A 101,183-nucleotide genomic window follows, 5' to 3' on the forward strand; every position below is an offset into this window, starting at 1 on the left:
AGCGTATAGATTTTAGAAGTGCCCATTCCATGCAATTTGAAATTGATGCGCACCACGTTACAGAATACTCTTAGCGAGTTGTGCATGTAAATTGTAATTAATGCCAATTAGTGCTGATAATTGCTTGTTAACATCCAGTTGACAGCATAGGAGCCAACTTTTCAAAATTATTGGGGATGCTAAGCCCAATGAAAATGACCCCTCCCTGGACACATACAAGGAATTTTCTCAATATTGGGGGTGCTCAAGCACCCACAGCACCCACAGAGTCGGCGCCAATGGTTGACAGCACTGATTAGCTAGTTAACTAATTGAGTTATGTGCATTGTTATGGAATACGCTTCGATTTCCGTGATTAATTTAAGGCACGATATATAGAATTTGGGGGTATTACGAATGAGCATGGAGCATTTAAAAAGGCAGGGGGGGAGGGGATGAGTGGGAGGGGAGGGGGGAATAATAGTAATAAGGGGTTCAATCACGGAATAATGTAAGGTGTTACTATTGGAAGTACGGTTTGAGTTTAATGTAACATGCTGACTATTGTTTCTTTCAGTGTACATGGCAAAAGTGAAGGTAGTAAGGGGGGAGGGGATAAGAGAGGGTACTGTTATAAAACAAAAACTGATGATAGCAACTTAAGATTAATGTACATAAGAACGATAGCTTTACAATTTGTTGTGTATGTACTCTAATGGATGTGTTACCAGGTGGAATCATCAATAAAAATGTTGACACATAGAATTTGGGGGTAAGCAAATTGTATACCAACAGGCTGTGTTCAAAAAAAACATGCACTACCATGGGAGTGTGAACTAGTGCAGTTCCACATATGTGCACATGGATTTGCACTAGCAACAGCCACACTTATTGCACAAGAAATCAGATTAGAGCCTGGAGCTGCATCCCTCCGTCTGGGCATACAACAATTTTTGCAACACTGTCATTATGCACAGAGAGGTCCTTTTACTAATCTGCAATAAAAGGGGGCCTGCGCTAGCGTGCTTTTTGACATGTGCTGAGGCCCCCTTTTACCGCAGCAGGTAACAGGGCTGTCCTTTTTGCGGAAAAAGAAATGGCCGTGCGGTAAGTGAATCACCGCACTGAAATGGGCTCCTGCGCTGACCCAGCATGTGTTGAGGTGGGAACTACCGAGGTAGTTCCGGATTGGTGGATGGCAAACTTGTTGCTGCACGCCAACCTTTTAATAAAAAGGCCACAGAGTGACGATTGATAATCATTCCAAGGTTTTAGGTATTGTTTTAGACTCTAAACTTTCATATGAAAAACAAATTAATGCACTTTTTATCAAAAATGTTTCTTTCAGCTTAGACAGTTAAGAGCAATTAGTAATTTTCAAATTATTGTTCAGGCAGTGTTGCTCCCACAATTAGACTATTGCAATTCTCCTTATACTATTGTTTTAGTTGGACTGCAGAGACGTTTACAGGTTCTGCAGAATATGGCTACAAGATTGATCTTTGGTTTGAATAGATTTGATAGAATTATCCCTGTCTTGCATGATTTACATTGGTTGACTGTTCAAAAACGTATACAGTTTAAAATTATTACTTTGAGCCATAAATCTTTATATGGATTAAATTCTGAGGGAGTTGGGGAATTATTGAAGTTTCCATCCTATGAACGTAAACTCTGCTTCTCTAGGACTTTTTGTCTAGGTTTGCCAACATTTAAAGATGTGTGTTATAAGACTATCCATGATAGTTTATTTTCAGTCCAGGGAGCTAGACTTGAATTTATTGCCTAAAGATTTAAAACTAACGGCTTCACTTTTTCTGTTTTGGAAACTTTAAAAAAAAAAAAAAAAAAAAATATATATATATATATATATATATATAGTCTTAATAAACTAGGGATGTTTGGTTTAAGGACCTAGAAAGAAATATATTACAAAGGTCTGTTTATCTTTTTTTATTTTTTATGTTATAATTTCTTCTTCAAGAGAAGAGTTTTTATTACTACATTGTACACTGCATGCCGTTAGACAAGCACATGTCTAACAGGATGCAGATAAGTTATAAGTGATAAGTTTGCTACAAAGATATAAAGGCTAGCAGCATGATGGAATAATGCATAAAATCAAAATAAGAAAAAAAGAGATATAAAGAAAATAGTTGTGCTGCTACAATGGTAGGAGGGAGGGCATGTGTTAATGATTAAAACGGTAGCAGCAAATCAGCTGCGACTTAAATATGAGACTGTGCCTGTAAACTCCACCGTAGTAATCCTCCCATAGCACTCTACTTTTGTGTATTTCTAGGATAAGCAGCATAAAATGTTTTGTACTTTTTTGGGATCTTGCCAGGTACCTGTGACCTGGATTGGCCACTGTTGGAAACAGGATGCTGGGCTTGATGGACCTTTGGTCTGTCCCAGTATGGCAATACTTATGTACTTATGACTTTTCTTCCAGGAATTTGTCCAAACCTTTTTAAAACCAGATATGCTAACTGCTGTTACTACATCCTCCGGCAAAGAGTTCCAGAGCTTAACTATTCATTGAGTGAAAAAATATGTCCTCCTATTTGTTTTAAAAGTATTTCCATATAACTTCCTCGAGTGTCCCCTAGTCTTTGTACTTCTGGAATGAGTACAAAATCGATTGACTTCAACTCGTTCTACACCACTCATCATTTTGTAGACCTCACTCATATCTCCCCTTGTCCGTCTCTTTTCCAAGCTGAAGAGCCCTAACCTCTTTAGCCTGTCCTCATTCTCAAGGCCAGGGTTGGCACGTTTGTGCATATTTTACACTTTCCCTACATAGCTTATAACCTTTAGATTGTAAGCTACCTACATTGACTACATAAGTTGTAAGTTACCTACACTGACTACATAGTTTGTAACCTTTAGATTGTAAGCTCTCTTGAGCAGGGACTGTCCTTCCCCATGCTAAAATTGTACAGCGCTGCGTAACCCTGGCAGCGCTATAGAAATACTAAGTAGTAGTAGTGAAAGTGCATAGAATGAAGCAGGGCATTTGAGTGCTGAAGAGCTGGTGTGCATATGCTTTCCCATACCATATAGATGTCTCAGTCCTTCATTTTATGTAGAGAAACACCTGTTATTATTATTATTATTAGCATTTGTATAGCGCTACCAGACGCACGCAGCGCTGAACACCTGATACAAAGAGACAGTCCCTTCTCAAAAGAGCTTACAATCTAAATAATACAGACAGACAAGACATTTACGGGTGAGGGAAGTAATGTTGAAAAGAAACAGGGCAAATAATAAGCATGAGTTGTTTTAATTGGCCACTCCAGAAGTTCCTTCTTACAGCATGAGAGCAGGCAAACTTGACAGTCCATAAGACGTGTAGCTTTACAAGAATTAGAAGCCTGTTGTAAATAGTTCCGGCTCTGGGTTAAAGCCAGCCTTCAGAAAGTATCAAAGGCCCGTAACTTCCTCGTAAAGTCAGACTGAAAGTCCTGAGGCTCCACCAGTTCTCTCTTCCCTCCTAGGCTCTGACAGCAAGATGTCTTCACTCCTGGTCTTGATTCTCTTCCTCCAGGTTGTGACAGGTAAAATGAACCCGACCTAGTTTCCTGCCTTCTGTTTTTGGTTTACTTTTTCCTCTTTTGTGAAATATGATATATGGGGGGAGAGGTTAAGGGAGGGAAAGGGGGCTATTCTTTTTGTAAGGTGCTTGCTTGCATATTTTAGCATCTTTGGTTATGGGATTGAAGGGGGGACTAGATCAAAAGTGAGGCTCAGAAGGAGTAAGGTGGAAATGAGTTTGCATTAGGAACTTGAAAGTTTCTTTATTTTATTTTAAATATTTGTAACCTACTCTGTCTACCACTCTAGGCAACTTCCACAATGTGGGATATAAATGTTACAAATAAATAAATACAACATTTATGATTCAACATTTTTTATTGATGACAAATCAAACAGCAATTTAAATATACAGAGATTCAAATATAAAAATGTACATATTGTAAGTCTGTGTCTGTCTGCCTGTGTGTTTCCATATATATCTGTGCCAGGGTGCTCATACGTCTGTATGTGTTTGTCTCTGTGTGGATGGAGGGAGATCCAGTGATTTTGGCAATCTGTACTGATCTCTGTGAGATTTTATATGCTCCTGTAAACCCTAAAGCGTGGGACTTCCATGTGTGTACATTGCAGAATGATTATATGTGTGCACAGTACTCACTGTAGCCTGCTGTATCTTGCCTGTGCTTGAGACTGGAGAAATCCCAACTGAGGCTAGGTTTGATCTGAACAGTACTTAGATCCCAACATCCCCAAAGGAATTCAATACAGTGTGGTGCATAGACAGCGCCCCCAAACTGAGAGGGGTTTCTAGGTGAAATTTGGCATCTGTGCAATAATGAGATCAGACTCTGCTGTAATGGGGGAGCCTGGGACTTCTTACAGGAACTCTCACGACTGAAAATATCAGGAAGGGGAGGGATAAGGACACAGATATGATATATGAAAGCAGAACGAAGAAATCAACAATAAGGACTTTGATTGTTTCATCAGAATGGAAGCTGAGTGCACAGTAAATCCAGTTACTACTACTACTTATCATTTCTATAGCGCAATTAGTCGTACGCTGTCCTTGGACAGGTTGAGTCTTGCAGGTGTAGCACTGGTAAGATACAGCCACAGTTACGATCTGTCACATGTGACAGATTCTCTATGACAAGACTACATATCAGCTCTCAGGCTCAGCCAGGGATTTCCCTGCCCTGCCTCTAGCATTAGAATTTATTATCCTTCTCCAGAGGATAATTTTTTCCAGAAGTGGAGCCCAGTACTGGAAATTCATCCATAAAAATAAACAGAAAAACAGGCAAAGTGGATCAGATCTAAAGTCTTCCTAAGCCAGTGTCCGGTATTCAACAGTGGCGAGAAGTTGATCAAAGCAAATTCAAAGAACTCATTAGGAAGAGTCTGGCTGGACTCCCAGAAGAGTACATACTGGAACACTGCTGTTATGTTGCTAGTGATAGGCAGAGGTGGCTCTTATAGTGCAGCAGATCCTGGGGAACTAGGTTCGATTCCCACTGCAGCTCCTTGTCACTCAACTGTCCATTGCCCCAGGTACAAATAAGTACCTGTATATACTGTGTAAACCGCTTTGAATGTAGTTGCAAAAACCACAGAAAGGCGGTATATCAAGTCCCATTTCCCTTTTCCCCTTCTCGGGATAGGAATGTGCAGCAGTTAGTGCCAAGGCCTCGGCTTCTGCCCATTCTTATCTCTAATGGCCACCATCAGTCTTCTCTCCCCCACCAGTCCTCATAGCCTGTTAAAAACTCTTCTGTGTTGGGCTAGGGTATTCTACTCCAGCCCATGTGACATGTCTGAATCCCATTAGATTCAGAGAACTCTGACACAACGGCAGAGGAGTAAATCCCTGGGACACACAGAGTTTTTTAAAGATCTATGAGTGGAGTGCAACAGGTAGACGTGAATCGCTTGTTTACTCTTTCCAAAAAATACTAGGACTAGGGGGGAAGCGATGAAGCTACAAAGCAATAAATTTCAAACAAATCGGGGAAAATATTTCTTCACTCTATATTTAATTCAAATCTGGAATTCACTGCCAGAGAATGTAGTAAAAGCAGTTACCTTAGCGGGGTTTAAAAAAAAATTTGGATGGCTTCCTAAAAGAAAAGACCATAAGCCATTATTAAAATGGACTTGGGAAAAATCCGCTGCTTCTTTCTAGGATAAGCAATTAAGCAATTATCAATGGCGTACCAAGGGGAGGGGGGCGGTGGGTGCGGTCCACCCCAGGTGCACACCGCTGGGGGGTGCCGCGGGCCTGTCCGCTACGTTCGTTCTGTGCTCCCTCTGCCCCGGAACAAGTTACTTCCTGTTCTGGGGCAGAGGGAGCATGGAAATGAACGAAGCGGACAGGCACGCGGCACTGCCCCCCCCCCAGCGGCGTGCACCCGGGGGGGGGTTCTTTCACCGGGGGGGGGGGCACTGCACCCGGAGGGCGGGGCGCATCGGCGATCCGCCCCGGGTGTCAGCCCCCCTAGGAACGCCACTGGCAATTATTTCTAGGATAAGCAGCATAAAACGTATTGTACTGTTTTGGGATCTTGCCAGGTAACTTGTAACCTCAATTGGCCACTGTTGGAAACAAGATGCTGGGCTTGATAGACCTTTGGCCTGTCCCAGTATGGCAATACTTATGTACTTACTAGTAAAAATGGCCCATTTCTGTGAAAGATGAAACAGGCGCTAGCAAGGTTTTGGTATCAAGCGAGCCTCCTGTCCCCCGGGCCCCCCTGCAGCCACCCATCATCAGCAACCCAGCTGTCCCCCAACCCCCCTCCATGCACCTGTCCGCTCCGTGATGCGGGTTCCGTATGAAAAATGGCCCCTGAGGGGCAGGGGGCGATCGCGTTTCGAGCCTCCTGTCCCCCGGGCCCCCCTGCAGCCACCGATTGTCAGCGACCCAGCTGTCCCCCAACCCCCCTCCAGGCACCTGTCCACTCCGTGATGCGGGTTCCGTATGAAAAATGGCCACCGAGGGGCAGGGGGAGATCGCGTTTCGTGGAGTGTCAGTGCTCCGCCCTCGTCGTCATCACGTTGTGACGCGAGGGCGGGGCACACAGTCATGGCCAAAAAGAATATCTCGACGCTTCACACTTCCGGTTGAGGCTTCATTTAGAACGTTGGGGTTGTGAATTATGTGCAGATGGGGCGTGGCTGAGGGCGGATCTATGAGTGACAGTGAGTGGTGCATGAGCGAGAGTGAGTGTTGCTGACAGCCTAGCCTACCAGTGCAGGGCTTCAGTGTTTCCCTCCCACAGAGTGAGCTTCAGAATGTTGCAGGTGAGAATTATTTATATAGATAGATGACATCTTCACGCCATTCCAGTGTTCCACATAACACCCTCTCTGGAATCAAATGTGTGTAATAATAATATGCAGAACTGTCACTGAGTTATATGGTGGCATTTTCTCTCTGGACCACATCTTTTCACCTCTTGAAGAAACTTCTGTGCTTTCTTTCTTTGAGCTGAGGACCAAAGAAGCCTAGTTCAAATCCCATTGCAGCTCCTTGTTATAATGGGCAAGTTGCTTAACCCTCCATTGCCTCAGATACAAATTTAGGGGGTCTTATATTAAAGTTCAACTCATGTTATCTGCAGCAGGGCCCAGAGGAATAAAATGGCATTAACTTTTAGTAAAAGACCCTCTTAGATTGTGAGCCCTTCAGGCACAGGAAAATACATTTCTCCTATGATAGTCAATACTTGGTTAGGAGAGTTGGATATTCCCAGGCTGAATTCACATGGTCAATAAAAAAGTACTTATGTTCTTTATAGGGGCTGTTACAACACACTATGACAACTATCAAGAGAATACTGCAGCATATGATGGTAAGAATGGGTCTGTTTCAACCTTAGATAGATAATATGTAGACAGATAATGGGTGAATGGATGAAGGTGGAAATATGGACAGATGATAGTGGACAATTAGTATATAGAAAATGGTAGATACATGGCAGATGATCGATAGATGGTTGATATACAGTGATGGATAGATGGAAAGATGATTGATGGATGGATGATGGATAGGTATAATTGATGGGTGATTGATGAATGGAGAATGATAGCATTTACAGAGAAAAATGGATAGCTGTAGCTAGCTAATTAATGGATGGAGGTTTATGAGATGGGCAGATGTCAGAAGGATGAAAAGACATTAATAGATGAATTGATAGCCGATGACTTAGAGGACAGATGATTAATGGCTGGATGAGGATGGATAAGTAATTGTTGGATGGAGGACAGTTGGTTATACAGATGATGGATGGATAGATGAAGGTGAACATAATGACAGATTTACAGATAACAGACATGATGAATAGTGGATGAATGGATAGATGATAGTGTTTAGATGGACAGATGATGGTAACTGATGAATTGAGGATGATGAGGTGGACAAATGATTAATGGATGGATAATTAATAGACCTCCATGAATTAATGAATAAACGGATGATGGTTAGATGGATGGATAATGGTGGATAATTGATAGAGGGTGAATGGTGAAATGGACAAATGACTGTTAAATGGTTGATGAATAGACATCAGTGGATGAATGGATGGGTGATGGTGGTTAGATGATAGATGAGGGTGGATAGATAGGGGTGGACAATGGTGAGATGGATAGACGACTGATTAATGGTTTAATGAATAGAAATCAGTGGGAAAATGGATGATGGTGGTTAGATAAATGAGGGTGGATAATTGATGGTGAATGGTGAGATGGACAGTTGACTAATGGATGAAGAATACTCATCAGTGGATAAACGGGTGAATGATGGTAGTTAGATGGATGGATAGATAACTGGTGGATAGAAGATGGTGAGATGGATATTTGATTGATTGATTGATGGATAGATAATGAATAGACATTAGTTGCTGAATGGATGATGGTGGTTAGATGGAGATGAGGGTGGTAATTGATAGATGGTGAATGGTAAGATGGATAGATGGCTGATAAATGACTGGTGAATACACATCAGTAGATAAATCTGGATGGATGATGGTGGTTGGATAGAAGATGGTGAGATGGATATTTGATTGATGGATAGATAATGAATAGACATTAGTTGCTGAATGGATGATGGTGGATAGATGGAGATGAGGGTGGTAATTGATAGATGGTGAATGGTAAGATGGATAGATGGCTGTGACTGGTGAATACACATCAGTGGATAAATCTGGATGGATGATGGTGGTTAGATAGATAGATAATGGATGAGAATGGATAGAAAATGGTGAGATTTGATTGATGAATAGATAATAAATAGACATTAGTGGCTGAATGGATGACAGTGGATAGATGAATAGATGAGGGTGGGTAATTGATAGATAGTGAATGTTGAGATGGCAGATGGCTGATAAATGGATGATGAATAGACATCAGTGAATGAGTGGATAAATCATGGTAGTTAGATGGATAGAGATGAGGGTGGATAGATAATTGATGAATATATGATGGTGAGATGGACAGATGACTGATAGATGGTTAGACATCACTGGATGAATGGTGATAGTTAAGGACAGATAGATGATTGATGGATCGTTGAGGATGGATAGATAACTGTTGGATGGATGGACAGATGATCATTGAATGTACTAGTGCATAGATATGTCTTGATTTGTTCATGAATAATTATTTTGAGTGCGATATATATTGAATGCAGTATTAATAAAGATGATTAATAATAGTGATACCATGAAATCCTATAGAGGTGAATGGTTTGAATAAAAGTGCAACTTATAATGGAGATGAGAATGGGCTAAAGAATGTCTGTGATTGATGAATAGGTAATTTTCAAAGAAGTGGAAAGAAGCTTCCTTTATGTCCTTCTACGGAATTGTACGAGGCTGATATTCAAAGGATTTATGCTCCTAATTTCAGAGTAAGGTTCATAAATTTGCCTCAAAAAATTTACAAAGGCCGAGTTTCTAACTTTATGCTCAACATTTCTCTAATCTCCTAAATTTAGGGGTGTAAAAAAGCTGAGCTCCTAAATTTAGGCTCTTAAATTGGATTCCTAAATCTATCCCCTATTTTCAGTCAAACAGATACCTAAACTTTCTGCTGAAAATTCTCCTATATTTAGGAGCTTAAAAGTCCCATGTCACATAGGATGTAAGATCAGAAGTGAGACATCTAGGTTAGAACCGGAGGGAAAAGGAGTAGGGCTGTAGAAGATCTTCCAATGAAAAACGCTCATATAAGAACGTATGTTCAAACGTTTATTGGAGCAACAGCTAAAAACCAAACAGCTAGGATCCAACTTGGGACCTTGTTTCAGTGTAGTTGCCTGCCTCAGGGATCTAGGTAATAACACAATAAATTTAAAATGAATATAAATGCAAACTGAAAAATGATTTTTGAGAGGGAGATTTTAGTACACCCTCCAGCCCCGCCCACTCTGCCTTGGCTCCACTCACTCTACCTTGCCTCTGTCTCCTCTACTTCATGCCATCCTTTTCTTGTGATATAGGCATAGGAAAAAAAAAAGATTTTAAATGCTCCGAGGTTGCAATCTAATTCATGTTTAATGTGGGATATAAATGATGTAAATAAATAGCTAGCTAGAAACTCTGCTCATGCCTCTTTTAAAAATTTTGCCAAAAATGGACGTGTGGCAAAATCAAAATTGCTGCGCGTCCATTTTGGGTCTGAGACCTTACCGCCAGCCATAGGCCTAGCAGTAAAAAATTTGGGCGGTAATGACCTACGCGCGTCGGACACGTGCCGTAAACTAAAAAATATTTTTCAGACGTGTGTAGCGGACGCGTCCCAAAATTGAAATTACCGCAAGGGCCCCGCGGTACCTGAGCGGTAACTCCAATTTGGCGTGCATTGGGCATGCGTATGCACCTACGTGGCTTAGTAAAAGGGACCCTGATTTAGACGCAACCATGGTCTGCACTGAGCGCCAATTCTATAACGGCATCTGTTACAGAATACTAGCTCAAACCACATTGGAGCACCTGAATGGCTGATGAGTGTGCCGAAACCCAAAGGAGTCCGGCTTTGTATTTTAAAGCGTGCTTTATCTCTGCTCTTATTTACTTTTCATTGCAGATTATACACTGGATTATTCATGGTTTAAAGAATTACTTGGTAATGTAAGTAAAGAAAAAGACAAATGTTCATGAACTATACAAAAAATTGTGTGTGTTTGCACATTTTGTTTTATACATAGAAGCAAGACTGATGGAGAATCCCATCCTCTGCCTAGCCAGGGACAGCCCAAGGGCATCTGACACCCTAGGTGAATTTTCAGCTGTGCGCTCTCCCCCACCAAGGGGTGGCTCAAGACCCACTCCCCAATGACCAGCATATCCCCTTCCTTTCCCTTCAACGCCTTTCCCCTCTGTACTCCAACATTGCCTGCCCCTTCTTTACCTCCCACCAAGATTTTCAGCATCTCTCTCCTTCCCTACCTCCCCTCCTCAAGTTGTCCAGCATCTTCCCTACCTCCCCTCCTCAAGTTGTCCAGCATCTCTCTCCTTCCCAACTCCCCTCCTCAAGTTTTCCAACATCTCTCTCCATCTGATTTCCTGGGACTCTACGAAATTTGTAATCAAGGTGGCAAGTGACCTACTTCTAAAACTATGCACTTTGGAAATGTTGCAAAATGCCTAGAGGCCAGAACCTTCTTCTAAACTGTAAAGTAAAAGGGGTTTTGGAAAATAGTTTGTTCCCCCAAAATGTTTTACTGTTTTCTGAGATGAAGAAGGTGTAGAAACACCTCAGAGGGCAGGAGGGAGAATGCAGATAAACCATCTGTAGATAAACCGTCTGTCGGCGGTGCCTGTGCAACACACACAACTTGAATGGATACGTCACTGAGAGGCACTATCTGGATAGTACAGAGGAGGTCTTTAAAGATATTCAGAAACACTATTTGGATAGGGTCACTGAATATCCTCAGGTAACTGTGGTTAAGCCATTTATGTGGATAATGACTGCTGTTATCTGGACACATGGATTTACTTGTTTGAAATATTTGTAGTCTATTCTATTCACAGTTCTAGGCAGAGAACAGATTTATGTCCATAATTTTTATCAAAACATAATAAACAAAACAATATAATCATGTTAAAATGAGCATATCGTTTTCATCATGGGAAGAAACATCAGGGAAAATGTCAGCAAGAGGAATAGTACCATCGATGTACACAGCTCTGTGCAAGACCTAAGATACGGCCAATATGTCCCTTTCTCCCAAAGCATACAGACAACTGCAAGTGCAGGGAGGATATCTGATTTGCTCAATCTAAAATTGGGCCTAAGGGGAAATGGGTGGGCGCTAACTACCTCTCTATCCCTTCCCCGCCCTGCTCCCCCGCTCAACTCTTACAAGAAACTATAACTACCTGAGCCGGCGGGGATCTCCAAGCCCCACCAGCTGAAGGTCTCCCTGACACTGTTTCCTCTAACCTGAGTTGGCGTCCTTCAATTACGTTGAAAGGTGGTGCTTCAATATTGGCTAGAGACAGGCAAGTTCCTTGGATTCCTGCAGAACTTGCCTGTCTCTCACTATTGAAAATATCATAGTGAAGCAGGACTATAGGTGGAGGACTCCTCACCTTTGAGGGAACAGTGCTTCTTGAAGGCACCCAGAAACGCCTGTGCTCAGTAACGAAAACTGAGCATACAGAGTACCATTGGTGGTGGCTCAGGAAGCAGCAGCCAACTGCTGAACTGTACTTAGAGTTTCTGGGCATCTTCGGGGATTCCTCCGCCAGCTACCGCAGCGTGTCATTGTTGGATGGGCTAAGCCACTGAGTAGTATTCTCTTTGTTCTTTTCTCTCCTTTTCTTTAATTTCTATCTCTCTCTATACCTGTCTGGCTGTTTCTATGTGTATTTTTTAAATGTTTTTCTATTTTCAGTGTGCACACTTTGATGTCTCAGTCACTTAGCTGTTTCTTCCATTAAATCTTTCTTGTGGTGGCCGGCAGCAGAGAATGGTGAGCCAATCTGGTTTCCTGTCCTGTCTTCTCGCTCTTCTGATCTCTTCTTCCAGCAACTTGGCACCACACCTACTGATCTATCTTTAAGCACTCAACACTTCAAAACCCTAACTTCCTGTATACTGTGTGTGGTTTTAACCTCTGTCAGTATCTTATTAGGCTAGTTAGCCTTGAATACTAGCTAATTTTAAAACAAAGGTTAATTGCTTCAGCTCTGCCTAGAAAATGAATTTATTCCTCTTCTTGCTTAAGAAATGCTCCCTTTTTTGTAATTCAGACTTTCTCTCGTTCTGTCATCAGCACATATACTGGTAAGCATGCAGCAATTAAACAAATGTAAGGAAGCTGACTTTACTGTGAAGACAACTTCTTCACAGTTGAATTCATTTTAAATCGGAGCTAAAATCCAATTCAGACTGTTTTGTCACTGCATCAGTGAGGCTAATTTTCAAAGCACACTTACAAAGTTCCATAGGCTACTATGTAAGTTTGTGAGTCTAAGTGCTTTGAAAATACGTCTCAGTATCTCCTAGCTTTGGTGAACTGACACTCTCTTAAATTGCCATCTGAGCTAATTTCTGTCTACTCTGGAGAATTGAAGAAAATGGGTCCAATGTAGAAAGCTTCCTGTGTGGTCACTGCGCATTTATCTCAGTTTTGTTGTGGGACAGCAATGCAGAAAGGGTTTTGGCGTGAGTCTTAACTTGCATGGAAACCTTGACCACAATTACATTTAAATGAATGCAGATGTGGTTCATTTGCTAGCCCCTGGTATGCAGTATTTAAAAAAATTAAGCTTTGCCAGTATGACTACCGCAGAAAAAATAACTCCAGGGTCCAGGCCAGCTAGAAGTGTTGGTTGAAAGGAGTGGGTGTCTACCTGCACCCTCCTCTTCCCCCAACCCGATCATACTGCTCCAGATCCCTTAATCAGGCCCCCTGGTAGTCTGACAGCCACCTCCCCAAGGACCCTACCTGACCTGACCCGACCTCCTCTGCAGTCGAGATTTCCCCGGTAGTTTAGTGGCCTCTCTCTCCCCCCCCCCAACTCAAATCTTTTTTCTCCAGTTAAAAATAGAATTTAAATCCCTGGTGTCTAGTGGCAGCCTCCCTCCCCCAACCCCTCCCCAGCCCACCGAAACCCATCCTGCCGTACCGTAGAAGAGAGGCAGGAGCAATCCCACTTGTTCCTGCCCTGGCATCTCCATCTTGAAAAATGGCAACATCTTTCCTTGCGTGGTGCCTGCTGCCATATACGGGATGTGTATGTTGATTTGTAATTCGCCTAGAATTGTAAAGATACTGCAGGATGGAAGCTTTAAAAATAAATAAATAAATTAATTAATATACCCCATTTACATTCAAAGAGTTGCATTAACCCTAATGAACTGCTAATTACCCTGAGTGACTTCTGCTTGTCTTTGGCTAAAGGGTGCAAGAGCAGTCACACTGCATGATCAGCTGCTGGTCTTCCTGTTGCTTTTCTACTTGGGATGGCGACTCTTCTGCCTGTAGCAGGTAATCATTTTCTACCCTTGTCATCCTACTGATAAAGCTCTATAACTAAGCAAATGTTTGTGAAGCTCTGATGCCTTTCTGGTCCTTTTTTGACTGCAATTTTCAAAGCCATTTAGACAGGTAAAATATTGGTGTGTCCAAAAGTCAGTCTCTTCTGCTCGGCTACAAGACAAGTGGGCTTCCATAACACTTGCGTGCTTAGTCAGGCTGCAGAGATGCTTTCCCAGAGACGTGTTCAGGGCCAGTACAGGAATATCCGCTGTTCTAGGCAAACCTTGAAGCTTGATATCCTCCCCTCCCCTTGCCAGTGCTCTGTCCTTGACTCTGGTTCCTCTTGAGAACTACTGGTTCACACATCTCTCCAAGAGGCCCTAACCCAGCACTTCAACCCCTATGACCAGCAGAAGGAAGAGCACTTAACAGCATGCCAGCTTCCTTGCCTGCGAAGCTAGAGTCACAGTGTGGAATCTCGTACTGCAAGATTGACACACACAGAAACACACAGTAAACGACGACAGTTAAAGACCCACACAGTCCACCCAGTCTGTCCAACAAGGTGACCAGAGTGTGTCTGCCACTCTGTGCAGGCCCGAGCCACCCATGAATAAACACTGGTTATCAAGTCTTCACCATGCCAACCATAGGCAGCCAAACATGATGGGGATGATATGTGTTCATAATCAAGACTCCAGGTACTGCTGACAGTATTCAACCTGATGTCTTCCCCTCCTCCCTGAGCTGCACAGATCCCTCACTCGCAGTAAGTGACAATAAAGTGATCTATAACACTGGAGGTGCCAAATAATCACCTTTTTGCCATTTGCAGGACACAGACTGTAGAAATCTGTACAGCTTTGGCCTTAGTTCCCACTACCCTTGCCCAACCTAATACCTCACTGCACAGAAGGCGAAATAGCACTGTTAAGAGCCCTCCCTCCGGTCGGCCATATTAACTGTTGGGAACATGAACACCCCCGCTGGGGTGGCATCAACGTCTGCTGCATTAACAGTTAATGACGGAGAATTACCATGTGTTAACTGCAAGGTGCAGTGATTGAGACAAAAAGGTGTTGGGGGAATTCTCTTTTTGGTTCCATTTGGTGCAAAAATTCAATTGCCTGACAACTTTTGACGGACAGTTCTATAAGTGCGTGCATGTAAGGGGTCCTTTTATTAAGGTGCGCAGAAAAATGGCCTGCAGTAGCGTAGGTGCGGGTTTTCGGCATGCGTAGAATCATGTATCAGCACACCTGTAAAAAAGGCCTTAGACCTTACCGCCAGCCATTAACCTAGTGGTAAAGTCTCATGCCGTAACCGGGTGGTAATAACCTACACGTGCCAAATGCCACTTGGCACACATCCGATATGCGCGGCAGAAATTTTTTTTTCTGCTGTGCATATCGGACAGGGGCCAAAAATGAAATTACTGCGAGAGCCACGTGTTAGCTGTGTGGTAACTCCATTTTGGCACACGTTGGGCATGCGTAGATGCTTACACGGCTTAGTAAAAAGGCTCCTCAGTGCCTTAACACATAATTGCAAGGAGCGTACACATGGGTGGCACATGGAAGGGGCATGGACATGTCTCTAACTTATGCACATCACTTATAGGATGCTATCGGTTACAGGCATAGCATGGAACACCAAGGCCTGCTCATTTATGCCTTCCATTGACCCTGCATAAATTATCAGGCCTAATTGTAGATGCGTTGATCCTGACTTCCATTAGTGTTCTATAATGTCATCTTGGCCCATAGATGTAATTATAAAATTGATGCTCGGTGTACGGTGTCAGCCTCCATCCCCCTCAGATTTTCACAGGCCTGTATGACATGTTCCTAGGTTGCACTTTCAACTTGTTGGGAAGCAATGATCTGCTCGTTGTTATACACAGACAAACAGACTGCAGCACACAGGCAGTCGGACACAGAATGTATTTTCGCTGTCAGAATTTTTCTTCCTCTTTTCTGGCTTCTTTTTTTAATTTCTCGGTTTTCAGTATCTTCCAGATAGGACAGGAAAGAAGTTTGTGAGCTGAAATCTATTCTTGTCTTTTTTTTTTTTTTTTTAAGAATTACTTCCTGGAATCAGCCTGCCCTGCCTTACTGATGAGGGGAAGGAAATATTAACAAGAACCCTACTGCAAGCTACAGAATGAAATATATAATCCTATAATGTATCTCTTATATGTCTGCCTCTCACATTTGCTCTCTTTTCCTTTCAGCCACATTTCAGTGCCACAGGTCTTTTGAATAAACTTTTTCTTGACTAGACAGCACATTTCCATTATTTTCAAACAATGAGCACCTTTCCTCAAATTGTTATAGTATAATTCTTTCCCTTCACACACTTAATTGGCCTCCTGTCCATTGTTAGTAAGTATTGCTACGTTCTGTTCCTTTCCTTTCCTGTCTGGTATTTTCCCCAGATGCTATTATAGCTTTTCTCTCTAAGGGCGTATGTGTAGTTCTCTGTTGAAGCTATTTAAAATAACTGCTCCCTCCAGCTTGACATTTGAGGTCATTCTTTCCACACAGCAGTTCTACACAGTGTGAACATATAGATTGACAAATGATTGGTCTTCAGTGCTTATATCAACATCCTTCCGGTAGCCCAAGTGGAGGTTTGGGTTTAAGAGATGCTGCATTTGAAAGTACCTTGGATTTCAGCTTCAACTTCTTCCTCTCCCCTGCAAAAATTAATGAGACCTTTGAGTATGTCCCATACATGTAGGTGATTCCTGGGAAACCAAAGCCCCACTAGTGCAGAGGTGTGGCTGCCCTTGAGAATTTTACACGTGTGAGTGAAGAACACATCCGAGGCAGGAGCCCTGCAGTCCATGCAGATGACTATTCGCCTCCTGGAGCTACTGGGGTTTGTAATAAATTATCCAAAGTCCCATCTTCTCCCAGTGACAGCTAGGTGACCGAGGAGTAAAAGGGGCGATCAGGGAAGACAAAGCCGTAGCGGAGAGATTAAATAAATTATTTGCTTCGGTCTTTACCGAGGAAGATTTGTGTGGAATACCGGTGCCGGAAATGGTATTCGAAGCTGACAAGTCGGAGAAACTTAATGAATTCTCTGTAAACCTGGAGGATGTAATGGGGCAGTTCTACAAACTGAAGAGTAGCAAATCTCCTGGACCGGATGGTATTCATCCCAGAGTACTGATAGAACAGAAAAATGAGCTTGCCGAAGCTATTGTTAGAAATATGTAATTTATCCTTAAAATCGAGCGTGGTACCGGAAGATTGGATGGTGGCCAATGTAACGCTGATTTTTAAAAAAGGTTCCAGAGGAGATCCGAGAAATTACAGACCGGTGAGTCTGACGTCGGTGCCGTGCAAAATGGTAGAGACTATTATTAAGAACAAAATTACAGAGCATATTCAAAAGCATGGATTAATGAGACAAAGTCAACATGGATTTAGTGAAGGGAAATCTTGCCTCACCAATCTACTACATTTCTTTGAAGGGGTGAACAAACATGTGGATAAAGGGGAGCCAGTTGATATTGTGTATCTGGATTTTCAGAAGGCGTTTGACAAAGTACCTCATGAAAGACTCCAGAGGAAATTGGAGAGTCATGGGATAGGAGGTAGTAACATAGTGCGATTGGAGAACGGCGGAGGTGGTCCCTCTTCACAAAAGTGGTGATAGGGAAGAAGCTGGAAACTACAGGCCGGTAAGCCTCACTTCGGTTATTGGAAAAGTAATGGAAACGATGCTAAAGGACAGGATAGTGAATTTCCTGGAAGCCAATAAGTTGCAAGATCCGAAACAACATGGTTTTACCAAAGGGAAATCATGTCAAACGAATCTCATTGAATTCTTTGACTGGGTGACTGGAGAATTGAATCAAGGACATGCTATGGACGTAGTCTACTTAGATTTCAGCAAAGCTTTTGACACGGTTCCCCACAGGAGGCTGTTGAATAAACTGGATAGGCTGAAGATAGGACCTGAAGTGGTGACCCGGATTAGGAACTGGTTGACGGACAGAAACCAGAGGGTGGTGGTGAATGGAATTCGCTCGGAGGAGGGGAAGGTGAGTAGTGGAGTGCCTCAGGGATTGGTGCTGGGACCGATTCTGTTCAATATATTTGTGAGTGACATTGCCGAAGGGTTAGAAGGTAAAGTTTGCTTTTTTGCGGACGATACTAAGATTTGTAACAGAGTGGACACCGGGGAGGGAGTGGAAAACATGAAAAAGGATCTGCGGAAACTAGAAGAATGGTCTAAGGTTTGGCAATTAAAATTCAATGCGAAGAAATGCAAAGTGATGCACTTAGGGAGTAGAAATCCACGGGAGAAGTATGTGTTAGGCGGGGAGAGTCTGATAGTTATGGACGGGGAAAGGGATCTTGGGGTGATAGTATCTGAGGATCTGAAGGCGACGAAACAGTGTGACAAGGCGGTGGCCGTAACTAGAAGGTTGCTAGGCTATATAGAGAGAGGTGTGACCAGCAGAAGAAAAGAGGTGTTGAAGCCCCTGTATAAGTCGTTGGTGAGGCCCCACCTGGAGTATTGTGTTCAGTTCTGGAGGCCGTACCTTGCTAAGAATGTTAAAAAAATGGAAGCGGTGCAAAGAAAAGCTACGAGAATGGTATGGGATTTGCATTACAAGACAGGTGATATGAGTATATCGGTCCAGGCGGAAGATAAGACGTGCAGCAGAGTTCTGAACGGACTGAAGGGGGGATAGATGGCTAAGTGGGAGGCCAGTGAGGAGTAGGTTGCAGTAGTCAAGGCGAGAGGTAATGAGGGAATTGTCTTCCCACCCAAACCCAAGTACTATGCTATTGATATCTGTTTCTTCCAGTTGTGCTTGCATGATATCATGATCCACAGTGTCAAAAGCTGCTGAGAAATCTAGCAGTACTAACACCGAGGCAAATCCCCTTTCTCGGTTTCTGTGAAGATCATTTAGTAGGGATGCAAGGACTGTTTCTGTTCTATAACTGGATCTGAATCCAGATTGACATGAATCTAGCTAGTTTCTCTCATCTTGCCAGTCACTGAGTTGATCACAGACTGTTTGTTCTGTAAGTTTCTCTAAAAATGGGATGTTGGATATTGGCTGGTAACTTTCAAGTTTGTCATGGTCAAGGTTGTTCTTCTTTAGCAGAGGACACACCATTGCCATTTTAATGCTTTTGATAGTTGCCCATTAGAAAGAGAGGAGTTTATGATTTTTGTGGTGTCCTCTATGAGGCCCCTGCTTGCCTGCTGCACTATCTTTGATGGGCAGGGGTCGAGGGAGCAGGTAGTTGGTCGAAGGTATCTTAGGATTTTGTCAAGGATTTTGTTATTGGGTTAAAAGAGTCCCATTTGGCTGTCAGGAGGGGCCACGTTTGTGTGCTTTTGGTTAGCTGATTGGAGACTGGGTGGGACTGCCTGTAAATCCTGGCGGAGACTTTTACATTTTTTTGGCAAAGTATGCAGCAGAATCACTGCAGTTCAGTTGTGACCAGTGCGTTTTTTCTAGCAAAAAATGTGCCGGTACTCAAATGATAGGCCACCCTTCAGGTATAGGATGATCAACTCAGCCCACAATAGCCAGGCACCCTGCAACCAGTCACAGAATCTATGACAAGACAGAATTGGTGTTTAGAGCCTGAGCTCTTTCATTAAAACATGGGGTCCATGGGTCAATTTTAGCAGACAATGGAAAAGGTGCCGGTACTTAGTACCCCCAAGTACCCCCTCAAAAAGCCCTGGTTGTGACTCAGAAGCGGAGCCAGGATGAGGCAAGTTAATGGCACGGGGGGAGCGAGAGCAGACATTTTCACTGCAACAGGATGAAAAAAAATAGGCGCCGGCAGAACTCTGTTTGGGGGAGCAGCTGCTCCCCTGTCACCCCACCTAGCTCCGACACTGTTGTGACTGGGCAGGCTGGTCCTGTTGTGGGGTTTTAGTAGGCTGTACTGAACAGGTGATTGGTTGAATTGGCAGCCTGTACATTGCATTAAGAAATATTGTTTTTTGGTTGCTGTTAAGGCTTGGCGGTACTTTATCGTGTGTTTCCTACAGTTTAGCCTGTCCTCATCCAGGCGAGATTTACGCCATCTCCTTTCCAGTTTCCGTCCTTCGTGCTTAAGGGTCCGAAGTTCTGGAGAAAACCAAAGTGAGCGTTTGTGAGTGGGGCATAAGACCTTTTTCTCTAAGGACTTAGCTAAGTGTTTATTCTAAATACCAATCTGTTCTGACACTGTAGTTGTCTTTTCATCCACATGTGGATTCTCAGCGGTCAGCTTTTTCTTGTCTCTGATCTCCTTCCAAACTCTGGGAGGTGACATTTGTTTCATGTGGTCACTTAGGGAAAACTTCATTACGAAATGGTCTGACCTTGATAGAGGTGTTTTTTTTCAATACTGCTATGCAGGTATTTTGCAATATCAGCCCCTTTGTAGAATACCAAGTCTAATATGTGACCCTTTTCATGGGTTGGAAAATTAATCATAGGCCACAATGCCGCCATTATTTTCCCCATCTATGGTGTATTTTTGCATAATTCTGGGAAAAGAGAGAACAGATTCAGATTTACGTTAAAAAAAGCTGCAAGATCAAAAGGGAAAAGTAATTTGTTGAGCAATACTGACACCTTGTGGTTGTTCTGCACCATACATCCATTTGTGCAAAGGGTATAATTAATTTGTTCCTTTAAATATTTATTCTAAAGTACCAGATATCCATTTTGCCCTGCTTTGAATGAGGTAATATTAAATGGGGGGGGGGGGGGGGGGGGGGTTAAATTTGTCTGGTTAAGAAAACAAATCTCTTAGACCGAGCATTAATTTACTGAGTTGAAAATTATTCTTTTATACATTTAGGGCCCTGTTTACTAAACCGTGCTGTAGGCGCACTAACTTTTTGGCGCGCACTAAAAATTAGCACACGCTAATGTAGAAACACCCATATATTCCTATGTCTTTAGTGTTAGCGTGTGCTAATTTTTAGCACGTGCTAAAAAGTTAGAGCGCCTACAGCACAGCTTAATAAACAGGGCACTTAGAGTGGGTGGCTTATGATGCCACTCAGGGCCGTGCCAACACGGTAAGCGAGGTAAGCATGGCAGGGGGGGGCGCTTCCCTCTGGGGGGCGCCGCCGCACCATGCTCACCTCGCTCGCCCTCCCGCTCCCATTGTTCAACTGCCCGCCCTCTTCTCCCCCCCCAACATCCCTTTTCTTTTTTTTTTCCTTTTTAAATTTACCTCCGTGGCGGTTCCGGCAGCGCAGCGTCAGTGAAGGAGGCGGCGCTCCCGACGTCTCTAGCCTTCCCTTCGCTGTGTTCCGCCTTCTTCTGAAGTCATTTCCTTGACGTCAGAAGAAGGCGGAACACAGCGAAGGGAAGGCTAGAGACGTCGGGAGCGCAGCGTCGCCTCCTTCACTGACGCTGCACTGCCGGAACCGCCACGGAGGTAAATTTAAAAAGAAAAAAAAGAAAAGGGATGTTGGGGGGAGAGAAGAGGGCGGGCAGTTGAACAATGGGAGCGGGAGGGCAGGGGAGAGACGAGAGCATGGATGCGAAGGGGGAGGGGAGAAGAGGGCGGGCCAGGCCAGGCCAACTGGGACATGATGGGACATGGGAGCGAGAGGAGAGAGAGGAGCATGGATGCGAGGGGGGTCATGGAAGGGAGAGAGGGGAATTGCTGGATAGGGATTAATGGAGGGTGACAGAGGAGCATGGATGGGAGGGGCAGGGCTTAGGGAGAGAGGGGAATTACTGGAAAAGGATGAATGGAGGGGGCAGGGGACAGAGGAGCATGGATGGGCATGGATTGGGAGGGCAGGGCTCAGGGAGAGAGGGGAATTGCTGGAAAGGGATGAATGGAGGAGGCAGAGGACAGAGGAGCATGGATGGGCATGGATTGGGAGGGCAGGGCTCAGGGAGAGAGGGGAATTGCTGGAAAAGGATGAATGGAGGGGGCAGGGGACAGAGGAGCATGGATGGGCATGGATTGGGAGGGCAGGGCTCAGGGAGAGAGGGGAATTGCTGGAAAAGGATGAATGGAGGGGGCAGGGGACAGAGGAGCATGGATGGGCATGGATTGGGAGGGCAGGGCTCAGGGAGAGAGGGGAATTGCTGGAAAAGGATGAATGAAGGGGGCAGGGGACAGAGGAGCATGGATGGGAGGGCAGGGCTCAGGGAGAGAGGAGAAATTGCTGGACATAGAGGGGAGGGAAGAGAGATGAAGGAGATGAAATGAGGGAAAAGGAAGAGAGGAGAAAAACTGCACATGGATGAAGAAAATAGGCAGAAGCTGAGGACCAGAAATGAAGAAGAAAGGAGGAAAGGAAAGAAATAAATGGAAAGGAAGCCCTGGAAACGGAGTTAAGAGGACAGATAGCAGCAGAATCGGATACTGGGCCAGCATGATCAGAAAAACAGTCACCAGACAACAAAGGTAGAAAAAAATCATTTTATTTTCATTATAGTGTTTGGAATATGGCCACTTTGAGAATTTACATCTGCTATCTTATTTTGCAATGTATAGCAATTTGTTTCTAAGAATATTGCTGACAATTCCTGTCAGTGTGGCAAGTGGTGAGCGCTCGTTTTCACGGGGGGGGGGGGGGGGGGAGGGCCGCCGCCACCGCTGCCAACTGATAGTCTGCATGGGGACGCCAGAGACCCTAGGCACGGCCCTGATGCCACTAGAAAACTGCAGGTTGTCCTAGGCATTAACCCCCCCCCCCCCCAAGGCTCTGTTTTTCTGTGGTTGATGTTAACCCTCAACTTCTGTTGCCCCTTTTTTCCCCTTTCCCCTATGTCAACCGGCTCCCAACACTCAGAACCTGCTCCAGTTAAAGCACATGACAATCCTTGCAAAAGTGGTTTCTTAACTAGTTTCTTCAGATTTTTGCTTCTCATTCAGTTCGTGTTTCACATCTGTAAATGTGCCTAATTCAGTATTCTAAAACATGGGAGTTGCAGGTCTGCATACTGGTAGCAGTGTTAGATGACAATTTGTATCCAGTTTATTTTTAATGGAGAATTTGTGGCAAATATATGTATGTATATTTTGTTGAGCCCTCCAAAACCCACCATTACAGTAGCCCTTATGTCTCCAGGCGTCACCTATATGTGGGTACAGTTGGTTTTTGCTGAGTTTTGGAGGGCTCACACAGAATCTATGACAAGGCAGAATTGATGTGTTTAGAGCCTGAGTTCTTTCATTAAAACTTGGGTCCATGGGTCAATTTTAGCAGACACTCAGTACCTCCAAGTACCCCTTCAAAAAAAGTCCTGATACTGCACCTCAAACCATACCTCGGATTATGTCTCTCATTTAAAGGTCTCTTTATGTGTCTATAAAAGCTGTAGAACTGAGTGAAAGTGCTTTAATCTGAAATCATAATTTATTCCCATTGATCAACTGTCCACTTGTACTTGTGACTAGTGGCACAGCCACCAGTGGTGGGCCTGGGACCAACCACTTTTAACTCAGACCCACTCAGCAGAGGCAATGCTGTGATGATGCTGGCAGGGATCCCCAAACCCCGCCAGCTGAAGACTCCCAGCATCGCTCCCTGCACTTTGTTTTTTAAACAGCCTGATAAGATTGAAGTCCAGCATCAAATAATCTCCTGCATATTGTCCTGTTGCTTGGTTTCTTCACTGAATTATCTGCATTTCTGGCTCTGATAACACTTGATGATGTCCTTGAGGAATGCATTTATGATCACATTGTCCATTCATACATCTGGAGCTCTTGGTTGACCTGAGTGCGCTTGAGAGTGAAAACTGTTCAGCTCTTTATTTCATCTGACCATTCCTATGACAGTTGAATGAGCAACTTTCAGCTTCTTTCCAGTCCTTGTTGGTATATTTTCTTTGTAAACTTATGTTCTGTGTACATTTCTCTGGGGTAAGCACTTTCCCAAGTACCATACTGCTGTGTATAAGTGAAACCCTGAAGCAAATCAAACTAAACACCAAGTATGTATAATATCTTATAAGTAGACTTTGAGGCTCATTTTCAAAGCACTTAGACTTACAAAGTTCCATAGGTTCCTATGGAACTTTGTAAGTCTAAGTGCTTTGAAAATACGCCTCCTAGTATAGGTGCTTTAGATTTTAATTTTGTTGTACATTGTAAACAAAATAGTGTATATTCAGTTTGTTTCTTTAACACAACTAATTTTTTACTCAACTTGGCATCAAATTTGAATGGACCCGATTAGCTTGACTGTAACAAAGAATCAAACAACATTAATACAGTGGTCTAAATTAAACCTCAACCTACTATCTGCACTTACACTGACAAACAACAAAAACTTGATTATACCAAAAATTATGCATTTATTAGGATTTATTTACCATCTTTTTTTGAAGGAATTCACTTAAGGCAGTGTACAATAAGAATAAATCAAACATGAGCAATAGACAATTACAGCAGTAAAAATATTAAAATAACAATGCAAAGTATGGCATAGTATACTACTTAAAATGACAACACAATACTTAATAGAACATTTTAATTGACAATGTAGGGTATAAGCAAAGATGGAACATATAGGGGTGTGTTTCCTAAGGTGTATGCACGTTAAAAACGCTAATGCGCTCATAGCACACCTTAGTAAACATGTAAGCTCTATTGAGCAGGGACTGTCTATGTTCAAGTGTGAAGCGCTGCGTATGTCCGGTAGCGCTATAGAAATGATAAGTAGTAGTAGGTAAGAAAGGTGACTAACAAAGGTGCACATGGGTGTCAGAGAGCTAGTTAAATGTTATGTCTGCTAGGGTAGGAGTGGATAATCTAATAATATAATAATAAGCAAATAACTCTAAGGTGCCTCTAGCATGGGCTAGTAAAGAGGACCCGGAGTGTGCACGATATAATTATTAGTGCACCTTAGTAAAAGGAGACCTATGTGAAAAAAAGCTTCCCACATTATTAATTTCTAAGTGAGATTTGTTAAAAAGATGACAAACTATTAAAAAAAAAAAATATATATATATATATATACACACACACAGTAACAAAACTATGTAAGCCACATTGAGCCTGCAAATAGGTGGGATAATTTGGGATACAAATGCAATAAATAAATAAATAAATATAGCTCAAAACAACAGTAGTAGTCAAGAACCCAGTATGGTACACAAACAGTAAAAAAAATAAATAAATAAAGAAAAGCGCCAAATACACAAAAGACACAGCGGGTCTGAAAGTAAAAAAAAAAAAAAGCCCCGATGTTGAGCGATACCTTGGAGCGCCAATAGCATTTAACTGCGTGCGCACCCTTCACCAATAATCCTGCGCGCTGAGCGAAGGAGGCGGGGTGCTGCAGCCGGCTTGCCGCAGGCGTCGGATCGGTCCAATAGATGGCCGGTGGAGTTCGAGTGGACCAATAGCGGCCGTGATGGACAGGATCCGGGGGGAGGCGCCCGGCCGCGCTGCGTAATGGAGGCTCAGTCGTGCGGCGGCCATTGAAGAGGAAGGAGCCGAGTGTAGAAGGGGGGAGGGGCGGGGAAAAAAAAAAAGATTGAAGTTCCAGACTTTTATTAGTAGTATCCCGTTGTTCGGTGCGATAATAAAAACCAGAATAATTCCGGGACGTCCGTTGACTTTTTTTGTTTGTACATATTTTCTTTGGAGCACGAGGAGGGGGAGATGGAGATGAAGAAACGCGTCAACCTGGAGCTGAGGAACAAAGCGCCGGGAGAGGTAAGAGCGAGGCGTCGCGCGCTGGGTTCAGTCCTCGCGTATCTACATAGTTGGATTTGGTTTCTATCTCGAGGAGGGGAATTTAAAACATAACGGTTCGAGGCCTCGCGCGAGAGACAAACTGGGCACAGACGGAATTATTTACTGCTGTTTTTAGTACTTTAAATATGATATTTGAAGGTTTGTAGTGTTGACTTTTGAGGGGGGGACTTGCATTGGCTTTAAATGATACATTCTTGCTAGTTTGTGGGTTTCATCATTGTTAATGCATTGTGAGGTTGTGTATAGGATTTTGTTTGTGTGGAGGTTATTGGGGGAAAAGTTTGGAAAACAAATTTCAGAACCTTGATTTTATTTAATGTTCTCCCACTTTTTTTTTGGAGGGGGGGGGGCGGGGTTGGGTTCCACGCCTCGACCTAGACAACATATTGTGTAAAAATGCAAGGCCCAGGTGGGTTTATTTGTTCACTTTGGAAAATGTTGGCCTGCGGCTGTTGATGCAATTTTAGAGATGGAATACAAACAAAAAGGAGGGAAAAAAAAAAGAAGCCCAAGGTAAGGGGAACTCGCTTCGCTGTTTGCAACTTCCCATCCCAAACTTGTGACAGTGAAAAAGTGTGCCAGAATGACATGACAGCAGAGGAGGGAGGGAGGGATCTTTCAAAAGTTTGGTTTGGAAGTTCACCTTTAAAAGTTGGGGGTGGGATGAGGGGTTTTGTTTGAATCGTTTGCCCGCGTTTTCTGGGAAAGTTTGCTGATGAGCACGTGGTGGAGGGCAGAGTAATGGCAGCCTCTCGTTTGAACTACCCACCCGCTTCAGAATATTTGCGTTTATGTGCATACACTTAATTGCAGATATCCATAATCCGGCCAGCCAGAATACCCTTCTCCCCTTCCTTCTCAAATGCCAAGTCTTGTACTCGTGCTAGGATCGGCCCTCTTTCCCCATTTCCTCTGGCCGTAATCGATCCTGTACCTCCAAACAATCACTGCTTGGATAATGTGTTACACTGTAGCAGCATGTTATCTTCAAACACCACCCTGTGCATCATTTGTCCCTCTCCACTGCGTTTTTTGTTCCTAGCAAAAAGGGTGCCGGTACTCAAATAAAAAGCCACCCTTCAGGAGTGGGTTGATCATACCGAGGCACTCATCCCACAATAGCCAGGCCCCCTACAACCAGTCACAATCTATGACAAGGCAGAATTGGGGTTTTAGCAATGGAAAAGGTGCCAGTGCTCAGTACCCCAAGTACCCCCTCAAAAAAGCCCTGCCCCTGTCAAGTCTCTCGACTTTTTACTCATTCTGGCCCTCCAGCACAGCTTTCCCATAAATTTATTTATTATATTTGTACCCCCGCACTTTTCCACTAAAAGCAGGCTCAATGCGGCTTACATAGTAATAATAAATGCTTCACTTTGTTTTTGGAAGTGTAGTGTGTGTTTTTTTTCCCCCTTAGACTCACTAGGTAAACAAAAAAAAATGCCCAACAGTGCCTGACATTTTTGATTAGACAGTTTAGAAAGTTCAATAGTTCAAAAACACTGCTCTTCCTTTCCCTCTGGAAGGACTAGCAGCTCACCTCCCTCTACAGACCCTTCTGTACAGCAGCTGCTCTTACTTGATAGGCATCACTCATTTCAGTGGCTTCCCCCTCCATCTCACCATTTCCTCCATCTGACTCTAGAGGCATTTTTCCTTGCTGTCCATTATAGACAGGGCTCTCCTCCCCCTCATGGCCAAGCTAAAATGTTGTAAAGTCCTCTTTTAGTATTTCTTTATAGTTTCAGCTAACTTATATGGGATGTGAATCTTTTCTTTTTTTTTTTTTGTAATAAAGGTGATTAATTCATTATAGTCCTCTAGATATTATTAAGCAGGTATATGTGACATTGCAAGTACAGCCACATTTATTTATTTGTTTGTTGCATTTGTATCCCACATTTTCCCACCTATTTGCAGGCTCAATGTGGCTTACAATACATCATGAATGGTGAAATATATTAGAAAATAGACAGTGTAACAGAAGTGAAAAAGCATGATAGTAGTATAACAAGCAGATATTATAAAACAATTCTGAATATATGTGGAGGAGTGGTGTATGTTCACATTTGTTGATCTATGTGGTATGCCTTATTAAAGAGATGGGTAGTTTGCATTAGTTCCAGCACTATGATTTTTTTTTTTTACTTGAAGTAGCAGATCAAGTTTAGTAACTAGAAACTTGGCTGTGTGCAGTTATTGGAACTGGTCTTCAGGGTGGCACTTCAGGACAAATACATATCCTGTGTTTCTGTGTGCTGTGTGATATTTTTATTATTCATATCAACGTTTCTCAACTTTGTATAGTTTGTCTCTATTGTAACTCCACCAAAATGTAAATGGTAAGCCACTTTGGACCAAAACTTTTTTTTTGAATAATAGTGGGGTACAAGAATGCATAAATAAAATACACTTCAAGCCAAGTACCTCCTAAGGCAAAATGAATTTCAAATGAGTACCCCCCCCCCCCCCAGCTCTGATTAGCAATGAATTTGAAATGGATATTTTATTAAACAGTTGACTAATTTGGCAACATACACAACAAATACAGGTCTCTGCAATTGGCATACAGAACAAGATTGATTGGGGGGGGTGGTCTTACAAACTGAGTAAAAAAATAAATAAAGACGAAACTTGATTGGTTGCTTTGGGCATGTTATCCACTTTCCTCCCTCCTCCTCCCTAACACATTACTAGGTGGTTCCCTGTAGATGTTGCCGGCAGTAGCAGCTGGCCTTCCCTCTGTCTGGTCTTGCTCATGGTGAAATGGGAAAATTACATGGGGGGGGGGGGGGGTATGTGAATTGCTGCTGGGAACATCTACAGCAGAATTGAAACTGGGTTGGGACCCCCACATTTGGGGTCAACCTGAGTGGACTCTATAGATTTATTTTTATTTATTTTATTGCATTTGTATCCCACATTTTCCCACCTATTTGCGGGCTCAGTGTGGCTTACAATACATCGTGAATGATGGAAATAAAATGTTACAGTACGATTATGGGTTACATTATGAGGAGTTATGGGAAGACAAAGTCAAGTCAAACTATGGAATGTTACAATGGGGAAAAGATAGGGCGATAGAACAATAGCACGAAAACCTTAAGGTATAGCAATTTTATATGTTGGTGGAGTATTCGGGGTAAGAGAATTTAGAAGAAAGTGTATTGATGCATTTCTGTTAGTGTGTGTGGACTTCATGTGTTTTGATCCTTGCAATACATTTTCTCAAAGAGATAAGTCTTTAATCGTTTGCGGAAGTCGGTTAGTTCGTAGATCATTTTCAGGTTGCGTGGTAGTGTATTCCAGAGTTGCGTGCTCATATAAGAGAAGGTTAATGCATTCAGTACTTTGTATTTTATGCCTTTGCAGTTAGGGAAGTGGAGATTGAGGAAAGTTCAGGATGATTTTTTAGCGTTTCTGGGTGGTAGGTCTATTAAATCAGACATGTATGCAGGGGCTTCACCGTGGATGACTTTGTGGACTAAGGTGCATACTTTAAAGGTGATACGTTCCTTGATTGGGAGCAGTGCAGCTTCTCACGTAAGGGTTTTGCACTTTCGTATTTTGGTTTTCCGAAGATGAGTCTGGCTGCTGTATTCTGGGCTGTTTGAAGTTTCCTCAGTATTCTTTGCAGCCTGTGTATAATGAGTTACAGTAGTCCAGATGACTGAGTACGAGTGATTGCACTAGGCTGCGGAAGACGGATCTCTGAAAGAATGGTCTTATTCTTTTCAGTTTCCACATGGAGTAGAACATCTTTTTGGTTGTGTTAGGTGGTGGTCGATTGTGACTCCTAGGATTTTTAAAGTTTCGGAGATTGGCAGTTGTAGTTTAGGTGTGTTAATAGCGGTAAATTTAATCGTGTTGTATTAAGAGGTAAGTATGAGGTATTGAGTTTTTTCTGCATTCAGTTTCAATCGGAATGCATCTGCCCAGGTATTCATGATGTGTAGACTCTGGTTGATTTCGTTAGTCTTGTTAGAAAGGAATATATATCGTTACATCATCTGCGTATATGTAAGGGTGAAGGTTATGATTTGATAGAAGTTTTGCCAAGGGAATCATCATTAGGTTGAAAATAGTTGGTGAGAGGGGGGATCCCTGCGGTACTCCACATTCAGGTGTCCATGCAGCAGATGTAGTTGAATTTGATGTGACTTCATATGAGCGCAAGGTTAGGAATCCCTTGAACCAGTTTAGGACATTGCCTCCGATGCCAAAATATTCAAGTATGTGTAATAGAATAACGTGGTCAACCATATCAAAGGCACTTGACATGTCAAATTGTAGGAGGAGTAGGTTGGTGCCTGTAGCAATCATTTGTTTGAATTTGGTCATAAGGGTAATTAGTACTGTTTCTGTGCTGTGATTTGACCGGAATCCTGATTGGGCATCATGCAGTATTGAGAACTTGTTGAGATAATTTGTGAGTTGTTTGGTTACCATCCCTTCGGTTATTTTGGTTATTAGTGGAATAGATGCTACTGGTCTGTAGTTAGTTATTTCGCTTGCGTTTTTCTTTGTGTCTTTGGGTATTGGGGTAAGTAGAATTTTTCCTTTGGGAAAAGTCCATTTTGTAGCATGAAATTCACGTGGTTCGTTAGGTCTATTATGAATTGTTGAGGAGCTGATTTCATGAGGTTGTTTGGGCAGATATCTAGTTTGCAATGGGATTTGGCAAATCTTTTGAGCGTTTTAGAGATTAGGTCCTCTGACAGTAGTTCAAATTCGGTCCAGATCCTGTCTGCTGGGTATATTCCGTCTTCTGGGTCTAGACAGTTTAGGAGTGTGGCATATTCAGTAGGGCTGGTGGGTATTTTAAGTTGTATTTGTATAATTTTTTCCTTGAAGTATTTCGCAAGGTCGTCGACCCCTGGTGTATCTTTGCTATTGTTTGTAACTGGTGTGGTGTCTAGCAATTTATTTACAAGGTAGAAGAGTTTGTGTGTGTCTTTATAATTTGGTCCAATTATCGTTTTGTAGTGTAGTCTTTTAGTCTGTTTTATGGTATATTTGTATTTCCTCCGAAGTGATTTCCAGGCATTTAGTGTGTGTTCATCTTTCTTTTTGTTCCATGCGCGTTCTAGCTTTCTGACTTGTGTTTAGAGTTTTTTCAGCTCTTTGGTGAACCATGGATTTGATTTTTTTTCTACGTGATGTTCTGGTTTGGATTGGGGCAATTGTGTCCAATGTTGTTTTGCATATGTCATCCCATTTTTGGAGGAATTGGATGGTGTCTGTATTTGTTGACAATTCATTTTGGTAGACCTGTTGCCAGAATGTTGTGAGGTCTATTTTTCCTCTCGTGATGTATGTTTGTTCATGTTTGTTGATTGCGTTTTTGTGTATTTTTCGCCAGTGGAGGGAGACATATGCTTTATGGTGGTCTGTCCACAGTGCGGGTGTCCATCTTGTGTCTGTAAGTTGGAGAGTTGAGTCTGAGTCGAATTTGTGTGTAATGATGTCTGTGTGTCCCTTAATGTTTGTTGGTTGAGTATTAGGTGCGTGTAAATCCCAGAGTTTTAAGAATTCTTTGCATTTTTGTGTGCCTGTTGAGGTGTCGTCTTAGAGGTGTAAGTTGATATCTCCTATTATGAGGATGTTTGAGGCAGAGACACATGTATTCGAGATGAAGTCCATGAGTTGCGTTTGTGTGTCTTTCCATTTTCCTGGTGGTCTGTAGAATAGGATTGCGCTGAGGTGTCCTTGTAGGTTCGGATGAGTGATTTTTGTCGAGGCGATTTCGAGTTGTGGTGAGGTGGATTCGCCAGTGGTTGTGATGGTGAACTTGGATTTATAAATTATGGCTATTCTGCCACCTCTTTTTCCATTTCTTGTCAAGTGGGTGATTTTGTATTCTGGTGGACATGTCTCCATGATGGCGGGGTCTGTAGGGCTGTGGAACCATGTTTCCGTGATGAATAAAAGGTCTAGATACGTTGTTATGCTCACCTCCTGATCATGGGGTCAAAGCACAAAAAAAGATTGACGAGCACCTCTCTACAGAGAAATAAGTTTTAAGGTACATGGGAGGGGAGGATAAATAGGGGGAGATTCTGGATCTGGTGGTGGGAAGGAGGGAAATAGAGAGCTTACCCATGGTGACCAATGAAATGTATTCTTTTATTCTCTGGGAAAATGAAGCAAATCTTATTGGTCAGTGTGGGGACCTAATCAATTTTGTGGTGGATTTGTCTCATTGTTCACTTTTGATAAGAACAGCAGACCATCTGTCTTGTATGCCAGTTGGCAACATACATAACAAATACAGGTCGTTGCAAGTTAGCTAAATGTTATAAGGTTTCAATATTTGTATTGAATTTTCAACAAATACAACCAGAGTAAACAAACCAGTACTTTAAAAAGCTAGTATATATCACCATTCTAAAGGAATGTAGAAAGCCTGGGCTCTTATGACGCTCCACATGAGTTCTAGTATAAAAGATCATAACATTCCTAATCGTCTTAATGCTTCAACTGTCTAATAATAATTTTGAGAATTCTATGTATGACTCCTAATGTTAGGCGCTACTTCTGTGCTGAAAAGCATTCTAATCGATGCAAGATGCTGAAAGAAGGCACAAACTGAAGATCTGCATGAAAATGCACTTATGCGCCCATGTGTAGAATGGCACGCAAGTGTTTCCATGTGGATCTGAAGGGAGGGATGTAGGTGGGTCAGGGGCATTCCTTAAGATGCTCATGTGCCCGGATATACACCTGATTTCAATTGAGTTGGTGTAACTCCTCGCATCCAAGTTTGAGTATGGATCCCAGTGCTACACACTGTGCCATTGTAGAATACCATTCCGTGTTGATTTTGTTCTACTTCAGCCCATTATGTCCATTTCAAAATCTTTGCTAAGTGGAGCATGGGGTACTCAGTTGAAATTTGTTAATTTTAGGATTTACTTTTCATGAAATTGAGAAAATATCATAGAACTGATAGCTTCATTCACTTCCCTAGAATCAAGATAATCTGCTTCAACAGTGAAGATTGTCATTAACCACAGAAGCTTGTAGCAGAGGAAACAGTATAGCAAAAATATGTCATTGTTTGCTCCAGAAGAGAAGAAATGCTAAAATAAAAAAAGTATTCCCCTTCTTTTTTTCTTCCATATTTTTGTAGGAGCTTTAAATATAAAGCAATCATTAGGTAAATACATAAGTATTGCCATGCTGAGACAGACCAAGGGTCCATCGAGACCAGCACCCTGTCACCGACAGCGGTCAAAAGAACAAGCAATTTGTCCCGCTCATTCTAAAAATACTGTATTCCCTTGTCCATTCAATAACATTCTGTGGCTTTTTTCCTCCATGAAGCCGTCCAACCCTTTTTTGAAGTCCGCTAAGTTAACCGCCTTAACCACCTTTTCCGGCAGCGAATTCCAGAGTTTAACTACGCGTTGAGTAAAGAAAAATTTCCTCCGATTCGTTTTAAATTTACCACACTGCAGCTTCATCGCATGCCCCCCTGTCCTAGTATTTTTGGAAAGCGTAAAGAGACGCTCCACATCGACCCGTTCCATTCCACTCATTATCTCATAGACCTCTATCATATCTGCCCTCTGCCACATTTTCTCCAAGCTGAAGAGCCCCAGCCTCTTCAGCCTATCCTGATAGGGAAGCTGTCCCATCCCCTGTATCATCTTTGTTGCCCTTCTCTGCACCTTTTCCAATTCCACTGTGTCTTTTTTGAGGTGCGGCGACCAGAATTGAACACAATACTCGAGGTGCGGTCGCACCATGGAGCGATACAGCGGCAGAATATCCTTTTGTTTTCCATCCCTTTCCTAATGATACCCAACATTCTATTTGCTTTCCTAGCTGCAGCAGCACATTGAGCAGAAGTTTTCAACGTATCAACGACGACACTTTCTCGGTCCCTGACTCCCAGCGCTGAACCTTGCATGAGGGTCATTCCATGTCAAGTGGTCTGGTGGTCCCTGCGCGACCATCAGGATTTCGATGAAATTTTCTGTGAAATTCATACATGTCCCCAGTGAACATTAATACAGTTTTACGTTCGCCGATGCAATACTTGCTGAGATATAGTAATCTGTTTGACCCCATACTACAGCCTTCTATGGTATGACTCTGAGGTTTCGGCAACTTTGAGACACTGTATCTACGGCAGTATTTTGTTGAGAGAAACAAAACTTGGCCATCTTGTACAACTTTTTGCGCTCTATTAAACAAAATAATAAAAAAATCTTCGAGCGATTTCCATGAAGAAAACTTGGAGCAAACTTGCTCCGAAAAATTTGCAGCAAGAAAAAATTGTAAAGTTTGGCTTTTTTTATCTCTGGAATTAAAGGTGTGATAAACGTGAAACTTTGCACACAACAACTTATCAACATAAGGTTTTCAAATATAAATTTTCATTCTCCTAATATTTTCCATTAGTTCACAAATTGAGTGTAAAGTTGATGATTTTTGCAAAAAAGCCAAAAATAGGGTATTTTTAGCCCACTTTTACAAAAAAAGACCTTCTGGAAACTTTTTAATCATTCTCATTAGAGCATGTTTCAAACCCCTTAAAAAAAGTAGGGTTGGTTTTTCATCGCTGGCATATAAGGCCCTAGAAATAGGGACAAAGTTGAGGACGTTGCTATCGCAATGTCATATACTTCAACATGCATTTTTCTATATTGTCGCTTTCTTTCCATTTCTGCTGAAGTTTAAAGTGTATAATTCATTTTTTGTATGCTATGTGAATCTGTTAGTCTACTATCGGTGCTTCTACACTAATGACATTGGTTAAATATTCTGTAAGTACCTTATTGATGCTGTGCATTAGCAAGTTTCGGCTATAGGATTCTGTACTGTGCAGGTGTAGTTGTATGTTACTGTCATAACAAAAATCTTTATAACTTCTGTTTTTCAGATTCGCATTCATTTAATACACTTCATATTATTAATTATTGTGATTTTGCTTAATATGCAAACAATGAATGTCAGAGTCAACTGACAATCCCAGTTTGACCTTTTGCGTTGGATAAAAATTGTCGTCAACTTGCCACCATGGTTCATTTTATTCTAAAGAAATTGGGCTGCATTATGTGCATAGCTTGTTCGCCAATGAAAAAATGGTCATTACTCGGCGATCGGAGGTTGAGTTCACGGACGACGACCAAATCTGCCTGCATCTCAAAGCGATGTATTTGGAAAAGTGCGAAATGAAGCAAAAGTCGTGCTGCAACCCATTCGACAAAGAAAATCACATAGTTAAACATGGAATGTTGAAAGTCGATCTAACCATGTCCGATGATTTGAAAAAAATTGAAAACAAATGTGAAGCAGGGCCAAAAAATGTGTTCCAAGTGTAAAGCCAAATATGTAAAGCCAAAATGTGTTCCAAGTGTAAAGCCAGAGTCATTGTCATCAGAAAATTACGATATGGACATTTCAGACGCGCTTGATCAAAGTTTGACTGATTTGGGGACTTCTCCGTTAAAAATTCGGTGGTTGGCCAGTAGGGATAAAACTGGATATGTGAAATGAAAAATTGAACGCGTGCAGAAAGTGGTAGCAGAAAAAATAATGGTAGCCGCTGCAGTATCAGCCGACGATATTGGACAAACTAGCAAGTCGGCTGCTAAGGAATCCAAGGTTACACTGACCTAATTGAAGATGTGAAAACGAAAATTAAAATATCCAATAGATCCATGAAAATTCAATTATTGACTTTAGCCCCAAAGAGTTGGTCAATACCAGTGACAGCAAAAACATTTAGCGTTTCAGAATGTATGGTTAAAACAGCGCGAAAATTAATGCGAGAGAGAGGCATTTGTGCACTACTGGATGCAAAAGTTGGCAAACTGCTACCAAAGGCAATCGCCAACAAAGTTCGATGATGAATTTTAGCAGGATGTGCCCTGGTAAAAAATTTTATTTCTGTTCGGCTTGATGGCATCAAGGTTCAAAAACAAAAGCGGTTGCTACTGTGCAATCTGAAAGAACTGTATGTAGCATATCAAAACAAATATGGTGCTGAAATTGGTTTTTCCAAATTCTGTGAGCTCAGACCAAAGTGGTGTGTTACTGTCGGTACTTCAGGCACACGTTTCGTCTGTGTCTGTACCATCCATCAGAATGTTAAGCTTATGCTACAAGTTGCCAACATTAAAGAAGACTACAAGATGCTCATGGGAAAGGCAGTTTGCGATCTGGACGCCAAAGATTGTATGTTGCAGCGATGCCAAAACTATCCTGGTGAAGAGGCACTGTTAGCATATTTGGAAGAAATATTTGAGGACTGGGACTCAGAAGAATCAATAGAATTCAAACAATGGGTTCATACTGACCGTGAAATGCTTGAAACACATGTTCTCACTGTTGACAACTTTATTGAAAAACTCGGTAGCAAAATTTGGAAACTGACTGGCCACCACTTCATTTCAAAACATCAAAGCGAATATTTGAAGTCATTAAAAGCTGGCCTAAAAGAAACCTAACTTATCGTACTGATGGATTTTGTGCAGAATTACTCATTTGTTGTCCAACATGCTGCTCAAGGCTTTCACTGGAAGAATTCACAATGCACAGTGCATCCATTCGTCGCTTATATCAATAAAGATGGCATGCTGCAAATTGTCAACTGCTGCATAATTTCTGATCATATGCAACATGACATCACCATCTCTATTCCTTTTAAAGCAGTACGTCATTGCTGCGGTACAGCCAGGAGAGTTTCTCACGTCTCTAGACCTGGAAGAAGCTTACTTGCACATACCAATTTGGCCCCCGCACCAGAAGTTTCTGAGGTTTGCGGTGTTGGGAAAACATTTCCAGTTCCGGGCCTTGCCTTTTGGCCTCGCCACAGCTCCCCGAACCTTTTCGAAGGTAATGGTGGTAGTAGCTGCTTTGCTCAGGCGAGAAGGTATCAGGGTTCACCCGTACCTAGACGACTGGGTCATCAGAGCAGACTCTGTAACAGAGAGCTATCAAGCTACAGCCAGAGTGGTCTCAGTACTTCAATCTCTAGGCTGGGTCGTCAATATGGCCAAAAGTCACCTGATCCCCTCCAAAATCTAGAATATTTGGGGGCCAGGTTCAACACAGACTGGGGCTATTTATACTTACCCGAGCTAAGGCGGTGCAAGCTTCAGAATCAGGTCCGTCTGGTCTTGAGGATACCCCCTCCCGCGAGCTTGGGACATTGTCCAGCTGCTGGGCTCGATGACAGCCACATTGGAAGTGGTGCCCTGGGCGAGAGCGCACCTGAGACCTCTACAGTATTCCCTACTTCAAAGATGGTCTCCAGTTTCTCAGGATTATCAATGCAGACTTTCTTGGCTCCCTGCGGCCCGACTCAGCATGGAGTGGTGGCTCTCTGACAGCATGCTGCGGTGAGGAATGCCGCTGGCGCTCCCTGATTGGTGTCTAGTAGTTACAGATGCCAGCCTGAAGTGCTGGGGCGCACATTGCAAGGGGAAGCATGCCCAGGGTCTATGGACACCCGAGGAGTCGGAGTGGTCCATCAACCGCCTGGAGTTGAAAGTGGTGTTTCAGGCGTTTCTGGCCTTTCAAGTGACCCTGGAAGGATTGGCTGTCAGAGTGATGTCAGACAACACGACAGCAGTGGCCTACATAAATCGACAAGGCAGCACTCAGTGCAGAGCACTGGCCGAGCAGGCCGAACAGATTTGCCACTGGGCCGAGCTGCATCTTCAGTTTCTGACGGCAGCTCACATTGCTGGTCAGAGCAACCTGCAAGCCGATTATCTAAGCAGGCATCAGATCGATCCATCAGAATGGGAACTAGCAGACGAAGTATTCCTGCAGATATGTGCTAAATGGGGCAAGCCCGTGATGGATCTTATGGCGACAAGTTCAAATGCCAAAGTCCCGTGCTGCTTCAGCAGACAGGGATCCTCGCTCAGCAGGGTTGGATGCCTTGACTCAGCCCTGGCCTCTGGGCGTACTATATGTGTTCTCTCTGTGGCCCTTGATAGGGCGCTTGCTCCTACGGATTCGGCTGCACCCAGGAGAAGTGGTCCTCATCGCCCCGGATTGGCTCAGGAGGCCTTGGTATGCGGACCTCCGACAGATGCTAGTGGAGGCTCCCCTTCCTTTACCTCTGGTACCGAACCTGTTGTCACAGGGCCCGGTAGCCATGGAGGATGCCTGCCGCTTTGGTCTTATGGCATGGCGATTGAGAGGGCGCAATTGAGAGACAAAGGCTATTCAAACACAGTCATTTCCATTCTCCTGCAGGCCCGCAAGCGTTTCACTGCCGTGGCTTATGCCAGGATTTGGCGCCAGTTTGAGTGTTGGTGTGCTTCAAAAGCGATCACACCCATGCGGGCTCCTGTCTCGCCGATTCTGGACTTTTTGCAGGTTGGTGTACAAATAGGCTTGGCCTATAATTCCCTGCGGGTGCAAGTGGCAGCGTTGGCCTCCCTTCGTGGTAAGGTTGAAGGCGTGTCTTGATCTGCTCATCCAGATGTGGCACGGTTTCTTAGTGGGGTGCTTCGGCTCCGGCCTTCCGTGCGAGCACCCTGTCCAGCTTGGAACCTGGGGCTAGTTTTGAAGGCTCTGCAGGCTTCTCCTTTTGAGCCGCTTCGGCGAGCATCGGAGAAAGATTTGACACTAAAGGCCGTTTTTCTTGTGGCCATTACTTTGGCGAGACGGGTGTCAGAGCTCCAGGCGCTGTCCTGTAGAGACCCTTTTCTGCAATTCTCAGAGTCCGGGGTCACGGTTCGGACCATGCCTTCCTTCATGCCTAAGGTGGTTTCAGTGTTTCACCTAAACCAGCCTATTTTCTTGCCCTCCTTTGATAAGGAGGAGTTTCCAGAATCTTTTGGGCAGTTGCACCTGTTGGATGTGCGCAGGACTCTGCTGCAGTACCTGTGATTTACTATCTCTTTCAGGATCTATGATCATCTGTTTGTTTTGCTATCAGGTCCTCGCAGAGGGTCTCCAGCGTCTAAAGCCACTATTGCCCGCTGGCTCAAAGAAACTATCTTTTCAGCTTATCTGCTTGCCGGTCTTCGCCTGTAGCCTTTAAGGCGCATTCTACCAGAGCGATTTCTTCCTCTTGGGCTGAAACTGGAGCACTCTCTCGTCAAGAGATATGCAGTGCAGCAACATGGGCTTCTAAGCTGTCTTTTGCCCGACATTACAGGCTGGATGTGGCTGCTAGGAGGGATGCGCGTTATGGAGCACAAGTGCTAGCACGTGGTGTGTGACCTGTTCCCACCCTATATAGGGATTGCTTTGTTACATCCCATACGTAAAGGTTTCATCTGCTTGATGACAAGGAAGGGAAAATTAGGTTCTTACCTTGGTAATTTTCTTTCCTTTAGTCACAGCAGATGAAGCCATGAGCCCTCCCTGTATGATTGTCTGTATTGCAGTGAGTCTGATTTTAGGTGCTGTTCTTGTTTCCTGAAGTTATATTCCTTCCTTGGGGAGTCGGAAAACAGTCTTCAGGACTCTTGTTACAGTGATAGGAGGATGAGTTCATTCCCTCCAGTTCATGTTTTGGGAAGATGAGTTTATTCCCTCCAGGAGGATGCAAGTATTCCCTCCGTTTATACAAAGTGGAGGACGAGTTTATTCCCTCCAGGAGGATGAGTTCATTCCCTCCTTTTTTGAGTTCATGCCCTTGTTAAGGGGCCATCGTTCGCTGTGAGGAAAGTTCATGTTATTCCCATTGTGGTTTGCCATACTGCTTTGGAAGCTTTAAATACTGAAGAGGCAGTGGAGCTAGCTGGCCATGAGGCACTGTGAAAAGTTGAGTGCTCTCTATCTCCCCCTGCTGGTTGATGGACACAACCCATATGTAATGGCTTCATCTGCTATGACTAAAGGAAAGAAAATTATCATGGTAAGAACCTAATTTTCCCATATCGCTGTCCCAATTTTTTAAAAACTCTATTCAAACTTCATATTTGAGAAAAATCTTTCTTACAGTCTTCAGCGTACAAAAAATATACTTAGCGTCTGCTGCAGAGGGTCTTTTCAGTGTGACATGAATTGGACAAGTGGCTGTATCAAGGATCAACCCCCCCTCCCCCCCCCCTGTTTTAATGCCAATCCATACATGCCGACCATGTGTGACAACAGCGTTTGGTCAGCATGTATGGTGTGGCGTTAAAAACTGAGGGGGTGATCCTTGATACAGCTCATTGTCAACGAAACATGATTCATTTCAGATTGAAAAGACCCTCCACAGCTGGCACTATAAAAGCTAAGTAACACTGTATATTTTTTTGTACACTGAAGATTTAGAAGGAAGAATTTTCTCAATATGAAGTTTGAATAGCGTTTAAAAAAAATTGGGCCAGTGAAGATACTGGGTGATTTCAGAATGGATCAAAGAATTACAAGCAGTCTGATCCCCAAACTGAGGTCCACAAAAATTTTTCATTATAAGTACTTTATGTACAAGCTTTTCCTCAAAACATGTAATGTTTTGTGTAGACCTGGGGAAAATGTATTTCTCTAGCTGAAGATCAGTGTGTCAGTAGAAATGCTGGCATTGACTTGTGTTTACATTTTTTGGTCACTGGGGTCAGTAACTTTTTTTTTTTTTTTGCAGGTATCAGAACTGGTGCTAGATAACTGCCGTTCCAACAATGGGGAGATTGAAGGCCTAACTGAAAGCTTCAAAGAACTAGAATTTCTCAGTATGGCTAATGTAGAGCTGACATCATTGGCCAAGCTCCCCGCTCTTGGTAAGCTCAGAAAGGTAAGTGTCTCTGGAGCATCATGTTTGTTGCATTTTGAGTTACTGTCTTAACAGAAGACTCGAGGTGCTTTACGCCTTAGTAATAAAGCTCAACAAAATATAACCGGGGGGGGGGGGGGGGGGGGGCGTGTCAAGATGGCGGCCTGAGCGTTTGTGTGAATCGAACACGGCAGATTTGTTGGTAGCCTTTTTCTTTCTTACCCATTGCCGAAGTTATGCCCCACACCAAGAGGAAGGGGATAGTGAAAGGCCTGACGCTAATGGCCCGTACTTCCTCCCCGTTCCAACAAACACTGGATCGATTTACCACGCCTGTTCCCGTGCTAAGGGTGAGTGAAGCCGATATAGGGGCCGTTGGAGGAGCTATGGCCCCTTCGGACTGGGAAACATCACTTTCGCCCCCAGATAATCGACCTCCGTGCCCAGCGATATCAGGGCGGAGAGAGGAGGCAGTGGCTGCAACGGAAGGCGTTCAAGCCCAAACCTCTGATGGCGCCGACTCCGTCCTGAACGCGGAAGAAACAATCTTGGAGGAAGAAACCCCTGCGGAGATAACTACAGGCGATATGGAAGACATTACAGGGCTTAAACCAGACAGTTTCAAAAACAGCCCGGGAAACCTCGCAACTAGTGAGTAAAATTGATTCTCTGACTAACACTTTTGAAAAATCCAAGCAGGAGACAACTTTACAAACTGAGCTACTTCAGCAGGAAGTAAAAACTTTAAAATCTGTGACTGACTCTTTGACTGCAGATAAAATTCTGGTACATAGGAAAATAGAACAATTTGAGAATTTCAATAGAAGATTGAACTTAAGAATATTAAATTTTCCTTGGATTAAAGAATTGAGTCCTGTTGAAGTTTTCAAGAAGTACTTACAAGAAATCTTGCTATACCCAGATTCAGCTATTCCTCCTTTAAATAAAATTTATTATTTACCAATTCCACTGCAAGCTGATCTGCGGGATAGCGAAAAAAAAAAAGCAATTTGAGAAATCTGCCTTCGGACTCTCATGACCAGCTGGATGTATCATTAATCCTAGAAACATCTCTTTCTGAAATAGATCAACGAAGAACTTTATTGATATCATTTGTTTTTGAACAGGACTTGAATTCAGTCTTGAAGTTATACTTTAAAAATGCTATGAAAACTTTTTGTGGTCAGAGAGTATGGGTATATCCTGATGTTTGCAAAACAACCCAAGATAGGAGAAGAAAATGTTTGTTGTTTAGAGAGGAGACCCGAGCGTTGGGAGCAACATATTTACTTGCATATCCTTGCAAATGTCTGATTAAATATATGGGTGTTAAGTATACCTTTTTTGAGCCAGAACATCTTAAAGCATTTTTAGAAATGAAAAAACTGTCCATTAAACCTATAGAGTAAGTGATATCATCTGATTATAAAAGATATATAGGGAATATATAGGCCAGGCCATATATGCAAAGTTTTTTGTTTTCCTCTTTTGGATCTCCTATTATCTAAATCACTCCCCCCTTTTACTGCTTAGTTGTGGTCTAATTAATTGTATAACTTGTTTTTTTCCTAGGGCTAATGTGTGAGCCCGTAATTCTTGATATTTATAGTTAATTTTGTTCTTATCTTTATTATTCAAGTTATGCAATGTATTTCAATTGCATGTTAAGCGTGTAAAATTAAATTGATGAATAAATAAAAAATAAAAAAATATACATAACCAGCCTGAACACTACTGTGTGTTATAATGACACGTCGGGATATTTTGGGTGTGAGTATCAAATGAAGGTGGCATGCAGCAGCTTCCCGGTATATCTGTTGCTTCCTTGTCATCAAGCAGATGAAGCCATTATGTATGGGTTGTGTCCATCAACCAGCAGGAGGAGATAGAGAGCACTCAACTTTTCTCAGTGCCTCATGGCCAGCTAGCTCCACTGCCTCTTACATAAGTACATAAGTAGTGCCATACTGGGAAAGACCAAAGGTCCATCTAGCCCAGCATCCTGTCACCGACAGTGGCCAATCCAGGTCAAGGGCACCTGGCACGCTCCCCAAACGTAAAAACATTCCAGACAAGTTATACCTAAAAATGCGGAATTTTTCCAAGTCCATTTAATAGCGGTCTATGGACTTGTCCTTTAGGAATCTATCTAACCCCTTTTTAAACTCCGTCAAGCTAACCGCCCGTACCACGTTCTCCGGCAACGAATTCCAGAGCTCCATCAAAATCTGCCTGGGGGTGGCTCCTGGCTTGCCAGTTGTTAGCCGGGGTGTTAGAGGCTATAGCAGCTTCACTTTGAAGGCACATAGGTCAGCCCTTTCCCTGCCTTACCCATGCCGCCGTGGATGTGGACATATTAGCTTGCTTTTCCCTGTCCTTTCCCACTCAGTGGATGCAGGCACATTGGTTCGCCTTTCCCTGCCTTTTTCACTTATCTGAGCCTCCGGAGTGTTTTTATTTACCTCTTTTGCCTCTGCTTTACTCACAGCATTAAAATAAATAAATTAATAAAGTTGCGTCGCGCTTTAGCGCAGCGATCTTGGAAAAGGTCTTTTTCTTGAGATTCTTCTGCAGGACCGGAGCTGTGATACTCGGTCCAGTGAGGTAAGAGTGTTTTCTGACTCCTCCGGGGTGGGCCCGCGATCGGGACGTTTTTGGTGCGAAGCGCCATTTTTGAATTTTACCGCCGTTTTCGGCGATGGCTGCGGAGACTGTAAAGCACTGTTCTAAATGTGCCAAGCGCAAATCAGCAGCGGGGCTCTAATTTGTGCTGTACAGACGGTAGAGCTGGCCCTAGCATGGCGAGCAGCGATCTTTCGCGCTCTGAGCTGGCAGCGGACGCCGTTTTGGATTTTCCACATGGCGCGGCCTCCATTGCGACGGAGAGCCCTGAAACCGGGGGGGGGGGGGGGTGTCCTTTGAGTGAGGCTAATAATAGAGCTGATAGCCCTGGGCAGGATCCGGGCGGTCAGGGAGTGGTTTTCGCCCCTGATTTTGTTTTAATGCTGTATAGGGCATTCATGCTTAAAAAGGTCTTCCACAGGGATCTTCGGACCCTCTGCCTGCCCCCCCCCCCCCCCCCCCCCCCCCCCGGTGGATCCTGGCCTTTTGGAGTTGGCTTTGCCTGTTTCTTATCCTCCTGATAAACGCAGAACGGCTAATTCCCCTTCTGAGTGTGGCGCACCCCCCTTTCCCCCCCTGTGGTCGGGCTATGAGGATTCTGAGGGGTCTGGCAGAACTTCTTGGGCTGAGGAGCCAGAGTCGGGTGCAGAATTGCCACAGGAGCTTGATGATCAGTCTGCGGTGAGGATTTTCCACCGCGAGGAGCTGCCAGCGCTTATTTCAGATGCCTTACAAGCCCTCTCGATTGAAGATCCTGGGAGTGGCACAGCCGCCTCGGTTAATCCAAGGATGGCTAGTACCAGAAAGCCTGCTCGAGCCTTTCCTTTGCATGACTCTATCCAAGAGCTTATTTTGGCTCAATGGGCTGACCCTGAGGGACCTTTAAAGGTTGCCAGGGCTATGGGGCAATTATACCCTCTGAGTGAGGAACATTTGGCTCGCTTTGCAATGCCTAAAGTGGATGCCCTGATCACGGCTATGACAAAGAGAACTACCCTCCCTGTTGAAGGAGGTGTTGCCCTGAAGGATATTCAAGACCGCAGGCTTGACTCCGCTCTGAAGCGGTCCTTTGATTTGGCAGGTCTCACTGTTTGGGTGTCTGCATGCAGTTGTTATGCTGCTAGAGCCTGCCTGGCTTGGTTACAGCAGGCAGTGGAACAGCCCGGTGATGGAGCGGAGACCTTTATCTGAAGTGGCTCCGCGGATGGAGTCGGCCTTGTCCTTTTTGGCTGACGCCCTTTATGATATAGTCAGAGCTTCGGCTAAGCAAATGGCTGTAGCAGTGGCGGCTCGCTGCACTCTTTGGCTACGACATTGGACGGCGGACACGGCCTCTAAGCAAAGGTTGGTGAAGTTGCCCTTTCAAGGCCTTCTCCTGTTTGGTGAGGAGCTGGAAAACATTGTTAAAGGCCTGGGGGATTCCAAACCTCAGCGCTTGCCCGAAGATAGGCCGAAGCCTTCCTCTAAGGGTCAGGCAGTCCGCTCCTCTTACAGACCTCGCTTCCGTGAAGCTAGAAGGTACCGCCTGGGGCGTGCTGCTGGGTTCACTTCACGTGCCCGCTTTCAGCAGAGAGACTCCTTTCGCTCGGTCAAACGTTCTGCAGCTGCCGGTTCAAGGCCTAGAGTTCAGGGGCGACCCTCTCAATGATGGTGCGCCGGCCCTCTCCTCGTTTCCTGTCATCGGAGGAAGACTTTCCCTCTTTTTCGAGGAGTGGGCCAAAATCTCCGCAGATCATTGGGTCTTGGACCTGATCAGAGAGGAATATCGAATAGAATTTGATGCTTCGGTGAGACATGTTTTGCCACCAAACGGGCGGCAGTAGTGGAGACTCTGCACAGTCTGTGCCAGGTGTAGGGGCTGTGACCCCGGTGCCTCCCGCCGAACAAGGTCTAGGCTGCTACTCCATTTACTTTGTGGTGCCATAAAAAGGCTGGTCTTTTCGCCTGATCCTGGACTTAAAAGAGCTAAACAAGTCCTTAAGAGTGCGGCATTTTTACATGGAAACCCTGCGCTCCGTCATTGCGGCGGTACAGCCAGGAGAGTTTCTCACGTCTCTGGACCTGAAAGAAGCTTACTTGCACATACCAATTTGGCCCCCGCACCAGAAGTTTCTGCGGTTTGCGGTGTTGGGAAAACATTTCCAGTTTCGGGCCTTGCCTTTTGGCCTCGCCACAGCTCCCCGAACGTTCTCCAAGGTAATGGTGGCAGTAGCTGCCTTTCTCAGGCGAGAGGGTATCCAGGTTGTCCCGTACCTAGACAACTGGCTCATCAGAGAAGACCCAGAAAAAGAGAGTCATCTAGTTACAGCCAGAGTGGTTTCAGTCCTTCAATCTCTGGGCTGGATTGTCAATATGGCCAAAAGTTACGTGACCCCCTCACAATCTCTAGAATATTTGGGGGCCAGGTTTGACACAGCCTCGGGCTATGTGTTTCTTCCCGAACAAAGGCGGTGCAAGCTTCAGAATCAGGTCCATCTGCTCCTGAGGATGACCCGCCCGCGAGCTTGGGACATTGTCCAGCTGTTGGGATCGATGACGGCCACCTTGGAAGTGGTGCCATGGCCGAGAGCACACCTGAGACCTCTACAGTATTCTCTACTTCAACGATGGTCTCCAGTATCTCAGGATTATCAGTGCAGACTTCCTTGGCTCCCTGCGGCCTGCCTCAGTATGGAGTGGTGGCTCTCGGACAGCATGTTGCGGCGGGGAATGGTGTTGGCGTGCCCCGATTGGTGCCTAGTGGTGACAGATGCCAGCCTGAAGGGCTGGGGCGCACATTGCCAGGGGAAGCATGCCCAGGGTCTCTGGACGCTCGACGAGTCGGAGTGGTCTATCAACCACCTGGAGTTGAAAGCGGTGTTTCTGGCTCTTCTGGCCTTTACAAGTGACCCTGGAAGGATTGGCTGTCCGAGTGATGTCGGACAACACGACAGCAGTGGCCTACATAAATCGACAAGGCAGCACTCAGTGCAGAGCTCTAGCCGCGCAGGCCGAACAAATTTGCCACTGGGCCGAGCTGCATCTACAGTCCCTGTCAGCAGCTCACATTGCAGGTCAGAGCAACGTGCAAGCCGATTATCTAAGCAGGCATCAGATCGATTCAGCGGAGTGGGAACTAGCAGACGAAGTATTCCTGCAGATGTGTGCCAAATGGGGCAAGCCAGTGATGGATCTTATGGCGACAAGTTCCAGTGCCAAAGTCCCGTGCTTCAGCAGACGGAGGGATCCTCGCTCTGCTGGGTTGGATGCCTTGGCTCAACCCTGGCCCCTGGGCTTGCTATATGTCTTCCCTCCGTGGCCCTTGATAGGGCGAGTGCTCCTGCGGATTCGGCTGCATCCAGGAGAAGTGGTGCTCATCGCCCCAGATTGGCCCAGGAGGCCTTTGTATGCGGACCTCCGACAGATGCTGTTGGAGGCTCCATTTCCGTTACCTCTGGTTCCGCACCTGTTGTCACAAGATCCGGTGGCCATGGAGGACGCCTGCCGCTTTGGTCTTATGGCATGGCGATTGAGAGGGCGCAATTGAGAGACAAAGGCTACTCAAGGTAATTTCCACTCTCCTGCAGGCCTGTAAGCGCTCCACTTCCGTGGCTTATGCCAGGATTTGGCGCCAGTTTGAAGTCTGGTGTGTTTCAAGAGCGCTTTCTCCGTTGCGGGCTCCTGTCTCGCCGATTCTGGACTTTTTGCAGGATGGTGTACACAAAGGCTTGGCCTATAATTCCCTGCGGGTGCAAGTGGCAGCATTGGCCTCCCTGCGTGGCAAGGTTGAAGGCGTGTCCTTAGCTGCTCATCCAGATGTGGCACGGTTTGTTAGTGGGGTGCTTCGGCTCCGTCCTCCCGTGTGGGCACCTTGTCCAGCTTGGAACCTGGGGGGTTAGTATTGAAGGCCCTTCAGGGGGCTCCCTTTGAACCGCTTCGGCGTGCTTCAGAGAAAGATTTGACACTGAAGGCTGTTTTTTAGTGGCCATTACTTCGGCGAGACGGGTGTCAGAGCTCCAGGCGCTGTCCTGTAGAGACCCTTTTCTGCAATTCTCAGAGTCAGGGGTCACAGTTCGGACCGTGCCTTCCTTCATGCCTAAGGTGGTTTCAGCGTTTCACCTAAACCAGCCTGTTTTTCTTCCCTCCTTTGTTGAGGAGGAGTTTCCAGGTTCATTTGGGCAGTTGCACCTTTTGGATGTGCGCAGAACTCTGTTGCAGTATCTGCGAATTACAAATTCTTTCAGGACCTCTGATCATCTTTTTGTGCTGTTTGCAGGTCCTCGCAGAGGGTCTTCAGCGTCTAAAGCCACTATTGCCCGTTGGCTCAAAGAAGCTATCTTTTCAGCATATCTGCTGTCTGGCCGGGCTCCGCCTGAAGCCTTTAAGGCACATTCCACAAGAGCGATTTCCTCTTCCTGGGAGGAAACTGGAGCACTATCTCTTCATGAGATTTGCAGTGCTGCAACATGGGCTTCTAACCTCTTTTGCGCGACATTACAGGCTGGATGTGGCTGCCAGGAGGGATGAGCGTTTTGGAGCACAGGTGCTAGCGCGTGGTGTAGCTTGTTCCCACCCTATTTAGGGATTGCTTTGTTACATCCCATACGTAATGGCTTCATTTGCTTGATGACAAGGAAGGGAAAATTAGGTTCTTGCCATGATAATTTTCTTTCCTTTAGTCATAGCAGATGAAGCCATGAGCCCTCCCTGTATGATTGTCTTTATTGCAGTGATTCTGATTTTAGCTGCTGCTCTTGTTTCCTGAAGTTATATTCCTTCCTTGGGGAGTCGGAAAACAGTCTTCAGGATTCTTGTTACAGTTATGGGAGGATGAGTTTATTCCCTCCAGGAGGATGCAAGTATTCCCTCCGTTTATACAAAGTGGAGGACGAGTTTATTCCCTCCTTTTTTGAGTTCATGCCCTTGTTAAGGGGCCATCGTTTGCTGTGAGGAAAGTTTGTTATTCCCATTGTGGTTTGCTATACTGCTTTGGAAGCTTCAAATACTGAAGAGACAGTGGAGCTAGCTGGCCATGAGGCACTGAGAAAAGTTGAGTGCTCTCTCTCTCTCCCTGCTGGTTGATGGACACAACCCATACGTAATGGCTTCATCTGCTATAACTAAAGGAAAGAAAATTATCATGGTAAGAACCTAATTTTTCCTTACTCTGCTTTTAGCTCCTGTAGCGTTTGATTATTTCATGCAGAGTGACTTAAAGGTTTCTGCTGTACTTTTCAGAGCCTGCTGAGCCCAGAAACTATTTTTTATATGTACACGTTTCCCATTTGGCTTGGCTTTATTTTTCCTTTGCTTGCAGTTAGAGCTGAGTGATAACAGTATCTCAGGAGGACTGGAGATCCTAGCAGAGAAGTGTCCGAACCTCACATACCTCAACCTAAGTGGCAACAAAATCAAAGATCTCGGTACAGTGGAAGCTCTTGTAAGTATAATCTTAATGCAGCTCTACATCGTGTCCTGGAAAAGGGAAATATTTGGAGATCTTGTCCTTGATATAGAGATCTGTCCAGAAATCTGGTGGTGGTTTATCATCTTCAGGGGGGGGGGGGTTGGGGCTTCTGAAGTGCACAGAGCTTAGTTCAGTAATTTCTATAAGGTGAATGATTCTGCTTTATCTGGAGATAGAAGTTGCAGGTGCACCCTTAGTCCTGTTCCTAAAGCTTGAATATAAATCTTTTTGTATCTCACCCACCTGTATCCTCACAATTTCAACAAGGAAATATCTCAAGATTTAAACACAGGACCTCAAAACTCCCGATAGGGGTGAATACTTAACGTATTAACATAATCCACTATCATCAATGGACGTGAGATGATATAGGTCTCCAAAATAAGAAAAAGAGAAAAAAAATCAAGTAGAAAATCAGGTGATTTAAAGAACCTTTTTTTTCACAAATTGAGGAACGAGTGACCATACAAATCAAATAGCAAAAAAATAGCCAAAAACCGGAATATAACCAAAACCAAATATAGTAGGATGCTCACAAAAAAACAAAAACAATTACAAGAGCATGGCCAGCCCCTCAAAAAAAGAAAAGAACACTTAGCTGTATCTGTAGCTAATAACTGTGGCTATAGCTCTATTTGGCATACAAACTTTTCATAGGAACCGCTGCTCAAGAAGTCTCTAATGGCTGACTTCTGCCGTTTCAAACAACATTGAAGGAATTCCACAATTAGACGCGATGTATCTCCCTCCAACAAGTGCACCTTGTTTTGCAAATCTTCATGCTGCCCCAGGAAGGAAAGAATTTAATTCCATAAGAGTAATCCACTACCATCACTGGCTCAAAAGATGGTGCCGAGAAGTCGCAGACGCCAGTAATTTAGAGTCCAAAATGCCTGTTAAGCACTCCCATGAAAGCCGGCGAAACCAACAGGATCGTAAAGGAACCATTATGAAGACACCAATCCGCCAGCACCCCAATTACATAAGAGCCGGCAATAGTACCCGAAATCAAAAATAAGCATTCTATTCAATGTTTCTGTTTAGACCATTCGGTTCCACTGTATACAACTTGAAGATCCATTGTTGCTCTTCTAGCCCCCTCTAAGTACAAGTATACTATGTTATTCCCACATGTGGAGCCTCAGTGCAGACACTGAATCGCTAGCACTAGGGAAAGGCTAGTAGTGTTCCATCGCGAATGCACAGGTGCCTTCCCGTCCAGAGCTCGAGTGCTGGTTCCTCAGTCTTCTTTCTGCAGAGCTGAGAGGACATGTTTGAGTAGTCTCCTCATGCTTAGTTTTTCACTATTGCAAGTGTCTTCCCCTGTGGGTTGTTTATTTTTTAAATTTCTCCTGTTTTCCCTTCCTCCGCTTTTTTAGGTTAACTTTTTTTTTTAGCGAGTGGCTGTGTGGTTAGGCCGCAGCCCTGACCTCAGTTTGAATGCTTTCCATTTTTTAATTGTTCAAGATAGAAGAGTTTAGCAGAAATTTTTTTTGTGTCCCAGAAGGCTCTCAGTGGCTTCAAGTGGTGCACTAAATGTCACTGCATTGTTTCATTCACGAACTCACACAACTGGTACATTGGGTGCTTTAGACCCCTTTGTGATTAACTTCATATGCAGGTGCAATTGGGTCAACAGGAGAAGTTTTTTGGTTCTTCGAAGGCTGGACCATCGTCTTTGGCACCGGCGGCATCAACTTCCATGGCTGCTCTTACATCGGTAACCACTGGGAGTTCACCGACATTGTTTTTTTTTTGTCAGAGAGATGGCTGCGGCCATCCCATTTAAGTTGGAGACGGAGGAGGAGTCCAGGGCAGAGATGTCTGTCTTGGGCTATTAGTCTCCTCCTAAGGAAGAGGTCACTGTGCCATTGCACCCTATCCTTAGGGATGCACTGATGAGGAACTGAGAATTTCCCCTCTCAGTGCAGGTAGCACCCAAGAAGGTGGATATGCAGTATTATATCCAGAAGGCTCCCAGATTTGAGAGCCCAGTTGCACCACTCTTTCGTGGTCAAATCCAGTCTCAAGCTAAGAGCTCTCATTCTTACGGCTCGGTGCCACCAGGGCGAGAGGCCAGAACCTTTAGACTCATTTGGGAGGAAAGATTTTCAGGCCTCGATTCTCGTTGCCTGCACCCAGCTCTGCATGAGCCTTTACTTGAAGTCTCTAATAGTACACTTAATCTGGTGGATTCTCTCCCTGTAGAGCAGGCTGCTGAGCTTCACCAGTTGGCCAATAAGCAGATGGAGTGTTGGCATTATTTGGCCAGGGGTGCTTATGACACTTTTAGTATTGCATCCAGAGGGTGTATAGAATCCAACTCCACAGTTGTAGGCCCTATTCTGTTCAGGCTGCACCTACACCTAGTTTGTGTGCATGTATGTATACGCACATACACAAGAGTTTCAGGTTGGTTGATTTAGTCATGACATTCAAGACTCAATTATGGATTCCCATATCTGGGAATAACGCAGTCTGCTTGTCTTAAAAAGCAAAGATACTTACCTGTAGCTGGTGTTCTCTAAGGACAACAAGCAGCTTATTCTGACATACCCTCTCACCTCTCCTAGGAGTTTTCGATTGTACCCTTTGCTTTTCACGTGACTGAGGGGCCCATACTTGAACGACGGGCGGGAAGGCACCACTGCATGCCTGGTAGGACACTGCTAGAACTTGCTTCAGTTTTAATGATTCAGTGTCCACACTAGTGCTCCGTCAGATGACGTCACCCGTATATGAGAATAAGCAGCCTGCTGTCCTCTGACAACATCGCATACAGGTAAGTATCTTTATTTTTTAGTCTGGCAAACTTCCACCTCTTTTTGGCTTCCAGCTCACATGGAACTGGCTTCTGTTGGGCAGCAGCACTTCAAGATATCATTTATGGTGATATAGGGCTTTTTCCTGTTTTTTATATGCCCCTTCTAACTCAGCCAACCATCATGAACAGCAGTGTTGGATCATGTGCCATAAAAGGAAAGTCCTTAGTAGTAAAAGTACATGTATTAATATTTATGTACTGCACATCATCCAAAAATATCAAAGCAGTTTCCATCAATATATAAAAATAAAATACAACCCACAACAATCTAAAAACAGGCTATGTTGCATATAAAAACAATTTTAAATAAGATACCACCTAAAGAAGGGCTAGGTGTAATTTTTGCAAACGGACTAATTTATATCCTATGTCTGGCCACTAGGTGTCCACGTTAGATCATAGTGGAAACTCCCAGGAGCCTAATGCAGCATCCTGTCAGCTGGTCTAGAGCACAGAAACAGCCAGGAGTTCAGTCATTTTCTGAAAGATAGCAATGACTGAATTTGTGATTTGTTTGACTTTTCCTGGCAATTAAGTATATATGATTAGGCTGGTCTTAACTGGAAGGGATTTGATGAGTAGTCTTGTTTTAAGATGGTTTAATATTTTTTTTGTTATACATAATTTATAAACAAACAATGATGTTTGTAACAAAGTTAGATTGTATTGGTAATGCAGGCTATAAATCTGATTAAACATAATAAAGCAAGGATAATGTTTGAGATTTATGAAAGTTATAAAATTGATAACTTGAATATTTGTGTTGTAGATATTGTAGTTGTTGTAGAAGCTTGGCCATCTTGAGATGCTGATTAACATTTTAATTTGCCCGTTTACTGTGGCTTTGCGTGTTCATCTACATTTCAGGAGGAACTAACTGCCTGTTGCCTTTTCAGCAAAACCTTAAAAATCTGAAGAGCCTCGACATGTTTAACTGTGAGATCACAAACCTGGAAGATTACCGAGAGAGCGTATTTGACTTGCTTTCCCAAATCACCTTCCTTGATGGCTTCGATCAGGAGGACAATGAGGCACCTGATTCTGAAGAGGAAGAGGAGGATGGTAACCTAAGCTTTGGCATGCAGAAAGTTCATGGGTCAAGTTATATGTATATGTAAAGACCATGCTAAGTTCTTACTGATTGCCAGGGGTTTGAGTGTCCTAAAAGAAGACTTGTATAAGGTATTTTCCCCACCTTCTGGGAAATAAATTGAGAAATTGATGTATGTTTTCTTACCTGTCGGTTACTTGTGATTTGGACTGGCTGCTGCTGGATAAGATACTGGTCTCCATGGCCTTTCTTACGGCAGTTCCCCTTTTCTGGAAGAGGCAGATCACTATGGAATTCTCTTCCTCAGCTAGAATGTCCCCCTTTCTAAGTCTTCTCCAGGATTGGTTTGACCTCTGTACGAAAGGGAAAGAGCAACTGCTGCTACTGCAGTCTTTCCTTGTGGTGGGTGGGGGAATTTCTTTTTTCACAGCACCAAAGCAGAAGAGCCTGGGAATGCTGGAGAGGTCAGTAACTTGGCTCCCTGCTTCAGGTAAATTCTTGGGGGGGGGGGGGAGGTGGAGGCGGGCCCATCCCTGTCGAATAAAGGCCCCTTATAGCTGAAAAGTGAGGCATCTGCCTAACTGGTGGGAATCAGCAAGGCAGGGCCTAAAGCACCATCCTTTTAAAGTTGTTAAAAGCATCTCTTTTTCTATTGAGGAAATTAAGAGCTATACAAAGAAATTTTGAGTTGTCCTGCTTTAGACTTGTAGAACAATCATTGTTGCTTTCTAAGTTAGGTTATTGCAACATTGTTTATGTAGGTTGCACAAACGTGGTCTTGAAAAATCTTGACAGTTCAAAATGTAGCGATGAGTTTTTTCTTTATGCCAGAATGAACAAATATTGCCATCTTCTATATATATAAAAGGCGCCACTGAAGCCTCCAGCAGGAAGTGTGAAGCGCCAGAGATATCTGGTTTCCCCATGAGTGAAGGAAAACAGCACAGCAGGAAATCCCACCAAACAGTGAAGGACTCAGAGGGCGGAGGGGAGAGAGATGCCCTCACTCTCTCTGTAACAAAAACACAGAACAGCAGGAAACACTGAAGGACTGGACTCGGAGGGGGAGGGAGAGAGGGCAGAGGGCAGGGACACACACACTCCCACATGCACACTCTGAAGAAAACCTTGCTAGCCCCCGTTTCATTTGCATCAGAAACGGGGCTATTTTTACTAGTATTTTTATAAAGTTCACTGGCTACCTGTGGTGGCAAGGTCCCATTTTTAAATTGTCCTCAGTGGTTTTCTGTCCCTTTATGATGGTATTCCGTCATATGTGGTTGGGGTTTTTTTTTTCTCAACTAGGGTCAGGTTATTTTAAAATTTCTCTGTTCAGTTAAATCTATATCATTATCTTACAAAGCTGCTTCAGTTTGGAATTCCCTTCCTATGTCAGTTTGTTCTCGGATTATTTAAGTTTTAGAAAACAGCAAAAATCTTTTAAGAACTGAGGGTTGATTTTTAAATTCTTGATTGTAATGATGTCCTGGATTTTGTCATTGTGATACACATGGAATTGTAAGTTTTTGTGGAATATAAAATTGATATGTAAAATGTACATATGGCCACCTTTTTGGTCACAGCTGTAAGGACTAACTATATTCTTAAAAAATCCAAAATGGAGTTGGCAGTGGGTGAGAGGAATAATAATTTACCTCTGCCTGCAATGTGAACCCACAGTCTACAATTATTATGCACACTTTATACTGAGAGTAATAGACACAAGGCTCAGATGTTTTAAAAAAGTAAGCTGTTCATTCTACTATTGGCAACAAATAATAGACGTGATCAGAGACAATAAATTATGCTAACCCAAAATGATGGCAAAAAGGGTCTAGATGTTTCCAAGATAAGCCCACATTCAATCCTGAAACTAGGATACCTAACAACCCCAGGCACTCATGGGCACTAAGGAGATAACAGTTCAGACCTGACAGATTATATCACTCATGCTGGATCTGGAAGCAACACTTGGTACATGATGAGTCAGGAACATAGGCAGCAGGTGGACTCCCCAGCTGGGAAGTCTCAGGCAGCAATGTCACAGATTAGCGAGCCTTCATCGGGTGGCATGGCTCAAAGCCAGTGCCTTCTAACTGATAGCACCTTCAAGGAAGGGGTCTTTATACCTTTCTTAGTGCCTGGTGGTCTGGAACATTGTGACCTGAAGTCCCTGTAGTGATGTCAATGCTGATAAAGGCAAAACCTAGACAATAACTTCTGTTCTCAGAGGACAAGCAGGCAGGCTGCTTGTTCTCACATGTGGGTGACGTCCACGGCAGCCCCAGGTCTGGAAAATCTTCCTACCAACAAAGCTTGCTAGAGTCTTTGCAGGCGTGTGCATGGCCATCTTCTTGCTCGTTGCGCGAGAGTCCCGCTTCAGTCTTCTTTTTTCCGCGGTCAAGAGCGGCTGTTTTACGGCGTTCTGTTCCTTCAGGGGAAGAGGAGCCTTCACTTCTCCAGCTTTTTTCGCCAATTTTCTTTGTGTTCGCGTGTGCAGCTCGCGTTTGAGCTGTTCCGTTTAAAAAAAAATTTCCTTTATTTTCTTAGTTTTTTCCCTAAGTAAGTTTACTTTCGTTTGCGTGTGCAGCCTTTTTGGCAGCCCGTATGGGTTTCTCCCTTTTTTGTGCCCTTCTTTTGGTACCATCGTGAGTTTTGATTTTCGCCGCTGATATTTTTCCGCTGATGACATCGAGGATCGCCAGCGGCTTCAAGAAGTGCATTCGGTGCAACCAGGCAATCTCAGGCCCCGACATGTGTAAGTTGTGTTTCCGCCTTAAAAAGCGGACACAGACATCGAGACAAGGCAGTGGGAACATCTGTTTGAAGCTTTGCCCGGTACCGAGGTTATCGGCGGTGTCGATGTCGGCACCGGAGAGTGCATCAACGTCAGGAGCGCAGGTAATGGCTGTCCAGAGACCATCTCACGCTGGCAGCAGTGAGCCATCGAGGGGGTCTCCACCTGCCTTGAGGGCACCTGCGGTGCAGGCCCATCAGCACCGACCCCGAGGAGGCATGTGGATTCCACGTCCTCGTTGGTACCAAGGGGTACCGGTGACATGTCTTGAGTGAAGGCGAAGAAGCACCGTCATCGGTCCCCTTCTCATCACGGTACCGAGAGCTCTGGGCCGTCGAGGGATTCAGCACCCGTGAAGCGTCTACGCCAGGTGGACCGCTCACCCTCCATACAAGAGGTGTGGACGCGCCGGTCTCCGGACAGCCCGGTACCGCCTCCTCGTCCTCTGCAGATTCTTGCTTCGACTCCTGCACCGATCCCACAGCCTTTCTCGACACTCTTGACGAGTACCTCCGAGCTATTCTTCCAGAGCTCCTGGAAGGGCTGCTGCGACTGTCCCGGTACCGGGGATGTTTGTGCCTACGATACCGTCGATAGATGCGGCGGCTGGCTCCCCGCCTGTGGTGAGGCCTCTGACGTCTGTGCCGCTTGCGGCATCGGCCTCGGCTGCCACCCAAGTTGTCTGCCCGCTGACATCGAGGGAGGGAGCTTCATCGCCGCCAACATTGGAGTTCACTTCTCGACATCGCCCTGTAAGTGTTTAGACAGTTTAATGTTGATCTTCCTTAGCGTCCCTCAGGACTGGCCCAGAATGTGACTGATGGGTTGTGCACGCCTTCCAGCAGGTAGAGACTGAGAAGAAAAAACTGTGACTCTAGTGAGCCAATAAGAGTCCTTGCCAGCTAGAGAAAGATCCAGTAATTTCAGTCTCTAGCAGGTGGAAGGTGGTGAGCCCTTCAGTCTCAAACTTTTTTTTCTCTTCTTTTCTCTCTATGGAGTAAGCTTTCATTGATGTTTTTATCTCTCTTGTGTCTCTGTGCATTTATAAAAAAAAAGAACCCCCCCCCCTGTAATTTGGAGGCTGGGGCCTGTGGGGATCTCTGAGCCTCGGGGGTGCCACACTCGGAAGGCCGAGTCTCTCTCTCCCCCCCCCCCCCCCCCCCCACCAACATCCTCCCTGGTGCTACCTCATTTCTTGTAGGTTAGCCTTTTTTGCTTTTTAAAGCAATTTAAGAGTTTCCTAAAGCCCCTCGAGGAGGGAAGTGTTAGAAGAGGGAGAGGCAGCTGCTGTTTGGAAAAAATAAAAAGGAGAGCCTCCCGGTCTGCTATTTTGGCAGAGCCGTTTTGGGCAGTAGCAGCAAGCAGCGCAGCTCCGGAGTGGTTCGCATCGGGCCGATCAGCTGTTTTTTGTGCTGTTTGTCAGCGACGGGGTTTAGGTGCGAGTGGGGTTTGCTGTTTCTGTACCGCTGCAGAGGATTAGGATACAGAGCTTGCACAGTTGTCGGTATCGGCAGTCGGGGGTCCGTTTCCTCTGGTGGGCCAGCGGTCGCGTCTCCTTCTGCTCCGATTTTGGCGGGAAACACCGCCATTTTAAATGGTTCCTCGCTGGTTTTCTCACAGGCCCCTCTGGCTTCTGAACCTGTTTCTACTCCTCAGCCATCAGTTCTGGCAGCGGGGGAAGGAGGTTTTCCTCCTGATTTTGTGCTTCAGATGTACAAAGCATTTCTCCTCCATAAAGCTGAGCCGGTGGACCCACCTGGGAAGCGTTCTCTACAGGGTGCCTCTGCTATTCAAAGTAAACGTATTAGATTCCCTGAAGAGTTTGATCAGGGTTTTTCTTTTCCTCAGTAAATTCCTTCATTAGAAGATGTGGTATTTTTTCCTGAAGAGCAGTTTGCTGAAGATATGGAGCAGTTTCCAGAAGGTGAGGGATCTCTTCCTGTGGGAGAGGATCCCTCTGTGGTACGAGTTTTCCATAAAGATGAACTTCAGGAGCTTATTTCACAAGTTTCTTCTACTTTGCATTTTGATGATGTCAGAGCCCAGAAAGCTGGATTTGCTGGTCAAAGGTATCCGCAGAGCAGGTAAGTCCTTTCCTATGTATCAGGATATTAGGGATATTATTCAGGCTCAGTGGGAGTCTCCTGATTCTGCCTGTAGGCTTGCTAGGTCCATGGGTAGGCTTTATTCGGTTCCTGACTTGGATAAAGACCTTTTACGCTCCCCCGTAGTGGATGCGGTGGTCTCCGCGTTTACCAAGCCTAATACTGTCCTGGTGGATGGTGGCACGGCTCTGCAAGATCCCCAGGATCGACGTATTGAATCCTTGTTGAAGAATTGTTTTGATGATTCTGCTCTGGCAGTACAGGTCGCAATTTGTGGTTCCTTGGTAGCGAGAGCTTGTTTCCGCTTGTCTGAGAAACTGTTGGATCATTCTTCAGATGATCTTTCTGATATTGATATTGAAGTGGCTAAGTTGGAAATGGGGTCAGCTTTTTTGGCGGATGCTCTTTATGATTTACTTTGGTCATCTTCTAAGTCTATGGCTCTATCGGTTGCGGCTCGCCGTACGCTTTGGCTCCGTGGTTGGTTGGCGGATGTGGCCTCTAAATCTAAGCTTAGTTAGTACATTTCCTTTTAAAGGCTCTTCTTTTTGGAGAAGAATTGGATAAGCTGGTGAATAGCCTGGGTGAGGCTAAGGTTCCTAGATTGCTGGAGGATCATCCTAGAGATTCTGGTCGTGGCAATTTCTCAGCTCGTGGTAGAGGTCGTGATTTTCATCGTTTTCAGCCAGACAGAGTTTTTCAGGGCCAACACTCCAGATTTTTTCAGAGGTTTCAGTCCTTTCGGGGAGGTCAAGAGGCAGGGAGTTCTCTCTCCTCTGCCTCTCACACTCAACAATGAAGGTCTGCGGGCCCAGCCTCTAGTGCCAGTGGGCGCTTGATTGGCGCAATTTCAAGAGAGGTGGGGTCAGATTACTTCGGATCAGTGGGTATTAGAGGTTATTCGAGACGGGTACGCCTTAGAGTTCACTTACCCTTTATCGGATGCTTTTCTAGAATCCCCTTGTCGTTCTCGCATCAAGGCTGCAGCCGTCCGCAATGCTCTTCGCAGACTTCGAGCTATTTGTCCAGTTCTTTCGGCGGAAGAGGGTCAAGGCCGTTATTTCATTTACTTTCTAGTTCCTAAGAAAGAGGGTTCTTTTCGTCCGATTTTAGATCTCAAGGCGGTCAGTCGAGCCCTCAAGGTGCCTTCTTTTTGGATGGAGACTTTGCAGTCCGTCATTGTTGTGGTGAGGCCTGGAGAGTTTCTGATTTCTGTAGATCTTACAGATGCCTACTTCCACATTCCTATTCGTCCTGCACATCAGCGTTTCCTACGTTTTGCTGTGCTAGATCGGCATTTTCAGTTTCGGGCTTTACCTTTCGGTCTTGCAACTGCTCCTTGGATGTTTACCAAGGTTGTGGTAGCGGCGGCTCTCGGAATGGAAGGCATTTTAGTGCATCGTTACTTAGATGATTGGTTGATCCGGGCAAAGTCTTACACCGAGAGTGTTCAGGTAACTGCTCGGGTGGTAGAATTCTTGCAGCCCCTAGGTTGGGTAGTCAATGCACAAAAGAGCCGTCTTCAGCCTTCTCAGGCGATGAGTATCTGGGAGTCTGGTTTGACACGCAGCAGGGTCGCGTGTTTCTTCCTCAGACCAGAGTTCTCAAGTTGCAGGCTCAGATTCGTGTCTTCTTGCAGAATTTGCTTCGTATGCCTTGTAGCGCTATAGAAGTGATACGTAGTAGAATTCGAGGCCGTCTGCAAGAGACTATCTACAGATCTTAGGCTCCATGGTGGTGGCGATTGAGACAGTGCCCTGGGTCAGGGCGCACATGCGACCTTTTCAGAGGTCTCTTCTGTCGAGATGGTCGTCCCAGAAGGATTCACTTCAACAAACATTACCACTTTTGCTCCAAGTAAAGACCAGTCTACGTTGGTGGCTTCGGGAGGCCAATTTGACCAAAGGAATGCTTCTAAATCAGCCCAGCTGGACTGTGGTGACAACTTATGCCAGTCTCAGCGGCTGGGGAGCTCACTGTCAGGGGCAGTTTGTGCAGGGTCTCTGGTCTCATCAGGAGACATTGCTTTCAATCAACCTTAGAGACTAGAGCGATTCATCTGGCGCGCCAGTGGTTCCTTCATCTATTGAGAGGCCGAGCAGTGCGAGTAATGCCAGACAATGCCACAGCAGTAGCATATATCAATCGGCAAGGAGGGACGAGGAGTCTACCGTTCGAGTGAGAGGCGTCGCTGCTGATTCAATGGGCGAAAGTCCATCTGGTGGCTCTGTCAGTGGCTCACGTAGCAAAAGTCCTAAATGTTCAAGCAGATTTTCTAAGTTGGCACATGCTCGATCCGGGCGAGTGGTCGCTAAGCGAAGTGGCGTTTCAGCTGCTGGTCAATCTTTGGGGGTCACCCAGAATGGATCTGTTTGCCTCCGCAAGCAATACAAAACGTTCTCTGTTCTTCAGTCGTCGCAAGGATCCCAAAGCGCAGGGCGTGGACGCTCTTCTAAAGTTGTGTCCAGCCGGTCTAGTGTATGCTTTTCCTCCATGGCCTCTGATAGGGCGGCGTCTTCAGAAGGTCAAGACGCACAAGGGATGTCTGATTTTGGTTGCACTGGATTGGCCTCACAGGCTGTGGTACGCTGATCTTAGACGTCTGTGGATCCATTCCGGCTTCCGGTCACGCAGGATCTTCTGTCGCAGGGTCCGGTCGTTCATCCGGATCTGGCTCTTGAGAGGGCTAAGTTGATTAAGAAAGGTTATTCTGCTCAGGTCATTGCTACTATGCTTCGCTCTCGTCATCGTTCTACCTCTGAATTATGTGCGCACTTGGAGGATATTTGAGAACTGGTGTAAGGAGTTTAGTTTATCTCCTTTTAGTACCTTGGTTTCGCAAATTTTGGATTTTTTGCAGTGTGGCTTTGACAAAGGACTTGCTTTTGCTTCACTGGAAGTGCAGATTGCGGCTTTGTTTTCGTGGTCGTATCCAAGGCAGGTCTCTAGCTAGTCATCCGGACGAGGTGCGTTTTTTGAGGGGAGTTAACCTTCTTCGTCTTCCCTCGCAATGTTGTTCTCCATCTTGGGATCTGAATTTGGTGCTTAAGGTTCTTTCTAAGCTTCCCTTTGAGCCTTTATCTTGTTTTCTGAAGGACTTGACTCTCAAGACAGTATTTCTGGTGGCCATTCTTGGAGTTCTGTTCCGATTGAGTAGTGTTACGGCCAGTTCCTTCCTTTCTCCCCAAAGTAGCAACTCGGTTTCATGTTTCTCAGCCAGTGGTATTGCCTGTATTAGGTTCTTTTTCCGGCTCAGAAGAACAGCGGCATTTGAAGTGTTTGGATGTCAAACGGGTGTTGAAGCTCTATATTAAGTCTACAGAGGACTTCCGGCGTTCAGATCGTTTGTTCTGATTGGAGGTGCGCGTAAGGGGTTCGTGGCCTCTAAGCCCACTATTTCTCAATGGCTTAAAGAGATGATTGCTTTAGTTTATCTTCTGTCGGGAAAGCCTGTTTCAGAGTATGTTAAGGCGCATTCTACAAGAGGTCAGGGAGCCTCTTGGGCAGAGCATTGTCTGGTGCCTCCAGAAGACATTTGTAGGGCAGCAACTTGGTTGTATTTGCATTCTTTTTCTAAGTACTACTGTTTAGACGTTCTCAGTCGTCGTCAGGTTGCTTTTGGAGCACATGTTTTGTTGGCGGGGCTGTTAGGGTCCCTCCTATAATTTCACTGCTTTGTTACTTCCCATCAGTCACATTCTGGGCCGGTCCGGAGGGACGCTAAGGAAGGGTAAATTAGGCCTTACTGCTAATTTGCTTTCCTTTAGTCCCTCTGGACCGGCCCAGATCCCTCCCTTCAGATATGTGTTTTTTTTAAGAGTTCTTTTTTGGAGCTGTGTTGCTAGTTTAGTTCTATATTAATAAAATTGTTCAGTAACAGAAATGTTCTGGTTTACTGTTATGTCCTCTTTGAAGGACCATGGTATGTTTGTCGGCACTAACCCTGTGTGGGCAAAGTGCCGGTGGCTGCTCATGTTTTTGGATGCACACGTTATGTATATCTTCTATATTTTTACTCTTGCTTTGGTACTTTATTACTGGATCTTTCTCTAGCTGGCAAGGGCTCTTATTGGCTCGCTAGAGTCCGTTTTTTTTCTCAGTCTCCACCTGCTGGAAGGTGTGCACAACCCATCAGTCACATTCTGGGCCGGTCCGGAGGGACTAAAGGAAAGCAAATTAGCAGGTAAGGCCTAATTTACCCTTTGTTTCAGTTACCTGTTGCTTGTTTTTCTGTTTTGTTTTATATGGTTCACTCTTCTACTTTTCTGATAATATACCCATTAGTTTATTAGCTCTGTTGTCCTGGACTGGCTAAGATTCCTGGTGGTTTGTGTTTTGGGCCTGTGGGTGCTTTCTAGGAACTGGGGGACCCCTGGAAGTGTGACCCCAGTGTCCTTAGAAATCACCAGGGAATGACTTGGGAGATTCGCTCAGAGGCAAGTCAGGACGCCCAGTCAGTGGGAGGAGGGTGCTAGTGTAGAGCGTGTGCAGAGGTGCAGGCAGGCAACAGACCCTCCAGGTGGCTGCAGAGTTAACCCCAGGTGGGTGGGTGCTAGGCATTTGTGATAACTATATATAGCTTTCTTGATTATAAAGGTTATTTGCTGTTTGTAAGTTGCTGAGTATTTAAATATTTGTTTGATAAGTAACAGAATTCCTCAAAATCCTTTTCAGCTTGGTTGTCTCTATAACATGCTAAGGATTTGTTTAAAAAAACAAGACAACTAGGAGGAAGTGACGTCATTACAACCGATGGCAGCCTAGCTTTCGAGCTCCTGCTCCCCATCACATAAAATAGCGATTAAAACCAGTTATCAGCTATCCTGAAATTATTAGAAGTATTTCTCACTGTTCCTGATCGGTATCAGCATGAGCAAAGCGTCTTCGACGCGAGCTAAAGAGCTGGAGAAGTCGGCAGGCGGCGGGACGAGCAAAGCAGCGAAGCGCCACGAGGCAGTGCGCGGGTATCGCATTCTGATTCTGACTCCGCGTTGTCATTGCTGGAGTCGCGGAAGCCGCCTGCTAAGAAAGGAGTTTCAGGCAAACTTCGCCAGCTACTTTCCGGTATCCAAGAAGATATTAAAAAATTGAAAGACGAGATCCTGGACCAGATGGAGATCTTAAGTTCTGACCTCCTGGAGTTGGGGAACAGAGTAGAAGACGCAGAAGTGAAGCTGGACGAACACTCGGAGACCCTGCTCTCGTACGAGGTGCAACTTCAAGCGTTGGACCAAAAAAATATATAACTCTCCTACAAGCTTGACGACCTCAAGAACAGGGGAAGAAGGAATAACCTCAGATTTTGCGGGGTACTCGAGGGCGGAGAGACCAAGGACGTCCCTCTAATTGTCCAAACTCTTTGCACCACGCTGCTGGGGGCTGAGGCTGCAACGGAGAAGGTAGAGAGAGAGCTCACAGAGCCCTTGGCCAACGGCAGGAGAATAGAACTCGGGACATCATCGCCAGGTTTCATTGATATGAAGTTAAGGAGCAACTGCTCAATTGTGCCAGGAAAAAGCCTGATCTGGAATATAGAGGGGCAAAGATTTCTGTATATCAAGACCTCTCGCAGTTCACTCTTCAACAAAGACGTCATTTAAAACCTGCCCTGGACATTCTAATCAAGGAGCGGATCCAGTATAGATGGGGGTTTCCTTTTTCTCTGAGCCACACATTACAAGGGGCCAGATACAGAGTTACATCACTGACCGAGGCATGGACATCCTTGCACGCGGTGGGCCTGGTGAAAACGAGCACACCTCCGGGCATAGTATCGTCCGCCGCGAAGGCGGAACTACAAAAGTGGCAGCGGATCCCTGAAACAAATAAAAGGAGCTTTCTGAAAAGAAAAGTGGCTGCGGAAGAAACCTGAACCGCCGTGGTAGCCGGGTCGGTATACATTATTTGAGACCTCCCTTCAGTGAGGTGGCCGGAAGGACCATAACTAATCTTAGGATGGGGTGGTAAAGTAACAAAGCTTTACAAATGTTCCGATATGTTTGAAGTTATTCTTATCTCTAGCACCATGGACTTTGTTTGATATCATTTGAATGATACTGGAGGGGTAACAAGGGGAGGGTCCAATGTACATGATGTTGTAATGTGATGTTGGGGGTGGGGTAGTATACAGGGTGGGTTAGTGTTCTGGGGTCTGTTTTTAGTATGATTTAATATGGACTGAAATAATAGGACAATAGACACTGTTGATAATAAGGGGCAATGTGGGGGGGAGCGGGGGAGGCTGGGCTGTGTGGGACCTGATGGGTTACTTTCTTTTTTCCTACTTAGGGGACCTGTGTCCTCTGGTTGGTGTTAACATGGAGGGGAGGGTGGGTTATGGGAAGGAAGGAGGGTTTTGATAGGGGGTAGGGTGGGATTTGTGGGGTGGGGGCATCACTGGTATGGGGTAGTTGAGGTGCATGAAGGGGAGTGTTCCTACTCACTGGATATACTTAGCTTAAAATCCTTAGCAGTGAGTACAGACTTAAATTTATCCTATAATGTGAAGGGGCTGAACATGCCTCAAAAAAGGCAGAAACTATTTAAGGAGTTACAGCAGCTAAAACCACATATTGTTCTGCTGCAGGAGACCCACCTCCGCAGGGTGCATGAGCGACTTCTCTCCCACCCAGACTATCCCAAGGTTTTCTTTGCCTCTTCTGCTAGTGGATCCAAAAAATGTGGGGTAGCGGTGATGTTTCATAAATCTTTAGCGGCCCAAGTACTGAATACCAAGCGTGACCCGGGAGGGCGGTTTTTGTTTTTGCAAACAGTTATAGATCAAGTGGACCTCACTCTCGCATCCATATTTGCGCCCAACGAAAACCAGGGGGCCTTCTACACCAAAGTACAGAATATTCTAGCTACTTTTACACAGGAATCTCTCATCTTGGGTGGTGACTTTAACGAAGTTATGGATCAGGGGCTAGATAGATCCAGAAGAACCCAGCAACCGGTCTCTAAAGACTCTGGCTTTGGGTTCTCTGGCATACTCACTGGGATATTTGGAGGCTGAACCATTCAAATGCGAGGGGTTACACATTCTTCTCCCCTGTCCATAAGTCATACTCCCGAATAGACTATGTCTTCCTAGACATTGTATTAGCTGAGAGGGGCCCGACGGCAGGAATCAGTAGTGTGACACTCTCTGACCACGCCCCTGTTTGGGTAACTCTTCCAACAATTAGAGTGGAGGTGAAAGATAAAAGATAAAAGATGGACGCTTAATATTGATTTGCTGCAGGAGGTGGAGGTAGTTGAGGGATGTCGGAAAGCCCTCAAGGAGTACTTGGGAGTTTAACATGGAGTCGGGCCCACACCTCAGTATTGTTTGGGATGCTGTGAAGGCTGTGTCGAGGGGCTATTTTCTACAGATTGCTAGTAAACGTGCGAGGGTTCGCAGGGCTCAGGTTGGCAAGGTGCTTGGAAAGGATTCGGACTTTGGAAGAGCAACACAAGAGGGGTGGCCCCCCCTATTCTGGAGGAGCTGCGTGAGCAGCGGCTTCACTCTGAACAATTAAATTGGGTTCAAAATAGAAACAGGGTTAGATCATATGAATTCACCAATAAGGCAGGACGCCTCTTGGCTATAAAGCTGCGTAGGCATAAGGTAGACTGAGAGGTTATGCATATTAGAGATGAGAGGGGGGAATTGTTGAATACTTCAGTAGCTATTCGGCGACGCTTCAGTGAATTCTATCAGGAGTTATATGCCTGGGAGATCAACCCTTCCGAAGAATCTGTTAAAATACTTAGCTGAGAGCAATTTAGCTGCTTTGACAATTCAACAGAGGGCCATACTTGAAGCTCCGGTCATCCTGGTAGAGATACAAAAGGCTGTCCAACATCTGCCTGCCTGTAAATCACTGGGGTTGGACGGCTTTCCCAATCAATTCTACAAGAAATTTGCCCAGGAACTGACTCCGCTAATGGCGGACCTATTTAATCAGATTGTGAAAGGGGAGACGTTAACCCCCTCCATGCTCGAAGCATGGATCGCGGTGCTGCCTAAACCAAATAAAGATCCTAGGGATTGCGGGTCTTTACCATCCCATATCAGTTTTGAACGAGGATGCCAAAATATTAGCTAAAGTCCTGGCCAATCGTCTGGCCCCTTTGCTCCCAGCTATTATACACCCTGACCAGGTAGGCTTTGTTTCATATAGAAAAGCAACTGACAATACTAGGAGGGTGGTTGATTTAATGTACTTGGCCAGGAGAATGCAGAGGCCCCTGTGTCTCTTGAGTCTAGATGCTGAAAAGGCCTTCGATTGGGTGCATTGGCCATTCATGTACAAAGTTATGGAGGCTTTTGGGATAGGGCCGCAGTTCAGTGGGTGGGTCCAAGCATTTTACAACTCTCCAAGAGCATGTATCCGAGTTAATGGGGGTAATTCTGCTATGATTCCCTTATACAGAGGCACTAGACGGTTGCCCTCTGTCCCCCTTGCTGTTCGCCATGGTCATGGAACCTTTTGCATCTAGGCTCAGAGAGAACCCTAATATCTCAGGACTTTCCATAGGTGGTAGAGAACATAAGATTTCACTCTTCGCAGATGTGTTATCACCCACCCAGTGACCACTTTTCCTGGGCTTTTGCGGGAAATAGAGGAGTACTCGGGGGGTCTCTGGTTTTAAAGTGAATATGTCAAAATCGGAAGTTCTGAATGTGACTCTCCCCGGAGAGCTAGTGGATTCGCAACTGTCTTCCTATCCCTTCAGGTGGGCACCTAAGAGCATTCGCTATTTAGGAGTCAACTTGACGGCACATCTTTCGGACCTATTTACGGTAAACTACAAGGGTTTGGCGGGGGCACTTATTGACGATATGGGTAAATGGGGTGATCTTGGCCTTTCCTGGTTTGGCTGCATAGCGGCAGTGAAAATGAACGTTTTGCCGCATTTGCTTTACCTCTTCCAGTCCCTCCCAATCACGATGCCCCGTAAATTTCTAGCAACTCTGGAAGATCGTATCCTGCGTTTTATTTGGGCGTGAAAATGACCGCGCTTGGCGCGTTCCGTCCTATATCAGGATAGAAAGCGGGGAGGGCTGGGGGTACCCAACCTGGCCTGGTATTATAGAGCTGTCCAGGCCTGTGCGGCAGTGGAATGGTTCCAGGACTACCCGGACCGCCAATGGGTGCAGATAGAACAGTACACTGTTGGTGCGAGGCCTCTTGGGGCGCTCGTGTGGCTTCCGAGTTTGCTTAGATCTCTGGAGGGGGGACTATGTCCCTCCATATATGTCACACACTCTAATTGGGATAGTATGTTTCCACATCACCGTACCAAACTGTCTCGTCTTTCCCCATAGCCTATAATCCACTGTTTTACCCAGGTATGACTAAGGGAATATTTACTAAGTGGCATGGGGGAGGTTTACGTATGTGGGGTCAGCTGTTTGAGGGGGAGTCCTTAATGTCATATTCAGAGGTACTGGAGAAATTTCCAATAGTTGGGTCTAATGAATACGCCTATCTTCAGCTATCCTCCTTTCTCCAGACACGTGCAGTGGTTAGCAGGGAAAAATCGGCCCTTGAGGCCATCTGTGAGGGTCCACCTAAGACAACTGGCCTGGTATCACGCCTCTACCATGTTATCAATAGGCAGTCCCCAAATTACATTCTCCACAGGAAGAGCTGGCAAAGGGAATTGGGCTTGGAGTTGGAGGACGCAACCTGGGAGAGGATGGAGTGGGATGCGGTGGGAGTGTCGTCTCATGTACCCTTCAAGGAGAATGCGGTGAAGGTGTTGTTTCGATGGTACCTGACGCCTGAGCGTCTTCAGCGCATATATCCTCATTTGACTGGATTGTGCTGGAGGGGCTGTGGTGTTAAGGGAACCGTGGGACACATATGGTGGTCCTGTAGGAAGGTCAGTGCCTACTGGAGATCGGTTCGTGGCAGAATGCGGGTGTGGATGGGTGGCCTGATACCTTGGAGCCCGACCTTTTTCCTCTTTTCTGCGAGTGCTGTGGGCTTCTCTCCCACCCAGCAAATCTTTTTGAAACAGGCCACCAGTGCTGCCAGAATAGTATTTGCAGCCCATTGGAAACAGCCCTCAACCCCACCGATAGCTCGGTGGATTCAAAAAAATGAGGCATATTTGTGAGATGGAAAGATTGCTAGCGGAAAGGCACAATCAGTTGGGTAGATGGCACTTGATCTGGGATTCTTTTACCCTTCATGTAAGAAATGTCTAAAGCTATAGCCCATGGGGGTGTTAGGAAGAGGGAGGGAGAGCGGGGTGGGTAAAAACACAAAATTCATAAAGGTTGAAGTATTGGATTGGCTTTATGAGAAACTGAGTGATTGCACTAATGAGTTAACCTGGCTTCGTTTGGTTTGACCCGAGAGCATCATCAGGCTGTGTATTTGTTTGCTATTCTGATAGAGAATTGTGTTAGACCTATTTGGATTGTAATATGATACTCATGTTGTGCTTTGTGTTAGTGTTTTTATATTTCCTGTCAATAAAGACTTCATGAAAATTAGAAAAAAAAATGACAACTAATCCTGCAGTGTTTATATTTCAGATGATGATGATGAGGATGAAGCTGGTCCACCAGGAGAATATGATGAAGCATCAGATTTAGGGGAAGAGGAGGAAGAGGAGGAGGAGGAAGTAGGTCTTTCATATTTGATGAAAGAAGGAATTCAGGTAAAAATCTGTTGTGTGCGTAATGAATGCATGTCTTGTGTGTTGAGGTTGAAAGACTTTGAGAGATGAGAAAATAATGGTAATTCCTTAGGGTATCTCCATAATGCAACAGTTTGATAGCAGAATTTCATTTCCTCCCCTGGGCTCATATCTCTGCTTACTTTGTTTGTTTGATTCAAGTGCACGTTTGATGTCTTGGTATGTTAAAGGTAACTGCTGTATATGGTGTTAAACCTTTTGCTTTTGTAGTGAAAATATGGAAATGTAAATTATTGCAGAAGTAGAAAAAGTACACAGTCTGCAATATAGTGGACCATGCAGTTGCTCCAATTCAGTGTATCGATTTAAAAGAAAAAAAAGTGGTGTAAATTTCTGCCAATCAAAACTTGTCCTGCCTCCTTGAAAAGCCATAACTCGCAGAACTTTGAAACTTGAGATACCAGGTAACTAAGTTGTATATCTGTACAGAGAAGTTTTGTGAGCTAAACAAGACTTAAAATAAAACAGATTAGGGTGGGTTTCTGGACTGATTTCATGGGACTAAAGAAAAGACACTTAACAGGTAAGATCTGTTGGTGATGCTAAGGAAGGAAAAATTAGATCACTCCAGACTTACGGGATGTATGAAAGTAGTTTTCAAGTTGAGAGCGAAAGAGGATCACCCCAGTTAAGACTGAAGCTCTGAATAAAGATTTCCTCCCTGGATGATTTTCTGCAGTGCTTGGAAAACATACGAGAAGACCAAATGGCTGAATGACAGATTTCAAGAGATATAGTTCTCAGTTCTGCCCAGGAACTAACAAGACATCTGGAGGAGAGTTGCACGGGGACAGAAATCAAACTCATCCCCACAGGAATCTAGTCCCTGCCTCAAGTTGTCCACTCCATCCTAGCTCCCGGCCCACCAAACCCTTGCCGTGCCACAGTCAGCTTGACACCCCCCCCCCCCCAAAGAAAGATAGATTCTATAAGCAGTAAAAGTAACATAAATCATTTTCTTCCATACTCTGACAGTAGATGTACAGATCAGCACAGGACCCAAAGCGGTCCAAATTCCAAAGCAAGTAAAATCAGAAACACAGTTTATACCTAATTATTCAACCATCACCTTTTGGATTTAAAAACAAAACCATGTACATGTAACGACTGGATAAATAATTTAAAGCAAATTCCCTTAATATGTAATACTTGATACAATATTCACATAGCAAGCAGCCTGAGGCAACATTTATTTTCTATTGAACATAATTAACTTTGTATGAACTTGGCGGCTAATAGTGTTCTGAACTGGACAATGTTGTCACATTTAGACTGCTGGACTAAACTTCTGCATGAAGGAAAGCCCTTCTCTAATTATTCAATACCTTTCTGTGAAAGAGTAGTAATAAAGGCAAGTGCATTTTTATCATATACCACTGCAATTCACAAAAAAAGAGCAAGTTCCCACATGCCATCTTTTTCTTTAGATGTAGGCACAGGAAAAAAATGTTTTAAATGCTCCCAGGTTTCAACTTAATTCACGTTTATTGTTGGATATAAATATCATAAATAATAGAAGCTCTGAATGTTGAGCACTTGATTCTCATGTCTGTTCTAGTGGCCCTTACCAGGAGAAAAAAAAAACCTGTGCACGACTATAACACATTCCATGGCGTCCCTATAATCATCCCCTCCAAATAACACACTGATTACAATTATTTATTTATTTTATTTATGGTTCATTTCTACCCCACATTTTCCCACAAATGCAGGCTCAATGTGGCTTACATGAATTATAAAAGAAGAAACGTACAATACATGGATGATTACAGAAGAAGACTGAGGTAACGCGAACCACAATAACATTGACTAAACAGCAGAGTTATTGATGGAGTAAGTTTTTTTCAAAGAGGAATGTTTTCAGCAACTTCTTGAAGAGATGGTGATCAGCTTGCGATTTTAAGAACAAGGGTAAAGCATTCCAATTCTTTGGGTTGGAGTAGTGGAAAGACGAGGCAAAAAGAAGCTTGTATTTGACACCCCTACAAGATGTGTAATGTAGTTGAGATAGGAGTGAGCTGTGTTTATGGCATTTCTTCGTGGAAGATCAATTAAAGGGATCATATATTCCGGAGCCAATCCGTAAATTATTTTGTGTTAACATGCAGATCTTGAAAGCGATTCGTTCTTTTACTGGTAGCCAGTGTAGATTGAGACACACAGGCTGTGCATGAACCATGCGCGATTTTCCCAAGATGAGTCTTGCTGCAGTGTTCTGGGCAGTCTGGAACTTTCTCAGTAAGTGCTCCTGGCAGCCCGTATATATCCCGCTACAGTAATCTAGGTGAGACGAAACTAACCAATGAATAAGATTGCGGAAAAGCTCTCTAGTCAGAATCTAATACGCCACAGCCTTCACATTGCATAGAACATCTTCTTGGTGACCGCTCACACATGCAGGTCTAGTTGCAGATGAGGGTCCAGCTCAACACCAAGAAGTCTGAGGCTCTTTGAGATAGGTAGTGTCTGGTCTTTGAGGACAGTGGTGCTTTAAGAGAATTTGGTATAGATTGACAAGAGGACAAGACACTGAGTTTTATCTTTGTTTAACTTTAACTGAAACACCTTGGCCCAATGATCCATGATTGAAAAACTCGCTTCTATCAAATCTGAGATTTCAGCTAAGGCAGAGTCAAAGGGGATGTAGATGGTTATATCATCTGCATAGATAAATGGGTTTAAGCCTAGGTTAGCCAATGCATTTGCAAGGGGAAATATCATGATATTGAATAATATTGGTGACAGAGGCGAGCCTTGGGGGACCCCACATGAGGCTATCCAAGGAGCGGAGAAAGCCGGAGTGGCTTTGACCTGGTATGTGCTGGATGACAGAAAACCCTTAAGCCAATGTAGCACGCTCCCACCGATACCTAAGGTATCTAGTAGATGTAGTAAAATGTTGTGGTCCACCATATCGAATGCGCTAGACATATCGATCTGCAGCAGCAATATTTTTTTACCAACAGAAATCTCTCTTAAAATTTGACTGGGCGGTTACCAGGACCGTTTCGGTGCTATAGTGAGCATGGAATCCGGACTGAGAGTAATGTAGAATGTCAAAGTTTTTTCCAGGAATTCATTTAACTGAGTATTCACTATGTGTTCCATTACTTTGATAATTAGTGGAATAGACACCACAGGACGATAGTTTGAAATAACATTAGCTTTAATCTTTGGATTCTTTGGGATGGGTGTGAGAAGTATACTGCTATGCGCAGGGGGGAAGATGTCCTGTTCAGCATGTAATTTAGATAGGTAGTCTGGTCGGTAACAAATTACTATTATACCTATGAAAAGTTATGTCATTATACTTCCTCTTTGTACATCCGTATGCTGCACAAGCCAACATGTTTGAAAATATAAGGGAGATTTAAATGCCACCAACAATAAAGAACAACATGGATGCAACAGCTCATGGGTTCGCTTGCTTTGTTTTAAGTGTATGGCAATGATGGCGGAATGAGGAAGGGAAAACAGATTCACCCTTTTACCTTCTCGACTTCATCCATCTACCTCCCCTCTGACCCTGGGTGCCCTCCCAGCACATTGCTCAAGGTAGCCTGGTGGTCTAATGGCTTCTTTGGGGCAGGAAAGATCCCCACTCTTTCTTGCCTGCTGCCGCGGTGCTGGTCCTCCTCAAATGGCTGCCGAGACTTCCAGCGGTTGCCTAGTAAGACTGAACTTGCAAGTTCTGGACTGATCTATTGGTGACACTAAGGAAAGCAATCTTTCCAGAAATGTTTTCTTTAGAGGTGGTGAATATAACTAGAGGAATACCGTTGCCCTGTAATTTCCAGTCTTTAAGAACTACAGACAGTTTCACTTACAAATTCACTGTGGATAGTTCTGAATCTGGTATATTTGCATTTATTTTTTATTTAAGCATTGAATAAATTTGCTTTGGTTACAGTGAAAATCAAACTGGCTGTGTAGCCCTGACAGAACCACAGAAAGTAATACCTACTTTTATAGTATATTTAAGAATAAAATGTAGCAGCATTTCAGGCATGCCCTTTGTGTTTTGAAGGATGAAGAAGATGATGATGACTATGTTGAAGAGGGAGGAGATGAGGGGGAGGAGGAGGAGGAAGAAGAGGAAGGTAAGTTTGGTCATTTTGTAGTAGTATGCTGTTAACACAATGTAATTTGTCAAGTTATACCTTTGTACACTGCCTTGGGTGAATCTCTTCATAAGGCAATTACGTTCTGAGAGTTTTGGAAGCACTCTCTCAGATTTCTCTGCTTTAATGCTGAAGAATGACTGTGCAGCTCACTGAGTGTGAACTAAAGATAAAGAACTCAAAATCAAATAAAACTAGGTAATTGGGAGAAGAGCAGATCCTTAAACAGGATGCATGAAGGTTTAACCCTTCACAGTGGTACAGCCAGGGGACTCTACCAGTGAGCTAAATGAGTTTATACCAGTCTTGTTTAGTTTGCTTGCTGCATCTAACTTGTTTTCTTGCTAGAATGTCCAATAGTGTGACCTAGGAGGAGAAGGTTGGTTAAGATGGTGGCCATTGTGTGTTTAGTCTCATCATCCTAGACTATTCCGAAGAAGTGGGGGTTATAGCCATCGACCAACAGGTGGGGATAGAATCCATGGTGTGCTCTATAAGTTCTGGATAGTGGGAGCTCGAAAATACTGTATATACTTCCAGCAAGTGATAGTGGTGTGCTCCGCAGCTCTTGGTTTACCCGGAGATGCTCCTGGTCCAGTTGGTCAGCTGGCTCTAGTTGACCTGGAAAATTACTGTTCGTGCTAGAGCTTATACTTAGAAGTCTCTAGGTCACTGCACTGTCCTTCCCTCTGCCTCTTCAACCTTCAAGGCCCTGAAAGGAAATGGCCCCGAATATCTGAAGAATAGGATGATCCTCCACACACCGCCAAGGACACTAAGGTCCTCCCAAGGACTTTCACTAACTACACCCTCTCCAAAAGACATTACACGATGTGATACCCCCAAGCGAGCCTTCTCCGGAGTAGCCCCCACACTCTGGAATGCATTGCCTGAAAGGCTCCGCTTAACAGAAGACTATCTGTACTTCAGGAAGCAGGTGAAAGCTTGGCTCTTCAACCAAGCCTTTAACGGAAGAAGTAATTGTTAGTCTCACTCACACGCACAAGGATTGACTCAGGCTGCACATACTGCAGCGGGACATGTTTATCCACTCCTACCCTAGCTGAGAATATTTAACCATCTCTCTGACCTCATGTGCAACTTTCTTCAAATCAGTCACCTTACTTTCTAATTCTTCCTACTTTCTTACTCATCTTATGTTACAACTTTGCCTTACCCTTCACTACCAATTATAATGTTCTATTATGTATTGTGTAGTCATTGCAAGTAGTATACCATGCCATACTTTGTATTGTTGAATATTTTTTACTGCTGTAATTGCTTATTGCTCATGTTTGATCTAGTCTTACTGTACACCGTCTTGAGTGAATTCCTGCAAAAAGGCCGTAAATAAATCCAAATAAACTGATCTTTATGCAAGGGAAGTAAACAAGAAACGGGAAGCGTATATGGTTCTCCAAACAAGTAGCTGAAAACATAAGAGCAAAAGAGGCTTTGTTCAAGAAATATACAAAAGAATGCAAGGAGAGGATCACAGAAAAGATTTATTGGGTTAAACTCAAAGAAGCGGCGAGGGAAAAATGGCTAAAGATGTAAAGAGGTGACAAGACCTTTTTCAGTTATATTGGAGAAAGGAGAAAAGAAAGGAATGGAATTGCAAGACTGAAAGATGAGTGGCTATGTGGAGCGTGATGAGGATAAAGCGAATGTGCTAAACAATTACTACTTTTTGGTGTTCACGGAGGAAAATCCTGGAGAAGGACCATGGTTGGCTGCCGAGAGAATATCTGGGAATGGAGTGGATATTTTCTTTACAGAAAGAGTTTATAAACAGCTTGAGAATCTGAAGGTGGACAAAGAAAGCTATGGGGCCTGATAGGATACATCCTAGGATACTGAGGGAGCTCAGAGAGACCCTTGCGGGGAACCTCTTAAAGTTTTATTTAATAGATCTTTAGAGATGGGAGAGGTTCCACGTGATTGGAGATGAGCCGATGTGGTCCTTCACAAAAGTAGAGAAGGGAAAAAGTGGGGAAACAGACTGGTAAGTCTCACATTGGTGGTAGGAAAAATAATGGAGTTGCTGCTCAAAGAAAGGATAGTTAACTTTCTAGAAGCCATCGGGTTAAAGGAATCGAGGTAACACGGCTTTACCAAAGGAAAATCCTTCCAAACAAATCTTATTGACTTCTTTGACTGTGTGACCAAAGAACTGGATGAAGGATATGCGCTACATGTAATTTACTAAGATTTCAGCAAAGCCATTAATACGGTTCCCCACAGAAGACTTGTGAATAAGCTAAAAGGGCTGAACTTAGGACCAAAAGTGGTGAAGTGGATAGGAAACTAGTTGACTGACAGGTGGCAAAGAGTGGTGGTAAATGGAATCCGCTCGGAGGAAAGTAATGTGAGCAGTGGAATTCTTCAGGGGTCAGTGCTGGGGCTTATTCTGTTTAATATATTTGTGAGAGATATTGCTGATGGGTTGGAAGGAAAGGTTTGCGTTTTTGTGGATGACATGAAGATAGCCAGTACCTTGGAGGGAGTTAGAAGTAATGAGGATCTGGCAGTTAAAATTTAATCGTATGTACTGGGGTATTAGTGACTGTTCGGTCTTTCTATATTAGTAAATACTATAATCCAGAAACCATTCAGTAAACTTTTTTTTTTTAATACGTTTTTTTAATAATTATGGTAATAGTGCTCAGTATTTGGATATATCACATAAAATTGACTCAGTGTTGTTTTGAATCATGCCCATGCCCAATCAGCCATCATCACACCAGTACCTCCTCCCTGCCCTAAACAGTGGCGTGAGAGTAATTGGTAAAGCAGTGTCGTGTAAAACTGCTCCCAAGACAGTCAATTCACAAATTGCTACTTATCTTCGGTGCTATGATGAAATGGCTGCTGGTTTTAATTAAAACTTAATGCCAAGAAGTTCAGAGTGATGCACTTGGGGGTGCAGAAACCTAAGAGCGATTCCGAATAGGAGAGGAGAGATTAGTAAGCTCAAGAGACCTTGGGGTGATGGTGTCCATGGATCTGAAGGTGAAGAAACAAAGCAACAAGGCAACAGCTGTGGCCAGAAGGATGCTAGGCTGCATAGAGAGGGGTATAACCAGCAGAAGAAAGGAGGTGTTGATGTGCCTCTACAAGTCGGGAAGTATTTTTTCACGGAGAGGGTGGTGGATACATGGCGTGCCCTCCTGTGAGAAGTGGTGGAGATGAAAATGGTAATGGAATTCAAACGTGTGGGATAAACACAATGGAATCCAGTTTAGAAGGAATGGATCCATGGAATCTTAGCAGGGATTGGGTGGCGACACCGGTAATTGGTAAGCAAAATCAGTACTGGGCAGACTTATACGTTCTGTGCCCTGATCGTGACTGAATAGATATGGATGGGCTGGAGTTTAAATTTTAAGGAGATTTGACGTTAGCTTAAGAACTTTTAGTACAAGAACAGTTCAGGGCATAGACCGTAAAAGTCTGCCCAGCAAGTGCCCAGGACAAATCAAACTCGGGTATACATATGAAGTATCACATACCATGTATAATGAGTTTATCTTGTTGGGCAGACTGGATGGACACTATAGGTCTTTATCTTGGATGGACCCTACAGGTCTTTATCTGCCGTCGTTCACTATGTTACTGTATGTTACAATGATGCAGGACACAAAACCTGCTTCTCTGGAATAGTCTTAAGGACTAAAGGAAAGAACATTTAGGTAAGACTAACTTCAGCTTAACAGCATGCTTTCTTTATGGCTGCCATGCTTTAGCTCTGTTTTAAAGCAGTATTATGGTAAACTGGGGGAGGGGGTGTTTGTGTCTGTAAACAGGTGTGGAGGGGTCAACTATTTTTGAATTTTGTGTACTATAGGATCAGTAGAATGGGTTTATGCAATTGGTTTCACAACTTTTCTGTTTTTCGTGTTATAAAGTGGGGTATGTGATTTTTGGGGTTAATCCCCCCCCCCCCCCCCCACTGATGAATAGTTCTCATTGTTTAAAGAAATAATTGCAGGACTATGCAATTTATATCCCTCTATCTTGTGGTATAAAGTCACATACCCCACTGAGATATAGAGAGATGATGTTTAATTTAAAAGTTTTTTTTTTTTAATATTTTGCTCAAGTCAACCAGTTCAAAGTGGATTACAGAAAACAATTTACCAACAAAGTTGGTATCAAGTTTATTTTATTTTAACTGTTGCAATTTACTAAAGTACAATACAGCAATACTTATAAATAAACATTCCAAGGGAAAAGAACTCTTTAAATAAGCCTAACCAACTAATTAAACTGCATCAAAATGTCATATAGTTTGTAATATTACAGATAGTAGATGGAAGAGTTCCAAAGCTCTGGTCCTTTCCCCACTAGTGATGATCTGGATTGGTTAACATTTGTTCAATGCAATTTCATGCAGGAGTATATACTTTGATGTAGTCAGTCAAATAATCAGGGCTAAAACCATAAAGGAGCTTACATTCAAAAAGCAAAACTTTAAACTCTGTTCTGGCTTTTACAGGGAGCCAATATAACTGTATCAAGGGGTCACGATCACGTTTTACCAACCACTGCTAGTTTAGCTGCAGCATTTTGGACTGCCTGTAGCCTACAAATCTGTTGTAAAAGGCCCATTAAAAAAAACGTATTACAACAGGTTTAGTGTAGAGAGCACTAGAGATTGCACACCATTTAAACTGGTACTCAAAATACCTTTTTAGCCTTCTCATCAATTTCAATTTAAAAGCATTTCTGGACAGCAGCAGTAATACATGTAGATTATATGTTGATCCATAGATTTCTCCTGCTGGAATGCTACATGACTGCAGAGCACAGGATTTGTGCAGAATTCTGCATGTTTGCGCAGAATCTGTGCTCTGAGGCTGGATGGCTGGCCTCCCTGCCACCTCCCCCCACCCGAGCCTCGGTGGGCCCTCCCCAGATCGTGGCAAAGGCAAGCAAACTAGCTGACTCCACCGCCACCCTCCCAGGCCTACCTGGTGGTCTAGTGGCCTCTTCGGGGGCAGGAAAGAACACTACCCTTTCCTGCCCGCTGCTGCCACTCTGGCTCGTCCCACTGCTTTTTCAGAATGGCCACAGAGACTTCAAGCCATTTTGCCAAATGGCCACAGGAAGTCTCAGTGGCCATTTGGAAAAAGCAGGAGCATGAGTCAGCGGCAGCAGGGACCTGGAAAGAGTGGGGTTGTTTCCTGCCCTGAAGAGGTACTCCCTTGCAGTCCCTACCTCAGAGGTGAGTGCAGGGCTGGGCTGAAAAAAAATACTGATAGCTTGTGGGTGTAGGCAGGGAGGGAGTTTAAATAAAAAATGGATGCGCTATATTGGTGGATGCTGTGGGTGGAGAGACAGGGCTGTAAAAAAAAATGAGTAAAGACTTTTTTCAATTAAAAAAAAATGCTGTGGATGGGGGCTGGGAAAAATATGGTATCTGTGTACAGGGGGCTGTAATATTGGTTAAAGTATAAACTTGCAGAATTTGCAAAAATTGTGCACAGAATTTTGCAGAATTTACAAAATTTGTGCACAGAGTTTTGGCAGGAGTAATGGATGTATAGAGTCAAGGTTAACTCCTAACAGTTTAAATATCTGATTTAACAAAACTTCCACCCCTGCTAATATTGGAATTGCTTTTGGGTATCGCCTGTCAGATATTATCCACCCATAGTGGTTTCTACTGCTGAAACAGGATTAACTGTCAATCCCTGTGTCTTTCCTCTGGCAAATGTGCCAACTTTTGCTTTCCTCCTGCACTCTTGTAAAAAGTCATTTTAAAGTCTTAATTCCACCCTAGATTTGACATTAGTAGATCTGCCTAGCTCGGTTATGCAGGGGGAAGAGTGGAGGCACACTGCAACGGGCATATTTAATATTAGCCCATAATTCCTTGTTCTGCTGAAGGCAAAAATAATAGTTTTAGAAAACTGAGTACTTTGGAGCTCATAGCAAGCTGAATAAATATATTTTTAGTTGATTGTATGTTCTACCTGAAATCTATAGATGTGATAGACTACGACATAAAATTACAAACAAAATTTGAGCCTTAAGTCATCAATTGTACAAGTATTCCTCCTCTCATATACTTGAAACATGCAAGTCTGCTATGCTGTTTAAGGTGGCCATAGGTAAATTAAAACAACAATAAATATACATTCTAATCTGGAGAAGACAGTTTATTGCATTTGTATCCCACATTTTCCCACACATTTGTAGGCTCAATGTGGCTTACTACTACTACTACTACTACTATTTAGCATTTCTATAGCGCTACAAGGCATACGCAGCGCTGCACAAACATAGAAGAAAGACAGTCCCTGCTCAAAGAGCTTACAATCTAATAGACAAAAAATAAATAAAGCAAGCAAATCAAATCAATTAATGTGAATGGGAAGGAAGAGAGGAGGGTAGGTGGAGGCGAGTGGTTGCAAGTGGTTACGAGTCAAAAGCAATGTTAAAGAGGTGGGCTTTCAGTCTAGATTTAAAGGTGGCCAAGGATGGGGCAAGACGTAGGGGCTCAGGAAGTTTATTCCAGGCGTAGGGTGCAGCGAGACAGAAGGCGCGAAGTCTGGAGTTGGCAATCGTGGAGAAGGGAACAGATAAGGATTTATCCATGGAGCGGAGTGCACGGGAAGGGGTGTAGGGAAGGACGAGTGTGGAGAGATACTGGGGAGCAGCAGAGTGAGTACATTTATAGGTTAGTAGAAGAAGTTTGAACAGGATGCGAAAATGGATAGGGAGCCAGTGAAGGGTCTTGAGGAGAGGGGTAGTATGAGTAAAGCGACCCTGGCGGAAGACGAGACGGGCAGCAGAGTTTTGAACCGACTGGAGAGGGGAGAGGTGACTAAGTGGGAGGCCAGCAAGAAGCAGATTGCAGTAGTCTAAACGAGAGGTGACAAGGGTGTGGATGAGGGTTTTGGTAGAGTGCTCGGAAAGAAAGGGGCGGATTTTACGGATGTTGTAAAGAAAGAAACGACAGGTCTTGGCGATCTGCTGGATATGAGCAGAGAAGGAGAGAGAAGAGTCAAAGATGACCCCAAGGTTTCGAGCTGAGGAGACAGGGAGAATGAGAGAGCCATCAACAGAAATAGAAAACGGGGGGAGCGGGGAGGTGGGTTTGGGGGGGAAAATGAGAAGCTCGGTTTTGGTCATATTTAATTTCAGGTGGCGTTGAGACATCCAGACAGCAATGTCAGACAAGCACGCTGAAACTTTGGTTTGGATGCAAGGTGAGATATCAGGGGTAGAAGGTAGATTTGGGAGTCATCAGCATAGAGATGGTAGGAAAAGCCATGGGATGAGATTAATGAACCAAGGGAAGAAGTGTAGATAGAAAAGAGGAGGGGACCAAGAACAGAACCCTGAGGTACGCCGACAGGCAGAGGAATAGAAGTAGAAGAGGATCCACCAGTGAACACTAAAGGTGCGGAGGGAGAGGTAGGAAGAGAACCAGGAAAGGACAGAGCCCTGGAATCCAAGTGAGGACAGGGTATCGAGAAGTATGCTGTGATTGACAGTGTCAAAAGCAGCGGAAAGATCAAGAAGAATGAGGATGGAATATTGACCTCTGGATTTAGCCAGTAATAGGTCATTGGAGACTTTAGTAAGCGCAGTTTCGGTTGAATGGAGAGGGCGAAAACCAGATTGTAGTGGGTCAAGAATAGCATGTGAGGAGAGAAAATCAAGGCAGCGGCGGTGAACAGCACGCTCAAGTAATTTTGAGAGAAAAGGAAGTAGGGAGTTGGGTCGGTAATTAGAGGGACAAATAGGGTCGAGTGAAGGCTTCTTAAGGAGAGGTGTGACCACAGCATGTTTAAAGGCAGCAGGGACAGTCGCAGTGGAAAGTGCCCACGGGAGGGCATTCCAAGCATCCACCACTCTCTCTGTGAAAAAATACTTCCTGACATTTTTTTGAGTCTGCCCCCCTTCAATCTCATTTCATGCCCTCTAGTTCTGCCGCCTTCCCATCTCCGGAAAAAGGCTTACATTGCTCCGTCATGGGGTCGCCCCGACAGAATGGCACATACAGTTATAATTTCATAAGAATATGGGAAACATAGTATATGAAAGCATCATGTATAAAGATATCAATGTCGGATCAACAGGTAAACACGGCAGTGTATTAATGTTCAAATGATGGATCGTTATGGTATATTCTTTTAAAGAGGTGGGTCTTCAAGGATTTCCGAAAGTTGAATTGGTCGTGAATTTTTTTCAAAGCAGTTGGTAGTGCATTCCATAGCTGCGTACCTATGTAGGAGAAGCTGGATGCATGTGTCAGTTTATAATTTAATCCTTTACAGCTGGGGAAGTGGAGATTCAAGGGTGTACGAGATGATTTTTTAGACATATAGACCGGAGCATCTCCATGAATAATCTTGTGAATCAGGGTGCAGATCTTGAACGTGATGCGTTCTTTGATTGGGAGCCAATGTGGTTTTTCTCTGAGGGATGTGGCACTTTCGTATCTTGTTTTGCCAAATATGAGTCTGGCTGCAGTATTTTGGCCTGTCTGGAGTTTTTTTGATGATTTGGTCTTTACAACCAGCGTACAGAGCGTTGCAGTAGTCTAAGTGACTTAGCACCATTGACTGTACCAGACTACGAAATGTGTCTCTTGGGAAGAAAGGTTTAACTCTCAGGTTTCCACATTGAATAGAACATTTTCTTTGTGGTGTTAATCTCAATTAAGAACTGCCTTCTCCAGATTAGAATGTATATTTGTTTTAATTTACCCTTCCTTAGCATCTCTCCGGACCGGCCCAGGATTGGACTGATGGGTTGTGCTCGCCTTCCAGCAGGTGGAGACTGAAAAAAAACTCTGACTCTAGAGAGACAATAGGAGCACTGGTCATGTGACCATAGCCCCAGTATTTTCTCAGTCTCCCAGCAGGTAGGAAGTGAGTCTTTGTGGTTTTATAGATTTTTTTTTTTTTTCTCCTTGATATTTATTTGGTCTTTATTCTGTGCCAGAGGAATTCTATAGAGGCTTGTTAGACTTTCTTGTTGTTCACATTATCGCCTCAGGGGTGTTATACTCGGGTGTCCTGGGTCCCTCCCCCTTTCCTCCCCATCTCCCTTCTATTATAAAAAGCAAAAATCTTTCTGAGGGAAGGGCTCCCCTTTGATAGAAAGTGGTCTGGTCTTTGGGAGAGGCAGCCAGTATTATTTTAAAACTTAAGGGAAAAGGTAAAAAAAAAAAGCTCTGCTTTCCCCTTTGTCATAACGAGCAAGCAACTCCGTTCAGGCAGCTCTGCTTACTGTGTGTGTTTTTCGTTTTCCTCTCAGCTGATTAAAAAAAAAAAAAAAAAAGGTTTTCAGTGCTTTATTATCGCTGCTCTGCCGTTTTGGGGGTAGATATTTTGTTATTCCGTTTGTTGACAGTCCTCGTAATGGGGCCTTAAAAAAGAAAAAGAGCGCGAACCACTAGACTCGCGTGTGCGTTCACGATATGTCTGAAAAGCTAAAGCGATGCACTGTTTGTCAGCGCCGGGGGGGGGGGTTAACTCCGGCGCTTGTAAGTATTGCACAGCGCGAGATGTTCCATCGAGCCCTGCTCTACCTGCGGTTTCTGCATCTACTTCGGCAGCTCTTACTGCTTCGCCGTCCCGTTCCGTTACAGCTGGTTCGGAGGTAGCAGCAGCGCCTCTGGAGACCGGCACAGCGAAAATAGTGCGAACGGTGGCCAATTTGAATATCACTTCGATGTCTCCGGCGGGGAATATGTCTGCTACTTGTGATATTGTCCCTTCAGTTGATACTGGTGCAGTCTGGGACAACTCAGCCAGGGGATTTCCATCCTGAATTTGACCTCCAGATGTACCAGGCCTTCTTGATGCAGAAGGGCGGTTCAGGAGCAGGGGTCTCAGGAGAGGCGGTCAGATCAGTGCCCCCTGTTAAGAGGCTTAGAGAATGTGATGTGCAGCTAGATCTTTGGTCGGACCAGGATCACGAGATGCCCTTCTTAGAAGAGGAAGAAGATTTGGCTGAGCGGGTTTGGGAAGATCCCTCATCTGTAGATCTTGACGAGGGTTTTTTTTCCCCAAGGGGACGAATCCTCCGTGGCTAGGGTATTCCATAAGGATGATTTACAGGAGCTTATTGCTATGGTCTCTTCAACCTTGCATTTTGAGGATGCTCCGCCAGTTGCGGAGGTCCGTAAGATTGATTTGTTGATTTAAAGGTTCCAGGTCTTCTTGTAAAACTTTTCCTATGCATCAGGACATTTGGGATGTTATTAAAGCGCAATGGGAAGTTCCAGATGCTGCTTTTCGTCCAATCAGATCTATGGGTCGTCTGTATCCGGTTCCGGAGGCAGATAAGGCTCTTAAGTCTCCGGTGGTTGACGTGGTAGTTTCGGCGGTTACTAAGTGTAACACTGTTCCCGTGGATGGCGGAACGGCCCTTCATGATGTTCAGGACAGGCGCTTCGATTCTCTGCTCAAGAATAGTTTTGAGGTTTCTTCTTTGGCAGTACAGGCGGCCATTTGTGGTTCTTTGGTGGCTAGAGCCTGTTTTCGTTGGGCGGAAAGAGTCCTGGATAGGTCTACAGATGATCTTCAGGCTATCGATGTAGAAGTGGCCAGGATTGAGACGGGTTCTGCTTTTCTAGCTGATTGCTCTGTATGATCTTCTAAGTACTTGGCCTTGGGGGTCGCGGCTCGCCGATCTCTTTGGTTGAGAGGCTTGTCAGCGGATGCGGCTTCCAAGTCTAAGTAAATTCCCCTTTAGAGGTTCTTTCTTGTTTGGAGAAGAATTGGGTAAGTTGGTTCATTCCTTAGGAGATTATAAAGTTCCTCGTCTCCCAGAAGATAGGCCTCGTCTGTCCAGTCGGGGTGCTTTGTTTGGTCGAAGTAGAATGAGAAGTTTCCGCAGATTTCAGCCTGTTTGGGGCCTTCAGCCTCAGCGCTCTCGTTTTTTCAACAGTCCTTTCAGGGTTACCGTAGAGGATCTGGTATCTCAGGCGCCGGTTTTCAACCTCAACCGTGTCTTTTCCAATGACGGTGTGAGGGCCTCTCCTCTGGTTCCTGTAGGAACTCGGCGTTTATCAGAGGTGGGCCCACATCACTACGAATCAGTGGGTCTTAGAAGTAATTTGAGAAGGTTATGCCTTAGAATTCGCAAGGCCACTATTGGACGCCTTTTTGGAGTCTCCCTGCCGCTCTCATCACAAGGCGGGGGTGGTGTGGGAGACTTTACAGAGGCTCTTGGATCTTCAGGCGTTTTCTCCAGTCCCTCCTTTGGAGTACAAGCTGGGCTGATACTCCATTTATTTTGTGGTTCCCAAGAAGGAAGGCTCCTTCCGGCCCATTTTAGACCTAAAAGCTGTCTATCGAGCTCTGAATCGCAAGTTTTCGCATGGAGACTCTTCGCTCGGTCATAGTAGCAGTGCAGAAGGGGGAGTATTTAACCACTTTAGATCTGACAGAGGCTTATTTGCATATTCCCATACGTCCGGCACACCACAAGTTCTTGCGATTCTAGGCCGTCATTACCAATTTCAAGCTCTGCCCTTCGGTCTGGCAACAGCCCCGCACACTTTTACCAAAGTTATGGTCGTGGTAGCGGCGGCTCTCAGAAAAGAGGGGATCCTCGTTCATCCATACTTAGACGACTGGTTGATCAGAGCAAAGTCTTATCAGGAGAGACATCACATCACAGACCGAGTGGTAGCTTTCTTACAGTCCCTAGGTTGGATGGTGAATGTAGCCAAGAGTCGTTTGGTTCCATCTCAGTCTCTAAAATATTTGGGGGTCACCTTCGACATGGCGTGGGTTCGAGTTTTTCTTCCTCAGGGCAGGATACTAAAACTACGTTCTCAGATTCTGAATTTGCTTCACAACCAGGATCTGTGTGCCCGAGATTATCTTCAGGTTCTTGGGTCCATGGCGGCCACTATAGAGGTAGTTCCCTGGGCCAGGGCCCACATGAGGCCTCTTTAGTGGTCTCTTCTCTCCTGGTGGTCCTCTCAGAGGGATTCCCTTCTGATGCGGTTGGCTCTGCGCAACCGGGAACGCGGCTCTCTGTTTTGGTAGCTACGGGTGACGAATCTCTCAGCAGGAATGCTGTTGGAGTCTCAGGTGGGTAGCCTTAACGACGGATGCCAGTCTGCGCGGTTGGGGAGCTCATTGCCTGGTCAAGTGGACCCAGGGTCTCTGGTCTCTGCTGGAAGCAGCTCAATCCATCATTTTTCTGGAGACCAGGGCGATTCGTTTAGCTGTGCAGCACTTTGGTTATCTCCTGGTGGGAAAGGCAGTCTGAGTTCTCTCGGACAACGCCCTGGCAGTGGCCTACATCAACCGCCAGGGGGGAACAAGATGTCGTCTTTTGTGTCGAGAGGCGGAAAAGCTCTTGGTGTGGGCAGAGGTTCGAGGTTCACCTCACGGCCATATCAGCCTCGCATGTAGCAGGAGTAGACAACATTCAAGCAGACTTTCTCAGTCGTCACACTCTCGATCCAGGCGAATGGGCTCTCAGCAATCGTGCGTTTCAGTTGATAGTGCAACGCTGGGGCGTTCCAGTTCTCGATCTGTTTGCCTCCAGTCTCAACTCAAAGGTTCCTCGCTTCTTCAGTCGCCGAAGAGATGCAAGAGCGCCAGGGGTCGACGCCCTCTTACAGCAGTGGCCCTCCGATCTTCTTTACGTATTTCCTCCGTGGCCTCTCCTAGGTCGTCTCCTGCAAAGGATCGAGGAACATGAGGGACTGGTAATTCTAGTGGCACCAGGTTGGCCTCGACGTCTGTGGTACGTGGATCTTCAGCGTCTGACGGTGGCGTCTCCTTTGCGTCTTCCGCTGCACAAGTCACTCCTGATACAAGGGCCTCTCTCGCATCCAGACCCGGCTCGATTTTGTCTTATGGCTTGGCTCTTGAACGAGCCCGTTTAGCTATGAGGGGTTTTTCAGCTCCGGTAATTTCTAACATGTTACAATCCCGTCGACGTTCCACCTCTCTAGCCTGTATTCGCCACTGGAGAATTTTTGAGCCTTGGTGTGCAGACTCTGGTTTTGATCCTTTGCGGGCTTCCGTTCCGCAGATATTAGATTTTCTCCAGCGCGGCTTTGATAAGGGTTTGTCTCTTTCTTCACTTAAGGTGCAGACGGCAGCACTTTCCTGTTTCAGAGGCCAAATTAAGGGTAAATCTTTGGCTAGTCTGCCCGATGTAGTTCGATTTTTGAAGGGGGTTAGTCTCCGGCCACCTCGCAGATCGGTCTTTCCTTCCTGGGATCTTAATCTGGTGCTTTCGGCTCTAACCCGGCCTCCGTTTGAACCTTTGTTATCTTGTTCTCTGAAGGATTTGACTCGTAAGACAGTGTTCTTATAGGCTATTGCGTCTGCAAGAAGGGTTTTGGAGTTACAAGGTTTTTCTTGCAGATCGCCATTTCTGGAATTTTCTAAGGAGCGGGTACAGTTCCATTGTTTCTGCCTAAGGTATTCTCTCGTTTTCATCTGTCCCAATCAGTTTTTCTCCCTGTTCTGGGATCGGCTTTGGGATCTCAGGACCAGCGAAAATTGCATGCTCTAGATATCAAGAGAGTACTTAAGCGTTATCTTGCAGTTACTGAGGATTTTCGTCGTATGGATAGGCTGTTTGTTCTTTTGGCTGGCCACCGCAAGGGTTTGTCAGCTTCTAAGCCCACGTTATCTCGGTGGATCAAGGAGATAAGTAGACCAGTTCCGACCGTGAAGGCTCATTCTATGCGAGGGCAGTCAGCGTTGTGGGCTGAGTGTTTCTTGGTGCCTCCAGCGGACATTTGTAAAGCAGCGACTTAGTCTTCTCTCCATTCGTTTTCTAAGCACTACAGACTTGATGTGCAGTGTAGACAGGAGGTGATCTTTGTGTCGCGAGTTCTCACAGCAGGGTTGCTGGGGTCCCTCCCGTAGGACTACTGCTTTGTTACATCCCATCAGTCCAGTCCTGGGCCGGTCCGGAGGGATGCTAAGGAAGGAGAAATTAGATCTTACCTGCTAATTTGCTTTCCTTTAATCCCTCTGGACCGGCCCAGGTCCCTCCCGTGTACTATTTTTCTGTCTTATGTTCAAAGTTTCTGTGTTCAAATGTTCTGTGGTTTGCAGAGCTGTTTGGCGAGTTATTACATAAACAAATACATAAGTTGTTTGGTTGCGGCTTATTAGTTAATGTTATGCATCAAGCTGTAATAATGATATGCATCAGTCTAAATATACTTTGTCTATGCATGGCATAAGTATACATAACGGCCATACCGCTGCTCTGGTGAGAGTTGCCGGTGAGCCGTTGTCTAAGCACGTTTATCATAGTGCTTCCTGGCTGCTGGAATTCCTCGGGGCACAGAGTGTAGCGATTTTTTTCTACTTTCTGCTTTGTTATTCAAATACTGAGGCTATGGTCACATGACCAGGGCTCCTATTGGCTCTCTAGAGTCAGAGTTTTTTCTCCGTCTCCACCTGCTGGAATGCGAGCACAACCCATCAGTCCAATCCTGGGCCGGTCCGGAGGGATTAAAGGAAAGCAAATTAGCAGGTAAGATCTAATTTCTCCATGGCCACCTTAAACAGTATAGCAATTTAACCCCAATTAATTGCAGTTTACTTGGTTGATATCCAAATGTGAAGTAATTCCAGGCCTAGGTTTTTTTTTGTTTTTAAGCATTTATATGCTGAGGCATACCAAGTCACACACTTTTTTTTTAATTCTTCCTCCCCTCCCTTTTTGTTCTGGCTCAGAAACAGAGGAAGGTGTCCAAGGTGAGAAGAGGAAACGGGACCCAGAAGATGAAGGTGATGAGGATGATGATTGAAGGCCTAGGACCAGAAGCCAGACTTGCAATAGAGTGATCATGTTTCTTCATGTACCATAGATGTCTGTAATGAAGACAAAATGTTAAATTTTTTTTATATATAGGAAAGGTGTGGTTTTTACAAATTTCTGCCCTCTTGTCATTCCAAATAAGTTGCAATAACCTGTTACTGGACATGTATGTGGAAAAAACATCTGCCCTTTTAATTGCTGAAACTGAGTGTTTTGCTCCTGAATTTTATCTTGAGTTTAATATATGCATTTTACTAATTCACTATGTTGCTTTTTGCATTTATAGCCCATTGCTCAAGAAATCCTACATGGTTCTGTTTTTCAAATTTCTGTACTTATTTATAAACATGTATCAAGATTTATGTATGGTGATATGGGTAGTCCCTCTTTTACCCTTTTAAATTGTAAAGTTCTGATCTTTGTGTATAACATTTAACACAGTTCCTTGTGAGACCAGATTGATAACTTATGTAAATTGTAAACTTTTTTTAGTTGGGGTGGTGTTGCTGCTTAGTTCTCTAAGCAGAGCTAGCAGGTGTTTTTGTTTAGTTTATAACTATATGCATGTACATATACACATGTATAGTTATATCTTTATAAATATAGTTATAAAACACAGCTAGGGCTTGGACTTCGTCACTGATGTCACATTGGTCACTGTACCTAAATTAGATTAACTTATGTGAATATCCCCCAGATTTTATTGTGGCACAATAGTGTACACTGGAGCTTGTAGAATATATGGACATAACCTGCATACACCCTTTAAATTTTTTTTTTTTTTTTTTCAAACAGTGTTGAGTACCAAAACTGAAAACCTGTGCCCTTTTGAGGTTTTTAGGAATTATTTAATTGTGAATTTAAACATGCATCCCTGACAAACCTTCATCCCTAGTTACAAACAACTTTTTAAATGTGTTTTAAAGGAATGTAACAGGCAGCTGTCAAATGACTTGGAAATGGCTTGATTATTTAAAAAAATAAAAAAAAAAATTTTAGAAATGAGTGTATTAAAATTAGAGACTTGATGTGACATTTGAACTATAAATTATATATAAATATTTTTTTGTAATTCCCATGTTTTGTCTATGACTTATTCTCTGTAGAATGAGATGCTGTGAACTGAAGTTGAGTAACATAGTAACATAATAGATGACGGCAGAAAAAGACCTGCACGGTCCATCCAGTCTGCCCAACAAGATAACAGGAGATGACATTTCTATTAAAAAAAAAAAAAAAAAAAAGAATTAAAATTATCCTGCAGCATCTCTAATTCTGAGCAGGTTAGAACCATATATTCAATGTTGAGTTGAATGTGTAAACGTTATACAAAACTGTTATATTTGACCAGGCAGTCAAAAATTGGCATTAAGGGAAGGCTTACCTGAACTGTGATTTAAGTAGTTTTGTAAAAGCAAGATAAGGTGGTGCATCATGAACTGTATCAGGTAGAGCATTCCAGAGGATTAGTCCAGAAACACTAGAGAGACTTGGTAGATGAGCTTAATGAATCTGAGTGTACTTCCAACAATTCTTCAGGAGGCTGTCTTCATATTGTACTCTTAACAGGTTTGGGGTAATCAATGGTACTCATGAGCTATTTTATTCCATCTTATTTTTCTGTTTCTCAGGGGTCCTGGGGTAAGTTCTGAATGTGTGCCCGCAAACCATATGCTAAAACCTTATAAACATTTTCTGGGAGGGGGCATTTGTACACTAATCAGCCCATCTACATTGCTGCACACTAACAAAATAAGTGGCAGTAAGGGCTTACATGCTAATTTTTGGTAATGGCCACACATGGCTATTCAAAAGTGGAAAATCAGCTGTTTTCCAGCTGCATTAAAAATGGCCTTTGTGTGTGTGTGGGGGGGGGGGGGTGTGAAACCAGTGTAAGTCCATTTTCTACTGCAGCTTTGTAAAAGGACTTCTAAATGAGGTCTCGCCAGAGGCTTATACAGAGGCACTATTGCCTCCTTTTATTGCTTGCAATATCTCCCCCTATGCATCTAAGCATCCCGGCTTTTGCTGTCACCTTTTGTATGTACTTGGGCTACCTTGGTTTCATCAGATGCATATTTTTAGAGTGAAATCCAGATTATTCAGTTTGAGAACTTGCAGCGCTGATGACAACATTGAAAGCCTAAGGACCTGAGTAAAGTCTGATATGCACAACCGATGTGTAAATATAACCAGGAGACAAAAGAAACCATGTTAAACATCCCTGGATTAGGTATGGTTAGATGGTTCATCTTCAGCTGGTCCTGATGATCCTTCATTTCTGGGGAAGGACATTGACCTTTACTGTGAAATGGACATAAGAGCATGTATGGAAGGCCCCTGTGTCGCTGTTGGTAGAGAGGGCCTACTGGATCCCCAGTACTGATGGTGGCAGCTCAGGCTGACAGTGATAGAGGGCTAAGGCAGTATTCTGCCTGCAAGATCAGAGTGCTGTTCTCTGATCATATGGGTGGAATACCGCAGATCTCATTTAATTTTAATTTAAATTAGCTCTGCAGTATTTCGTGGTGTGGGTGCTGTAGGCTCCCCTGATCATGTGGGCACTAGTCCTGCGCTGGTTGCCTCTAGCGCCCACATTTACCTTTGATCATTGGGTCCTGAGGGAGCTAAATCATGAAAGCATCCCACTGAAAGAATAAAAAGTAGAATATGTATCCCTTATTAATGTCTGGGTTTTTTTTTTTTGTAGAAGCAGAATACTGTTTCTTGTTCGTAAAAGCTAGCTAATCAATGCACTGGAGAACATAGGTTTACTGTTTACATTTAGTGTTGTATTTTTTTTTTCAAGTCCAGAAGTTATATGTGCATTTGTGACAAGAAGGCATTAAAATATTTCTATATAGGTACGGCAGTTGGCCTCCTGAGGGTAGAAGGTTAAATACTCCAGTGATAGCACAAAGCTGAACAGTAGAGAATGACAGTGGCAAAGTTTGTCCCTGCCCCATCCCCGCCGTTTCTGTCACCGTTCCCACCCCATCCCCGCAGGCACTGTTTCCGTCCCTGTCCCATCCCCATGGGTTCTGTCCAAATCTGCAGAAGCCTCAAACAATTATGATTTTATATTTAAATCTTTTTATTAAAAGTATAAAAAGGAACAATATGCTGTGCAACTATTGCATATAAATTACAAATAGAAAACAATAACAGCAAGCAGCTCTAATAACCCTCCTCGCCAACACCCTCTACCCTTCCAACCTCAATAGCTTATTTCTACTACCCTAAGGAATCCTAATCCACCCTGTTAAAATGTCCAGGGATACAAAATACAATCCGTTCTGTATGCCTTAGAGAGAAATATGCCCTATGAAGCACTGTTATGATTTTTTACTCTGTGAATGAATAAAAAGTTTAACAAATGAAATGGAAGCAGAAGCAGGGGCCCACGGGTCAAGACTGGAAGTCAAAACTGCACATGTTGATGGGTTTAGAAAAGCTGACTGATAGACGCCGGGGACACTATAATCCAAAGGCAGAAGAATGGCTACAGCTGGAAAGGGTTTTGGGAGGGGGCGGAAAAGAGACAGGAGATACTGCTTTATGAGGAACACTGAGGGAGGGAAGAGGGGGGAAGTGTGGAATGAGGGTGGGGGATAAAAGTGAAGGGATGGGGAAAGGGGGGGGGGGGAAATAAAAGAAAAAATCAGATCAAGTTGGAGCTTATATGTTGATGTTTTAGCTTTTGCATAGTACAAGAGACTAAGTCTCTCTGAATTTGTTATTTTGAGTTGCTAAGAAAACTTTTTGCAAATAAAAAAAAAAAAAGTTTAACAATCTCAGGATTCAGTCTAGCTCTCTTAGCTTCCACAGTCACAATAGAAGATGATCTGGTAGCAGGGTGTACAGGATCCCACATGCAAATTTTGCTAGTTGTGGTCAGCATGTTTGCTTGTTTTTTCAAAAAATCAAAATATTGTCTGCTTCACTCAAACATTAACAGTCCAGTTCATTAACAGACTTCAAAGTAGGAAATGACTTGGGGACAAAGTTTGTCTTCCCGTGGGATCTGCCCCCACCCCACCTCTTCAAGCTCTATCCCTGGTCCCCATCCCTGTGGGTACCCGTCCCCATGTCCTCCTCTACTGAACAGTTCCCTTCCATGACTCTCCGATCAACATGAGCTTACTGAAATTGTGGCACAAGTGAGAATAATTGTAACTTAGATTTTCAGTTTAGCTAAATATTAGAATAGCCCCCTGCAGGCCATAGGCCTAGTTTGGTTGCCATTGTTTGAGTGACTATGGGTGTTGAATGGTAAGTGAGTGGAGGAAGGGGGAGCAATTATTGCATTAATAGATTCTAGGAGGCACCATAGAAAAATTTAGCTGTGGCCTGATGTCACCCTATGATTTAATGTGGACAACCTCCTTCCCCCTACTGTGAAAGAAGGGAAACATACTGTTGCTAACATTTAAAAAAAAAGACAAGGAAATATTCAGATTATATAGAGAGATGCTTGGAGATATGGAATATATTTCCATTTATATGTCTCAAACATATTAAAAGGAATGGGACATTAATGGAGAAGACTTGAGCCTCCATTTTGCTCACACTATAGCCTTGAGCTTTGATTCTCTTGGTAAAAGGGAGATGGATGGTATATCTTGCCTGCTTCATTTTGAGCCACTGCTGCAAAAAAAAAAAAGCCTAAAAGAGCTAATAACCTGACTAAATCTGCAGAAATTCAGTCGAGTGTAGCAAGTGCAGAAGAAAATGCTTAAATATGAAACTGGGACAGAATCTGAGCTTGTGATACAAAGGGAGCTGTGCCCAGATCCTGCACTTTCTAAAAGATTGTAAACAGGATGGAGTCCAGAGAGTGGCTACAAAATTGATCTGTCGTAGAGTGACTGGGACAGACTTGTAGACCTCTATATGTATACTCTGGAAGAAAGGTGAGAGGGGATATTAAGATGTTTAAATTTATCTGTGGCATTAATATACAGGTGTTGAGCCTTCAAATGAAGGAAAACTGAATTAAGGCAGCATAAGATGAAAGTTAAGAGGAGTAATGTAAAGATGTACTTTTGTATGGAAAGGGTAATGGATGTGTGGAATAGCCTCTTGGTGGAGACAAGAACTGTGATTTCAAGAAAGGCGTGGTGGGACAGGCACATGGGATCCCTTAGGAAGAGGGGGAGACAGTGAATGAATTATTTGGCCTTTCCTTAGCGTCAGCAGCAGATGAATCCAGAGACAGGTGCGTTGTGACCATCTTACCAGCAGGCGCAGATATCATTGATTTGAACTCTGCCTTATTGGATGGTATGATCCTGGCATCCTGAGTATTCTCTATCTCTAGCAGGCAGGTGGGACAGGCTGAGTGGTGCCAGGTCCCTCCCCCCACTCAAATATCCTCCCCATTCCTTAACCTTAGTCTCCTTCCTCTCAGCTCCCTTCAAAAAAAAAAAAAAAAAACTCTCGTGATTTACATTGGGCTTAATTAGGAGAGTGGGAGGATTCCTTCCTTGCAGTGCAGCCTTCCTAAGGTGCCCGAATGCTAGCTTCTATAAGTCTTTATTTTTTCCTTCTGGGAAAGCGCTAGCATGTTTACTGCTAGTCGATAGTGGTGGAGATAGTGAAACGCTGTTCCTGCTGTGGGCAGCGGAGAGTGGCGTCAGGAGCCTGTCCAGGGGGATGCTTGGCATCGGGGCCTGTTACCACAGTGGTAGATTTGGGTGTGGGTTCTTTCTGTGCTCCTGATAGAAGTCTAAATTCTTCCCTGGCACCTGTGGCCATTTTGGATTCCCACGCATCGAACACTTCGGCAGTGGGGAGTGCCTTTTAAAATTCTGAGCTGGTTTTGGGGCTGGTGTGCTTAGGAACTCCGAGGGCAAGTCCTCTCCGGTTTGGTGCGGGAGGCTTGGAAACTGAGGTACCTTTCCCCAAAATTTGTTTTGATCTTAGATCTTTTCTCTTAGAAAGAGCACAGCCTCCTACTGAGCCAGGCTTACAGCTGCCTGGTCTGCCTTTAGACCCGCCTGTGTTGTTGGGCTCAATTGAGTCGAAGTGCTCCCGCTTGGAAGCAGCTTCTGAGGGGGAGTCTAGCTGAGGAGTTTTTCCAGTCCATGAGGCGATGCAGGAGCTTATTTCTGCGCAGTAGGACACCCCAGAGGTTAGTTTGAGTGTCGGCTCAACACTACGTGGTCATAGAGGAGAAGCTGGAGTGCTTGGCATTGCGAAGAGTGGATGCCTTGGTGGTGGTAGTCACTAAAAAGACTACATTGCCGGTAGAGGGAGGCATAGCTCTCAAGGATATCCAGGACCGCAAGCTGGAATCTGTCATGAAGGTTTCCTTTGAGGTTTTGGCATTGACTCTGTGGGTGGTGCTCTAGAGCTCTTATGCAGCCTGATCATGTCTCTTTTGGGTTCAGCAAGCAGCAGATACCATTTGGAGAGCGGGGCCCTGGCTCCCTCAAAGTTCCTGGATGTGGATTTAGCAGACGCATTGTATGACCTGGTCTGTGTGTCGTCCAAGCAGATGTCCCTTGCTGCGGTGTCCCTTTGCTTACTATGACTGCAACATTGAGTGGCGGATGCAGCTTCAAAGCAGCGTTTTGTTTGGCTTCTGTTTAAGGGGAAGACTTGGAGAAACTGTGCACAGGGAACAGGTTTTGCTCCATGGTATGTTGTGTGTACCTCAAAACTCCTCAATATCACTATCTCCTATTGTTTCTCTCCTGCTTTCAGCCTTTTCAACGGCATTGTTATGCCTGATGGTCTCTGGCCCCCTTGTCCTAGTTCTATGAGGTTATCTTATGACAAGTTTAGAACTCACTTCTACAACGTAAGAAATCCATTTAATCACTAGATTTCCCTTTACCTCAGACACTTAATATTGTCCTTATAAATGTCCACTCCCTTCATAGGGAACTTATTTAGCTGTCTAAGCATTCTCTCTTGTAGTTGGGCGTTTTCAAAAGGATGAATAGGGATGGCCAGCTCATGTATTTTTGAGCAGGATGTAGGTAGAGATTTTCTGTTTGAAAATATGTGAGATGGGTGTCCAGCCTGAACAGCCGTTTTATAAACTAAACTGTCTAAATTGGGGGGGGGGGGGGGGGGGGGGGGGAGGAGGAGGAGGAGGAGGAGGAGGAGGAGGAGACATGGATGGCTATGTGGCAGCATTCTTAGAACATTACCATACAAACAGTTGTGCAGTGGACTCTCAACCAAGAGACCCAGGTACAAATCCCTCTTTCATACCATTGTTTGGGTAACTGTGAGCTGTTTAGGAACATATTTATCCAGGATTTACGTCTTACGTTGCACCTCTCCATATCAACACTTGCAGCTAGGCTTACCCTAAAGCCTAGATCCTAGCCTCTCTCGATCCTCCCCATCGCTTTGGGCCACTTTTTATTAATCTCTGTACCTTGATCAGCATAGACCACGTTTTGCTCACATTTCACACAGCTTCCCTCCCCATCAAAAGTACCTTGCACATTAGGACCACCCCCATGCCACTTAAAGCTCTGGACAATAAAGTAAGTTTAGAGTTGGAATACCTCACTGAAAGTAGCTGCTGCATGTGAGAAAACCCTGAAACAATTTGAATTACACCTCAGATACCAACTGTGTCCCAAAGAATGCAAATAGCAGAAATATTGCACACCAGACACACAGTATGACAGGTGTGTAGAAGACAGCTATCCAACCAACCCAGGAAGAAGGGTTACAAGTCCAAACCAATAACTACTGCACCTAACTGTGCAAGGCCAGAAATGCTATGCGATGGGGGTGGAACTGCCGTTGGCACCAGCTCCACATTGGCATGCGGTAAAAGGGGTCCTAATTGTTCTATGTGTTAGTTCGAAAGCTTGTAAGCAAATGTGCAGGAAAACAATTCCTGTACTCATAGGAGCTGAGTCGGGGGGGGGGGGGGGGGGGGGGGTGCGGGTGCTTGAGCACCCCCAATATTGAGAAAATTGCTTGTATGTGTCCATGGAGGGATTATTTCCATTGGGCTTAACCCCCCCAATAATTTTGAAAAGTTGACTCCTGTGCCTGTACTGACCCATTCCAGGAGGTAGACTTAATGACTTATCAACTTGCATTATGGGAGCAGCAGCTTAAATACTATATTGATTTGGGATATAAAAAAAATCAGGGATGGGCAAAAGCTGTCCTCCTGGAATGGGTAACTTGGCAGCTCTGTATAAACCCAAATGGGCTGTTTGGTTCCCTTGCTGGCCTGAATTGGATGCAGTGATGGCTGCTGGGGCCATTTTTATCCAGTCCTGCATTATGGGACTTGCAGCACTGATTTCAATGGGGCAGGATCAGGCACTACAAATCCCACACTGCTTTGGGATATGTTAAAACCCAGGAATGTTTCAGAATCTCCAGCTTGGCACTGGGTCACTTTTTGGACCTTAACCTGTCCTCCTCGGAGGTGAGAGTTTCCGGGCCAGCACTGCTTTCCCAGAATCGGAAAGGAACACAAGTCCCACACTGATGCAAGGTAAAAATCTTAAGACTGGCTGGAAACTCTCCCTCCTGCAAGTTGCTCATTTGCAGCCCTGCCTCTCGTACTACCGGAGAAGAAGCCGCGTGAATTATTTGCTTTTCTTTCAAATAGGGAAACGCACCGGCCATTTTTAGCGCGAGAAGGGCAGCGCGCGCTACCTGGCTGACGTCATCCTCAGGTGCTGCAATTAAGCACCGCGCGCTCCGATAGAAGGTGGCAAAACGGACAGCGACGACGTCACGCGTAGCCCTGAAAAAGAGCGGGAAATGCTTCGTTGTAGGGGTTTATGCCTTTTTTTGTGGTTTTGTCGCAGAGTAGACTAGAGCTGCAGTTTGGAGTTTCTCAGCTGCCTGGTTTGCTGTTTCACCACAAATGTATAAGTCCCTTTTCCCGTCTCCGGGTTATTTTTTAATGCTCGAGATGGGGAGTTTGAGGGTATGTAATTGGTTTGTTTTTTTTTAAGTATATTGGGTACCGCCACTATCAAGGAGTAAAGAGTATTTTCTTATCTCCTTTCAAATTCGTCTGCGTTTTTTTCTTTCAACGTATTCCCCCTATTATAAGATATATTGTCAAAGTTGCTATTGTTTATTAAGGACTTACAAGACTGCCTTTAGTGTTGCCACAACAACGTGGTTTACAGGGCAGCTAAATTAGAAACAGGAAAGAAATGACATCATAAACAGAAAAGGAGACAGAGGAATTAAGGTGAAGAGAGACAACTAGGTAAGTGATGAGCAGTAGAGGGACTCGAGGCCAACAAGAAAACCAGTGTGGGCTGGTGCAAAGCAGGGGCGTAGCCAGACCTCATGGTGGGAGGGGCCAGAGCCTGAGGTTAGGGGCACATTTTGAGTGGCTCCTCACCCCTCCCCACTGCCTCACCCCCTCCCAAACGAATACCTTTGCTAGCAGCGGGGGTCCCCAACCCCCGCCAGCCGAAGCATTCTTCAGTGTGGTCTCCGGCGCAGCCACGTTCGCTGCCTGCCCCGTGCTCTTCTTTCTTCTTGCTCCTCCTGTGCATGCTGACGCTCAGTGGTCTCTGGCGCAGCCACGTTCACTGCCTACCCCCTGCTCTTGTCAGCGTGCACAGGAGGAGCAAGAAGAAAGAAGAGCACGGGGCAGGCAGCAAACGTGGCTGCGCCAGAGACCGCTGAGCGTCAGCATGCACAGGAGGAGCAAGAAGAAAGAAGAGCACGGGGCAGGCAGCGAACACGGCTGCACCGGAGACCACTGAGCGTCTTCGTGCACAGGAGGAGCAAGAAGAAAGAAGAGCAGGGGGCAGGCAGTGAATGCAGCTGCGCAGGAGACGGCACTGACAAAGGCTTCGGCTGGTGGGGGTTGGGGACCGCCAGCCAAACCAGGGGCCCAGACGAAATATGCGAGGGCCCAAGCCCCCCGGCCCCCCATTGCAACGCCCCTGCTACAAAAGCTTGAAGAAATGCTAAATGTGCTCTAGTACCAGGAGACTCTTGCTTAGTCCTCCTGCATTGTGGGTTTTTCTTTTCTTTCTTTTTCTGATAAGTATGAATTTGGATTTTTAATGCAGGCATAGTCTGAAGGGGTCTTTCCCTAAACATTAGCACGTTATCTTCAACAGGGCGCAGAGAAATAAAATGGGTCCTGTGGCAGATAAGGGGGCTTCTACTAAAGTTTAGCGCATGTGAGGCAAAATAAGTGACTGAACTTTTAAAAGTGTTTGTGTTAAACCACTCTCTAGACAACTAACTTGGTTACTAAATAAACATGAACTAAGGACTTGGGATGGTTTCTGATAAAAATGCATGTGTGGCTACATAGATAATTGTCCCTGGATTCTATAAAGTTGGGCGCCCAAATTTCTGGATAGTGTGCAAATTTGGACGCGCAACTTATAAAATGTTTATTAGTAAGCTTGATATGCCGTCCTTTGTGACATGCAGGTCAGAGCAGTTTACAATTTTAATGTATTTCAGTAAGAAAGGAATGCTAATTAAATACAAAGACATAAAATAAACATAAAAATTTTCACCCAAGCACTAGCTCTATAGCATTCACAGCAATCAGTGTAAAAGGTAATGTAATAAATGCCAGTTGCATGCTTAACTTAGGGGTGCTTTTATTAAATTGTGGTAAGTGCTAGTGCTTGCTTACCATGGGACACACTCAGGTGTCCTGCGGTTAGATCCCAATATGCATGCACAAACCGTGAACTAAACATTTTTTTTTTTTGGGGGGGGGAGTGTAGAGTGGGTACTTCTGTGCTAATAAGTGCAGCTATATTACTACATGCCAACTGATCAGCACAGGATTAGCGTGTGAGCTCTTACCGCTTACAAAGTACCAATAAATGCATAAGTACATAAGTAGTGCCATACTGGGAAAGACCAAAGGTCCATCTAGCCCAGCATCCTGTCACCGACAGTGGCCAATCCAGGTCAAGGGCACCTGGCACGCTCCCTAAACGTAAAAACATTCCAGACAAGATTATACCTAAAAATGAGGAATTTTTCCAGTCCATTTAATAGCGGTCTATGGACTTGTCCTTTAGGAATCTATCTAACCCCTTTTTAAACTCCGTCAAGCTAACCGCCCGTACCACGTTCTCCGGCAATGAATTCCAGAGTCTAATTACACGTTGGGTGAAGAAAAATTTTCTCCGATTCGTTTTAAATTTACCACACTGTAGCTTCAACTCATGCCCTCTAGTCCTAGTATTTTTGGATAGCGTGAACAGTCGCTTCACATCCACCCGATCCATTCCACTCATTATTTTATACACTTCTATCATATCTCCCCTCAGCCGTCTCTTCTCCAAGCTGAAAAGCCCTAGCCTTCTCAGCCTCTCTTCATAGGAAAGTCGTCCCATCCCCACTATCATTTTCGTCGCCCTTCGCTGTACCTTTTCCAATTCTACTATATCTTTTTTGAGATACGGAGACCAGTACTGAACACAATACTCCAGGTGCGGTCGCACCATGGAGCGATACAACGGCATTATAACATCCGCACACCTGGACTCCATACCCTTCTTAATAACACCCAACATTCTATTCGCTTTCCTAGCCGCAGCAGCACACTGAGCAGAAGGTTTCAGCGTATCATCGACGACGACACCCAGATCCCTTTCTTGATCCGTAACTCCTAACGCGGAACCTTGCAAGACGTAGCTATAATTCGGGTTCCTCTTACCCACATGCATCACTTTGCACTTGTCAACATTGAACTTCATCTGCCACTTGCACGCCCATTCTCCCAGTCTCGCAAGGTCCTCCTGTAATCGTTCACATTCCTCCTGCGACTTGACGACCCTGAATAATTTTGTGTCATCGGCGAATTTAATTACCTCACTAGTTATTCCCATCTCTAGGTCATTTATAAATACATTAAAAAGCAACGGACCCAGCACAGACCCCTGCGGGACCCCACTAACTACCCTCCTCCACTGAGAATACTGGCCACGCAATCCTACTCTCTGCTTCCTATCTTTCAACCAGTTCTTAATCCATAATAATACCCTACCTCCGATTCCATGACTCTGCAATTTCTTCAGGAGTCTTTCGTGCGGCACTTTGTCAAACGCCTTCTGAAAATCCAGATATACAATATCAACCGGCTCCCCATTGTCCACATGTTTGCTTACCCCCTCAAAAAAATGCATTAGATTGGTGAGGCAAGACTTCCCTTCACTAAATCCGTGCTGACTTTGTCTCATCAGTCCATGTTTTTGTATATGCTCTGCAATTTTATTCTTAATAATAGCCTCCACCATCTTGCCAGCCTCCACCATCTTGCCAGCCTCCACCATCTTGCCAGTATGAGGTCAAGAAAATGTGTCCTAAGGATACAGAAATATTTCCCCCAAGTCTTATTAAAAGGAATTTTCAAGTTCACCTGGATAAGTTGCCTATACACGTAACATCTTAGGAACTTCAGAAGGCAGCTTTCTTTGGCACAATGCAAGTATTATGGTGAGCGTTAGCAGTAAATTTGAGAGTCTGAGATCAAATGAACATTTTATTTCTCTTTAATTTAATTTTCAGAACAAAATGTAATAGAATATTTTGGGGCCTTTTTACTAAGATGCTGCAAAAAAAATGGCCTTATTGCGCTGTTGTGCAGGTTTTTCCCATGCACAAAGGCCATTTTTGTCACAGCCATAAAATGGCTGATTTTCCACTTTTTGTATTAAGGTCCATGTGCTATATTGTGAATGACCTGACCGCTAATAAAAATTACTGCATGAGCACTTATTGCTACCTATCTTGTAGGCAAGCGGTAATGTAGCTGTGCTAACTGATTAGCACAGGAATGCCCCTTAACATGCCCCCTCCCAACAAGTTTGAAACTTTTTTTTAGCATATGGATTAGTATATGCTAAAGTGGCATGCCATTTTAAGCTGTTAGGTGTGCGGGCCTGAATCTGGATGCAGTGATGGCTGCTGAGGCCATTTTTGTTGTAAGGTGGTAACAGGCAAAAAAAACTCACCAGTGTTGCAGAGATGCCAAGTTATCCAGTTCCAGGCTGGAATTTTGGACAAAGGCACGTTATAAATAAACATAAAACATAAACATAATATATTGAATAAGTTGGATTAATTAGAATGTATTTGGCATGTGACTTCCTCCCCCCCTTCATCATGTCTATAGTACAGCAAGTGATTCCTGTGTTTCCAGGAAATGAATTTATTTTACAAACCATATGGTTCAAACATTTGTTCCATAGCGTCCCACAGATGAATCCAGAGACTTGTGGGTTATGTCCCTCTACCAGCAGGTGGAGATAGACAGAACTTCAGAAGTTTACTATATGTGGTCATGTGCAGCCACTTTAACTTCCGTATTCTAGCAGGTGGATGGTCATAACCGTGCAGCTGTGGATTGATTGGCTCCTGGCCTGGTCCCCTGGGTCTAGTCGAGCTTCTGGGGTCTGAGGTGCCCTGCTCCTGGCACTTGGGTGCATACCTGGTGGTGCCAGGTCCCTCCCTTCCTCCCCCATCACCCCTCCTCCTTTTTGTCTGACGGGTTTGTGGTTCTCACTCTCCTGACTTAAGAGTCTGAGATTTATTTTGCTCTGGCATCCTCTCCTGCCTTAAAAAAAACAAACAAAAAAAAAATCCCTCTTCAGTCTGATTCGTCCAGTGTGGTGAGCTGATGCCAGTTTGCAGTACTGGCTAAAGGGTGTGAGGAACGACTTGGCATGAGACAGCGATTCCTGAGGGGGTGAGTAGTCATCCCCCTACCTACACCTGTGGGGGAGAGTAAAAGCATCTCTCGATGTTTCCTGTTCTGGAGCTCCACTGTACAGCCCAACTCCATGGAGCATTGTGCTTCTTCCTGGCTTGTTTAGGCGGGCACAGGGCAGCTGTTTTGGGTGTGCACGTGTGCCTGAGGGCGCCATCTTTCCGGTCACACCACATGGCAAGGCTGAAGCGCCGGCAGTTTTATGTGCAGGCCTTTCAGAAGATGTGACTGGGGAACTGGGGTGTCTTGCTCCTAGTTTCTTCATATTTGGTATTTAACGGCTTCTGAGAAGGAGGCCTGGGGCAGTTTGCAGACTCTTGTGGGAGTCCTGGGGGTCTCCTACAGCTTCTCGAGGGCGAGGTTGGAGGCCCAGTCGACCTGTGCGGCTGTTCTGTGGCAGCGAGAGCCTTAAGCTGCAGCTTGGAAAGTACTGGCTACCTGAAAGTTTTCTGGTGGACATGCCTGTGCCTTGCTAGGTGATTTATGGTTTGGGTGCACCCTCTTACAGTTGCACAAAGAATATTTCTGGACCCTCCTTGAGGAGGTTCAGGGTGTGTATACATCATTAATGGAGGGTAGAAAGGGATTAGGGATCCTACTCTAGATTTTT

General features: G+C 44.5%; 1 protein-coding gene across 1 annotated transcript; it reads left to right on the forward strand.

Moving 5' to 3' along the window:
* The first annotated feature begins 25,444 nt into the window (after window positions 1-25,444).
* ANP32E (acidic nuclear phosphoprotein 32 family member E) lies at window positions 25,445-87,635 on the forward strand. Its single transcript, XM_030187152.1, has 7 exons — window positions 25,445-25,701; window positions 40,295-40,444; window positions 48,342-48,464; window positions 52,212-52,377; window positions 67,803-67,927; window positions 71,994-72,066; window positions 86,781-87,635. Exons 1-7 carry the CDS (start codon window positions 25,648-25,650, stop codon window positions 86,852-86,854), a joined length of 765 nt encoding a protein of 254 aa, XP_030043012.1. The 5' UTR covers window positions 25,445-25,647; the 3' UTR covers window positions 86,855-87,635.
* The last annotated feature ends 13,548 nt before the right edge of the window (window positions 87,636-101,183 follow it).

This window comes from Microcaecilia unicolor, chromosome 14 (assembly GCF_901765095.1).
Source record: "Microcaecilia unicolor chromosome 14, aMicUni1.1, whole genome shotgun sequence".
NCBI lineage: Eukaryota > Metazoa > Chordata > Amphibia > Gymnophiona > Siphonopidae > Microcaecilia > Microcaecilia unicolor.

Bases quoted from the DNA above. Each gene is read 5' to 3' on its own strand.
- ANP32E (XM_030187152.1), top strand. From the start codon at position 25,648: ATGGAGATGAAGAAACGCGTCAACCTGGAGCTGAGGAACAAAGCGCCG. The intron at 67,928-71,993 runs GTAAAAATCTGT...TGTGTTTTGAAG, and splicing joins TGATGAAAGAAGGAATTCAG to GATGAAGAAGATGATGATGA. The intron at 72,067-86,780 runs GTAAGTTTGGTC...GTTCTGGCTCAG, and splicing joins GGAGGAGGAAGAAGAGGAAG to AAACAGAGGAAGGTGTCCAA.